This window comes from Denticeps clupeoides, chromosome 4, assembly GCF_900700375.1.
Source record: "Denticeps clupeoides chromosome 4, fDenClu1.1, whole genome shotgun sequence".
NCBI lineage: Eukaryota > Metazoa > Chordata > Actinopteri > Clupeiformes > Denticipitidae > Denticeps > Denticeps clupeoides.
Genome location: NC_041710.1, coordinates 9,079,213 through 9,223,391, shown reverse-complemented (window position 1 = coordinate 9,223,391; position 144,179 = coordinate 9,079,213). Strand labels below are relative to the sequence as shown.

Here is a 144,179-nt window from a genome sequence, read left to right as displayed (position 1 = left end):
TGAACATATACCTAACCCCAGGTTTGGCTCTTCTACTTCTCAAGACGCTACAGAACTCCTCATTAAAAGTGTTACTGTGGGCGATTCGGCCCTGTACTACTGTGCTCTGAGAGCACAGTGTTACAAATTCCTTTAGACCCTGTACAAAAACTCCTCTCAGAACATCAAAATAATTTCCTCATATCAGTCACATATCATTAGAGTTTTAGAGCTGAGTAGAGTAAGTGTGGTTGCACCTGTAACCATAGAAAACATTGATCTTAACAGGATCCTTGTTCTTTTATTCTATACAAATATTAAAAACATGAATTCTTTAAAAAAAATACAATCATTCCAGATATAAATTTAATAAATTCAAACACATTTTTCCTTTGATGACAGGTACATTCTGTTCATCTTCATTTATATTTGAATTCCAACACATTCAGTTTCAAACAGAATCATTGCTGCCTCCCTTCATTATAGTTACAGGCTGCTGTATTAGATTGTTTCCCTTTTTATTTTATTATTGTTTTTTGGTATGTTTCATTATTTGAAAGAAAATCTCTAAAATAACTAAAAAGATTAAAACTGTTAAATCCATTTGCCACTACACAGTGCATCACTTTTTCCACATTTTGTTATGACACAGCGTTATTCCAAAATTCTACACACAACTCCCCATAATTACAATGTCAAAAAAGGCTACTAAAAAGAGAGAAATCACATGTACATAAGTATTGGTCATTGGGACATTCAAAGCAGCATAATTGTTTCTGTTTTCAGAATATTTTTCAGATTTGTGCCCCGATACAATCCTGTCTACAGGCACCTTTTATGGCTGCTCACTGCTCACTAAGTGTGATGGAGTAAATGCAGAGGACACATTTCGTTGTGTGCTTGCTGTGTATGACAAACACTTCCCTTTCACTTAACCCTAACCTTTTCTTGTGTTTGGCTACTTGTGACTAGTGAATTGTGTTGTTTAAGTTTATTCTGTGACAGCCCCTTCATTCTATTGGCTCTGACAACTCAAATGAGCTGACAGTCTTGCAAACTGGCCAATAAGAATTGCAAGTAATTTAAAGAGTGAACAGAGAGTTGACTGCTGAAGAATGCACATGAGAAAAATTGAACACAGCAGAGGGCGCTCTTTCTATTGACTCATATTGCATTGTTTAAGATGATGATCTTTATTAGTCCCACAAGTGGTAATAGGCGAGTATGTTATAAAAATTCACTGTACAAATAAGCAAATAAATAGTACTAGAATAGCGAAATATAAAATATATATTTGTGAATTTTAAAATAGCCTTGTGAGCCAATCTGCTGCAGTTATTCTGTTATTGGAACTGTAATTATTACAGAGGCATATAGTTAAACTACAATATGATGTAATAATATTAGTTTTACATAAATTATAATATAAAATATTTTATATAATAATTATGTAATTGTATTATATAATGATTATATTATAATCCTCAAAGCAGTTGTAATAGATGGAGTAAATAATGGCATGTAAATTGAAACAAATGGGTTTTATAGTTTGGCTCCAAGTGAATCTCAAATGACACACATTGTGCCAAAATAACCCCAAATGGATTTAGGAGAGTTAACCAAGATTTCTCTACTTTTTTTACTACTAGAACTCCATTTTCTTTTTTTTTTTCAGCAATATTTCTGATGCAGGTTATGGTCAAGAATTTGTACTGGCCATTGTCTCACCAGCCCTCCAAAATCATGTCTCCTCATAAAACCCCATCATCTTGTCCAACCTTTTGACAGGGACCAATTCCCCTCTCTAAAGATCCTTGATCCTCCTTCTATATTATCATCACTAAGAGTAGTACTATAAATATTATAGCAATGCCTAGAGTATATGTCTTGATTGTTAAAATGTGTATGTATAATTCCACAGTAATGTGCATTTTTTCTTTAAAAAGTGATTTAGTTAGTTAGTTCATTGCAGTCACCGTAGTGACACAACTATTCAACACACTCTGTTAGACTCGGTCTTTGAATTTCTTTTCTTTGTTCATTTCATTGACAGAGCATTACTTCATTCTTGGCAAATTACAAGAGCAGTGCTCCTACTGTGTACAAGAGGAGGAGCCTTACTTGTATGGAATCCTGTTATTTAACAGAAACAAGCCAGCCATGAAGGTTCTCTGCTCTCTTCTGTACTTGGCACATCTAATTTGTGAGTAAATGTAATAAAATAAATATTTTATTGGTTATTTACAATAATTACCAAACCTCAATCAATATAATTGACAACTATGTAACAACATAACAATTATAAAGTTTGTATTTGCACTGTATATTGGCAATTATAAACTGAAGTAAAATTATTGGAAATATTGCATTTTTCAGGTTGTAGTTTTGGGCTGACAGCTCTGAAAACTGAAGAGATTGTCTGGGAGGGAGGAGCTGTTACTCTTTTCTGTAAATATGACGACAGCTCTGCAAATAATTTGCAGTGGTATCGGCAGTATCCTGGATCTAAACCTGAATTTTTAATTTTGACTTTTCCATCATCAACGAGACCCATTACTTCGGACCCCCCTCATCCCCACATTACGGCTAAAACTAACAAAACTCATGCGGAAATGGAGCTCCGGTCTGCGGCAGTATCAGACTCTGCTATGTACTACTGTGCTCTGACGCCCACAGTGGCAGGAAATCCGGAAATATTGTACAAAAACCTGAGTGAAAAAGAGCTTCCTGGCCAAAAACAAGTTTTGTTTATGCAAAAAGATATTCACACAAGTCTGCTGCATTTGCAGGAATAAGGCTGAAGGCCAAGGCCCTACAGTACCGTTTCATGGAACAGTGGGTCAGTGTAGGCATGAAGGAAGGACACAAATGCACGACTTGACAAGACGGGTGATTTACTCATAACAGAGACATGTGGTAAAGTGGAGTAACCTAGTGGGTAACATACTCACCTATTACCAAATGTAAACGTGAAACAGGAAAACGCATTCAAAACACATTCACATACCCGACAAAGACTAAACACAAGAGGGCAGTATATATACACTCACAACAACTGGTGCAAACAGTCAGGTTCATCAGGGGCAAACTTGAGGCCTCCAAAGAACCGTGACAGGACTCCCCCCTCCATGGCACGTCTCCTGAGGCGGCCAAACTCACCCCTGGGGAAGTCAAAGTCCTCCAGTTTAGTCCTCCACCTTGTCTTGGTGGTCACTGGAAGCACCTGTACTGTGCAACGGGTGTCTTCAACCCCACATAAAAAATACCTTGGCTACTTGGGTTGGCAGTTATGTGAGGAGCCTGTGGAAACAGTTACTCAGCATGATGGGAAAATCAGCCATTGCTGACACACATTCAATCTTCATTATTTTGTAAAATGGTCAATAATTTACAGAAAAAAAAATGTTAATTCCATCCATTTCTCTGTAATTTACACTGATATTCACAGAATTGTGAAATAATATTTTTTTCTTGAATTGGACAGTGTTGGGAAGACCACAGTAGTGAAAGGCCTTCAAGGAGGTGCAACTACTCTACTCATGCCAAACTATATCTATATGATGAGATTCCATAGAAACGGGATAAAAGACGAATAACTGAACAAGGTCAGGATATGTGGACAGTAACGTCTTCAGATGGCTGAGTGATGCCACAGTGGTTCTACTCCAGCGCAGAATGCAGGAGAGACTGTTCCATATTCTGGTGTGTACTGATGGTCTAAGTGAAATCCGCAAAATCACTCACTGGTTCTATTGGTGGCCGTTCGTTCTGTCACAAGCGAGGAGGGAGGAACCAAATGCGAGTGAAATCAATATCAAAGTCAACTTTTTTGTCAACTCACCATATACAAGTACACAGAGAGATGAGAATGCGAAGCAAAACTCTCTTTTTTTCCGGGAGTGTGAAGAGTCCATGTGAATTGTCTTTCACAGTGCTGCAGGATCAAGTGTTAAGTGTTATAAGTGTTGCAGCTGTAGAGGATGCTCTCAAGGGTAGAATGTGTAGAATGTGGAGAGGATGGGTGGGGGGAGACTCAACCGTTTCAGCCTCTGCAGGAAACGCAGTCTCTGTTGAGCTTTCATGGTCATTAAGGTGGTGTTGTGCATCCCCCACCCCCACCCCCAACACACACACACAGAAACATAACACATATTAAGAATTATGTATTTACATATTAATATATTTTATTGTAAAATCATTTGTTTGAGCCATGATTGACTTTAAGCAGACAAACATACACAGGGCTTTGACCTTTTCTTGTCCATCTTCCATTGGTGTTCATTTTTGCACTCTATTATTAACACCCATCCTCCAATCTGAGGATCACCCTAATGTAAATTAATAGTTTAATTTTGCACGACCCAGAAAAAGTTTATTGTGATATGTCACAATAAACTTTTTCTGGGTCGTGCAAAATTGCAGAAAAATTGATTGACAATATTATGAATGTAATGTGCTTTATTTGGAAGCACACCACGTCCCTCTCCTTTCGATAGGTGTGAGACTTTAGCCCAGCAGCAGCAGTAAGCAGGCACATCAAAGACCTCACTTTCACTTCCCCCATGTATGGGTGTATCGTGTTGTATTTTGTGAGCTGGTAATTAGATGCCAGCCAGTCAGAGAATCTCCTGCCTCTCCCATGAAGCAGCAGCCGAACCTTGCAAAATGAGTGCGCCCTTACTAACCACAAACGGGAAATTAAAAAACAATCGGTGCCCATGCAATCATGATGTCAGGGCAACATTGGCGCATGCAAAAAAATAAAAAATAAAATTGCAGATGCCTGTGATGCTACCCTGGGCAACCGCCCATGTTGCCACTAGTTGTGCACTCCAAGGAACTTGGTCCTTTTTACAATCTCTACCGCTGAACCAATTATATATTTTTATCAACATTCTGTCAGGATGCGGTCCGAAATGGGGTTACCGAAATGGAGTTTAATTGTTGTCCTGTGTAATGTTCCCTAATCGTTTTCGCCTGTGTTAATTGTATAAAGCTGCCCTTTTTCGTTTCTGTCCACAGTCAGGTCTTTGACGTTATGTTCCGTGTTCACCAGTGTCTACATCTCGGATGTCTCCCCGTCTTGTGATTCACCATTAAACCCCTGTTCCGTGATGTCAGGTGAAGCGTCCTTCATTCCTCGTCACTCTTCGTCCTCCTCTCCGTTCACCCGCCGCGTCATGCCCGCATGGACGTGACAGAAAGACCTGACCCACATTTGGACGCCACCTGACGCAGCCTGGCCTTCCATGGCTTCATGTTCAGCAGGGTCCCGACCCCTGCCTCTCAGTCCCGTGTCTGGCGGCGTTGAAGGTGTGGAGCGGCCATTCAGCGGGGCGAGCCGGAGACTGACAGGGAGAGGTGCCGGTACCACACTGGCCCGAAGCCGTCTGCGCTGGAGAACCGCCGCTCGCCCATCGTTAATACTGGACCATTCATTCATTCAATCAGTCATTTATCATTCCTCCCTGTTCATCATCTTTTCTCTCCTCGAATCGATTCCGTTTGATTCCTCCTGTCCACTCGGACCATTTAAGACTGTGTTTTAGACTTTCCTCCCTCCTTCATGGACTGCTTCTTCTGGCCCGCCAGGTGTCGTGCCATAGGAGGGGGGATTCTGTCAGGATCCGGTCCGAAATGGGGTTACCGAAATGGAGTTTAATTGTTGTCCTGTGTAATGTTCCCTAATAGTTTTCACCGGTGTTTAATTGTATAAAGCTGCCCTGTTCGTTTCTGTTCGCTGTCAGGTCTTTAACGTTATGTTCCGTGTTCACCAGTGTCTACGTCTCGGATGTCTCCCCTGTCTTGTGATTCACAATTAAACCCCGGTTTCGTGATGTCAGGTGAAAGCGTCCTTCATTCTTTGTTCCTCGTCACTCCTCGTCCTGCTCCCCGATCACCCGCCGCGTCATGCCCGCATGGACGTCACACATTCAGAGTCCCTTCATCCTTGTTTATCAGTCCCAGCATAGTCGTATCATCTGCAAATTTGATGATGTAGTTGGTGGTGTGTCTGGCTGTGTAGTAGTCTGATGATGGAGGAGGCGTTGCCACCCGTTCAAACTCCCTGGGACCTGTCTTTCTGGAAGTCCAGGACCAAATTGCAGAGAGTGATGTTCAGACCAAGCTCACTCAGTTTCACAACCAGCTTTTGCGGGATGATTATGTTGAAGGCAGAGTTTAAGTTTACGAATAACATCCTGACATATGAGTCTTTCTTGTCAAGACATGTCAAGGAGATCTAGAGGGCAGAGGGTATGGCGACAGTATGTTGGGCCAGGACAGTATGTTGGGCCAGTATGCAAATTGAAGTAAATCCAAGGAGGTGGATAGGTTTTCCTTAATGTGCGGCATGATTAACCTTTCAAAGCCCTTTATGATGAGTAGTGTGAGTACATATCACAGCTGCCTGAACCCATTGACCTGGAAGTCATCCACCCAAAGGTCAACCACCAGTCAGACAAAAATTTCCAAAGATTGCAAACTCATCATCTATATTTATCATGTTGCTATAAGCCTTACCTTGATCTGATGTCTTCCTTGCCGACCGTTTGACCCTGACCTTGATTCCTGGATAATCCTCACTTGATCCTGTTTGAACCTGGAGTGTTTGACTACTCTTCAGCTTCTTGCCCCCCACGCCTGTGGTTCCCAGTAGAACTATCTTCTCCACCCTACCTCCTGCTATGGAAAATACGTCCGGATGATGCACCACTTTTGGGCACTCCGGCTCTTGCTGACTGTCCACGACCGCTCACCTCCCGCATTCCAAGCGTCTATGCTCCTCCAGTCCCATGACTCACGGACTCACACCTGGCTCCCACCCACAAATGCACCCCAGGTTCTGCTGTACAACAGGTTAGTACAGTACCTGACAAAAGATTTGTCGCTTATATATTTTGTAGAAACACCTGCTATTAACCTGACTTTTAATTAATCAATTGGTGTTAGTAATAGCTCATATGACTTCCATGATCTTGAAGGACTGCATCCATGTGGTTTGGCAAGGATTCATGCAATTTATTGATGAAGTCATCAGGAATAGCAAAGAAAGCAGTCTGCCTCCCTTTGGTTTCATCTTCCATGCTTCCTCTCTCATCCTACCCCACATATGCTCAATGATTTTCATGTCTGGTGACTGAGCTGGCCAATCCTGGAGCATCTTGATCTTCTTCGCCTTGAAGAACTTTGATGTGTAGATGGAAGTATGTGATGGAACACCATCCTGCTGCAGAATTTGGCCTCTTTTATCGTTGGGAATATAAAAGGTAGCAACGATATCCTTGTATTTCAGACTATTGAGGTTGCCTTCCACCCTGCAGATCTCTCGCACACCACCATACTGCATGTAACACCAGACCATAATTTTTCCACCACCAAACTTCACTGTATTCTGGGTGAATCTCAGATCTATGTGGGCTCCTGAAATATTTGCGCAACTGTGGTGTAATTCAACAGAAGATTCATCTGAAAAATTCACTTTTCCAGCGTCCATCTTTTTAGCAGGCTGTGGGCCTTGGCAAATGCCACACGTTTTTTCAATTGTCTTTTGTTTAGTTCTGGCTTCTGGGCACTGATTCGACCATGGAGGATATTTCGAGACAGAATCCGACAAACTGTTCTGGTTGACACAGGGACTTCCGGTGACCAGGTCTTGTGAAGCTCTGCTGCAGTGGAAAATGGGCTGGACTTGGATTTTCGAGCCACAAATGGTCCTCTTGAGCAGTTGTCTTGCGGGGTCTGCCTGACCTGGGCTGGTCAAAAACGTCTCCAGTCTTTTTTATCCTCTGTACTTGATGCTGAGACACATTGAATGTGTCTGCCACATCAGCAGTGGACCTGGTCTTCAGCCTCTTGATAATCAACACTTTCTGTCTGATAATCAACACTGTCAGGGTGAATCTTAGGCATGTTTAGAGGTCTAGTTGCAGTTGATGTGAATGTCTAGTGTACTGGGGTTCTTTTTATACACACCTGAGACCTAATTGATCCATTTTTAGTGACAGGTGAAACTCATATGACAACACTTATGCAGAAATGGACTCAATGGGCTTTACCAATTGAATAATAGAATACTTTTATGACAGTTTTGTTTTGCACTGAAACATTATTACAAAAGCTGTTGGGAATAAAATGAGCCATTTCTTGTAAAAAAAAAAAAAAAAGCTTGATTAGAAGTATATTTCAGTGGCACTTAAGGTCAATTTGTACACAAGCGACAAGACTTTTGTCAGGGACTGTAGTCATTGTGGCACGTCACTGCAGGCATCTTCAGCATTGGTATGATGTGCCGGGACCAGTGATGGATCGGAGACATCTTGAAGATGTCTGTCAAGACATATAACGAACTGTTTTTTTATACACTAGGGATGAGCAGGGATGTGCAGAGCTGACAGGCAGAACATCAGCACAAGATCAGTGAACAATTTTAGTAATTTAACAGCACAGTCACTCAATAAAATCTAAGTCCACATTTCACACTAACCAATGAATAAGCTATTTTTAAATCTGCCTACCCTACCCATTTCAGACCAGTCATCTTGTTTTTACAATCCCCAGCTCCTTCCTTTCAACTTCAACAGGAGACAAATCGGAACCCTTATCATGGGAAACACAGTACATTATTCTGTGATCTGTCACAAGATGGCAATATTGCAGAGTTTTGACATGGTGAGAGCCCCTCCCAGAACCTCCAAGGGTGAAAGTGAACCCTCCAAGGGTGGAAGTATGGGGAGTGATATAGTCCCTTCAACTCCTCAAACATGAAACATTGGCTGAGACTTATATTTGTACTTTCAAGTTTTTGGGGTATGTAACTTAAAAATTCAAATAATACATAATCATATTTTGTTACATGTAGTTATATGTTTTGAATTTGTTTTCAGAATCCAGGTCAAAGGACACTGTTGAGCAGCAAGGTGGTTTTCTTACTTTCTCTGAAGGAGAATCTGCTACTTTGGACTGCACATTCAGTACCAATTTGCCGATGCCATATCTCTACTGGTACCAACAAAACAGCAGTGGACTTCCTACATATATTCTACAAAGGTTTTCTAATTCAGGATCGAATGGTGAAAATTTCAAAAAGAGATTTAATGCCAGTCTCAGCTCAAAAGCAGTTCCTCTGACAATCCAGAACCTGCAGGAGTCTGACTCTGCTGTGTACTACTGCGCTTTGCAGCCCACAGTGACAGATGCACTTTTAACCCCTCTACAAAAACCAATCTCAAAACCTGTCTCAAGCATCACAAATGAGCAACAAATTAGAAATTGTGTTGTTCCACGGCACATCCTCATGCTGCACAGTTAGAGATCACAGTTGCAGATGAAAAAACAGGTAGTGCTTCAAATGTATGGGTTGGGTCTTTCTGTCTCATGAAAACAGATAGCAATTAATTGTAAGCAATATTAAGAAATGAATACTAGTAATATTCTTTGTATGTAAAAAATATTATTGTACAAACGCATAATGCATGAATTTGGCAAATGGATGTATTATTACTATGAACATTGTTTGACTTACTTATTACAGCTGTTTGGCTGATGAAACTGAGACAGTAAAGTACAAAGTCATGAAGAAAATTATGTGACTGACTTTTGATTTGAAACCAGCAACACAAACATTGAGCTTTACTGGTACTGGAAGTTAAAGGTTTTGTTAAAAGCAGCTCCATAATGGAGCAACAGTGACACCACAAATGCTTGGTTTAATAACACATTCACACACTCTACATTGAGGAATAAAGACTCAATTACTGCTCTCTATGACTGTGCTCTGTGAACCTACCCAGTTTCCTTAATGCTGAATAAATACCTATAGTATATGCTTCTGCATCACATATTTCCTGCCAACATTTCCCATCGTCCGCTGTACAGAGGTGTGTGTTGTCTCACTTGCAATTTAGTGTTGAATTCAATTAGCATAGTTAGATATTCCAACCCATACTTAATTTTGCAAATGAAATGTGCAGGACATGTAAGGCGTTTTATTTGCAGGATACATCGTACTCAAACTGTGTGGTTATTTATCCCAATAAATATTCCATCTATGAATTTACAGAAATGAACAGTCACAGTAACAGTCAATCAAATGCAAGTGCAATAAAGGGTACAACATCACAAGTGCAAGGGACAGACTCTTTATTTATAACAGAAACTAAATAAGCAATGTGGCCCAAAGATTTATCAAAGCTACATCATTTTAAAAAGCCACAAATAGTAGTATATAGACAAGCACACCAGAATGATGGAAACAGAGACTGGTGCAGCAAAATAGGGTTTAACAAGAATCACGGGACAGGGCGCATGGTGCCAGGACTTTCACACAGCAGGCCCTGGAGTCAGACTTAATTTGGTTCAGAATAGGATCAGTATAGGATTTCATAGCAGCAATATAAAGCAGCAATAATGTAACGTGCTGTTGTTCATGTACTGGTATTTACTAGCATTCGTTTTCATCATAACTTTTTCATTGTGAATCAGGGGGAGGTGCTACATTTAGTGTCAGTGGCAAAAACAACTGTCAGCATAAAACAGAGGAAGTTTGGATGATTTAGATGATTCAAGCAACAATGGTGGTCTATTGCATCATTTTATTCTCAGTGCTCACAGGTAAATGTATTTCTTGTTTGTTCTTTATTATTAACATAAAGATTCTTTATGTTCTACAGTTTTTAAATGTGTTTTATTTTATTTCTATACTTTATTTAATACAGTTTTTGGTTAATTTTACATTATTTTTTCCAGATTACAGCAGTGGAGACACTATAAAACCTGTCAGAACCGATGTGAACACTGAGGAAGGATCTACTGTAACCCTGAATTGTACTTACTCTTCTGCACTTACTCTCTACTGGTATCGTCAGTATCCAAGATCAACTCCACAGTATCTGGTCCAAGCCCTCCACAGCACTGGGAAATCCAAAACGTCAGATCTAGATTACCGAATGACAATTAGAGTAAATAAAGAGAAAAACGAAGTGTACCTGGATATAACGCCTGCTGCAGTTTCAGACTCTGCTCTGTACTACTGTGCCATGGAGCCCACAGCAACAGGAAACCCAGAGACAACGTACAAAAACCTGCACTGCAAAACACAGCAGGCTAGATATATACAGTATATATTTATATATGGCATCTTGTACCAAGGGTGGAAATGACCAACAATCTCCAATCTGCACAATGATTAACGAAAACACCTCCTGGTTATATTTCTGGCTTGGCTTTGTATTTGCAGATTTTGCAGAAGTTTTAAAACTGTCAAAACCATACGGGCATGACATGGCAGGTGAATGGAGAGGAGGACTGAGAGGTGACGAGGAAGGAAGGATGCAATGACATCACAAAACAGGGGTTTAATGGGTGAAGCACAAGACCGGGGAGACATCCGAGACACGGGTGAACATGGAACATAACTTTAAAGACCTGACAGCGAACAGAAACGAACAGGGCAGCTTTATACATTTTACACAGGTGAAAACGATTAGGGAACATTACACAGGACAACAGTGAACCGGAGTAACCCCTTTTCGAACCGGATCATGACAACAACCCTGTGTTGGGGGCGGCTAGGAGAAGGTGATGTTCTGGTCTTTACCGGGTCAGGAATGCCAAAAGGCAGCTAAAACAGACTATAATATTCTGTTAATAACATACAAAGCTAAACATGGATTAGTCCCTGACACAGATTACTGCCCTACACGGGAGTTACACACTGTGAATGAACAAATTTGCAGCAGATGGACACAAGAGAGTGTGTTAGGAGGGGTGGTAATGGGTAACATACTTGCCTATGAACCAGAAGATCAGAAAGTCACAGGTCCAAACCTCATCTACTACCATTGTGTCCCTGAGTAAGACATTTAACCCTGATAGTCTCCAGAGGGACTGTGTCACGTTCCTAAGTCTAGGGGTTTCAGAAACGCAACAAGGGTGTGGAGAGGAGGAAGTCCACTGTTACACACTCACCAGCAAACAAAGCGTACAAACAGTGCTTTTATTCACAGTGAGCTAACAGGTACAATAAACAACAAACTCAGGACAGCTAATAAACATCAAAACAGCCTAAAGGAAGGGATGGGATAACAGCAGGGATCTCAAAACGCACACAAGTTAACAAAAAGGGCACATAACAGGCTAACAGCTAACAGGCTAACAACAAAGGGATCTATCACACAAAGCAACAAGACACACAAATGAGATCCCCAACGGAGCTCCATGCAGATCTCCGTGGACCCTGGGGACCTCCCGAAAGCATAAGTGCCTAGCAGACCCTGGGGACCTCCCGAACACCATCTGAAGTCTCTTTATATAGGTGGTGGTGACCAATGGCAGATGGTAGGTGGAGCTAGAAGGCTTCAACTCCTCCCACACAGTCAACCTAAAAGAGACAGGATGCAAAAACACAGCCAGACACACAGAACACGAGGGAGCGTACATCCAGGGATGTAACAGACTGTCCCTGTAACTACTCATTGTAAATCACTCTGAATAATGCTGTAAATGTTGACATGAATATTAATATCTCCTAGTGTTATAGTATTAGCAAAAAATGTACAAACAGTTGAAAGGTTGTACATTTCAGAATGGCCGGCGAGGAATGAGGACGGAGAGGAAGCAATGGACGCGCTGCAACGCAGCGAGGAGTAAGCTCGGGGTTCTTTGGGAAGGACCGGGGCAGAGGAGAACCAGAAGACGGCGGGTTTCAGGATGGTCCGGGGGCGTGGACTGGACTGGAGTAGGTCTTGGGCCAGGCAAGTTCAAGGTAACCGATGGGCCAGGCAAGTTCAAGGTCAGGGGCAGGCAGAGGTCGTAGCCAGGAAGTTCCGGTCGGGGTTCTTTCGTGGTTTCCAGGGGATCAGGCAATTCTCGTAGTCGTGGGCAGGCGAAGGTCGTATTTCATGAATCACAATTATCTTGGGCGTGGGTGAGAGAGTTAGCGTCTCTGGCGAGTAAACTCATACAAGGAGCGTGTCTCCTTGGGGTTACCTCACTTTTATACTTATCACCGCCCGCTTCCATTTCCTCTTCCGGGTCGTTGTCTCCCAGGCTGGTGAGGCGCCCTTTTTAAAGGGCCTTTGTGTTTTGCAGAGCCTATAAAAACATTGGTGAATATAACTTTCCAAATATCAATTAAACAAATGCATCTGTGCATTGTGTTTGTTTTCCTGTAGCATGAAAGCGGTGAGGAATGATGAGCAGCAGCAGGGACTTCCTGTCTGAATTCTTCAGCTCTTATTTAACTGAAGGTCATTTCTAAACCACACACAGAGCATCACCTCAGAGGAGCACTTGTGCATGCCCTGACATGCTACTAATATTCCACATGGAGAAAATCTTACTTCTGTACATAGTTGTGATACAAGGTGAACCACTTAAATTATAAAATATATTTGTCTTTAATCTTTTAACATCTTTAATTCTTTTTATCCTTTAATACATACCTTTTTTTACACAGATGCACTGGCTGATAAAGTCATTCCTGATGGAGATCAGTACAACTACGAAGAAGGACAGTCCATCAGACTGAGCTGCAAATATGAAACCAACAGTCAAAATGTTTTACTTTACTGGTACAGACAGTATGGATATCAGGAACCTCAGTTTTTACTGTACAAAGGTGGGAGATCGTTGAGTTATGAACATATACCTAACCCCAGGTTTGGCTCTTCTACATCTCAAGACGCTACAGAACTCCTCATTAAAAGTGTAACTGTGGCCGATTCGGCCCTGTACTACTGTGCTCTGAGAGCACAGTGTTACAAATTCCTTTAGACCCTGTACAAAAACTCCTCTCAGAACATCAAAATAATTTCCTCATATCAGTCACATATTATTAGAGTTTTAGAGCTGAGTAGAGTAAGTGTGGTTGCACCTGTAACCATAGAAAACATTGATCTTAACAGGATCCTTGTTCTTTTATGCTATGAAAATATTAAAACCATCATTCCACATATACATTTAATAAATTCAAACATATTTTTCCATTGATGACAGGTAAATTCTGTTCTCAGCTTTATCTTTGAATTCCAAAACATTGCATTATCAAACAGAATCATTGCTGCCTCCCTTCATTATAATTATAGGCTGCTGTATTAGATTGTTTCCCTTTTTTTATGATTGGTTTTTGGTATGTTTCATTATTTGAAAGAAAATCTCTGGAACTAAAAGATTCAAACTGTTAAATCCATTTGCCACTACACAGTGCATCACTTTTTCCACATTTTGTTATGGCACAGCCTTATTCCAAAATTCTACACACAACTCCCCATAATGACAATGTCAAAAAAGGCTACTTGTGGTCTTGGCAAATTTATTAAAATAAAAAAAGATAAATCACATGTACATCAGTATTGGTCATTGGGACATTCAAAGCAGCATAATTGTTTCTGTTTTCAGAATTTATTTTTAGATTTCTGCCCTGATACAATCCTGTCTTCAGACAATTCGTCCCCAGGCACCTTTCATGGCTGCTCACTGCTCACTAAGGGTGATGGAGTAAATGCAGAGGACACATTTCGTTGTGTGCTTGCTGTGTATCACAATCACCTCACTTTCACTTTTCATTTAGGATTCACTTAACCCTAACATTTTCTTGTGTTTGGGTACTTGTGACTAGTGAATTGTGTTGTTTAAGTTTATTCTGTGACAGCCCCTTCATTCTATTGGCTCTGACAACTCAAATGAGCTGACAGTCTTGCAAACTGGCCAATAAGAATTGCAAGTTATTTAAAGAGTGAACAGAGAGTTGACTGCTGAAGAATGCACATGAGAAAAAGAGAACACAGCAGAGGGCGCTCTTTCTATTGACTCATATTTCATTGTTTAAGGTGATGAGCCTTTATTAGTCCCATGAGTATGTTATAAAAAATCACAAATAAGCAAATAAATAGTCCTAGAATAGCTAAATAAAACAGTGAATGTGAGTTGTAAAAATAAAAATATGTCAGTATATATATAAAATATATATTTGTGAGTTTTAAAATAGCCTTGAAAGGAAATCCTTTGCAGTTATTCTCTGTTATTGGAACTGTAACTATTACAAAGGCATATAGTTTAACTACAATATGATGTAATATTAGTTTTACATAAATTATTATATAAAATATTTAATATAATAATTATGTAATTGTATTATATAAGGATTATATTTAAATCCTCAAAGCTGTTGTAATAGATGGAGTAAATAATGGCATTTAAATTGAAACAAATGGGTTTTATAGTTTGGCTCCAAGTGAATCTCAAATGACACACATTGTGCCAAAACAACCCCAAATGGATTTAGGAGAGTTAACCAAGATTTCTCTACTTTTTTTTACTAGTAGAACTCCATTTTCTTTTTTTTCAGCAATATTTCTGATACAGGTTATGGTCAAGAATTTGTACTGGCCACTGTCTCACCAGCCCTCCAAAATCATGTCTCCTCATAAAACCCCATCATCTTGTCCAACCTTTTGACAGGGACCAATTCCCCTGTCTACAGACCCTTGATCCTCCTTCTATATTATCATCACTAAGAGTAGTACTATAAATATTACAGCAATGCCTAGAGTAAATGTCTTGATAGTTAAAATGCACAATTCATTTATGTATGATTCCTCCTTGAGCACATGTACACAGCCCACAGTAATGTGCATTTTTCTTTAAAAAGTGATTTAGTTAGTTAGTTCCTGAGCCGTTTGACTGCTCTTCAGCCTCTGGCCCCCCACCCTGTGCTTCCCAGTAGAACTATCTTTTCCACCGCACCTCCTGCTGTGGAGAATACGTCCGGATGATGCACCACTTTTGGGCACTCCCGCTCTTGCTGACTGTCCACGACCGCTCACTTCTTGCATTCAAAGCGTCTATGCTCCTCCAGTCCCACGACTCACGGACTCACACCTGGCTCACACCCACAAATGTGCTGTCGTGGACAAAAAAAACTGTCAGCATAAAACAGAGGAAGTTTGGATGATTTAGATGATTCAAGCAAAAATGGTGGTCTATTGCATCATTTTGTTCTCTGTGCTCTCAGGTAAATGTATTTAGGATGGTTTTTCTTGTTTGTTCTTTATTATTAACATAAAGATTCTTTATGTTCTACAGTTTTTAAATGTGTTTTATTTTATATCTGTACTTTATTTAATACTGTTTTTGGTTAATTTTATATTATTTTTTCCAGATTACAGCAGTGGAAGCACTATAAAACCTGTCAGAACCGATGTGAACACTGATGAAGGATCTACTGTAACCCTGAATTGTACTTACTCTTCTGCATTTACTCTCTACTGGTATCCAAGATCAACTCCACAGTATCTGGTCCAAGCCCTCCACAGCACTGGGAAATCCAAAACGTCAGATCTAGATTCCCGACTGACAATTAGAGTAAATAAAGAGAAAAACGAAGTGTACCTGGATATAACGCCTGCTGCAGTTTCAGACTCTGCTCTGTATTACTGCGCCATGCAGCCCACAGCAACAGGAAACACAGGGACAATGTACAAAAACCTGCACAGCAAAACACAGCAGGCTAGATATATACAGTATATATATGGCATCTTTATATGGCATCTTGTACAAAGGGTACAAATGACCAACAATCTCCAATCTGCAAAATTTTGGCTTGGCTTTGTAATTGTGGAGTTTGCATAAGTTTTACATCCCTGTGTTGGGGGTGGTTAATATGGGTGTGTGCTGTATGTCTGTCACTGCAGTATTCAGATTGCTGTATTGGTGTATTTCTAAAATGTCTGTACATAGTTGTGATACAAGGTGAACCACTTAAATTATAAAATATATTTGTCTTTAATCTCTTAACATCTTTAATTGATTTTATCCTTTACTCCATACCTTTTTTTACACAGATGCACTGACTAATAAAGTCATTCCTGATGGGAATCAGTACAACTATGAAGAAGGACTGTCCATCAGACTGAGCTGCAAATATGAAACCATTTACATTTACATTTACAGCATTTATAAGACGCCCTTATCCAGAGCGACTTACAATCAGTAGTTACAGGAACAGTCTCCCTGGAGCAATTTAGGGTTAAGTGTCTTGCTCAGGGACACAATGGTAGTAAGTGGGATTCGAACCCGGGTCTTCTGGTTCATAGGCGAGTGTGTTACCCACTAGGCTACTACCACCCACCAACTGAAACCAACTGTCAACTTGTTTTACTTTAATGGTACAGACAGTATGGATATCAGGCATCTCAGTTTTTACTGTATAAAGGTGGGAGATATAATACCTTGGTATAATGATCACACGCGCTCGCTCAGAAATTAGATGGTGTTGAAGTAAATTGAACGTATTCCGAATAGCATGGAAGGAGACCCTCTTTAACTATAGGAAGGCTCTTAGCACGGCTCGATCGATGTATCTCTCCTCGTTAATAGACAAGAACAAAAATAATCCCAGATTCCTGTTTAACACTATAGCCAAACTAACCAGGAATAAGACAGAAACAGATACTACCACTTAATATCATCATAGTAGCAATGATTGTATGAATTTCTTTAATACTAAAATTGTTATGAATAGAGATAATATTAAAAGCATAACAAACAGCTCCAAACAGCATTGATATTACTATGGAAAATAATCTTGAAATAACTGACCACCGATTAGAACGCTTCAACCCTCTTAAAGAGTATGAATGAATTAAACTCTCGTCATCAAATCAATGTATTTGTGCATTGGATTCGCTTCGTACAAGTTTCCTTAAACAAGTAGCACCTGATATTATAAATCCTTTCATTAAAATTATTAACTCATCACTTAGCACCGGCCATGTACCAAGTCTTTACACCCCTAATTAAAAAGCCTGATATTGATTGCAGTCAGCTTTCGAATTATGGGCTGATATCCAACGTTCCGTTTATATAAGAAATTTTAGAAAAAGTCGTAGCCCAGTCGCTGAGTGCATACCTAAACATCAACAACGGTCATAAAGTATATCAATCGGGATTTAGACATCATCATAGCACTGAAACAGCGCTGGTTAAAGTAGTTAATGACCTGCTCATCTCACTGCTTCAACTCTTGCTGTTGAATTAATGCATTAATAGTATCCTTATAAATGTGATGGAAAATAGAGAATATCAAGCTGTTTAAGAAGATGTCTTAATGTCACCTCTGACCCACCAGGTGGTGCCACATCCTTGTTTCTCTTTCAGCTAATTCAGACTCCACGTGTGTCCAATTACACTGCCAACATAAGCACGCTTTATTTCTAGTCTCGCTTGTTTGTATTTTCCATGTTTTGAACTAAGAGAAGCCAAACAATTTAAATTAATTAAAACACATAGAGTGAAACAAGAAATGTAATCATTTAGACTATTCATGTGCAAAGTGTATATGGTCCACCTCTTGCCACCCCCAGTGTAGCACCAATCAGGTAATCAACCACAGTGTGCTAGCCAGCCTGGGTCGAGCAATACTCCAACAAATTCCAATGTCGCAACTGTCAACTTCAGATTTCTTAATATCCTATCAGGAAAGTGGACATTGGGCACGCTTGCGGGAATTGTAGTTTAGCGTGTAGCTTAGCAACGCCGAGCATGAAGCCATACAAAGTGGGTAGTGGGAAGAAGAGAAGCAGCACCACCATGAGTGTACTGGTAGATGATGGAAGCAGGCAGTATGCTGGTGTGGGTCAACAGGAGCGGATGCGGTGTCAGAGGCTGGGATGGTTGGCAACATCAGGGTCAGAACGTGAATCAGGAGGGCAATCAGGAGAGACTAGTTGGGGGCAAGATCGGTTTGAGGCAAAAGGCAATCAGAAACAAGGCTTACTGCAAGCTCAGTCTGGTTAGACTGTGGAAGATGAATTGTTGCCTTAGTTCCAGAGCACTCTGGAGCAGGTTATCTTCATGGATATGTCTATATTTTATATTACCCTCTATGTGACCTAGCTTGTACAGGAAAAAAAATCACCACAGCATGATGCTGCCAGCACCATGCTTCACAGTAGGAATAGTGTTAGCCAGGTGACGAGCAGTGCCTGTTCTCACCCTGATTCTAGACTGCCATGTGCATTTTAGTGGGGAGTGGCTTCTATCTGGCCACTCAACTATAGACCACTTTGTTTTCTATGGCCTTCAATGCTGTCAAAGCTACTTTGAGATTTGATATAGATAAGTGTATGCCATTCCAAATCATGTTGAATCAGCTGAATTTACCACAGATTTAGAATCAAGTTTCATCTCAAGGATGAACAGTGAAAATTGTATTCAACTGAGATCAGTTTTGAGTGTAAAGGCTGTAAAAATCTTTATTTATTTTAAACATAAGGATATGTCTAAATACGTTCTCACTTCGGCATTATGGGCCATTTTGTGTATAATAGTTTGTAAGAAATCAGCACAACTAGCTACCTTAGAATAGGTAATAACATAATACATTGTCAAACATTAGCAGGTATCAGACACCCTTATCCAGCAGTTTAGTGACTTACAATCCCCAGAGCAACTTAGGGTTATGTGCCTTGCTCAGGGACACAATGGTAGAAAGTGGGGTTTGAACCTGGGTCTTCTGGTCCATAGGCAAGTGTGTTACACACTAGGCTACTACCACCCCTGATATATATTGTGAAAAAAGTGAAGTGGTGTGAAAAGTTTCTGATGGTACTGCATTTTCTCCACACTGAATCTAGTCCAGAGGAGATTATCAATAAATGTAGCAGCTTCTATAAGTGGGCAATAGGAAATAGTGATGGGAAGGTCGACTCTTTTCAGAGAAGAGCCGGCTGTTTTGGCTCCCAGGTGGCTCTTAATTTATTATCATCTGCAGCCTAATACATTAGCCTTTCTTGATAAATATGAATGCTTGAATGCATCTTTGACACATCTGACTAGAACATTCAACAATCTTAAAGCTGAAACTTTAGAAATGTGGGAGGGGCTTTTTCTGCATTCCCTGTCTAGAATACACAAGAAGCTCTCTGTTTGTCCTATACACATCAGTGTCACCATGGTGTCTCTTTGTTCTGTTTTGTGCTTGTCACTAATTGGTGAGTGTAAAATTTTCATTTATTTTTTATGTAAATGAATCATTGAGTAACACTCAATCACAAAAAAATGTCAATTGACACACATGTGACCATGCTGATTTATTGGCAGGTTTAAGTTATGAGCAGAAAATAACACTGAAGACTCAAGAACATATTTCTGAAGGACAAAATGTTCATCTTTCCTGTGAATATGATGGATTGGCTGACACCTTACAGTGGTATCGCCAGTACCCCAGATCCAGACCAGAATTCTTACTTTTAGTCATTGAAGTGAGCAACACTGTCCGAAATGCTACACTTCCTGTTCCTCGTCTCACTGCTGAACTGAATAGAACAAAGAAACGTGTGGATCTGAAGATCTCCTCCGCTGAAGTAACAGATTCTGCTCTCTACTACTGCGCCCTGGAGCCCACAGTGACAGGAAGACTGAAGAAACCTTCACAGGAACCCAAAATGAGGGTCATGTGGCATTTTAGCAAATACGCATAGGAACATTTTAAATAACAAGCTGTGTTAACCCAGACAAGAACTTTCAGTCTGCTTACAGTTAAAGTGCAAAATAAAAAAGCACACTTTAAGTAAGTAAAATAAAAAAATAAGTAGAGGGATTGTTTTGTTATTCATTTTAATAAAAGGGATTCAAAAATGCCATGTCCATAGTTGTGCGTAAACACCTTTTCTTCAAAAACATAATATATAAAATCTGGATATTTGATATTTTCTCAGCTCTTTATAGTTATATTGTATCCAAATATAACGTGTATTAATAAAATATGATGATGTATTATGCTCATTTGTGTTTACAAGCAAAACTGTTTTTCCATCTGCTTAACGCCTTCAAGAGCCCATCCTCAGACAGGCCCATAGTCAGGGCAGATATACACTGGGCAGGGACAATGCAGATATACACTGGTAAATAATATCTAATATCTAATATCTAATCTAATTGTGATGATAGCGCCTGGCCAGCAAATGTCAGGTTTTAACTGCTCAGCTATAATTCACTGCATCTGTGTGAGAGATCAAATCATCTTTAAAATCTTGCTTTTAAAGTACAGTTTTGATTATATGTATGCAAACAGGGACAAATGACATTTTGATAATAATCTGCCTGTATTGTGACAGTAGTGTTGGTTTAAACATGTGTTTGACTTTTGTTTCTCCAGTGTTACCATCTTATTCACGGATTTACAATGACTGATTTCATTCGTTTTAAACAAGGCCATGTGTTTCAATGCAGAGTCAGCTAAATGTCACATACTCTTTAAAAAGTCCATCATGTCAGTCATTTATCTGTTACTATTTGTAATTATATTTTTACACTCTTCACTAGAAAATATAGATACAGCAATATCTCGCAATATTTTACGTAGTGATATTGTATCAAAGCATCAATACAGGGACATCAAATATCATACAAAAATAATGTGCTGGGTCAGTCCTCTACAAGCACCACACCAGTACAATACAACTGACTAAGCACTTAAATATCTTCTTTTCAATCTTATGCATTTTATCTTAACATTTTTGGTGTCCACTAGTTCAGTGTGTTTAATTGCAAAGACAACACAGTTAAAATTCAGTTCTGAACTATGTTGATTTGGCTGAATTATTAATGTAATAGGATCCCCCAGATCGTACACAGCATATTGTAAATTATATCTATTTTTACATTCTCATTGAACTGTAGAATATTACAATATGTAGGGTATCACAATATATTGATACATATTGTATCTTGCTACATATTGTATCGTGAGATCCTTGCCAATACACACCCCTATTCTTCACCAATTCCAAAATACCATGTTCTACAACATAAAGGAGGAACTCTTGTTGTGTTTTATTAAAGACAAGTCTTCCACTGTTGATAATTCAGCATGAAGGATTTCTTTTATGAACAAGGCATTGTGTCGACATAAATCAGAATCCTGGAAACATAAATTAGAGTCATGCCGGTTTGATATGGCGAGGAAGAAGATCTGGAACAATGGCTGGACATGGTGAGGAAGAAGGATGAAAAGAAAATCTACTACATTCTGGATTTTAACAGGTTGTATGTTTGAACTGATCTGAAGGCTAAAGAGCATGTCTGAGAAAAAGGAACTTTGTTCTGTAAATGATTACTGCCGTGGTGCAGTCAGTACCCTGGATTGGAATCTGAATTTTTAATTTAAACCATCCTAAGAACATCATTAATTCTGGTTGCCCCATAATTAGGTTTGTTCCATAATAAATGTAACGTGAAGAAATGCAGATCTCCTCTGCTGCATTATAAGTGGGATAGCAACATCTTTTTCATCCTTAATAAGACAGCAAATTTTGTACTTTTGAGGCAACTCAAAAAAAAATGAAGTGTCATTGCACTTCATGTATACTGTGTTTTCTTGCTTACAATCATCTTTTTTTCCTAAATAAGGACTCATTACATTTACTTTTAAAGCATTTGGCAGACTCCCTTATCCAGAGCGACTTACAACGTGCTTTCATGTTACCATTGATGAAGTGATCAATTCTGGCTCACTAGGACCCCCAACCATGAATACCATCTTTTTATTCACTATGTTGTAGTTTCTATACATAAGTGCTTGAAGGCCTTGAGCTGCTGTTTGAAAGTGCTCAGTGACTGTACACTGACCTCAAGGGGAAGTTAATTCCACCACCATCATGATTGTATGTTGTATGTATTGCTCTCTAATCTATATTGTATTGTTGCTAGGGTGGTAGTAGCCTAGTGGGTAACACACTCGCCTGTGAACCAGAAGACCCAGGTTCAAATCCCACTAACTACCATTGTGTCCCTGAGCAAGACACTTAACCCTGAGTGTCTCCAGGGGGGGACTGTCCCTGTAACTACTGATTGTAAGTCGCTCTGGTAAATGCTGTAAATGTAAATGTAAATGCTTAAGAGACACCAACAGTCAGAATATATATTGAGCAATAAAATTGAATCGTTTGAAAAAAAATTAAAATCTATTTTGTTTATGTTAATTGCATTGCAAATCCTGCGGTGGGCTGCAACCACAGGGCACACACACTATTCAAGAACTCACACATCCACATCTATAGCTGGTTCAGTTCAACCCACAGTGCCACCAAATGGAAACGGTTCAGGATGTTATAAATTTGTGTGTTTATAAAGAGCAGGAAATAAAACTGCCTTTTACAAATCGTAGTTTACTAAATGTAAAAATAGGTAACACTGTATTTACTGGATCTGGACCATGAGGCCTCGAGGGGTGGTGTGGACATGTTGTGTTGGGAGACGACCAGCAGGTGTCGGGCTTTACCTGCTGAGTGCTGCAGCACGTATATTGGTGAAAAATTTGATCAGCTACAATAGGAAACCTACAATGCTTCTTGTGAGGGTCTGAAAAATTCGTGAAACAAAGATGTCTCAGATGTTTCAGGAGCTACATACATGTACATCATGACAGTGATCTGCTGTATTTGTATATTTTTACAGTTTGTAGGTATGTATTAATATTGTGTGTTGTATTTTGAATTCCATGGGTTTGAGACTAAAAATTAACTTGATTTTTTCAGCTTGGACTACTGAGGAGAGCATTATGCCAGTTTCTTCTAAAGAAGTCTTTAAGGACGGAGACCCTGTCACCATGTCCTGTACATATGAAGGATCTATTACCACTGATTCCTTACTGTGGTATCGACAGTACCCCAGATCAAAGCCTGAATTCCTGTACCTTCGTAATGAAGCTGATTTTAAGCAAGAAGCTAGTCCCCCAGTCCCCGGGCTGTCGGTTCACCTCAGTGAAGAGAAGAACCGTGTGTTTCTGAACATCTCCTCTGCTGCATTATCAGACTCCGCTCTGTACTTCTGCGCTCTGCAGCCCACAGTGACACGAATCTCACATGCAGCAAACAAAAAACACATGTAAAGCAATATTAACTCTTTATCAGGGCAATAATATTATTCTCAAAATTTTACATAATCTATTAGATCCTATTAGGCAGTGTCCTTGATTTGGATTAGGTATTAAATTAAATTATTGTTAATTTCATCTTTTTGCCACATTGCCCAACGTCTAATCATTAGAATTCTCAGACAGCTTGGTGAGTTTTATTTCAAGCTTATTATGGACTGACCGGAAAAAAAAAAGAAATCTTCAAACTTCAGTCATGTATGGAGTAAAGATGTAACCTGAAAGTGATGTTGTTTGTGCCCATTTGTCCTTTTGCTTGTTTAAGTTATGACATTTTTATACACTGTATATTTACACATTTCTTTGATAATACGATAATAATTTTACACTGTGTCAGCATATTCATGCACGTTATCTGCATGATAACTGATAACTGCCCAGGTCAGTAGAACAATGGTCAATTTTCAAATATAAAACCAATTATCTTGATCTATTTATTCATTTAGTTAAAAATGACTGAATGGGATCTTCAGCTCCAGTGATTCTTTGTACATTGCAGAGCCTCGTCCATCTCATGTGTGCCCAGGCCAGACCTTCCATTCAGAAACCTGAATGGAACAACATGTCTTGAGGAGAAAAAGTGTTTATTCTTGTTCTCGGGTCAAAATTAACTACATTCTTGTGGGAATAGATCTTACTTGCTCCTCTACATCTGTCAACATCATCTGATTGTCATCAGCTCTATAAGCCTAAAAAAAATAAATAAATACAATTATAAATGTAATCAGTTCAAGAAAAGCAAGGGAATGCCCATTATGCATTTTTATATTCAAATGTTTTTAAATCTTTATCTGATCTAATAATCATAAGATCATAAAAAGATCAGTTTGCAGAGTGACTCACAATCAGTAGTGACAGGACAGATGTCACTACACAATACAAATATCTGTAAATTGTGCTACATTTGTATAGCTTCTTTCTTACTTTATCTGCACGAATAAGGTTTGTTCTTCTCCATCTCTACCTGCATTCCAAATATTATAGCGGTGTATGGATTAGGTGCTTAAATAGCCCTGTATTTTTTGTGAGACATGTATGCCACCCAAAAATGATTGCAGATCCATCCTGGCCACCCCAATGGAAATGCCACTGAGCTAGAGGAGGAGTCATAGTGTTAGGCATCTGAGGTTTACCTATGCAGCTTCACAAGTCTCAAACCATGATGTCTCTCTATTCTTTTTTCATTTTTACAGCACTGATTGGTGAGTGACAGAAAATGAAATTTTATTATAGGCTTATTGTTATTTTTATAACTTACTCATTGTTTGTGTGTTTTAAACTCATATCTGTTCCATATCGATACATCGAGACAGATTAAAATAACCCCAAATACTTTCATTCATTTTACCAGGTCGCAGTTTTGAGCAGAAAATATCATCATTGTCGTCGGAAGAACATGTCTTGGAGGGAACAAACGCTTCACTTTCCTGTGAATATGATGGCACTGTATCCACTTTACAGTGGTATCGCCAGTATCCAGGATCCAAACCAGAATACCTCCTTTTAATACTGACTTCAGGTCATGTGCAACATTCTGCTCCTGCACACATAAACGCTACTGTGAATACGCGAGATAAGCAAGTGTCTCTGCACATCTCCTCTGCTGCAGTATCAGACTCTGCTCTGTACTACTGCGCCCTGCAGCCCACGGTGACAGAAACCCACAGACACGCTGTACAAAATCCTGCACACAAGCAGCAGATGTTTCATTTTAACTCATACGCATATATATATATGATATTTTTAGTCAATACGAATATGAAACACGCATTCTACAGTTTTGGTTCCCTGCCCTGGATATGGGTAGTGAGTGCGATTATGTTAATTGTGTTTGAATCTGTTGAATCTGTGTTTACTGAATTAGGCAAAATTATTGCTCGTTGATATAAACTGGTCAGAGTTTGCAGATCCTCTAGGTTCTTTTAAATTGTGAGATAGTGTCACATTAGCGAGCTGACTGGGGAAGGAAGTGCAGAAATGGGACATACTGGATAAAGGGATTTTTTAATAAACACAAACAAGGAAAACCGGCATGAAGACCAAAACCAAGGAAACAAACAAAGTGATCCACAAGCATGTGGCGATTGCAGGGAACTGAAAACAAATGTATAGTAAGTAACAGTGTCCACCAGAATGTCGCAGCTGTCCGTATGGGAGTCCCAAACCATTAAGCCCTAATGCATGGGGGTCATGGGGCTGCACTAGTGTACATTTTTGGAGAACATTTAAGCAGGATTCCTTTACTAGTACTACAAGTAAGGTCAAACAATGCTTAACTAGTTAACATTTTGGGATTCACTAGTATTACTAGAAGTATTTTGGATTTGTAATTTACTTGTAGTACTAGTGGACTAAAAGTGGCAATAACAATTAAAAAAAAACAATAAGTGACCTAGTAAGACTTTTGCCGGCACTAGTTCAGTCAAAATGATTATTAGTGCTTCAAAATGCCAACAAGCTCGGAATTTTGCACTACATCACGCCCTAGTACTTGCACACACTTTACTACCTTGCTACTTTTTTACCTTACTCCCTAGTACTAGTACAGCATGCACTTAACTACCTTATTACTTTACTACTTCACTCCTTAGTACTTGTTCGCACTTTACTACCTTATTATTTTACTACCTCACTCCCTTTTTTTTATCAGTGGCTATTTTACTGATATTTATTAATTTGCCTATAAAGCATTAAAGGATGAAGGCTTATGGTTAAAATTAAACACAGCACTGAACCTTTTTACATTATTTGTTGGAAATTGAATTTTTATAGATTTTAGAGACCTGATTGAACAATCTTTTTGTGCCTCATCTCTGGCAACCCATGTAGTGTATATTTACCATTCAAACCCATACAAATGACAGGCAACATTAATGTCTTTGACTGTCTTGATATAATTGGCAAGTGAAAAGTCAGGGCTGTCTACCTTGCCTTCAACAGATACCACATTGACCTTTGCTTCTTTTTTTTCTCAAATGTGGGAGGGTCTTACTCTGAATCACCAGTGAACCACTCCGGATCAGTCCTATTCTTTACACAGCCTCACCATGGTATGGTTCTGCTCAATTTTATTCTTTGTGCTTCTAGGTGAGTGTAAGATTTTAAGTATTTTTCACAGTCTGTGCAATTTTCACTAAATTATACACTTGTTACATGTCAAGAATTATCAAATATCAATACAATAGATTTTTATTATTTGACACTGTTAATTAATTTGATTTTTTTCAATTGGACCAGGCCACAGTCACACTCAGACAGTAACACAACTGAAGACTGAAGAACGTGTCTTTGAAGGACAAAATGTCGATCTTTCCTGTGAATATGATGGCTTTGTTAACAACATACAGTGGTATCGGCAGTACCCCAGATCCCGACCAGAGTATTTACTTTTGGTCCTTGAAGTGACCGGAAATGTGATGAATGCTACTACTCCTTTCCCTCGTTTAACTGCTGAACTGAACAAAGCAAAGAAACATGTGGATCTGAAGATCTCCTCTGCTGAAGTATCAGACTCTGCTGTGTACTACTGTGCCCTGGAGCCCACAGTGACAGGAAAACTGAAGACACCAAACAAAAACCTGTGCAAAAGGTGAACTGGAGCACAGGATTCTGCCAGCAGGAGGCAGTATTGTTTCGTTCACATTAAATTAAATGAAAGTCGCTGAAATCTTTGTCCAATTAAGTATATCAGCCATGAGCATTGGAAATAAAAAATCAGTTTTAGTGCAGGTTCATCACAGATACTGTTTACATGCATTCTTCATTATGAACCTTAATGTGTCTTCTGCATTTTATAAATTCTAGCTCCTGTTAATCTGATTTGATTATATGATTATATGATTATATGGCCAATTTACAGACATACAGATAAAATACTACACATATTTGTAATAAATAAACCTCAAATAAAAAAAATCTGTCTCAGACTCATTATTGACATTTTGTTTACAAAGAGTTGGTAAAATAAATGTTCTGTTAAAAATGTTAGGGCCGTACTTTTAAAATTGATAATTTAAAAAATCTGACTTTTAAGTAAATTTGAAGAGAAATACTTTACTTATCCACCAGTGCTAAGGTGAACATGGAGGTGCACAAACATTACCATTATTTAAAAACTAGTTAAAATCTATTATTTTTTCGATTCATATTTTCTGAACAGAGAAATGTATTATTCAATGTAAACTAATGAGCAAAACCCAGAGATCTCAGAAACAAAGTTTTAGTGATCCCAAATTATTGGGGCATTAAAATATGTACAGTTAGCCAGTAGCAGTTCACAAATAGCATGTGTCTCACAGATACTCAACCAAGACTCAGTAACACAGAGATAGTCCAGGTCATTAGAATTGAAAAAGTCCTTCAGGATGAAAGTTTTGTTTGTTATCTTGCATTCACCAGGGAGATGGAGCTGAAGCTGGAGCAGGGGAAGGCCATTGCAGATTAAGAACTATGTCTGTGGGGAAGATTGCTGGACCTGTAGGTGATGATCACAGATAGTCGAATAAGGTTTGTCCTGGGGGGAGCTGATGAGGATTGGGGGAAAGGGTCTGAGGGCCACTGATGGTCAGAGATTTCCTTCACCTGTGTCATGCCCCGGTTGCTGGAAGTGGCTGCAGGTAGTTAGGCAGGAGATGAATTTAAAACAGTATAAAATAAATTATTTGTTAATACTTGTGCATTAAGTCTAGTAGGGTGAACAACATATGTACAATAGATTCTGACAATTCCAGAAGAGGTTCAAATTTACATTCTGACAATACAATCTGCATCAATAACACATTTCATCATAGACTGTGCATATCACTGTGTATAATGCAAATTTTGCATACAGAACATTCGTAAAAAATGTCTGATGGCAATGTCACATATGCTTGGTCTTTGTGTCTTCTGTACCTGCAAATCTGCCATGCAAATCTGCACTTAAACCACTCCACTTAAACAAACTCAATCGCACAAAAACTCATGGGATCATGTAAAAAAGACAGTGTGGGGTGAGAGAACAGAGCATAGAAAAACTCTTTCTTCCTCCACACAAAAGCACTGTATTCAACCACTCCAACTTGATGTTACCTGGCAGAAAGAGGCATGGCACAATAGAGGTTAAAAATGAACAGTTTCTAATTTATTAACACCGGTAAATAATTATTGTAGTTACATATGAATATTGAATGTAAAAAGGTGCCAAGGTTACAGAGAAAAAAAAATGAGAAGAAAGAGAAAAGGAGGGAAAGAGCCATGGGAAGAAATAAGATGATAGAGCAGACTCAAAACCAGAAGATCCGGTTTCGATGGAAAGACAGCTGGGAAAAGACAAGAAAAAAAAACCCTTCCCCACATGTGAGCAGACCTTTATACCCCTGGCCTACAGGAAGTTGTCACAGACCAATCAGAACCTGTTGTTTCTGATATCACGGCCCCGGTGCCTCCCATCTGGGGAAGACAAAGAGAGTGGGCGGTCCTGACGGCCGACACCTCACACGTTTGGTTTGGCTCGGGGGCCTCCCATCTGCGTAAGACAAAGAGGGTAGGCGGTCCCGACGGCCAACACCTCACACGCTGCCGTCTCACAAAAGGCATGCACAACAATTGGCACAGGAATGTCATATTTTTTCTTGTAGACGGCCACTATGCAAAACAAAGGCATGGTCCTGCGATGCCCAATCTTACAGATGACTGCTTGATCCCCTGGGGCACTCAAGTATTCGAGGTTCATGGATCACAATTGGGTCATGGTTGTGTATCTGGTTGTTAGTCCTTCCTGGTCAGTCGGGAATTCAAATGTAGCCGATAGTGGTGGTTCGGTGTCCTTTACGATCTTCAGGCGTCTGAGATCACCCTTGCAGGGAAACCTGCCTTCTTGACATAGATCAAACACAGCAGCATACATAGAATATTCAACTTGATCAAAGGCTTTTCACACTTGGTTGGGTTCATTGTTTGGAGACTGATGAAGTTAAAAGGTTGTAGTTTTGTTTACAGATTGTACATGTAGAAAAACAGTATTCATTGTACATTAAAACCAAACCAGAAAAACAAATGACAACAATGATCAGATATTGTAATGCAAAAAACATGTAAATGTAGTGGGGGGCTTAAAATGATATCAGGGAATTCATAACTCTGCGAATTTGCATCAACTGACCGAGCCCAATCAACAACAGTGGCCGGAAAAATAAATACAAATAAAAAGTCCCGCTTGTTACTATGTGAATGGAGAATTACACCTTTATTAGGGAATTCATAACTCTGCGAATTTGCATCGACTGACCAAGCCCAATCAACAACAGTGGCCGGGAAAAATAAATACAAATAAAAAAATCCCGCTTGTTGCCATGTGATTAGAGAATTACACCTTTTTCACTAAAAGTTATTATTTGAGATTATGGCATTGTTGAGGTGTTCAGAGAGAAAAACAATTTCACATAAATATAAATTCTGATCCTAAACATGTTGATCATACTGAACATTAATTTAAACTGTAAACTATGAATTTTAACAGTGCAATTTCCAATCCCTGATCAGTTATTATCAAATTGTTCACCGTGGGACATGGTTTATGATGTTCAATGTAATACCGGTAATCTAAAATGGTCACAAATCCTGGTTATTACTGGTTACAGTTTGGTTTGTGAGTTCATCTATTGTGCCAGCCATATCTGCATGCCACATTTTAAGTGATACAGCAATGTTGTCTATGTTCATTTTATACCTTGTCGGAGTGGATCTGGATTTAGAAATGCCTCGGTTTCTACGGTCCCGGGCTTTTTAGGATATGTAGATCCTTTTTATTTAAATTAAAACACAGAGATTCTATTCCTCCCTATGCAGTAAAATTCAGATAAAAAGACTTACGGTCACATATCCACATCCGAGCAAAGGTATCACGTCGGGATCACCATTTGTAAAAAAGACCGTGTGGGGTGAGAGAACAGAGCGTAGAAAAACTCTTTCTCCCTCCACTCAAAAGCACTGTATTCAACCACTCCAATTTGATGTTACCTGGAAGAAAGAGGCATGGCACATTAGAGGTTAAAAATGAACAGTTTCTAATTTATTAACACCGGTAAATAATTATTGTAGTTACATGTGAATATTGAATGTAAAAAGGTACCAAGGTTACAGAAAAAATTAAAATGAGCAGAAAGAGTAAAGGGGGAGAGAGAGAGAGGGAAAGAGGCAGAGCCATGGGAAGAAATAAGATGATAGAGCAGACTCAAAACCAGAAGATCCGGTTTCGATGGAAAGACAGCTGGGAATGTCACATTTTTTCTTGTAGACGGCCACTATGCAAAACAAAGGCATGGTTCTGCGACGGCCGCTATTGTAAACAAAAGCATGGTCCTGCGATGCCCAATCTTACAATCACGTACGATCACAACTGAAGCACTGCATTATTGGATCTATAGTTTGTGTGTTATCACCATTTCATTTCACTGGACCACAATAATAGACCTATTTTAAATGTAATTGTATGCTGGTTGCGAGTTTGACACCTGAGATGACTGTGCATTAACAGGCCAAATATGTGAAAGTGAAGTGATTGTCACATGTGATACACAGCAGCACAGCACACGGTGCACACAGTGAAATTTGTCCTCTGCATTTAACCCATCACCCTGTGTGGGGACGGTGCTTTGATCAGTGGCACCTTGGCAGATCGGGACTCGAACCGGCAACCTTCTGATTCCTTAACCGCTAGGCCACCACTGCCCCTAAAATATGTCTGCATAGCCCAAATAAAAACAGAGATACTTATCTTTGAACTAACTTAGCATTAAAATGAAGGTTCGTTTTCAATCAATCCACTCAGTACGACCCAAAAGAAAACAAAGTAACGCATAAAGAAGGACATAAAGCAAGAAATATGCAGCCTATGAAAATTGTGTGTTTATGTTGTGGGGGTGAAAGGGACACCAAAGCTGCTTCAATTTGCCACTTGCGAAGCAGGACCTTGTAATATGGGCTCTTCACAACCAATGAAATTGAACTGTCAGGACACAATCAGTAACGCAGAGGGACAGAGTACACCAGTCCAGCACAGATCGCATTTGATACTAGCTGTTGAGGCATTATTTGCATCCGGGTGCAAATTGGTCAGCAACAAGCTCTTTCTAACAGAATGGCCAGGAGACCTTTTCTCTTGCTTTGTAAGAGCACACTTAACGACTGCACAAGACTGCTCAAGACAAATGCTCATCCTACTGTGCTCCAGTTCACACTGATTAGATAGGGGCTCAAGCCAATAATGGTTGTAACTGTCAAACATGGGTAGTTTTATACTAGCTTGAGATTGTGCAAGATATTTCACATTCACAAATTCCACCATCTTGCCAGGTTAGAAACCATGGAGAGGAGCCTAGAATTGTCACAGGAAGGTTCACTGATATCCATCCCTACAGCTGCTATTCTAATTCGGAATTTCCATGACTACATAAAAGGAATAAAAAGTATTTGCTGTACCACACCTGCACAGGAATTGTCACGCCGGAGTCTTGTTTAGGAAGAATGACGGATGGCAAGGTGTCAGGGGGAAAATAGTTTATTCACGAGAAAACTAAAAAAAAGACGTCAGGGAAAAAAGCTCAAAAGTCCAATAAACAAAACCACCAGGCCTTGCGCTGAACCGAGGGAAGGGGCGGAGTCCCACTGGTCCTTCCTCACGAGCACTCCTGCATAAACGGCCTGGCAGGATCGTGAGACTCCGCAGAGGTCTGGGGCGTTGCACAAACACACACGCTTTACAGACACAAAGGGGATCCGACTCCGGTAGTCGCGTTGGAGAATCGCTCTGTAGACTCTGGATCATGCCGGTCTTTTATAATGAGGCGGATTAGACTAAACCAGCCACACCTGACGCTCGTTAGCCCGTGAGGATCACTAGCCGCGCCGAAGGGAACGTGTTGAGGAACCCACGACCCAGGACTGTGATATGAGACACGCCCGGTGCACATAAGGTAATTGGGATTTAGCAGGGCACCCGCGGCTACACGACATGACACACAGACATGGACACACAGTCTAATACTCTGGGGAGGGTGAGCGTGTTGGGGGGCGGAGCCGGAATGTAGCTGTAGTGTGGATCTGATAGTGGAATTACCCCCCCCCCCCCCATTCTGACACACAATATTTACCACTTGTTTTTTATTAATAACATTTATTTAAACAGTAGATATACAGGTTGTAGGTGATAAAAATGATAACATGTACAAACTTTGTGTTTAGTACGTAATCTGTGCAGTGACAAAGATCCATTCTAAACTTTTTCACTTTGCTTTTGTTGCTGGTCATACCGTCTACCAGGCCTTACTCACTTTGACTGGAGGATGCAGTCTTCTTTTTGAAGACCTGTGGTTTCACTGCAACCACGATGGCTCAGATTTTGAATGTGCCGGTGCGTACAGTAAGATGACGTCTGACGTATGCAGGGTGCAGGGTGAAAGTTAATGTGAAGCACACGGTGACACAACAAAATGCTTTTAATTATAATTAATTACAATTATAATAATTATATCACCCTTGGTGAGCAGTGGACAGCCATGAAAAGTGCCTTCCAATTAAGTATAAATAAGTATAATTAAGGGGGCTTTTTTGCAAAAGCGATCTTTTTTAAGAAAAATTGATTTGTAATGCAATCTGGTTACCATACCATGACGCTCATTAAATATATAAATCTGTATAAATTTCTTCATTACCGGACACACTGGACCCACTACAGTTTGCTTACCATCCCAACCGATCCACAGATGATGCCATCTCACATCTCCTCCACACAGCACACACCCACCTGGACACTCGGAAGGGAAGTTATGTTAAAATGCTTCTCATTGACTAGGGTTCAGCATTTAACACAATAATCCCTTCCACACTCACCACCAAGCTGGAGCACCTGGGACTCAGCTCATCTCTCTGTCAGTGGATCTCCAACTTCCTAACTGGGAGACCACAGGCAGTAAGGATGGGTGGACATGTCTCAGCCTCCATCACTGGAGCCCCCCAGGGCTGTGTTTTGAGCCCCCTGCTGTACTCCCTGTACACATACAACTGTACAGCCACTACTAACTCCACTACCATCATCAAGCTTGCTGATAACACCGTCGTGGTGGGCCTGATCTCTGACAATGATGAGACGGCCTACCTGGAGGAGGTTGGAAATCTGGTGAACTGGTGCCAGAGGAACAATCTCCACCTGAATGTCAGCAAGACAAAGGAGGTAATAATGGACTTCAGTACCAAGCAGGAGAGGACCTACCAGACCCTTGTAATCAACAGGAGTCCAGTGGAGAGAGTGGACAAGTTCCGTTACCTCAGTGTCTACATCACGCAGGACCTGTCATGGTCCTGTCACATCAAAACCTTGGTGAAAAAGGGCTGGCAGCGTCTCTACCACCTCAGACGCCTGAGAGACTTCAGACTGCCCTCCAATGTGCTCAGGAACTTCTACTCCTGCACCATAGAGAGCATCCTGATGGGAAACATCTCAACCTGGTTCGGGAACAGCACCATGAAGGACAGGCGAGCACTACAGAGGGTGGTTCGATCAGCCGAACGAATCATCCGTACCAAGCTCCCTGACCTTCAATCTATCTACAGCAAACGGTGCTGGACCAGGGCCAAGAAGATAGTGAAGGACCTCACCCACCCCAACAATGGACTCTTCTCTCTGCTGCGATCAGGGAAGCACTTTCGCTCCCTGAAGTCCAACACAGAGAGAATGAGGAGGAGCTTCTTCCCGCAGGAGCTTCTTAAATCACTCTGGACTCTTTGAACAAAATCACTTTGCACAAAATCTTTGCACTTTGCGAGTTCATTGTATACTCGCAACATTTGTAATTACTGTGGTCTGTAGCAGTCCCAAAAAGCATTTCACTGCATATCATACCGTGTATGACTATGTATGTGACAAATAAAAATTGAATTTGAATTTGATTAGAAACACTAAAGATGTTTCTTGCAATGGATTCTTCAAAATGGCCTACATCTTAGTCTCCGACTAAGAGTAGACAGAGTAGATGTGTTCAAAAGTTTGACTGGTAGCGTATTGATCTTATTTGGTCATAAACTGCAGCGTTTATGACTGTAAGTGAGATCTACTCTGGTGTTACTAGACATAAATTTGTTGTTTCTTCTTTAAAACATATAATTATTAATCGACTTACATGTAGTTTCCATAGCACCATCTTTTGTGCATTTTGTTTGGTGAATATTGTAATGACCTTTTCATTACAAGGGTATGGCAATAGATGGCAGTAATGACCTTGTCATGACCAAGGAAGTGCCTTCATGCGTTTTTTTATTCTCATTGCCCCTTCTGCCTTGTTTTGAAACTGCAGATGAAAATCCAAAGATGCGGCACAGGCAGATGGATAACAATGGATAACAGTTTTACCAAAGTAATAGTCTGTTTGGAATAAACTTGTTCCATTCCTGCATTTGATAAAAACTTTTCCATTAATACATGAAATAAACATTAAAAATATGACCATGTAAATATGAAAATGAAAAATCTTATTAGCTTTCTAATGTCAAAGGTTAAAAAATCTATTAAATGGAATGGGTACCGGTTAGTCGGCACAGAGGTCTGCCCTTGTGACAGAGCATCTAAAGGGGAGGAGCTAATGACTCAGTAGGTTTGAAATTTGAACTTCCACAGAATTTTGTACACTTCAGAAATATGAAGCTGAAGCTCATTTTTGTTTGTTACATGCTTCTGGGTAAGCGATTACTCATCAAAAATTAAGATCTGTTCAGAGATATCTCAGGTCACTTATCATCTAAAAGAATGCATTGTTCACACAGGTGAGAGTTTTGGAAATGAGATTTTACCACTTAAAACCGTAGAGCATGTCCCTGAAGGAACAGAGGTTACCCTCTCCTGCAACTACACTGGAGGAGCTGGAAGCGAGTTGTACTGGTATCGACAATTTCCCGGATCGGCACCTGAATTTGCATTCTACATTCTGGAATCAGGCATGAACAGGGGCGCAGAACCCCCTATTCCTCGGCTAACTGCTCACATCCAGAAAAACCTCAAACGTGTGGATCTGAAGATCTCCACTGCTACAGTCTCAGACTCTGCTGTGTACTACTGCGCTCTGAGGCCCACAGTGGAAGGAAAACCTTCAAAGTGGTACAAAAAAGGAAGGAAGCCTTCAAGCGTTGAGTTCCAGTTTGCATACTCAAATGTTGTGTTATTTTAATCTAATTAATCTTGTGATATACACTTTGTGTATACGCATATTTTATTATTTGTATTTTATGTGTAAGTGTATTGTTTTTTTTTTTTTTTTTTTTTTTTACATTTTCCACTCTTATTTGGACTTATTTTCCTTATTTTGAATTTAAAAAAGAAGCACAGAAAAGCTAAAGAATCATATAATGAAGGATATGTCACGAGAACAGGTTATGTAGCAGTATTTCTGTCATGATCCGGTCCGAGAAGGGGTTACGGTTTCACTGTTGTCCTGTGAAATGTTCCCTAATCGTTTTCACCCGTGTAAAGTGTATAAAGCTGCCCTGTTCATTTCTGTTCGCCGTCAGGTCTTTGAAGTTATGTTCCATGTTCACCAGTGTCTCGGATGTCTCCCCTGTCTTGTGCTTCACCCATTAAACCTCGGTTTTGTGATGTCAGCGATTGGGTCCTTCCTTCCTCGTCTTCTCGTCACCTCTTCATCCTCTTCTCCGTTCACCTGCCTCGTCATGCCCGCATGGTTGAGACAATTTCACTAGAAAATCTCAAAGAATGTTGGAGGAATAAACCCCACAAGACCTCTTAATATCTTGTATTGTACAGCAGCATGTTGTGACGTTACTCCTGTAAGTGGTGAGGTGATGCCTCCATAGATTCAGCAGGACATCCTGTACATCCCACAGATCTTGGATCACTACGTTTCTTTGCATAAATTTCTGAAATGTAAATGTCACATGTGTTTGATTAATGAGAAAATGAATGAACATGATTTAATAATATACTCATGCATTCTCCATCCATCACTGCTGAATAACCGGGACAGGGGATGACATCCAGCAGGGTCGGGACTCTCCCATTGTGGGGTGCAAGCACACCACAGGGTGTAGACACCAATGGCGAGTTTAGTGCCATAAAATTAGTGTGCATGCCTTTGGTCAGAGGGAGGAAACCGGAAAAATCCAAGAGAAAAATAAGAAGAGGGTCAAAAGAAGAGCTGAGAAGGTGATTAGCTGCCCACTCCCCGCCCTGGACCCCATCGCCAGCTCTAGGTGTCTCTCCATAGCCAGAGCGATAATAACCTTTTCAAATTACTGCCCTCCGGAAAAAGGTTCAGATCTATTAGGTGTAAAACCAACCGATTGAAGAACAGCTTCTACCCGTGGGCAGTCAGAACTCTTAAATGCACCAGATCATTGAAATTCTCCCATATGAACAGACATCCCACTGCTGCTACTGTCTAAGAGCATGTGCAATATCTTGCTAAAATGTGCAACAGTTACAGTTATTCTTGGTAATTCTGCCCCGCCTATATGCCATATGCAATATTTTTAATGCATTTACATTTACAGCATTTATCAAACGTCCTTATCCAGAGCGACTTACAATCAGTATTTACAGGGACAGTCTCCCAGGAGCAACTTAAGGTTAAGTGTCTTGCTCAGGGACACAATGGTAGTAAGTGGGATTTGAACCTGGGTCTTCTGGTTCATAGGCGAGTGTGTTACCCACTAGGCTACCACCACCCCATATAATGCCCTTGTATACAGTACCACCACCCCTCCCTGAGCGTGTCTAGTGTTTTATACTGTCTGTACTTGTACCCTTGTATTATGTTTTTATATCTTGCACTGCCACTTTTCTTGAACCTTTGTGGACCTTTTCTTGAATCTTGGTGGGCTAACAAATCTTGTTGTCCAGGCAACTGTACAATGACAGGACATAAAAGGTCTTGAGGAACCCTGTGCAACTGGGGGAGGGAACAGTAGCTCTGCACAGACATAGACAAATATGGAATTCTCTGCAACCCTGTTTGGTTCCATTACATAATATCCTACAATACGATTAAATTTATGCTGGATTTTTTTTTTTTGCTGGGTGCTGCAAAGTATTGCACTCATCTCCAAACCCAAACACATACACACAGAGACAAGATTCGTTTCAAAACACAAGTCCAGGTAGAGGTCACACTTGAATGTTCGCACAGGTGCTCTGATGTAAACGTCATGTTCTGAAAGGAAAGGGAACTAAGGTGGGTTCAAAGTGTAATGAAAATGGGACGCCTTGGTTTACTCAGAGGAGGAGCCTAACACCAGTTCACTCGAACCACCCGCAGAGCTTGTCACCTTCTCATCTTCTTCTGCAAAACGATGCAGCCTCTTGTGTTTTGGTGCGCACTGTTAGGTAAGAGGCGGCCACATCTTCAAGAATGATGGCAAATGTTTTTCACAAATGAATTCAGAATACAGCAAAATGCAACACTATAATAAGAGGAGTAAAATGGTTGTACTTTGCAGGTGTGAGTTTAGGAAATGTCATCACACCGTTTAAAGCGAGGGAGCATGTTACAGAAGGAACTGACGTTACGCTCTACTGTAACTACAGCGGAGGAACAGAGTTGTACTGGTATCGACAGTTTCTCGGATCGGCACCTGAATTCGCACTCTATATTCTGGAATCAGGCATGAACAGGAGCGCAGATCCCCCTATTCCTCGGCTAACTGCTCACATCCAGAAAAGCCTGAAACGTGTGGCTCTGAAGATCTCCACCGCTGCAGTCTCAGACTCTGCTGTGTACTACTGCGCTCTGAGGCCCACAGTGGAAGGAAATCCTGCAAAAGCAGTACAAAAACATGTGTGAGCAACACTCTCTCTGAAGGATGCGTGTTGGTGTGAGGTATTGGAGTGTCAAGAGCGTGTCGCAGGGAGAAAGGAAAGGTACATATGTTCGGTTTTACTGAACAAATAAGGCACGCCACCCATATATAAACATGTAAAATGTTCTCACACAAAAAGCTCTGGACTGCAAGACAAAGGGGCAGAGTGCTGGCAAATGTCCCGGAACTTGCCAAAATTTCACATTTTAAAGATAATATAACATATGATAATCCTTTATCAGTCAAGGAAGTGGGAAATTTGCATTATCACGGCAGAATGTGGGCAGTACAAGATTAGAGCTGCAAAAATAAATTGAATAAAAAGCTATAGCAATAGTACAGTATCAAAAGTACACTATGCAAACTATCAGAAAAAAATAAATGTATGTGAATATGTAAACTTAAATCAATAAAAATCTTTATGTATGTAAAAGGAATGTGTATGTAAATAGAATACATATATATATTCTATTTACATTATATGTATATATGAAATGACATAAAAATTTGACGCTTGTTTCTTTGTCTATGTATCTGTTCTTAACACGTTGTGGAGGCAGGAGCCTACCATTGAAGGAGCTGTTCAGTGCCGTCAGTCTCCTGCATGGTGTAGGACATGTTATCCAACATCTGCCTCCACTGGGTTCAGAGGGCCAGCTCTCTGGATCAGCCTGATCCGTCTCTTTTTGTCCCCAGCAGACCACACTGTTAAAGTTGGTGGCGACCCCATCAGTCAGGAGGACGACTAGTGCAGAGTCATCAGAGACCTTTTGCGAGTAGCAGTTGGTGGATTTGTATGAGAAGTCTGCAGTAGAGATGGTGAAGGAGAACGGCACCAGGACCATTCCTGGGAGCCTTGTACTGCAGACGACACCTTTGGTTCCACTTTCTTCATTGTTTTAATTATGTAAACACTGAAGTAAAATGTAACATCACAGCAAGAATGAAGATTACATGAGAAAAATAAATCTCTAGAGGTCCATTGAATTTAGTTATTCAGTGTCCATGCCTTTACTCAATGTAGTTACAACCTCCTGCATCCATGGGAGAAGGTAAGAAGAAGCAGTGTGTTCCTGAATAAAGCATGCTGATGTCAATTAGACATGTGGCAAATATACACTACCATTCAAATATTTAAGATCATTTATACATTTATTTTTTTTTCCATGAAAAAACATCTAATATCTTAGAGTAGAAAATAATGAAATAATGATGTAGTCAATCCCACAATTTCTGATGCACGGGATATGCAAGGCAAGTAGTATTACTTCTATAATCACTTTAGATGTTTTAAGCTTTTTAAAAATAATAACTTGCATTAAAAACTTGCATTAGTGAACATTGTAACCGTCCTCACACACTGCTCCCCGGGCGCCTGTCATGGCTTCCCACTGCTCAATAAGTGTGATGATTAAAAGCAGAGGACATATTTCATTGTGTGCACCGTGTGCTGTGTTTCACAATGACAATCACTTCACATTCATATCCAATTACTACATTAACAATGTTATTCTGTTTTTAAAAAGCACTTCTCTAAATTACCCCAATAATTTGAATGATAGTGTTTACCTTGTGCTAACATATTTTAAGCTTTAATAAATGCCTGTCCTGTGTATCCTGACTAATTTCACTGCCAGAACATGTGTACTGCTGCATTGGCAGTTTTAGTATTTTAACCTCAGCACGATGGTGTGAACTTTCAGGGGCGGAGCTCTTTGCTCCACTTATAGAAGCAACTCTGCTTCCATCAGTCTCATTTTAGTTCAAACTAAATAGCAAACATGTTACTTTATCTGATCTTTTTTGTTTTTATTGGTATGTTTATTACTACTGCTATGACTTCTATTATTATAAATATTATTCTTATAAAAGGTGAAATTGTTAATTGATTCATTTTATTTGGCAGCTCATTCAATGGGAAATACAATAGAGCCATTAGAGACTTTCAAGCAAATCACTGAGGGTGGTGAGGTCAAACTGACCTGCAACTACAGCGGCCTTGTAAACAACCTGCAGTGGTACAGACAGCATGGCAGCTCTGAACCCGAGTTCATCATTTACATTTACGAAAGTGGAGGCACATCGAAAGACATTCCCCGTTTCAAGCCTGAAATTAACAAGGACAACAAGCAAGTGTCTCTGCGAATCTCTTCTGCCGTGTCGTCTGACTCTGATCTGTACTACTGCGCTCTGAGGCCCACAGTGGCAGGAAATGCATATATGCTGTACAAAAACTGTACATCTCAGCTGAAGCTTTTAAGGATTTGAAGATCAGCACTGATGTAAATGTTCTCCTTCTTTGCTGATGTAAAAACATCATCTTTTACAATCCAGTTTAATGTTGAAATAAAATTTCAAATACATTATGATACATGATTTTACAAACCGGAATAATATCTTCTGGATAAAACTGAATGTGTCTCAATTTTGTGTTGCTTTAGCTACTTATTTTCTTAGCACATCTTCCCGTGTGCAATCATGTATATATACATCATATTTACATAAGCAAAGAAGAAGATATATATATATGTATGTGTGTGTGTGTGTGTGTGTGTATATATTGTTATTCATGTTTTTAAATTAAAGTGAAGTGATTGTCACATGTGATACACAGCAGCACAGCACACAGTGCACACAGTGAAATTTGTCCTCTGCATTTAACCCATCACCCTTAGTGAACAGTGGGCAGCCCTGTCAGGCGCCCGGGGAGCAGTGTGTGGGGACGGTGCTTTGCTCAGTGACACCTCAGTGGCACCTTGGCAGATCGGGATTCGAACTGGCAACCTTCTGATTATGAGGCCGCTTCCTTAACCGCTAGACCACCACTGCCCCATGTGACCTGTCAGGTCAAATATGTCAGACAATATATGACAAATATGTCAGACAATCTATTTAAGGCAAACTGTGAAATATGGTATGAGATGTTGATCCTGTCTTACCTTGTCACATATATAATATTATGGAGCTTTTCCACTCTTGAGAGCCACTCTTATCCAGTTATCCATGACACCTCTTAACTCTACCCATTCTACCATCACACAGAAGCTCCTCCCCCATTCCTTGTCTGCATGAAGAATGCAGCTCATCAGTGGCAGGGCCGGGTGATACGCAATACTCTCCAGACTACTGGTTACTGTGACAATCTCTGCTGTGCAAGTTATGTTTCAAAGTGTAATTTATGTACTCGATGAAGCTTATGCTAAGAAACGGGGTGAGAAATTTAAGAATACAAATAATTCATGCTTTTGTGTACTGCATGTTATAATAAAAACATGATAATATAAACACATAGTATGTGTATGTTCCAGTGGTATGTGTAAATATATTTCTCTGTGATATGACTGATCTGCCCTTTTAAAAGGGGTGGGTACTGTGTGAGGGGGGGTAGTGTGAAGAGGTACTATGTTCCAATAGAATGCTGTGTTTGTTAATCCAAGTTTGTCACTTCACTGAACAATAGAAATCAGTTGCACTGATTAAAGAAGCAATAATGCTGGTCAAATTCACACTAGTACAGTATCTAGTCCATCATTTACATGTATGTTATTTATCAGATGCCCTTATCCAGAGCAAATTAGAATCAGTAGTTACAGGGACTGTCCCCCTGGGGACACTCAGGGTTAAGTGTCTTGATCAGGGACACAATGGTAGTAAGTTTGAACCTATGACTTTGTGAACATCATGTCACAGTCTTGCTGGGTTACTAATTAGTTAAAATATAATGGTACCTCACTCCCTAATTTCTGGGGCATAAACATCAACATAATTCATTTCTGGAAGCTAGATAAGATTAAATACGTTTAAGAATTTACTGTTGTTTCAGTCATTTAAAACAATTTTTAAATTGATGTGAAAAAAAAACTTACTTACAATGTGGTCTTGTTGACATGGCATGTTCTGACTGCTGTCCATCAACCATCTGTGCAGCTGTCTCAGCCTGGCAGGCTGCTGTCTGCATATAACAAGGTGGGGGGAGGAGCTTCAAACTATATCTACATTTCCTCATTTTTGGCATTTTTATAAAACTTTCTTCCTGAAACTGTATTTTCTGACTTTGAATGTTTTATTTTCATGAGTTAAAAGTATTTATTTTTTTAAAGTTCAGAAATAATGCATTTCTAGATAATCTGCTGAGCGGTCAGTAATTTTAAAACTAAAAAATTACTTTTTACCCATGTCTTAAGTTGGTGAGGAGGAATGTATGCATGTTTGGTATGTTCAGATTGTTCTGTACATTCAAAAATGAGAAGAGTTGGTTTAAAAATAACATGGGGGTATCAGAGAGAGTGAGAGAGATGTAAAACAATGGATAAACAATTTCTTGTCATGCACTGACATCTAGTGTTGCTTTTATATTGCTTCTACATGTTGAAACTGTAAAACTGATCCTGTAAAGCTCCACTAGATGGCAGTATAGACCCATCTTTCATATGCTTTGTCATTGTATTTAGTCAGTATGTGGACCTCTGCATGGGCTCATTTATTGGAAACTAATTTATTGTTTTACCTATTTCTACCTGTGGGTGTTTTGTTGATAAAGAAAACACTTAATATTAACACTTCGTAGCAGAAATTTCCCTGACTTTCAAATCCATAAAGGCTGTACATGCATGTATATATATGCATATGAAGACCATGCGTAAGTTCCTTTAAAGTGCCAATAGATAGCAGCACATACCCACTTATGTTCTATCATCCTCATAATAGAACTCTGAATTACAGTAGGTCTGCTGCCATTTACTTCAGCTGTTTTAATTCGAACTGTCTTGGAATTGCATCAGTTATGCATCTTTTTAAGATATGCTCTGAGAATGCAGAAAGTATCATAGTTATGGAAATGTATTTATATTGTGGAGAGAAGAAGAAAAAATCACTTACTACTGCCACTTGCTGGAAGTTCTAGTCATTTCAGCATTCTCAGAAAAGCCAAAGGGATTTTTTGAACAATCATTTCAGTGACAATCATTTAAGCCTACACGCATGCTGTTATATCCTATAACTGAATTAAAATATTTCACGTTTCACAATGATGACTGTATGGCTCTAAGCCATGCATTTTCTGATTATTATGCTGATTTACATGATTTGATGTGCAGTTATCAATTTACTGTAATGTGGATTTCTATAGGTCTCAAAATTGTTCTAAATAAGTGGATGTTGATTTAAAAAGAGTTGAGTTGAGTTCAGTTAAGAACAGAACTACAATATAATAGCATTAGACAGACTACAAGACTATTGTACTTTAAACTTATATTGTATTATAAACTTGTAAGACTAGGTTATAATTCACAATTCTGCACAATCATATTGTTTAATCTAATCGTAAAATGTTCATTGCAAATTTTGAAATGTAAATATTTTATTTATGCTTGTCATATCTGTTTTAATACAACTATACAGTTTATTATGAATGTAATAAAGTCACATGTGTAACCAACAAATTAAGACTGTCCTTATAAAAATGCAGATCAAGCTCACTTTTTAATGATTTTATAAATTTTTAGGTTATTTGTTGCAAAAGCAAATGAAGTGTGCTCACTTGTGGTGAGATTGCTTATTATTTAAATGAAGTCATGCACATGAGCATGCATTCTGTGCAAGGTGCAGTGCAAGGAGCTCTCGCTGTCTGCCCTCATTCTCATTCTGTCTGCACCTCCCTCACGCCCGCATCCTGTCACAGGAAGTCCTCTGGCAGAAAAACAGCCGCACCGGCCTGTGACGCAGGCAGGAAGTCAAGCACCTTTTCTTATTTTTGTACTTAACCTATTTCGAGTGGAAAATAATACCCACTTTCTGCTGCAGGTTTCACTGCACAATCAGGTCAAAGTCTTTATTACATGTACAGGAACATTGTACTGTGGGCTGCCACTTTGCAACTGATGAGCGTCATTGCGCGTATGCTAAATTAGTGCAGGGTTGTTAGAGGCCAACAGGGTAATGGTACCACACCTCCTGAAACTCAGGCTCTAAAAGCCTACACAGTCATGTGATGCAGCCAGTGCAAACTGTTTGACATAAATAGTGTCAAATATGCAACATGGATAATCTGCAGTAGATAAATATGTGCATGTACATGTCTTTATTATGAGATGTATATGCAGCTGAAGCAATGCATTTGACCACATACACCACAAGTACACAACTATCTTTATTTTATAAAGATATATTTCAGACAATTGATGAACATCTTGTAGCACAACTGATGTCAAGATTATTGTAAAGCAATGTCCTAGCATGACCTTGGGGTGGGGTAGGACCTGACTGGCATTATCCATTTCTAATACACATTATAAGGTACTCATATTTTAATAACAAAATACTAATAAGAATGTTGGATAAATCAGAACACAACAAGAATCTAAGATTGTTCACTGGTGTTTGCCCTGTTTGTGTGTATAGCTGTTTATGAAAATGTTCTGATCTGTGGTTGGTTTTATGCTGTTTAATTAAAGTAAAAAATTATACATGCATAAAGCTTTGAATATGCTCACTGGTTTATAGAAGTGTGCATGTTCATAATGTGCATTAATCTTTGCATGCACATTTAATAACTGCCTTATTCTAATGGAGCACATAGTTATTGTAGACTGTGTGTGAATAAATTTTTTAATTAACTGGCTAATTTTGACAGATAAAAAGGGAACGAAGTATATAACCGTTAACAAAGTTTGGTCTCATTTTGGTCAATTTGTCTGATTTTATCTGTCAGTGAGGTCATGGCACAGAAAAAAAAAATTGACCACAACCAACGGCGGAAATGTGTGGGATTTTATTTCAGTGGAAAACAGGTGGCGTGGATGTGGGCTGTAAATTGTATTCATCATGTTAGCAGGTTTCACAGGCACAGCTGGCTCCACATGTGCAGAGGGTTGGCTGCTTCGCATGACTTTGATGTTTAAAACATGGAAAACGTGACACATTTCCCGGAAGAAAAGGAGTGGTTTAGCCTAATTTGGAGCAAATGCACTACATACTATGCATTCAACTTTATTGACACAAATGTTAACAAATTATATAAAATGATATACATGTATAGGGGTCTTAGCTGGTCCAGACACCCATTTCATGTGATTTTCCCACATAGTAAGTTCAGCCCAGCCACAGGGGATGAACATGGAATCGCTATAGTTTTAACCCTTGATTACTTAATATGTTTATTAAATTAAAATCCCACGCTGTGTAAAAGAGGTGTGGTAGTAACCTAGAGGGTAACCAACTCGCCTATGAACCAGAAGACCCAGGTTCAAATCCCACTTACTACCACTTAACCCTAAATTGCTCCAGGGGGGGACTGTCCCCTGTAACTACTGATTGTAAGTCTCTCTGGATAAGGGCGTCTGATAAATGCTGTAAATGTAATGAAAATGTAAACTTTAAACAGACATATATTTTAAGATATGTGTATCAAAGTCAAGACTGCATTTGTTTCACTGCCCTTGTCCTTCAAAACTGCCGAAAGCTCTTATTTGGCATTTTATTATAACATTTTACATAGTTAGTTCCTACAAATTCATTGCATTGCACAACTATTGCATTTATCTGCTCATACCTCTGAACTATATCTGAGGTACTTTGTGGCAGTCAGGTCCAGATTTGAAAGACATTTCTGAGTAGCTTTCTCCAGCTTAATGTTGAAGTTGATCTTTATATATATACGTGTTAGATAGTATATAGTGAAATGAAATAATGTTTCTTCAGAACCTGGTGCTACATGTAACATTAACCATTAATGTTTCTATTGTAACAAGTGTTATATGTGAGCTGCTCCAAAATGTGCCTTCTAAATTGCCCCTCGGGGACAAATAAAGTTCTTCGAAATTGAAAAAAAAAAGAAAAAAAAAAAAAAAAAAAAGTGATAATAATATAATAAATAAATAAATGTGCGAAATAAAATAGTGCAAATATTGCTGTGCAAAATGGAACAGTGCATTAGTAGATGACATTGCAGGTAGATAATCAAAGTGGAACGATGCATGAATAGATGATATTACAGATAGATAATCATACAGTAACAAAGGTAGTGTGTGTGTGTGTGTGTGTGTGTGTGTGTGTGTGTGTGAGGGTGTCAGTCCAGGGGTGAGTCCCTGAGTGTTCAGGTGTCTGATGGCTTGTGGGATGAAGCTATTGCAGAGCTAGGGGTGGTAGTAGCCTAGTGGGTAACACACTCGCCTATGAACCAGAAGACCCAGGTTCAAAAAAACCCACTTACTACCATTGTAAGCAAGACACTTAACCCTAAGCTGCTCCAGGGGGGGGGACTGTCCCTGTAACTACTGATTGTAAGTTGCTCTGGATAAGGGCGTCTGGTAAATGCTGTAAATTTAAATGTAGGTGTCTGCCAGTGAGGACCAGAATGCTTTGGTACCTTTTTCTGGATGGTAGGAGGGTGAAGAGTGCATGTGAGGGTCTTGCGATCCGAAATGGTGCAGTTCCCAAACCAGACAGGCAGGGAGGTGTTCAGGCCCAGCAGGATCAGCTTCTCGACCAGGTGCTGAGGAATGGTGGAGCTGAAAGCTGAACTGAAGTCTATGAACAACATTCATGCGTATATGTCCTTATTGTCCAGGTGGGTGAGGGTCAGATGCAGGGTGGTGCCGATGGCATCATGCGTGGAGCGGTTCGGACGACAGGCGAACTGCAGTGGGTCCAGGGTGGAGGGCAGCAAGGTCTTCATATGTTTCATGACCAGCCTCTCAAAGCACCTCATCATGATGGGTGTAAGTGCGACACTGAAGACTTCTTCAGCACGGGCATGATGGTGGAAGCCTCGAGACACATAGGAACAACGCCTGTGTTCTCTCTTGCATTACATGCCCTCTGGTTCCTCTGAAATTAAAATATCATTTTCATTTTAGCATAAGTTGTTTTATAGCATTTATCTATTAGCAACCTATTAAAAACTATGTCAAACATCTCACCTCTTCAGATCAGAAGCCCTTAATGCAACTCGGGGCCTAAAAATCTCCTTGAAGGACTGAGCTGGGCATTTTCAAACATCCTTCCCATCTTTTTCCAAGAAGGATAAATGTGTTCTGCAATGCCTCAACTAGGAGGTCACAGGCTGTTCAGGATTCAAAGCCTTTTACTTCTTACTAGTTACATATGCTTTATGGTTACAATTACATGCCAGGCCTCATTGCTGGAAACCAGACTTCGAAAGGAGGTTTGACATTTTGATCAAAGAGCATTACATTCCATTACATCTTATGTGTTAAAACTCGTGTGATATCTGCACAAGGCAGATCCATGGTCATCAACCTGTCAATTAATGCAAATCATGGTGCATCATCTTTCCTGGTTTCTAGAAATTTTTTGTTCCACATGATTCCACAAGCCATAACATTTACAAAGTATTAAACCAATTTAGACAGAATTCCTGAATTTCAGAGCCTCGTTTAATGCATGGCCATTAGGATTAATTTGACTTCTCATTTATTTGTCATGTGAAAGACTTTTCACTTCCCAAAATTATCCAAAAAAGACAGAACATTAAGAACCTGAGGCATTCACTAATTCAGGACACACTGGGGATATTTTTGTATTGGTCCTTCTCTGATACTTTAGAACACAGTAAAAAATTAACGATCTGTAAAGTTTTAGTGATTTTGAACTTCTCATGTGAACACAATCTTTGTGCTGGTTAATCCTCTTTGTAAGTACTTTAAACATTATTCTTCAGTGGAAAAGAAACGTCTTTGCAGACGTTTAGCTGCACACTTTTAAAGTTTCTAGCCACTGAAAACATAAAGTACATTAGTGGATTTTATATTTTTGTGTGTTTACACTCTGACGGTTGATGCAATGGCAGAATGTTGATTGAACATGATGAAAAATAATAATGCGCTACACATGAAATAAAAATCATTGTTAAACCTTTTCATCTCGATTGTGGTGGTAGTAGCCTAGAGGGTAACACACTCGCCTATGAACCAGAAGACCCAGGTTCAAATCCCACTTACTACCATTGTGTCCCTGAGCAAGTTGCTCCGGGGGGGGGAATGTCCCTATAACTACTGATTGTAAGTCACTCTGGATAAGGGCATCTGGTAAATGCTGTAAATGTTTTCATTTGAACTGTTTTCCCAGAAATGATCAACTCAGTGTACACAATGTACTATGAGTAAAATCTGCACTTCCGCTCATGAAAGATACTTTCACTTTTTACTTGAGCCAGTAAGAGATAGTCCTGTATTAAAAACCTGTAACCTACATAATTTATAATGATTGCATAGAGCTGTGTTTGTCAACTGGGATCTTATCTATCGGTGTGGTCACGACACAGAAAAGCAGCTTCAGCCAGCAGGATGTGTGAGAGATTTTGGTGGAAAACAGGTGGCATGGATGTGGGCTGAGCATTTCATTCATGACGTTGGCAGACTTCACAAGTGCAGCTGGATTCGCATGTGCAGGCGGTTTTCCGCTTTAGATGACTTTGATGTATAAAACATGGAAAAGATGACGTGCATAAATTTCAAAATATGCATACCAACTATAACCAATGCCCATAACTACAGTCTATTAACACCAAGTTAAACAACAGGTAAAATCAATGTTGCATTCTTTTACCCTTTAATGCTATGCCTATCGTATTTGAGACATGCATTTCTGAGACATGTTGCATTAAAATGAGATATAAACTTTGCATAAAACTCTTTTGTACTGTCTGATGATTGTCTTGTCCCCTAGGATACCTTTCGCTCTACATAAATTCTAATATACATATACAATTGGATATTTAGTGGTAAAAAAAAAATGTAAATATGGCTAAAAGGAAATTTACTACTGAAGATGTAGTGAGCTTGTTTGGTGGCAATTTGAGTGACAGAGTGAAGTGAAAGTGATTGTCATTTGTGAAACACGGCAGCACAGCACACAGTGACACAACTAAATGTGTCCTCTGCTTTTAACCACCCTTGGTGAGCAGTGGGCAGCCATGACAGGTGCCTGGAGAGCAGAGTGTGGGGACTACATCATAACCCTGGATAGCCTTTCTATTTCACCAAGTATTGAAGTAAAGGATCTAGGTGTCATTATTGATGCAGGTCTCTCATTCAATTCGCACGTAGATAATGTAACTAGGACAGCATTCTTTCACCTTAGAAATATTGCGAAAATAAGAAATACAATTTCAATGCATGATGCAGAAAAGTTAGTCCATGCATTTATTACATCAAGGTTAGATTACTGCAATGCATAACTGTCTGGATGCTCTAGTAGGTGCATGAGTAAACTCCAGCTAGTACAGAATGCAGCAGCCAGAGTTCTAACAAGAACTAGGAAATTTGACCACATAACCCCAGTCATAGAATCACTGCACTGGTTACCCATCAAATTTAGGATTGACTACAAAATCCTACTTTTGACCTATAAAGCTCTAAATGGTCTCGCCCCGCAATACCTGAGTGAACTTTTAGTTCTTTACGACCCACCACCCCCCCTTCGATCAATGGGTGCGGGGTCACTACTGGTACCAAAAGTACAGAAGGTCACAGCTGGGAGCCGATCCTTCTCCTATAGAGCTAGTTAGGGTACCGGGCCACTGTAGCACCATTTCAGCATTGTCGTACGGTGCAACCGTCTGCCGCTGCTTCTGTTTGTTTTCTCCGAGACACGGAATCATGCCCCCAGACAACTGGCAGACCCCAGTGATCAGACCAGCAAATAAATCCTGGTTCCTGATACCTGCTAAATGATGACATAGCACGAAACGAACCAGATGGTCCGGACTACATTCTGGACTTCTCCAACCCTACAACTGTAGGACTAATTATTATATTGTACAAATCATCCCCAAACCTGCACTGACACCATTTGCAGGCTCACTCTACCCTGGAAGGGGGTCCCTCTCTGTATCACTTTTTTTCTCTCCTAGAGTTTTTTTTGTATGGAGTTTTTCCTTGTGTGCAGAAGGGTCAAGTGTGGGGGGTGTCAACTGTAGGGCTTGTCAAAGCCCATTGAAACATACTGTATGTGATTTTGGGCTTTATAAGAAATAAATGTTGTTGTTGTTGTTGACTGTTCTTTGCTCATTGGCACCTCAGTGGCACCTTGCCACCTTTCAGGGATTCAATAATAAGAGGGCCTTGTTATTGCTCAAAGTATTAAATATGGCGAAAATATGGCAAAAAAAAGCCATACTTGTAATGTGTAATGCCTAAAGTATCAAATACAATACAAATAAAAAACATACTTACAATTTCTTTTGTAAAAGGGCATAATAAAGTTTTACAAACACAATAAGATTATATAAAATCTCTTTGTTTTACAAAACTCTGGAAACATTTGCTATTTCTCTGACATGAGAATGTTCCCTTTCAAAGCCTCAGAAAGGCAAATTTTGCAAAAAGATGGCAGACTGTCTTAAAACAAATCAATACCAGATTTAACCACATTTTAGGTGAGACCACCTCGGCGCTTCAAACCAGGAAAGAATTTAGGAAATAGTTGAATAGCTACTTTTGCGGTATTGTTGTGATTAAAAATACATTGCTTGGGGACCTGTGAATGAATACATGAGCATTTTCCAGCCGTCCCTTGGTGTCCATGTTTGAACCTCAAACCAGCAACACGTCTGCTGGACACAGCAACACTGTACTACAACTAAGAATAACAGACATGACGTGTGAATTTGTTGAGTTCATTGATTTAAAATTTCACAAGCAACTTTGATCAACATTGAATCAGCAGTGTTATAAATAAGAAAGCTGGTGATTATGCTGCTCAGAAAGATTTTTAAGGTGAAGATATTCTAATTCCAAAATGTGGCACGGAATTAAACAACCAGATCATTAAACAAAAAAAACAGCAATGCCCATGAGGAATATTCAGATGCTGGATTCAACCAGGCCATACTGCAGTCAGTGCAGATGAGGTGATGCCATCTGACCATAGCAAAAGGCTAAAGCAGGAACTAAGAGATGGGACAGGGAATCAACATAACCAAATGTGGACACTTAATGATAGCTTAATGACAAAAATCAAACACAAAAATGAGGACCATGATGGCCACTAACAAATGGGAGACAGCAGAGCAAACGCTTGACCTCTAGTGCTACCCTGGCATTAGTATTGTTTTATAATAACATGTTCAGAGAAAGTGAGAATACAAAAATAGCTTGTGAATGTGAAACACAGCACACGATGACACAAGGAAATGCCATCATCCTCGGCGAGCAGTGGGCAGCCATGAAAGGCTCCCGGGGAGCAGTGTGTGGGGACAGTGCTCATTGGCACCTCAGTGGCAGCTTGGCGATTCGAGATTCAAACTTTCAGTCCTGTCACTTGTGAGGTGGTGTCGTGCTTGTGGATCAGCACATCCCACAGATCACTACCGGATTGAGATTTGAAAAATAAAGAGGCCAAGTCAACACCTTGAACTTATCCTGCTGAAAGAGGGCACTGACATTAGGGAATTCTTGATTATATGAAGGAGTGTACTTGTCCAGCAAAACTTGTTTTTTTTTTTTCAGCAATTTGAGCAGCAGATCATATTCTGTTGTAACAGACCATCTGGTCCGGCCTGCACTTTCCACATGCATTGATAAGCCCACGACCCTGGCATTGGTTTACCAGTTTTACTTCCTTTTAGCAGGTCCTGAAAACTGAGAGCAGGTTCTAAACACTGCAGCCCACTTTACATTAACGACAATTAGCAGACCGACTTAAAATCAGTATATACAGGAACTGTGAATCTTTTATTTTGTTCTGGGTCATAGGTGACTGTGTTACTCACTAGGCTCCTACAAATAGGTGGTAGTAGCCTAGTGGGTAAGACACTCGCCTGTGAACCAGAAGACCCGGGTTCAAATCCCACTTACTACCATTGTGTCCCTGAGCAAGACACTTAACCCTAAGTTGCTCCAGGGAGACTGTCCCTGTAACTACTGATTGTAATACTGATACTGATTGTAAGTCGCTCTGGATAAGGGCTTCTGATAAATACTGTAAATGTAAATGTAAATGAATAGGAGCAACCCAAGAGCTGCCATTTAGCCATCACAGTTTGTCCATTGTCAAAGTTACTCAAATCATTGCTCTTGTTTTTCCATTTTTTCTTCTCCCAGTTCTAGTCCAAATGAAATTTCCCAGATGAATCTAATTACCTCCTATATATAAACTCCCAAGATTATTTGTCCTTTGTTGCATGTGCTATTATGTTTTGATCCCATTCAATTCAGACTTTCAAGTTGTGTTTTGGCTTTCGTACCCATAGCCTGTTTATCATTGTGTTTATGTTGTACAATTGTGCCTTGTGCCTTAGATCAATTTAACATCTCAAAAGTAGCTGAGACTGTTTCACAAATTAGTTGAACTACAAGCACAGATTACAACATCTAAATATCTTCAGGCTGCACTATGCTTCTTCCTACTATATTGACTATCAGTATTTCTTTTTGAAGAAAAACTGATGAAAAAATATAAACCAGAAAAGAAAAAAATTAAATGAAACCCTAATTAACAACCCCTCCAGGAATCAGTATGATGAACAATTCTCTGATAACATGTCAGTGACTACATGGAAGTAATAAATCTACAAAAATTTGATGAGAATGATTTGAAGGAATGTACCCTGGAGAGAAAATGCGTACAATTCCATGTTTATTGTAAAAGTGGATGTTTCAGAAAAAGATTACATATACAAAATTGTGCATTTTACAATCTTCTTGCAAACACATAATGTCAAACATTCATTTTATGTGTCTTAAAGATGTATCTACGAAACAAAGTCTAAAAGTACATCCTCTTCAGTTAAAACAGTGATGTTCATTCCTGCTTCCAGTCAATATTTTTTAATTCTACCCTATTCTGCTTTTATAAATTCCTCAATAATTATTAGCATATTAATGATTTTGGAGCTGAATTAAGTTAGGTTTGGATGCTTCAGGATCAGGACTGAGAACAATAATTAAATTGTATGAATGCATTTTTTTTGCAATACAAAAAAACTTGAACTATTTACAGATGTATAGAAGTGACAAGAATATACAAAAATTTATTGAGAGCTTTCGATAGAACTAACCAAACATTTTCTTGTTTTTATGACATGTTGCGATAAGATTATAAAAATTATGTCTTAGCAAATGATCAATTGCAGGACACCGGCAACAGTTGGCCTGTGCAGTATTCAAAAGCCAGGCAGAAAATGTGACGTTTCTCTCCTCAGAGGACTGTTTATTGTCTGCGGAAAGAAAAAAAAAAGCACATGACTTAACTTATTGGACAATTTAGCTTTAATGTTTGATGTCTTGGTGTATAGGCTAGAATTAAGCTTGTGAAGTTTGTAAAGGTTTTTAGTTCTGCCTTCACTCACAAGTACGTGTCACATGCAATCGATAGTGTCCAGTGCTTTGGGTTATTGCAGGAATAGACACAGTTCCAACTCAAAGCTAGCACATATTTGTATTGTTGGAATCTCGCATTTAGGCAAATTTGAACTTTACCTAATACAAATCCGGATGGTCATGTGATGGCAATATGATGGCAGCACAATTCATGTAAAGTGAAAGTGAAGCACATGGTGCACACAACAAAATGTGTCCTCTGCTTTAAACCATCACCCTCCGGGGAACAGTGTGTGGGGATGGTGCTTTGCTCAGTGGCAACTTCGGGATTTGGGATCGGGATTTGAACTGGCAACCTTCTGACTACGGGACCGCTTCCTTAAGCGCTAGGCTGCCACTGCCCCACTAGGATAATAACCATTGATGCACATGATGAACATGTGTATGTGAGTGCAGGTTACTATAGTAACCTATAGTGTAAATAGTATTAATTTCAAGTACTGCATTACTTCCATGTGGTCAATGACTAGTTAGTGAGTAGCTATCTATGGTGCTGTCCCTAAAGGATCAGGATCAATCTGTTAGTTAGGAGATCTTTACCTAATACAAATTCGGATGGTCATGAGAACGTTGAATATGATGGTTTTAAGAAACAGGATTCTTAGGCCCAGAATGGTCAATGACAAGAAGTTGAACTTCTCATCTAAAAAAAGAAGAAGAAAGGAACGTTATGCTGGTGCATCTCATCTTGATACATCTGATTGAATAAAAAAGAAAAAACACAAAATACAATAAGACCAAATGTTGATAATTCATAAGGATGATGCATTTTATAAAATGAGGTGCAATACGATTTGTATTCAGTGGTGGACAAAGTACTCATTACTAAAGTGAAAGTACAGATACCACTGGTGAAAAAAATTGTTTCGAACCGATACTGAAATACAGACCCTAAAAAACTGTACTTAAGTACAGTACTCAAGTAAATCTAGTTAGTTAATGTCCACCGCTGAATATAAAACACTGAATTATGCCAATATGAATAGCGTGAGACAGTTGTGAGATATATCGTGTCTCTATTCTGTTCTGAATGAAGAGCTTGAAATTGATTATCCATGTGAGGAAACGTACCTGTCTCAAAGGCTTCTGTGGATTCACATTTCCCAATATGCTCTACAGGGTTCAAAAAGAAATACAGTAAATTTCCCTGTTTCTACAGAAGATTTAAGACTAAACTGGCCAAAATGACTGTGGTGAACAATGACAATGGTGAATCTTACCAGGTTCACAAACATCTTCGGATTCTACGATGGCAACTGCACTGAAAAGTTTTTCTCCATTTAACCGTGTACTTTCCAGTCCCTCGAAAGGTTCTGTTGAATTAACGGCATCATGTTTGCTGAAGTCAGTGGCCAGACACGCGGTTGTCCCGTTTTTTTTGAGTGTGTAGAAGGTTGGTTCTCTTTCTTCCTCTAAAAGAAAAAAGCAAAAATCCAAAAGTATTGTTAAAACTCAAAGCTCATATAAATCAAGGAAATTCTGTGAAATGAACAAGTAATGTAAGAACTGTTCATATTTTTTTAAATAATTTACATTTCATACATAAAATTGGAAATCAGCGACATTAATAAACAATTCTTCTTTTCAGACCCGCAAGACTGGAGAATAAAATAAACCTATAATACTGCAGAACCTCTTTACAGACATAAATGTTTTATTTGGAGCATCATGATGGTGACTGCTGAGTGAAATTAATCTGAATCTTAACGATACTGTATTCCAGAATTGCTTTGTCATATTTTGAAACATTGTGAAGCATTTTAATTCAACATTTTATGTATAAAATGAATTATGCCTTGTGATTGTTGTTTTGTTCATGTGTGTGTTTTAAATTAAATTTTGTATTGCTGATGAAAATACTAAAACACCATGTTACATCTGTTGAAGATAAAATGAGATATTACTGTACTAAACACGATTAGGGTTTCAATCACATTTAATAATAATCACACAATTAAGGGGGCATTGAAATTTGTTTTGTTTTGTTAATTAATTTATGCAGTTACAAGTAAGATTTAGGTTTGTTCGCACAGTGACACACAACTTTTCCTCATGAGAACTAGAAACATTTATACTGATTTATTTATTATATGTTAGTGTACAGTCCTGTAAACTTTATATGAAAGTACATCGAAATATCATTTTGGAGCATCAGCTTGTTTTTTTGTTTAGTTTTTGTTTCAATCACAAATGTATACGATTCTATTTATTCATTTGAACTCTTCATTTACTTGTATTTGCTGTTAGTCAAGTGCCATGTCCAAAAAGAATTCTGATGTAATCATTCACACAGGATGAGCTCTTGTGTCAAAAACCTCATCATCGTGTTAGTCCTACAGTCAATGATTCACTGCTGTGCGTGTTCAGGGACATATTTGGAAGCATTTGGAATCGATGTATTGTAATAAATACTATCTACTGCACATAACTACTGTACACTTTAAAATATTTGCTTTATTGAAATATTTGGATAGCAGCATTTTAGTGTCTAATCAGACTACATGTGAGTTTTTATTTTAGATATTGTAGTTCTTACTTGACTGGGTCCCACTTCCAAGTATTTGAAACCAGTAGCCAAACAGGCCTTGTGGTTATTACTATGAAATAACTATGAAATCAGGTTGTTATATGTGTGTGTTTGCAATAACTCAAGCAAGCAGCAGATAATCCTTACAAGACATTGTACATTCTATTACTTCAAATTTCTAAATCAAATGTGAATGTACTGTATATGTATACAATTGTATAATGTATAAAATTGTTTCTCCAAAAGATAATGAATCATATTTTAAAGCCGCTTACTTGAATCAACAGAGAGTTTGGTTCCCTTCCCAAAAAAAATTTTTCGGGTTCCATCATTCACACAGTACTAAGAAGCTGAGCAAATACTTTAGTCACAGATCTATTGAAAAGATATTTCTGATTATGCATTATGAGCATAAAATTAAGTACAATTTAGTTTCATCTGTATTTTCTGACAATTAGATTTTTAGTATTCTTATGATGATTATTGAAGCTTAATGTGAATAATATAATTATTTCTGACTTCACCAAACATTTAACATGTTCTAAATTCATGGGTTTAAAGATTGTTCATTTTTTTGTGTTATGATACACTTACTAGCTTTAACTGTTAATCGGATTCCCCGTCCAAATATAATCCTGTTATAATTCACACAGGATACAGTTTCATGACAAATACCAGGCGACATAATAGTGACTGGCCATTGTTTAATGCAAATGAATTATTTTCTATTTATTGCATTAAATGCATCATTATGAATTGAGAGTACAGTTATTATCCTTGCGCAACTTTCACTAATATTGTTTTAATTTGTAAATATGAATAGCTCTACATTATTGTACAGTAGAATTAATTTAAGTGATTAACAAGTTAGGGTTCCATTAGGGTTTGTAATGGAACATTTAATTTTCGCAGTTTTTATCTTACTGGTAATATTTCCTATTCTTATAACTTTCTGTGTATAAGGTTTGAGTTGTTGTTGTTATCATATTATCACATGCACATCATCATTAATTTTGCATCTGTTAAATTATGTAAGAACGCTTACTTGATAGTACAAGAAGTTGGGTTCCCTTTCCAAATAAAATGCGATAATCAACTGACCCACAACCACACTTCTCATAACAAATACATTCTACAAAAGAGTCGCTGTCAGAAATTGCTGGTTGCGCTCTAGTATACTAATACTAAACTAAATACTAAATTTAGTTTAAAAATATCAATTTTAATGTAAGAATTAAGGAATAACTGAGCAATTAACAATGTGTTATAGATGGCATAATCTGCAGCCTTTTTTTCTTGAGAAAAAATACTCATGCACACAAGTTGCTGATGAATATACTAATGTAATGTTGATAAAAATCTTACTTGATTGAACAGTTAATAGTATCCCCTTTCCAAAGATGACTTTTACACCAGTAGTCACACAGACTTTGGCTTCATCACATTAACTAGAGTGGTGAACCAACAGACTGAGCCAATTGTTTCACAATTATGGTAATAATGAAAGTATTTGATTATTTTCATATTAGTTTTGATAGTTTTTCCTTCTTAGTCGGGTTCCTTTTCCTAATAAAAAGTGCTGTGGTTATAAATCATACAGTTTGTTAACATGCAGCTCAAAGGTACTCACTGTTAATTAATTCACCTTGTTAATTAACAGTAAACTCAAATTTTAGTTGTTGTTCAGAAACATGATATTGATGAAATCTTACTTGACTGAACAATTAATTGGGTCCCTCTTCCGAAGACGAGTCTAGTGCCACTAGTCACACATGGCCTAGCTTCATTACAATAACTGAGGCTGTACATTCAGTATAGTTAAATATGGATTTTTTGGTGTGTGTCAAGGGTGTAGCAGGCAGCTGTGGAGTTCACATGATCTTCATTTTTAACTCAGTTAAAAAAATTTTGTTATTCTTCGCAAAAAAGGAACATATCATCTTTTTAATACATGGTAACAGCGTAAAAATGGATGACAGCATGACTTACTTGACAGGACAACAAGCTGTGTTCCTGTTCCGAACACAATTCGATATCCATCAGACACACATCTACACACCTCATGACAAATACATAAGGAACCATTCATATTGTGAGTTTCATTGTGTCATCACTTAAGGCACCATGATTAAACATGGACCAATGTGTTGGATTGATATGTCAAACTTGTTTAAAGTACTCTGTCTAGGGATTATGAATGTTGAATGCAGTTTTTTCATTTGTGATGTGAATATGAAATATTTCCGGTGTCTTTTTGGAGAGAGAAATACACTGAAACCTCCTCTGATTTAGCAAAATTGAACTGAAGGCGCCGCTAAACTGATCAATCAAAATGTATTACAATGGCGGCTTTAAAATCTGAATAAATAAATAATAATTGTAGGTAAATTGCTTAAGACATTTCAAAATAAATGGCAGCACTTACGAGATTGAACAGTGACACGTGTGCCACTTCCAAACACTATCCTGATGTTATTCACACAGCTGTTGCTCTCCTGACAATAATATTGAATGCAACCATTCAATTGTATGTTCTTCTTTACAAGCATTGTAGCCACAGGATTCCATACATTGTTCTTTAGTCTCAGGGGTTACATGTTAAAGCTTAATTTCCATTGAATAAATGCTTGGAGTTCATTTTTATCCCATGCAAAATAAGGGTTATTAAATAAATATGATAATGATTCCTGGAGTGTTTAGTGCTAACCTAATTTCACAAAAATACATTTTTAAAACTTGATCTATATGGAATTTGACAATTAGAATATCATAACTCATATAATGATATTCCTGAAATCTGGAGTCATGATGAATACATTTTGATGGTAAAATGTTGTGGTAGATCCTTCCTTCCGGTATTTATTATATTAGAATTATATTATTTTTATATTAGAAAACTTCATCCAGTATCCACCATTACAATTAATTACAATAGAATGGGCATTTACAGAGAAAAATTTTAAATCAAAAAACTAAACAGGATTTTATGAAGTTTAAAATGAGCTATTCTACTGCATGTAGAAATTGCTAACACTTATGGAAAATTGAAAATTCTGTCATACTTACTGGCCAAAACAGTTAATTTAGTTCCCATTCCAAATATCATTCTCCAGTTGTTTGTCACACAATGAAAAGATCCTCAACAGGAACTGTCTCAATGTGAACTGCATGAGATGTTTTTGAATGTGTGTTTTTATAGTTCAAGTTATAGCTCGTTATATTTCGCAATATTCTAGTTATTGCGAGTTATTTACTACTGGTGTCCTTTAAACTGGTATTACTATTTTGAAACATAAGACTACAACTATGAATATTGTACTATAGAGTATAAATAAAAATGTAGCAAATTGATGAATAAAGCTTCTTACTTGAAACTAGATAGAGTTTAGTTCCACTGCCAAAGATGATTTTTTGTCTTGCATCATTCACACAGTAGTAAGTCTCCCAGCAGATACTCCGAGGACAAATCTGCTCTGTGCTCAACTAACTTTTGATTTTGTTATCTAGAATTCATACTGAAATCAAAATTACAATTAGAATGGCATCAAATGTTATGGGTGACTCTTATTTTGCTTAAAATATGCTGGTATATTTTGTAGATCTCATTAGTCATGCACTATCTACAACAAATTTAATAGTTCATGCAAATAGAATTATGTTTAACCAAAAATTTAATATATTTTATATGTGTTACTCAATGGTCAACAGGTTCCCTTTCCAAATAAAAGTGATTCCACTTGTTGTCCTATTACATAATTTTCTTTGTTCCAGTTGTTAAAGCAGTTATAGAATGCACTGCACAGAACTTATGTTGAACTTGCTAAAAGTTGCACAGAACTTTAGAAAAGTTTTTAAGGAGAAGGTCTACTGGCTGGGTTCTACATGCAATAAAACTGAAAACTGAACTGAACCTCAAAAAAAAAAACTGGTAACTGATCACAAATTTTTAGAATCAAATGACTCACTTGTCTCAATTGTTAACCTTGTTCCCCTTCCAAATATAAGCTTTTGAAATCCACTTGCGGTTACACTGTGCTAAGGTCCTTTCAGATAACCTTGTGTCTGGCAGATGCTAATGCAAGTTTTATTCTATCAAACGGTACAGTTGTAAAATGGACACATACATTTGTAACATTATCCTAATTCATAAGAAAAAGAGAATGTTTGGTTGTTAAATATTTTAATTACTGAGAATTTAGATTTTGCACTTTTTCAAGGTCAGATTTATTATTTTAACCCTTTGTTGTTTAACCCATGTTGCTACATAAATCTACATAAAGCATGTATCACCACAAGCAAAGTCTGAATCAGCAATAGAATAAGACTCCAGGAAAGTCCAGGAAAAGAAAAGATATGAATATTAAGAGGCTTACTTTTCTGCACTATTAATTGTGTGCCATGTCATTTACACATTGGAAAGATCCCTAAGAAGAACTTCCTTTAGAACTTGATTATATGTTGAAAGCTTTCTGTATTGAGGTTTTATTAATTTTATACAAAGAAAACCTGCCAACATATTGCTGATTTGTATGACCAAATGGTTGTGCTGGTAGTTATGGATCATGTGACTTATATAATGATAAAATATAGTAAGACTAATTGATGTAAGAATAAATGTGCAAAATTAATATAAATGTTTTGGACCTTGTACTGTCACCCACCCCTAACTACTTTGACGGTATGCCTACATTTCTAGTTAAAATCATACACTGAAAATGACTGTACATTTAAGCCGACAATATGACACTCGTAATAAAGTAAAAAGTAGTAAATGTACTTACTGTTTTGAACAGTTAGTTTAATTCCTGAACCAAACATCATTTTCAAGTTGTTTGTCACACATTGACCCAGCACTCTACAATAACCTTCTATTGAGTTGAGCTGAAACATTTTCTGTGATTGAGAAGGTACAACTGCACCAGTAATCATTTAAATTTATTTACATATCTGTTTAGATGAACAATGTACCTAAGTTATAAAATAGATACTTACTTTTACGTACATCACAATGCCCCCCATTTTACTGTTTGTCTATCAAAACAAGAAACAAGGTAGGCTCCTTACTTGAATAAACAACGAGTTTTGTTCCACTTCCAAAGATGATTTTTTGACCCACTGCATTCACACAGCAATAAGTGGCTCAGCAAATATTCAACACGCACAGAGGAACTGGTGAGTTGAGAAAATACTGTACACTGTTGATCAATCATTAATAAATAACTGTCTGCATTCCAACATTAAGAGACCAACTACTCTACTAAATAAAAAATGTTTTATTACGTTTTCACCAGCTGATGAAAGCATCAATTTGTTTGTTTTAATGTGCTTGTTTACGTGTTGAAATAGAAATCTGAACATAAAGGTACAACATTCAACAGTACGGTAAACTAATGTCTGTAGGCAATTAGAGCCTCACAACGGAACCTAAATGTATTTGCTGATTTGGGTTTAATATTAAGAGACTTACTTGTTTGCACTAATAAGTTTATGCCACTTCCAAAGATGATTTTTCTTCCTCCACCATCCACACAGTAGAAATCTTCCTAACAAGAACAAAGTCCTGTTCCTGCTTTACCCATCAAATTCTTTAAAGGAATTTCATTCACATTAAAATCTATACTCCTTTATAAATGAAAATACAGATATCATAATTAATTCATTCCAAAGTAAAGAGAGCTATTTTGTATTCTCAAAAATGGAAGTAGTACATATTTTTATATGTGCTACTATATATTCTGCTACCATGGATTTACAACTGTGTTTTTTGAATGAAGATTGTGCTTCACTTAGCTTCCTATGGATCAATGCAAATATGTATCAATAAAAGTGCGGGTTCTTACTAGAATTTATAATGAGTTTTGTTCCTCTTCCAAAGATGATTTTTTGAGTCCCGACAATCACACAGTCATAAGAAGCTCAGCAAAAACAACAATAGACTAAAGCGAAGGTCATATAATCTTAAATTTGAGTTTGGAAAGAAAACATTGAAATATTCTTTTGCAATAATAATTTTGTGTCACTTCCAACGACAGTATTTCATTTTTGAGGATTTATGGATTAAGGATTTAGATTTAAGCATGTTTAAAGGTTGTTTGGATTTTATGGTTGAGCTTTTCATTAAAATTTTTCATTGTATGTGAACTTTTTAAAAATCGGCTTAACACAGACTTATAATTTTTAAGTGGAATACTCACAAGTCTCAGTTATTACTTTAAATAGTTTAGAGTGTCCATATTAACATATAAAATTAAATAAGATGCATGTAGATTTTATACTGAAAACACAAAACTGAAATATTAAGATTCTTACTTGTCTGCACTAATAATGTTGTGCCGCTTCCAAAGATGAGTTTCTGTCCCCCAACATTCACACAGTGTTAATATCCCTGACAAGAACTACATCCCTGTCATCATTCCTGTCACTTTGCTACATTATTATAAATTTTTATCATAGCTTCAGACAATTTCTTTGAAGTGAGGCTGAAATTACAGGTAAGGCATATGTGAATGTTTCGTGTTAACAACGCATTAAATGATATTTAAAGACTTTTATGTTCAAAGTGTGGAGTTCATTACTTACTTGTCCTGACAATAACTGTGGTTCCTTTTCCAAACAAAAGCTTCTGAACTCCAACTGAAGTCACACTACGCTACAAGCTGCGACATCAACATCATCCGATAATATGACTATTTTCTGCCTGTTATCACTAAACAGATAATGAATAATGTGCCAAATTATTTGCCTTCCCCTGACATTTTCGTGCTATTTAATCTGAAACCTAAAACCAGCTTTTAATCACAAGATTTAACAGGTTTAGGTAAGATATAAACAACTACAACAGCTATTTCTATTCAAATTCCATGAGATATAATTACAAAAAAATGGAGCGAATATCAGAAATATGAATAAATAATAATTTTTTATGTCAAACAGTTTACAAAAGTTTTTATCAATTTCTGTAAACTAAGACTGTTGGCATCCACTTACTTGTTAAAATTATTAATCTTGTGCCTCCTCCAAACAAAATTTTGTTCACTCCGTAAGTCACACAGTACTTCCTACTTGCACAAAAATACTCTAAAGTACACTGATTCTGACAATTATTTGTTGTTATTCAGAAAAGAATTAGAATTAAAGCCATTATTAATTAATATCATGAAAGCTCTGACAACAATAGATTTATATCTTAAGGTTTGGGTTATGTACGAAGAGAGCAAAATGTGTACAGTTTGATAATTATACTAAATTTATTTGTTTTTATATAATGTAAATAGGCTCATGCCAGTTCTACAAAATAATGGGCTTCACTCCAAAAACCAAGAGGCATTGATCATGTCATGTATTAATGTTAGAATGTTAAGTAAATATTTACTAAACAAAAACATGTAATCAACCTGTGGCAGCAAATATTATAATAATAAGCTTCTTACTTGATTCAACAGATAACTTAGTGCCAACTCCAAAGATGATCTTCTGAGCGTTAAGAGACACACAGTAGTGTCTTTGGTAACAAATACAGACCTTGTTGTTCTCAGGAGGTCAGTTGAAGACGCACCCATAAATGACACTATTCTTAATTGAAAAAATATATATATTTCTTAAGTGGTGATTTATTATTACTACTAGCCTGAAAGTGTTACAATAATACAATCATCTCTAGAAATATTTTCTGATTGTTAAACTCAACTTTATCGTCCCAGTTGAAAAATGGAGACAATTTTTGAAAATTATGTAGAGATGACAATGATTGATAATGAGATCAATGGCCTCTTGTTGAACAGACTAATACTTGCATTTTGAGCAATTTGAGGCAAAATTCAAGCAGAAAGTGCACTTACTGGAGTAAACAGTGAGTCTCGTGCCCTGACTAAACATCAGCTTGTTCCCATACATCACACCATGGAAATAGCAGCACAAATAACCATACATCATCACTGGCTCTGTTACAAATGAGTGTAAATTTAGATTGATTCATCCTACTGGTAGCATGTTGTTGATGGAGATTACTGCAAAATATTAAAGATATTTTACTCACGGTTTTCAATTGTTAATTTGGTCCCTTTGCCAAAAACAAGCTTCTGAAAGCCAGTGTCAGTCACACTGTGTGAAAGTACAGCTACCTTATACTAAATGCTTTTATTCAAGCATTATTATTTCTAACAATTTGTTAGAAATTGCTTGATTGTTCAGTTGACTGCAAAATCATAATTTGATTCCATGTTTGCTGTCCCCCATTCATTGTTGTTTCAGCAACCTCATTATTTGGGTAAACAAATGTTTTTAATTATATTATATTATCGTTACTCTTTCCAAAATCAATCTTAGTTTGATAATCTTAGTTTTGTTTTTTATGACAGAAAATTATTTAAACAATTTGTTCAACACTTACTCTCAACAATCACTTTAGTTCCTGAGCCAAAGAAGAGTTTCCAGCCTGATCCAGTCACACTGTGAAGTTTCCTCTAACAAGTACTAGTGTAATTATATCTAACAACAACTTAAATAAGAAGTAAATTAATAGGACCCGTCTTGCATATTGTTTATAATTTATTAAATAAAACTGAATATGAATTCAGCACAATTTTTAAATATGTGCAGTTCAGTACAATTTTAGATAGCATGACATCAAATTCATAGAAATTATTTCATGATTACTACTTTAGTTTGATTCCAGAACCAAAGAGTATTATTATCAAGAGAAAATTATCAAGAGCATGTGATCATGTTATGCAGCAGCAGTTTATATTTGATGATGTGCAATAATGCATATCATTATCTTTAATCTAATCACTAATTTAGTGATGGATATTGATGCAACTATTCATAAAAAGTGATTACTTACTGTTCTCAACCAAAAGGTTGGTGCCTGAGCCAAAAAGTAGTTTAAAATTGTTGGATTGTGTCACACACTGCAACACACCTGAACAAAATCTCTACATTCTGCTGATCTGGTTGATGTAATAACTCATCATGATTAAATGCACTTCATGTGCATGCAGGGGTATATTAAAACTTGTGTCTGTATGCAAATGTGTATAATTGACACGTTTAGACATAACAGCCATTTAGATTTGCAATTTTAAAATGTTTAACATTTTTAATTCTGTATTCTGTTTAATTCTATGTTAGCCTCTGAGTAGATTGTGATTATATGATGACATTATACATGTCAACATTCACATTAGTTCCTGAATATAGACTCCTTATCCAGACTCATGCTGATATTTTTTAATCCCACATGCATGTAAATGGGATGTAATATTGATGCTAAGGATTATTAGATTTGTTGAAAGGTTTGTAACAATAAATGATTATTTGTTACTATGACATAAGGGCTTTAATGACGATTATTTGATTGTGGTAATTAAAAGAACAGTGTTATTCTGGCTTACCTTGCTCCACTAAAAGTTGAGTTCCCCTTCCAAAAGTAATTTTGTTGGCAACATTCACACAGTATTTTCCTCAAGTCTGAAAACCTTCTTATGTACGCCCAGCCCTGCCACCCGGCCAGTTTAATCTAATTCAACTTTTTGTTTTGCTTTTGAATACACTGAAAAAGAAAACACTGGCTCAACTGTTAAAAAATTACCTAATCTTTCTCACATATTATTTCAGCATTCTCATAATATGAATAAACCAAACAAACCTGCTGTCAGTAGCATTGTAGTAAAGAAAAATCAGTTTACTCATAAACTGAAATTAGACGTCTTAGTTTAAAAAAATAATATTTTTTTAACTACTGTAATGAGATTTTACTAAACTGTTAACGATCTCCTCATAGCATTTGGTTCCATGGAAATGCAAATCAAATATCTAAATGAATCCAATCATATTTTGACACCACTATTGATTATTCATTCAATTTCATACAAAACTTACTGTTTTCAACAACCAGCTTGGTTCCTGAGCCAAAAATGATTTTCCAACCTCCTCCTGATGTAGTCACACACTACAGTTTCCTTAAGCAAAAAGCTATTTTTTTGCTATCAGCAGTTATACAGAATTTCAGCATTATAGATAATTTACAATGTGAAAAATGTAATCAAACAATAAAAAATGGATGTTCTTTCAACTTACGTGTTTGGACCAGAAGTTTGGTACCAAGGCCAAAGATTATTTTGTCATAATCATTCACACAGTATTACACCTCACTGTAAAAACTACTCAATGTTGCTATCAGTCCTGCTTCAACAATAAAATGGCACTTTATTGTGCCATTATAAACATTGTTAATTACTTTATTTGATCAATTTTGACTATTATATACCCTTAATGTCTGTACTAATAAGGATATTCAAACAGCTGTGGCCATTTTGAAAAAAAAATATTTTTGTGAACCCACATTAACAGAAATTTGTATTTTTAATATATTGAAAAATTGGGCACTTACTTTTTTCAACTATCACTTTGGATCCTGAACCAAAAAGAAGTTTTCTGTTTCCAGATTGAGTCACACAGAGTAATTCCCTGCGCAAGAAACTAATCTCACATGGAAAGAAAGTTAAATCTGTGTAGCTTCACATGCAACTGTCATTATCCTGATACACAAAATATTTATTCCATGTAGTTAATACATTAATAACATTTCTTTAAAATGTTAAATATTATGAACTATGAATTAAGTTATTTGTTTGTTTGCCACCATGAAATATATTATAACATATTTTTATATTTATTTTTATTCAATTTTATTTATTTTTAAAATCATTTGAATGTGACATTCTTTCTTACTCGTTTTAACGAACAGCTTGCTTCCACCACCAAAGATGATCATATTCACATCGTAATCCACACAGTACAGAAGGACCTCAAGAATAATATTACACGCTGTGCTAGGGTTTCAATTAAAAAAGGGTTTCAGTAATAAAATACATAAATCGCTGACGTTTTTTAAAACTTACGTTTTGTGATTATGAGTTTGGTGCCATTTCCAAAGATGAGCTTACCAAAAGCCCCTCCAGCAGTCACACAACTGGACACATCACAACAAAATCCTCACAACGGAAGCAATAACTCCTGTTTGGCTGATGTATGTATTTTTTTGTCTGACTGTAATCAGCTGTTCAATTAGGTGGAACCAATTTACTGTAACACTAGAAATATTTGGTTCAGCACTTACTTCTCTCAACAATCAACTTGGTTCCTGAACCAAAGGTAAAAAAAAAGTCTGATGCTGTCACACAGTGAATTTTCCTCCCACCAGAACTACTCAGCATCAGCACCAGCAGCTCAATCATCAGGAATTCGGATGGAGATATTTAAAGTTTAAAGTGAAGTGATTGTCACTTGCAGCACAGCACACAGTGCACACAGTGAAATTTGTCCTCTGCATTTAACCCATCACCCTGAGTGAGCAGTGGGTAGCCATGACTGCTAGGTGACCACTGCCATTGTTGCCATTCTATGTTTTGTTCTAGTCTTGTTGTAGAGTCTTGTTAGAGGTTTATCCAAATGAAATTATTGCAACTGGGTGACAATTACACATTATATGTCTCACTTACTGCTTTTTTCTCTTGTCCTGATAGCTATACTGTACTGTCTCCCTAAAAAAGAAACTGCTGTCCTATCATGAGTTCAGAATAATGATCAATTCATAACTCAGCTAATTACTGACAACGTTCCATGGGGATGACATCTCTGCAGCATCATAACATCAAACCATCCAACAATCTGATATTAAGAAAAGGAGGTAGTGGTATTATACAGTAACAGTCCTGGAAAGATATCTGGTTTAAATTGTTTTCATAGTAGATCATATAATCAATAATATTTCATTTTATAAATGTATGTACTTACTACTTTCAACCATAAGTTTGGTTCCTGAGCCAAAAATGATTTTCAGGCCGCCTGTTTGTGTCACACACTCTAAAACACCTGAACAAAATCTGCTTGTAGTTGTTGCTGCAATTTTGTGTGTCTGGTTTGTGTGTCTGTGCATGTTATTCATGAGAAACAACGACCTTTCAAATTACATTTTTTTTCATGTTTAATTCTATATTTAGTCTGTAAATATCTTGATGACAGTGTATTACATTCTGACCAAGACAGAGTTATCCTCCATTCTAATTTGAATTTGCTTTTTTTATTGTACACATGCATATAAATAGGATTTAAGACTTATGAAAAATATTGATTCTAAAATGGATAAAAGTAATTTTTTTTCAAATTGTATTAAGAAGAAGCAATTATACTTTTTGGAAAGTTTGATAGGTTTATCTTGCAAGAATATTTATGATTAATGGTTAATAAATGTGTAATGCATTTTCTGTCGTAGTGCATGAAATAAATTAATGTAAATTTGCATACCACTGCTGAATAACATTGAAATTCCGCACTTACTGGTTTCAACTACCAGCTTGGTTCCTGAGGCAAAAGATATTTTCCAACCTCCTCCTGATATAGTCACACACTACTTTTTCCCTAAACAAAAAGCTTGCTTCCATTGGTGTCAAGAGGAGACACTGGTGATAATTTTTTAATTATAGGGTATACAATTACATAAAGTTATCTGTTTTTGCATGAAAGAATGAAATAAAAATGTTACGATAACTCACAAAATGAAATTAAAAAGATTTGTTAAGGATTTTCTTGCAACTTACGTGTGCGGACTAGGAGTTTAGTTCCATGACCAAAGCTGAGCTTTCCATAGTTATTCACACAGTATTACACCTCAGTATTGAAACTGGGCAAGGCTGCAGTCAGCCCTCTACTTAATGGTGTAATTAAATTATTTCATTCCAATTGTTATAATGTAAACAAAATCATTTAGCCAACCTTATAACCTTAATTATTATTTTTATTAGTCTTAATACCCTATGAACAAAATCAGGTGACCATTAAAAATTGCTGTGTATTCTGTGCTGTTATTCTGAGAAGCAGATTTTCATTTCTCCACATGAGCATGTCTGCTATCCCATTTCATTTCAACAAATTAACATATTAGCTCTATATGAAAAAAGCTGGCCACTTACTGTTTTCAACAATCAATTTGGTTCCTGAACCAAAGATGAGTTTCCAACTCCCAGACTGAGACACACTGTGTATTTTCCCAGTACAACAAAGTGATTTTACTCTACTCTGAGGACAATCACATCACACATCAATTCATGTATTAATAAAGCTTCATTAACATATAATGCTATGTAACTATCTATAGTGCTGATTGTTGAATTTCAGACTTGAACAATCTCGTAATTTTTTATGAAATGTTAATTTTTTTGCAACAGTTTGCGAACATGATTAATTATATTCATTTGTTTAGATTAATCTATGTGATTTACTCAACAACTCATATTTTATTAATTTCTGTTTCCCTACATTACGTTATATTATGATATGTTCATGTATTGGATAAGTACTTACTCTTTTCAATTACCAGTTTCGTTCCTAAACCAAAATAAATCTTCCAGTTCCCCGTCCCAGTCACACAGTATATTTCTATACAACAAGAAGCTAGTCTCTCAATGCAGTATTATTTTGTAGAATTCAATATACCAAATAACACAAACTTATGCTCATAAATGTAGTTCTGGCGTTTTTGTTTTTTATAAATGGTATTATGAATGTTTTATAAATGTTATTATTTGACTGAAGACTTACACTGATAAATATATTCTAAATCTTATCTGTATTATCATAATCATACTTGTTACATGTATTAAAACATTTTTTGAAATAATAAAAAAACTCAGTTACAGTACACAATAACAGAAAAAGTGGATTCTTACTGGTTTCCACAGACAGCATAGTCCCGCTGCCAAAATACAGCTTTCTGTCTGCGGTATTCACACACTGTTAAAGTGTGTAACAAAAATGATATAAAATATAGAAACCAAGATAATAATAATTTCATGCTGACTCATCATTTTTTAAGCGCTAGTTTTATATGGCAGCATCATATGACTCTTACTGTTTTGTTTACTGTTAAGAATTAGTTAACAACCTGTTTATTTTTAGATTCATCCAGTCTCAAATAAATCAAAAATGGTCTACTCACTGGTCTCAATTAGTAGTTTCATGCCAGACCCAAAGATAATTTTGCCATATCCAGCACCGGTATTCACACAGTATGCGGTCAAATGACAAAAACAGTCTTCATATGAAGCAACTCTTAACACAACACTACATTGGGCCAACTATTAATTGGTATGGTATTGAGGTTTTTATTATTAATGATTTCTAAAATACGTACTTATCTGGACATTGAGCCACATGCCTCACAATTTTTTTCATTTCAGGGAGAGTAATCAACACATTAAATTCAAAATCCATTATTGTAAACAGACCTACCTTGTCTCACTATGAGCCTTGTACCTTTTCCAAAAATAATTCTGTAGCCACCATCATTCACACAGTCATGCTGTATTGTCTCTAAACCCTGGACTAGTACAGGCAGGTTAATTGTGGTTCGCTCACTAGATATAAGGTTATTGCTACTATTTGTTAAAGAAAAGTATTAATATATAATAGTACTATTTGTAGGACTACTTACTTTTATGAACTATTAACTTTGTTCCTTGGCCAAAGATAAGTTTTCCCTGAAAGCCAGCAGTCACACTGTATAACACCCCAGTGCGTTAATGGGGCTACATATTTAAATTCTTTATACTAATTTGAAAGCAGCTCTAGTTTTTGTGTGAACCTTTGAGGGTTAAAAAAGTCACAAAAATATACAAATATTAGTCATATCATGGTTTTATATGATAACCTATTCTATTATAGGTTATACACATGTTATACATAACCTAATTTCAACATAATTTCAAGTAAGAATATTTAGATATTTATTAGAATAGATGAATTGTATATTTTAAACACATTCATTATATAGAGGATTTTAGAAAGAAGTTGAGAGAAGTAAGTGCTGAACTAATTATTTCGAATGTTACATAGAGGATTTTAGAGAGACTGTTAGAATATTAGAATATTTAATAAGGTGGCTTAATTGTAAGATAAAAAAGTCCTACTTGCCTGGCTCAACTGTTAGTTTGGTCCCTTGACCAAAAAAGATTTTATATCCTTGATTAGTCACACTGAGCCAAACCCCATGACAAATACCAAGCAAACTGCACTAGAGTCTGGTATGATTATGAATAAATAAACTAAAAAATTCTGACACATAATACAAGAGTAGCTTTTGCTGTTCTGTGCAACATTTCTTTTAACAAGTACTAAAACATGTCCTCCCAGTTACTAATAATAAAATAGTTTTGGATCCAAGCTCAGCTCCTCAGTTAACCGTTTAATTTGCATAGATACTTCTTCTCAGGCTGCATGATCTACATGATGCCAGATTCTTATTTCTGCTGATCTATTTGATTGCTAAAAGTTATTAATCACTCGCTGCAGAAAAATCAGGACCAACATGTAGTTGCCCATATTTAGTGTTGCCAATTTTTTAAAGTTTCATTCACTTCATATATAAATGCCATAAGTTTACTTACTTTGCTGGATAATAACCTTTGTCCCTTTAGCAAAAATTAGCTTTCCCCCATACCCAGTCACAATATAAGATAGATCAATGTGGATTTAAAATGTCGATTTAAAAAACAAACTTGCCTGGTTGCACTGTTACTTTGGTCCCTTGACCAAAAATTATTTTGAATCCTCCCTGATTAGTCACACTGCCCAACATGCAGTGTCAAAAACAACAGGCATTGCACACAGAAAGTATTTCATTGCATACACAAGTATTTCTTTGCAAATGCATGATTATTGTTATTGGGTTTTTGATATCTGTATTAATAAAAGAAGTAGTAGTATGAAGTAATATTGTAAATTTCACATTTTGCTAACATAAATTGCACACAACATAACCTGTTAAAATTCATTAAGAGTAACTTTCTTCTAAAAGCATAACAAAAAAATTCAGACATACCATTTTGTACAATAAGCTTAGTGCCCTTCCCAAAAATGATCCTTCTATTGTCATTCACACAGTGTGATAAGCAGGTCTCTAAAGCTCTCCACTGTGCTCATTACTACCAGTAACATTTAAACACAGACAATAATTAAGTCTTAATAATACGATTTGAGGACTTACTTGCGTGAATGATTAGTTTTGTTCCATGGGCAAAGATAAGTTTGTTCCCCACATTCACACAGCACAAGATGTCACTACATTAACTCTACAACCATAATGAATGCTTTGAAGGGCCCAAACCCTTTTTATTTATCCGATATATTGTCAGTTATCATTATGATATCTAACAAAAATCATTTTTGTTCAATTTAATGGGTACATTCAATGAAATTTATGTCATGATAACTAAAATAATGTTTTTCCACAGATAAATCTTTTTTGTTTAGGTGAGAAGTGTAATTTTTAATAGAAATCAAAAATACATACAGGGTAAATTCTGCAAATTGTATTCACCAATTGGACTCTATTACAGGCTTGTCTTTAAAGCTCACTGCCAGCCAGCAATGAATGATATTTAGCAATAGCAATAGCTTGAAAGTAAATGTTAATTTTGAAAAATATTAATTAGACTTACCAGTTTGTACTATGAGCTGAGTGCCTTTCCCAAAAACAATTTTAGTGCCAACATTATTCACACAGTGCCACACACTGGTGCCGAAACCACAGCACTGCTAACATGTCACCTTAAAGGATTATATTTCTAATTACTACCAATCGATTGATTGATTAAATTCTGACTTACGTGTCTGCACAATTAGTTTTGTTCCACTGCCAAACAGCAGTTTCCTAACACCACTAGCATCCACACACTAACACGCCTCACTACATAAACAGCGCAGCTTCTCATGCGTTTAGAATTTCCAAAGTAAAGCTCTTTTTGATTAATACAACTTTTCATTAAAATTTTTCTGTGACAAGCATCTTATCTCACCAGCTGATGCATTAAATATTGTTGAACTTTTATAACATGATTAAATTCAGGATTATGTGTTTATTGATTTTTTACTTACTTGCATGGATGGTAAGTTTGGTTCCATGACCAAAAATAATTTTCCCCACCCCACCAGTATTCACACAGTTCTACACTTGACTACAGAAACACCAGTGGTTGTCCTGCTTGTCAGCCACCAGTTTACATTTTAACAAATTAGAGAGTTTTTAAACCAATTTCTGCAGAATCCCTGTGTAACTGTGATCTGATATCCATTACAGAATACTATCACCTATGGGAATAGAAACATATTGTACACAGAAGATGCTATAACCCTTGAAAGAAATTCTGTCTAAGTGATAAAAGCAATGAAATGTTAAAAATAAAAACCTTGATTTAATTGCAAAGGAGTTAAAAATTTAAATCATAGATTGTCTACTTACTAGGTTGAATTAAAAGTTTGTTTCCGTGGCCAAAGATTAATTTGCCAGCAGCAAAAACACTGCATAGGATCTTAACTGAGTTTAATTAGATAATTACGTTATCTATTACCTATAGCTCTTACACAGGTTTTGGTGTTCAATAATAATTGTGTAAAAAACTTACGTGACTCTACAATCAGTCGGGTTCCCCTTCCAAATATAATCTTCTGGTAGCCTCCCTGAGTCACACTGAGCTACAGGCCACGGCAAATACATCAAGTATATGCCATTCTCACCATGCTGCAAACTTTATTCAGTGTGACTTATTAAGGTCTTATGACACTAATCTGATATTACTACTAAAGTTGAACAGATTTTCCAGATTCCACTATTTTTTAATTGGGTAAAAAGGGATTTTAATTCCATTTAAACATAGCTGTATACAAGTAGCTTAGTATATAACATGTATTTTGTAAAGATCAGTGCCAGCAAGCAATCAATTTTTTTTCAGATACTCATTAATTCCTCTAAGTACATTTTGAGAAAGTATCACACCTACCAGTTTGTACTACCAGCCAAGTGCCTTTCCCAAAAATGATTTTAGTGCCAGCATTATTCACACAGTGTGACACACTGGGGTCTAAACCTCAACAATGGGGAAAACTGCTAACTGCTCTTAACTTAAAAGCTTAACTCCAAAAGCTCTCAGTTATTGTTGTAATTGTTTACATTGAATTGCTGCGATTTCACTTACGTGTTTGAACTGTAAGTTTGGTTCCCCTGGCAACCAGCAGTTTCCCAGCAGTCCCAGGATTCACACCGAACTAAACTTCACTACAGAAACTCCAGCACATGTCATTTTTATTATGTCATGTGTTTTCACCACAGATTATATTATCAGTCACATTGTGTGAAATGTTGCACTTTGCATTGATGACTTTGTGCCATAGTGATGTAACTGTGTAAACTGCTGAGAATGAAGTATTCATTAAGCAGTTAACATGCATTAGTGGCTCCAGACACACCATGTATATACCGCATTTCTAACATGTAATTACTGAATAACATGTAATTACTACTGATCTCAGAGCCACTGTATGCCCCTTGTTAAAACTTCAAATCACCAGTGGTGTACCTTTCTAAAATACTAATACATTGTTAAAAATCGCGGGCATTTATGTATTCATTAAATTTTGGGGGTAAATAATTAGATGTAAAATTCACACTTACTCATTTGAATGGTGAGTTTGGTGCCATGACCAAAGATCAGTTTTCCAAAACCACTAGTCTCCACACAATACAATACATCACTACATAAACACTGCCGCTTTTCCTGTGTTTGCAGTACACTTGATCTTTTATATATACACATATATATTACATAAAAAATATGTAAATATATTGCATTCTAATTTCTTCTATATTCATCACAAGCATCTTGTCTGACCAGCTACTTTATTAAATGTTTTATAACTTTATGAAATATAATATAAACTCATTAGTATGTTTCATGTTTTTCTCACTTACTTGAAAGAATAGTAAGTTTGGTTCCATGACCAAAAGTCAGTTTCCCCAGTCCACCAGTATTCACACAGTTCCACACCTCGCAACATAAACACCAGTGATTGGCCCTCAGTCACAATTTTACTTTTTAAACAAGAAATTCAAAATTAGTATGACTGATCTGAAATCCATTACAGAATAGTAATAATCATATGGCTCGCTTAATTCCAGGATCCACAGCATTCATAGTATTCCTAAGCCCATCTACGCCGTTCTACCATCAGGAATAGTATATAGCATTTATACATGCAAATATAAACCACAAGCCGTAAATTGTCAACTTACTGGGTTGAATGAGAAGTTTGGTTCCGTTACCAAAGATCAGTTTGTAACCAGTATACACACTGTATGAAACCTCAGTGCCTGAACTTGAGTTAAAGCTTTGCAACTTTTTTAATGAAAAACATTAGCATATAGAAAATCTGGGTTGAAAATGTTTTTAAGATAAAGAAGCCAATTGTTGTGCTAGTAATTTTTTGTTTGCTTAACACCATTTATACAGCGTATGTTAGTTTTGTATAATATTCTTGCTTTTTATTGAAAGATTTTATGTCAAAAGTCATTAAACTTAAACTTAATCAGTCTGGTTCCCTTTCCAAATATAATCTTCTCATAGCCTCCAGTATTCACACTGAGCTACACACCACGGCAAATACTGAATTATTTCTGATTAAGTTCCAGATATTGCATCATTAGCAGACATTTCCAGCAACCAGTCATTTGCAGCATCAGCAAAATGACCCAAAACTGAACAGTAGTTTTAAATATTTTACTTACTTGCATGGACTAAGAGTTTTGTTCCATGACCAAAAACTAACTTTCCAATGCTGTCAGCCTTCACACAATGTTGCACCATATTGCACAAACTTACATATGTACTCAATTAGATTAATTACAGTGCAAACTAAATGTAGATATCATGAGCAGTTGAGAATACCAGGAAAAATGTGTCCTTGCATTACACATTGTTTAATGACTTTTTCATAAATGCTAATATTAGAGGTTAGATAACAATTGCTTTGATAATTATTTGTTTTTATATCTTCTTTCTTTTGATAGCTAATAATAATTTACACGTACCTGCTTCTACATGGAGTTGTGTTCCACTTCCAAAAATGATTTTGTCTGCACTTGTTCTCACACAGTGACTTCAGCCACACATTGAACTCAGTCACATAGATGAATGCATGAACTAAAGTTAAAATATTTTAAATATTAACTGAAATATGAATGAATGTATCACATATTTCTAGATTTTTTTATGAATGTATGAATTTAGAAATTATGTCTCAGTATAATATAAGAGATATAGAAGTTAACAAGATTGTAAAGGTAATATACATTTTAATATACATGCATGAGTAGTGATTATGGAGTGTGTCAACTGTAATTTAAACTGATATATTCTAAAAATATATTATGAATTCCTGCCTATATCTTAAAAGAGTTGTCACAGGTAAGTTACAGTTAAAAAGAAGTGCAAAATCCCTTATCAAGTTTTTTTTATCAATTCAATTTAATTCAAACTTACTTGATTCCACAATGACCTTGGTGCCTTTTCCAAATGTGAGTTTGTAGTTTCCAGTATTCACACTGAGATTCTTACCATATCAAATACTGTTCTACCCAAGGAATGGCCATGTTATTATTCTACATCATATATTCATCTACATTTTTTTTACTATCCTGCTCCACTTTTTTGATCTATTCATTACATTTGAGCATATTGAGATATTGTTTTTTTTGTATTTCAATTACCCAAAAGTATCCCTATTTCTAAATCCCATTTAACAATAAACTTACTTGATTCAATAATCACTTCAATTCCTCTTCCAAATATGAATTTATAGTTTCCAGCTGTAGTCACACTGCTCTATGCACCTTGCCAAATACTACATTTAGAAAGTTGCTTCTAACATAAACGTAGAGCTCAACAAATAGGTAGTTTATATAAATGTACTTGGTTTTATATAGTGAGAAGATAAACTAGTGTGAGACAATACTCTTGACTAAAATCAATCATTGCTAAATAAAACAGGTTTATGATGCTTATTTGAAACTTTTTAGAAGACAAGAATAAGTTAAAATAAATGTAATACTTACGGCCATTTACAATCAACTTTGTACCACTAGCAAAAATGATTTTGTTGGCACCAGCATACATCACACTATGCTGAACACCACACCAAATACACTCAAATTAATTCACTCTCATTCAAATCTGATTGTTACTAAGTACTTTTCATATTCTGTTCAGAACTGTCTCTGAAGCTATCAAGCAGAATTCAATAAAGAATGTGAGATTTTGAATCTTTGTAATTACATTTTTAAAACATCAAACTTACTTGATATAACAATTAGCTTGGAGCCACTTCCAAATATGATCTTGAGGCTCCCTGTACCAGTAGTCACACTACGATGAACACCAGCTCAAATACTACCATTTTAAATTCAAATAATTAGTTTAAGATTATTTGCCATGAACTAATAATGGTTCATTGAACCATGAACCATGAACTTATCATGAATCTTTGTGGTCTAATTTTTCAACTTTAGACATTTCAATATATGATTCAGCATTTAGTCACTTGTCCTGATTAACAATTTCAGCTAATACCGAATTGGTGTAGTAATGTTTATCCTAATAACATTATTGAATTCTGTAGCTGTTTTCACAATTAATATATGCTAATATTCAGGGAAATATAACTTACTTACTTGCTTCAACAATCAGCTTAGAGCCACTTCCAAACATGAGCTTATAGTTCCCTGCACCAGTAGTCACACAACTGTACGCACTACATCAAATACTACAAACCTTTACAACTGTGTGTCATTTTTATGTCATCAAGAGTATGAAATAAGCATGTGTTAATAATTTTTTGAAAATATTAATTCATGAATTCAGGAATTTTATCTAATAATTGTGAGCTACTGTTTTCATTCATTTTTTTTATTTAGAAAAAAATATATTATTGTTGTTGTTCATTCCTGCACTTTTTCTATAAAGTAAACTATTAATTAATAGAACTTACTTGACTCCACAATCATTTTAGTGCCTTTTCCAAATGTGATCTTGTCAACTCCACCTCTAGTCACACTAAGGGATAACCCTTTTACATCCCCCTTTTATCTGCCTTGTGTTCTGATAGTAACATGAAAAGGGATTTCCAAATGTCAAATAAATAAAAACTTACTTGACTTAACAATCAGCTTCAAGCCATGTCCAAATATGATTCTGTAGCTTCCTGAACCTGCAGTCACACTGCTGTATATACCCTGTCAAATATTCGTCTTAGAACTACACCATTGTGGACTTCTGGATCATAGGAATAGAAAATAATGGAATATAGAAATATCATACATTCAAAATATTGTTTACATATTTCTAAAGATTTTTTACATTTTATTTAAGGCCAGGATTCTTTTTATATTCCAGTATAACAGTCCATTATATAATTATGATTTTGCATGTTGTTTATTTGCTTGGGTACTTAAAATTAAAATATTAAAATACACATTTTTGACCATGTGTTTTTATCTGAACACTTACTTGAGTTCACAATCACCGTGGTGCCGCTCCCAAACAGGAGTTTGCTGTTGCCACCGAAATTCACACTGAGCTACAGACCATATCAAATACTCTTCTATCAGATCAGCAGTCTGGATAAACCAGAAACTCGACCGCACTGTACCTACACCGCATCCACCCAATTACAAAATAAAAATAAAAAAAATCACAGAGATCAACTCACCTGCCTCTACATACAGATGAGTACCATGGCCAAAGATTATTTTGTCCCTTGCGTTATTCACACTGTGTTTTCCTACATTCATAAAACTGAAATGCATTACACATGGAACTACTCATCCTACCAGAAGGATAAAAATGTGAAGCAGTGAGACCCAGAGTGACGTCCACAAAATGCACTGATCAGTAAAATATGATCTTTTCAGTTCCAACTCTAGTCACCCTGAATAATACACAGTATCACACAATACTGCTCATTCAAATAATACTGCATATAACTGTTCATTAGTTTGTGTCATAAACATTAGTATTTAACCCTATTCACTGGGGTTTTCACACCATTTCAAATTATTTCACTCCACAGTTCCTTTGTCTGCACCAAATGTATTCACACTGCAATTCTATGCAACAATGGAGAAGTTCCACAATTCTACTGCATTTACTTAACTATAATGAGAAAATATATTTAAGAATAACTTAATTTTTTGGGTTTTTAAGAGTCACTTCAAAACTTACGTGGCTGAACAATCAACTTGGTTCCAGTCCCAAATATAATCTTGTCAAGCCCTGTAGTCACACTGAGCTACAGTCAATATCAAATACTATTTCCAGAGAGGAGTTAATGGGAACTTGTTCTCTCTTCAAGAATACATTTACTGACTGATATCATCATGTTTGATTGTTAAATGTTAATTATATTGACTTAACACAGACTTACTTGATCCCACAGTCAATCTTGTGCCAGTCCCAAATATGACCTTAAAATTCCCTCCAGTCCCAGTCACACTGAACTACATGCCTCAACAAAAACTGCTCAATGCACTACTGGCCATCATCATGTGGTTTTTAGTTTAATAAATATTGCTGGTCTTTACATGATCAGTTCTTGCTACTGAACACATATGTGATGATTTATCTTAAATATACTAGTTCTTTAACAATAGCAAGTCACAGTCTTATTATAGCCGAAAGCATACATGTCACATTTCACACTGATGTATAACCTCTAATGCGCAATACTCTAGAAATTATTGTAGAGTTGATAGTACTTACGTGGTTCAACAATAAGAGTCGTGCCTCTGGCAAAAATGATATTGTTAGTGCCAGTTCTAGTCACACCAACACAAAACCCATAACAAATACCCCCTCTCTAAATGAGTTTCGTATACAATATTTTATGTGTTTGCCATACATTGTAAAATTAGTGGACAGAGGCACTTTTGTCAGAGAAAGTATCGCTGCAACAGATGTTGATTTTGTCTTGTTGTATAAATGGTAACATAATAAAATTGTGAACTTACTTGATTCCACTGTAAGTTCCGTGCCTGCCCCAAATAGGATCTTGTAACCTCCTGAACTATCAGACACACCTTGACAAATACCATGTCAAATATTGTGCCGTGATAGCATCACTATTTCTCATTTGTCATCCCACCTATAATAAACTGATTTCAGATTTACCTGCTAAGGTTACAAAATACTAAATATTTAAACTTACTTGAGGTTACAATCAACATAGCGCCACCTCCAAATATGATTTTGTTGTTCACAGCAAGATCCACACTTAGATACAAGCTGTGCAAAATACTTCACCAACAGAAGTTCACAGTCAGTGTAGATCAAATGATTAATTCCCACCTCTATCACATCGATAAATGTAAAAAATCTGCATGGGAAAATATTTACACAATGATAGTTTTTCATTTAAGGGTGAAACTTACGTGAATTTACAATCAGCTTAGTGCCAACGCCGAATACTATCTTATTGCCTGCTCCAGCATTCACACTGAACTACAAGCCACATCAAATACTGCTGTACCATCACACTATTAAAGGCAGCTCTTATCTAACCATAATGCATTATTACACATTATACTTCATCATTTTTTACATGTAAGACAGTTTTAATGACTGAATATTTTACATACAGCTCAGGCACACTTGTATCCACACTTGAGTTTTCATTTTACAACACAACACAAAAATGTCAGACTTACTTGGTTCCACAGTCAGTTTAGTGGCACTTCCAAATATAAGCCTATATGCAGCTCCACTCAGAGACACACTGAACACCATACCATGCAAAATTCTGCTCCTCCGAACTTTACTGGCAAACTCATATTACAGTTCCAATCTTCAGTCAATCAAAACTATGCAAAGACCTCCTTCCTCAACAATGATGAGACGTACAAGAATGTATTGGTTTGATTATTTTTCTATTCCTCTTTTTATTTTGAAGTATGTTTATAAGTTCACTAGTTTCAACATTTTATTTATACAAATTTAATGAAAGAAAGAAAGTCACAAGACATAGCACTTACTGGACTGTATGAATACTTTAGTGCCACTTCCAAATATCATCTTGTAACCTCCTCCACTTGAAGTCACACTGTACTGCATGGCATGTCAAGAACAGCTAGTCACGCAAGTTGCCAAAATCCTTATTGAAACTCACTAATTAGATTGTGTTGAAGTAGGAACATTTCTGCAGTGTCTCTGAGCAAACAAATAAATGAATAAATCATCGAGAATCCTTACTTGAATGTTAGTCTATAACTGCATACATACGAACATGTAAAAACATCGAGTGCAATGGACTGAAGAAATAACTGACTGAAATCAAGTAATCAAGAAATCAAGTGAAATCAACACATTGAAATACCTACAAACATATAAACATCTTTCTGGAGAACGTTGGCGGGCAGTCAGTGATTTTTTTACTTATATCTGTTTATGCAGATGAAAGCCCGTTTGTAAATTATAGTTTTCAAAACTTTAAATCAACACTTACTGGAATGGATCTGGAGTTTGGTTCCTTGGCCAAAAATTATTTTATTCCCATAGCCTGTATTCACACAGCATCTAAATGCATTACAAAAACCCTCTCTGCATCCTAAACCTACTCAACCCAATATTAAAAGATTTGACACAATGTATAATGATGGACATTTAAACCAGTCGGGATCACCATCCCAAATATTTACAACTAGCACAAGAGTAAACCCAAAAATGAGCTGAAGTTATATTCAAATACCTCCTCCGAACACAGCTCTGTAGGTGCCATCAACAATCACTCTGAGTAACTCGCCATATTAAATATTGTGCTGACTGCTGTTCCAGTTGAAATAATTATTCATCTGAATCAGACCATGCACAGCAACCCAAAATCCAATCATTCATATTTTTGTTTCTTCATGCTTTTCATAAAACAAAAGAGTCAACATTTAACATTACTTCTGGATGTGAACGTTTCCATAAAAGAGAAAAGATACTCCATCTTGACTTACGTGAATAAACAAGAAAATTGGTTCCCTGGCTGAGGAGGATTTTACCAGCAACACCAACATTCACACAACATGACGCTTCACCACGATAACAGCGGGACGCTCTTTCCATGTTAACAACACAATGAAACTTCCAAAAACACTGATGCACATCAATATTTAACATTTTAAACATGTTCACATATTTTTCAAAAGAAACTTACTTGAATGGACGGTCAGTAAAGTACCACTTCCAAACACAATCTTGTATCCTGAACTAGCAGTCGCACTGAGAGGAACACCATGCCAAGATCTGCACTACACAACATCACTGTATAGCACTGTAAGGAGTGATCAGTTAAAATCATTTTAATGTAAACGACCTTACCGCATCGTACTTATAGTGCCTGAACTGATGAGTGTCAAACTTAAGCAGGTTAGTGCCACTTCAACACACGATCTTGTAACCTGTGAACCCCATATTACATATTGCTCTATACAATCTGCTTCATCCCACAGGAAAACCACAACACTGAATAATGCAGACAGAAAGTAAAAATTCCATATTAGCCAAAAACCTCACTGTAATCCTAGCCTCTCATGCACATTCCCTTTCAATGTTCTCATAATGGAATATGTACATTTTGTTATGAGAAATAATTATTCCAAATTGTACACACGTATGTTATGTTGTGAAACGGGTAATCTATGTCTTAACATCATAAAAGTGATATTGTCCTATATAATTTGCCCAAATATTGAAAACCTGCGGAACTTACGGGACTCCACGGTCAGTTTTGTGCTGCTTCCGAATATGAGTTTATCGCCACTGCTGCCCCATGTCACACTGAGTTGTACACCACAGCAAAAATTTCTCTGCCAAACACTTCTGCCATACAGCAGTGCAGGGCAAACTTCAATCTTAAATAATTAATTTTACCACGAAAGAGTGGAGAATTTCATCAACAGATCATTCACTGAATTTTAGCTCTTAATAAAGAGAAAATCAAAATGTAAAAATCAAAAAGAAAAAAAAAAATCTTACTTGAGTCTACAGTCACCCTAGTGCAACTCCCAAACATAATCTTGTTATAAGTTGCACCTCCAGTCACACTAAGACAAACACTGCATCAAAACGTTCACGCCATGCTGGATACATGACATAAATATCCCATATCATTGATATGAGGCTTTATACATTTTGGTCGGACTAATTTTTTTTTACTTACGTGATTCCACATCTAGTTTATTTCCACTCCCAAATATGATCTGATTCCCACTGCCTCTCAGTCACACTGAGCCACACGTCATGTCAAAAATGTCTCTTGTCAGTGCTTTCCAGGTTAGCGTTTTTTCCAAACAATCTCTATCAATGTTCCTTTGGAGTACACTTAATATTATATACTGAAAACACAAAAATAAGGATTTTTTGCCATAATGTAGTTACACATTGCCACTTGCAATGTCCAATATGATTTTCTATTCACAAAAACGTAAATATGAAAAATAGAAAGGCAGTGTGACTTTTGTTGGTACCAAACTATAAAAAGCCTCAATAGATTTGTTTTACTTCTTGGTTGTTTGTAGTCACTTCTTTAGAAAATTGAAAGCAATATTTATTCATAGCAAAATGGCTGTTTCAAAAGACTATTTATAAACCTGTTAATCATTAATAAATGATTCTTAAACAAGACAATCATAGTTGTTTACATAGCTACATCAATTGAATATATCTAGTAAACTACGATGTTAGTCTAGTGGTTTAAGGGATTACTAATAATGAATGAAATCAATAAATATACAACTTACTGGGTCCTACAATCACTTTTGTGCCGCTGCCAAATACGATCTTGTCAGCTGCACCAGTAATCACACAGCAATAACCAGCACATCAAATACTGCATGTCGTCAAGCAACGCCCTCTTCTTAGACAAACTCTAATATAACTGTGTTGTCTGTGCTTTATATTTAGCAGTCAAATACATAACTATGGCAATAAAACTATACGATTACCTCACTGCAATAGGCTCTTCATGCAGCAATAAATACTATCTCATTTTCAGTCTTTTAGGTCTGATCTGATCACATAAATCTAATAAATCTAATCTGATTACATAAATTGAAAATGCACAGTTAAAATTCAAATCATCAGATAAAACTGAATTTGGAGCAAACAGTGCATTGAATGAAATGTTAAGAATAATTGGAGTTTTTAAATAATACAAATATTTTTGAAGAATGAAGATTTGAATAAGTTTAAGATTAAAGCATTAAAGGGAAGAGGTGAATGATATAACTTACTTGATTTTACAGTAAGTTTAGTGCCACTTCCAAATAGGATCTTATTGGAAGCAACCGCATTCACACTACAGTAGACCGAGTGTCAAAAAGCACCCACAATAATCTGAAGTACACAACACAACACAAATGCATAACAACAGTCTTACCAGAGAGAATTTTGAGTTAAAGACTTGACCAGTCCATACGTTCACGTTGCTCTCAGACACAAATTCCCATAAAGTACATTTCCGTAAAATTCACGACAGTCTGATTGCAGGAAATTTTTATGTACAACCATGAAAAACATGGTGTTCATGTATCATAAAACATGGCTAATATAAGACTTGACTTTGGCAGAAAGGCTTCTTTTAGATGAATTATTAGTCCTCATGTAGAACAGTGCAGTGTGAGTAAGAGAGCTTTATGCTCTCTCTCGTGACCTACTACCCTACATCAACTCAACTGAAGAAATGTCTCACTCTGAGACAGTCACCTGTGTCCTAATTAATACTACTTAATGTATTTTTTCATGTGTATTTTCATTTCCTGGTTTTTCCTGATTATGCATGTATTAGGGTGTATTAGGCCAGGTTCTTTCAGCATTTTTACATTTAGTGACAGGATCAGTTCGCATTTCCATTTTTTACCAGCAGGGGTCACCCATCCTGAATTGTGAACCAGGCAGTCGGATGAACTTCTGCAGGTCAGCACCACAGACAGCTCCTCTTCATCATTTACATTTACATTTACAGCATTTATCAGACGCCCTTATCCAGAGCGACTTACAATCAGTATTACAGGGACAGTCTCCCTGGAGCAATTTAAGTGTCTTGCTCAGGGACACAATGGTAGAAAGTGGGATTCGAACCCGGGTCTTCTGGTTCATAGGCGAGTGTGTTACCCACTAGGCTACTACCATCATCATTCGCTCATCACTGTGTGTCCTACAGAAATAGGTGTTTCTGTGTTTTCCACAGACAGCTGAATTGACATATCATGACAATAATCTTTTTTTTCTGCTCATGTTAGGGGTCACCACTGGGGATCAAATGTCTTTTGGTTGTCCGCATAACTGACATGCAAAAAGTTTTGCGCCGGATGACGCGAACATAACCACCTAGCTTTCCGTAATGAGGACACCCGGGGATCTTTACTTTACTACCTTACTACATTACTACTCTACTCCCTCTGGGGTTTTCAGTCGGGACCATCTCCGGCCTGACAAACAAAAAAAACAACACAAAACAGACACAAAACAGAGTCGTTCATCCCCAGAATAAAACTTTTTTGCACTTACAATCATAATTACTTCACAGAAAGCCATGGTGTTAACTATAAATAACTTGCGCTTTAAGTACATTAAAGTATACTATTAGTAAAGTGGTGGCGTGGTGGGTTGAGGGTTCAAATCCTGTACTACCAAGGCCACTGAGGTGCCCGATGTCTTCCCATTGCTCCCTCAGGGGACGGGTTTAAAGCAGAGGACACATTTCACTGAGTGCATTGGGTGCCGTGTTGTGACCACTAACCAATTAACCACTTTCACCTACGTTGCAAAGTTTTAATGTAATACGAATATTAATAAATATCTAAGACTATTGCAGCAGATTTGATCCCCCTAGTGTTGACTCCACTTTCCATCCAGGTATTTAATAAAACACTCGATGGTTCTGAACCCAGTTTTAGTGATTTCAGTGATGTCTTTAGTTGTGCCCCTGCGGTGACATTTTTTTATGACCATGGGATGTGGTTTCTGAGAACATGTGGTGATTTATATCTTTCACTAGAGAGCAGTAGAGAGCAGAAGATGAGAAGTAAAGACAATCCAGGAAATAGCACAGTCTGTGCTGTAGAACATTAACTCACCTTTCTATATAATATTATTTTACATTTAAATTCCTTAATTTAATAAGATGTTTAGAAATACTCTTGAAACGACTGCAATAGTTTTATGCTCCAGAAGTGTTCCAAAATAGAGAATACATCCAGAATTTTACATTTACAGCATTTATTAGATGCCCTTATCCAGAGCGACTTACAATCAGAAGTAACAGGGACAGTCCCCATGGGGACAGTCAGGGTTACGTGTCTTGCTCAAGAATACATGGGTTTTTGAACCTGGGTTTGAACCTGTGAATTTGAACCTGTGAACTGGGTTTGAACCTGTGAATTTGTGGTCTTCTGGTGAGGCAAGTGTGTTACTGACTAGGCTACAACCTTCCTACTCATCCAATGTCCTGTAGTTTTATAACAATAATGTTGAATCATTGTAAAACATCTCAAGGAGTCAAACAAATATTTATTTTCTGTCCATTTCATAGGAATTTGTAATTAATTTTCTTCCTAGTGAAATAGACTGATTGCTTTGTTTCAAAAAGAGAATAGTCAGTCCTTTTCAAGACTGTGGGTAAATCTGGGATGAACTTTGCTCCTCATATGGGTTCAGGGGTGCATGTTCATAAGGGCTTGTTGACCTAAATAAAACCAAAAGTGGTTCTCTTCTGATTATGACTGGTACTATTTAACTATTTTAAAGAGTGGTCGTAGTGTAGTGGGTAACACAGTCGGCTATGAACAAAAGGACCATAAACTCACAGGTTCAAACCCCACTTACTACCGTTGTGTCCCTGAGCAAGTGTCTCCAGGGGGACTGTCCCTGTACCTACTGATTGTAAGTCACTCTGGATAAGGGCGTCTGTTAAATGAGGTGAATGTAATTGTAAAAGTTAACACTTTAGTCAAAGCAAAATAGTGCAACTTGTTATAAAAAATATGTTGTATAGTACCTTGGGAGTGGTGTATTTAGAATTGAAAGTGGTTACACCATCATTACAAAAAGTCCTTTTGGTGTGACTTAGCCCATCTTTGTGTGTATGTACATTCTGTATACATTCACTTCACGGTTAATTATCAGTGGGCCAGTTGAATGAATTCTGAGAGTTCATTGTTCATTTTTCTCTTAATTCTTTCATAAATTCCAGAGACTGAGCATTAAAACAGAAAGAAGACAGAAAAGTTCATCTGAGCCCTGAGCCCCATTTGGTGGCACATTTGATTTAATGTAAAGTAATTTGTTCAGAATACACAGTGGAGATGTACATCAGCTTGTTATAAAAGAGCGAGACGCTGCTCGTGTGAAACTGCAAGCTTCCTGAAACCGTGGAGCTTCTCGAGATTCATGTCAGGCCATGTGGTTAGATGCTTCTCAGGATGTTCGTGTGGTTTAAACTGTTTCTCGCCTCTGTGGACTTTTCTTCTCTTTAAAACATATACAGATTAATCTCCACATAAAAAATAATAAATGTGAATAAATGCAAATAATAAAAGTTAATAAATGCAAAGTTGAAAAAAGAAATCTATGCATAGAAATTGACAACGTCATGACATTTCTTAATCCTACATTCTTTAACTTTCAGATTAGAAAAGCAAAATGGATCATCTTTATACTGAGATATCACAAAAGGCCATACAAAACATTTCTAGAATAAAGCATGAAGGTCCACTTTACAGACCTACAGGCTAGGAATAAAAAATAAGTATAAAGAGACTCTCCCGTTCCTCTGAACACATGTCCTGCTTCAAGACTTCAGAAGTTCTTCAGGAGTTACAGCCATCTGCCAAAGGACCATCACAAAGGATCATTATTTTTTTACATTAATTCCATCCTTAAATTATTAATTCACAGATATTCTGTTAGAAAGAAACATTTTGTTTCATTCAGCCACTTTAGTTGCTTTAATAAATAAGTGTCTATATTTTTCAGTAGCACAAGGGCATTCACAGCAAAATATCGCTTATTTTCGAATGCACCTCATTTTACTATTAAATATAAAGACTGTACATGAGATCACGGCGCTGATTCTGATTCTAGAAACCCGTCAGGGTAAATAACCTGGTTCTGCCACGTTTAGCGTGACATCGTTCAAATCGATCCACTGTCTCAATATTTAGATTGTGCTTAATACACTAGTCAATCTATTCAGTTTTTATTGGTAACCATCTGTGTCTTATTACTTCACAACAATTTTATTTTTTTTTAAGGCAGCCTGTATCTACCATGCATCTATTGCGTCTACACTGCCAGGCATTTTTTTCGGACCGTTTCGACATTATTGAAGAACATTGATTTCAGGTTACATATATGGCATTTTTCAGACACCCTTATCCAGAGCGACTCCCCCTGGATACACTCAGGGTTAAGTGTCTAGCTCAGGGACACAATGGTTATTTAGTAATGTACTCAAAGCAAAATACATATTGCATTTTTAAGGCTCTTCAAAGAAGCAAATTTTAGCTGCAATGACAGCATATGTTTTCACTGTTAATAATCTTTTTTCACAAAGCTGTTTACGATGATAACAGAGCAGCACTCAAGGTAAAGAGAGGTGACATAGAAGATGTACTTCTGTACATATGTATTAGATTCATGTATTAGATGCCTGACACAGCACAAAACCTGACTGGCTCTATATCTGTTTCACCATGTACACCAAGTACAGTACATATAAAAACATGAATGTTGCATCATTTGTTGCAACTCATGAAAAATAAGACATCAGATCTCGGTACTGCAAATGATGAAAAGGAAAGGAAGAAATAATGTAGATTATATCCATTTTCAAAAGTTCAACCAGACTGGTGATGAATGAAGTGACCCCAAACATTTACCAAAGATCAGAGCAATCTGTCCACCACTGACTCGCAAAATATTATTAATAATTTTAGGTCGAATATACTCTACCTGAAATCAATGTAATTCACTCATTAAATGCATGTAAAAGCCTGAAAATAGATTAAAATATGCTAGTGACTGCTGCCCTTACCCAGGATAGTGTCTAACAATTTATAAACAGATGTGAAACTAAGCCTTTACACATGTGTAAATTGCATTTTATAATGCTAAGTATGGATTTATAGCAGCTCCGCTGTGAACTTTGATTTTTTCTTTTAGAAAATGTAGAGCACTTACCCTCAGTAAACTAAAACCTTGACTGTCATCATTGTGTTAAATGCCACCGCTTTAGCGAACAGAATTCTCAGCCCGGTCACCAGTACCGACATGAAATTTGTCTTTGGATTTGCATGACCTGAATTAAGACAGACGATTTTCAGTACATGGATGTAAATAAACAAATTAAAGATCATGGACTTCTCAAACAAAGTAGCAGAACCTAAAACTGTTTTGTGTCAATATGCTTCTGACATGATTACAGAATATATTAATTTCCTGAGATGATTGTTGACACTCCATGTACAAATCAGCTCAGCATGCCATTTATGAAGGTCATAAAACCTTAGAGCAATTGATGCTGACACATGATGGAACACTGTTAAATGTGAGTTGATCGAATGTCCACTTTTAACATGTTTCGCTAATGCGAAACACGACTAAATACATAACTGACCAGTGGTGTTGGAACTCCTTTCTACCGGGCTGCTGCTACAATTCAAACTGGGGGCTTTAGGTGCTGTGGGGGAAAAAATTCAGACAGTGAATTTTTTTGTTAATAATCCGCAATCAATATCTATGTTATATTTGTCAGGTTAGAGAGACACATATAAATAACATTGTCTGATCATCATTTTGTTCACCAATCTTACATTGGTTCACTAATGCAATAAGAAAATCTTTGGATGCTTACATTGGGTTACTGGGTCTTCTTTCTTCTGTTTTTTTTTGCCCTTTCCTCCGGCAAGTTCACATTCATCCATGTTGTTTTCAAAGGCAGCAAAGTAATAAGATTTGCTTGCAGTGGACAGCACTGCCTGTGAAACATCCCGATTACTTTTACTGCCATCTTCTAAAGTCAGGGACATAGACAAAGTCGTGTCCCCGAATCCTGCTGCCAGGCATACATCAGGTATTGTGGGGTTCTCTGGGGCCACAGGGGCCATTACAGAGACCACAGGGACTAAAGTTTTGGACAGGTCTTCTGTCGGAAAAAAAAAGAAGTAAAGCATGAGTTGAATATAATCAATTTGAACATTTTTTATTGGTTGGTAGATATATTTAAAGACCATGACACAAAAGTAAGTGGACAATTGATGACTAAATTGTTAGAGATTCCAACACAAAGAAATCAATGAAAACCCAACATTACCAACATTCATGTCCATCATGACCAGATTTTCATCGCTACAACTGTACACATTAACTGTACATAGTGATTAAACTGTTATTATACTAATTCAATTTACATATATACCAAAACATGATCTACGCTGCTCCTAACACGGCGCTAATAAATAAATAATAATTAAAGGAATATTTTATCCATATTTTTTCTTGTACTTTCTCCACCCTGGGACAAACTGACTGCTCAATCCTACCAATCCAGCCGTAATTCATCTTCTACAAGTTTGGACTTTATTAATTCATCGTCACAGCACAGCTCCCTGCAGGTTTAATGACTCCCGTTCATGGTTTTCAGAGTCTTATTCAAATCACAAAAAAACAAATCCTAGCCCATAACCATAATTGTCAGCATTTCTTTACACAATATACTTACTTGGTTTAACATGAAGTCTGATCGGTTTTCCAAAAGTTAAAGGATCAGCGGTAGACACTGACAGAGTGAACCTTACAAAAACCCTCACTCTTCTCAACTGAACCAGCTAGTCAATCTTGTCACTGTTGCAGTAAATTTAAGGGAAACTAACTAAATGCTATTTCAGCCCGATGAGGGTATCTAACCCCAAGGATTTTTGCAGGGTTTTAGTTTTCAGTACAGAATTACAGATGGGCAAGCTCCTTGGTCTAACAAGGAGAAATCCAGACAAAAAGAAGTTGAATGCATGTTGAAGGTCATACTTACTTGGCAGGACGGTAAGTTTGATGGGTTTTCCGAAGGTAAGCCCACTGAGCTACAGGCTCAAATAAAAACCCAGCGGTGGCAATCACTGTTAAAATTGCAATCAATTGATCATATAAAGCATTACAACCTGATATAAACCATATCTGAAAAGACAGAACCCATCAAAAGTTCCCATCCATAATTTCAGTCATATTTACAATGTGTAAGCACTAACCTCCACCATGAGGGATTCAGCAAAAAAAATTACTTTTACAAACATTTACACTCCACACAACTCACTCAACCACTCTCGATTACTTAAAAAAGAGAAAATATCCAAAAATTCCCTAATGTGGGAACATTTCTGTTGCAAAACCTTGAAAAGTTCCATTTTGAGTTTTTGTACAGCATGCAGCGTATAATGAGTCACTGTGGTAGTCCAACCACACAGTGAGACAACCCAGCACAAAAAGCACCGCTGGGGAAACTTCAGCTCCTCCCTAAAAACGTTGCCAGGACTGTCAAAAAAGGTCAAATTTACAGAATGATGTTTATTGTACACTTTACCTGCAACCACAAAAAAATGTGTATTTAAATTTGGAAACAAATGTATGTAGATCTTATTTTAAAAAATAGGAACTTGCTTTAGTTTATTCTGTGTCTTATTCCTCAGTAATATTTCAAGTTGCTTCTCAGCCCTGTGCACATCATGTGCTACAGATTAACAAAAATACTGTGGAGTTTTCTTATTATGAAATCTTCCAAATGAAATCCTCATCCAACTCTATATCCTAAGATAAGACTTCATTGGACCAGACAAATGGCTTTTCCCGTGTCTGAGTGTCTGTAGTGTGAAACAGTGCAACAGTGTATACATACAGCATTTATACACAGTTCAGCGTGTCTATGTGGTTTAGCCACAATTCATGAGAACATAAATATCTGTCAAGTGAAACAGAGTGTAAAATTGGATTCATTGTAAGGACATGACCGCCTTCCCTTTTCCAACATTAAATGAACAACATTTTCCTTTTAATCGAAAGCTGACAGCATAATAAAACTCTTGGGGAAATTATAGTTGTAAAATCTGGATTCTTAGATGGAGTTGCTGCAGTAAGAAGGAGAATGAATGAGCAGGAGGTTTTTGTACGGCTCTGAATGAGATCTGTAACACTGTGGTAGCTCCCCAAGACACAGTGACACGGAGACGAGCAAAAACCCACAGTCTGATGTGTGGGAGGGAAGAGTAAGTGAACAAAACATCGATAGAATGCAAGAACGTGCATACATTAAGTTTTAACCACAGTTATCTTGTAGAGGACACTCTCATGTTCTAAATAAGGCTTTTCACATAAAACCTCTAATAATAACTGGGGCATTTGGATTTTTAAAAGATTGCACTCAACACTTTTTGGGGAACAACATTTGTTTTACATTAAGCCTTATTCGAATATGTATTTGTGGAGCAGGAGTAGGAAATTCAGTGGTCAGTGTTGGTGTTTCGAAGTCACCGGTCAGTAATCCAGCTGAGAGATGACCAGAGAATGTACAGCATATTTAAAGAATGATGTGTATGAACTAAAATGGATTATTCTCCTGCAAATCCACATGGGGCTAATCTTGAATCTCTGAAAGTGCCGGTTTGTACATAAAACCTGCTGTAGAGAAAAAAGTGAGTCCCAACAGATGCTTATGGTTGTCTTTGCTTTTGTTTTAATCCATTTTGTCTCTGTACCTAATAGCACCATGAAAACTGTTTCAAACATGCAAACGATAGACATTCACATACAACCATGCCTTTTATACATAAATACATGAATCAAGAAAATTAAACAAAAAAATTGACAAAATGATCACAGTCACATTGGTGCCATAGAGATCCAGTGAAGCTGCGCTTCGGGGAGTTTTAATGCACTGTGAGAAGAAACGAGCTTGCCATGAAGTTCAACGCATCTTAGCAGACTTTACTAAAACAAATCTAAGTAGTACAGTGTACATGTGAGCATTTATTGTCTGATATATTAGAGGAAGCAGAGTTTCCCTTGTAGACTTGTAGTAAGAAACGGTCAGATTTTTCTGACAGTGTTACCGGGTCATGTAGATACTTCCTTTCAACATCAATGGAAGAGGAGCAGGATAGGCCTTCATCTATTATAATGGCAAGTTTTCCAGCTTTTTTGAAGGAACATTAACAGAATTTACTGGGGTTCAGCTTGAAGTGTTGGGAAGTCATCCAGGAGGAAACATCAGCCAGGCAGTTTGAGATGTGGGTAGGGACTTGTTGGTCATCAAGTAGAATTGATTAGTTTTGGATGAGTATTATCTGCATCATTAGAGCATTTGTTCATGAGGCTCAAAACATGTCGAACCACTTTCCAAAGAACAGTCAGGCCTCAACACTCTTCACCCTTAGTAAAGTAGAATATATAGTGCCACCAAAAATAGGTTGCTTTCTCCAGATGTGTTGTCTTTCCTGCAACCTCTAATACTTTGAACTATTCCCTAGTACTATTATGCACACATGGCACAAAACGGTATTTCACTAATATCACTGTACATGTAAAAAGCGGTTTACATATCAAGCCATAATTTTGTGCTGTGCAGGGATGTAAGAACCTTCCAACTGAAGAAATGTCTCACTCAACAGAAACCTGTGGTGCTGGAATACCTAGTACAGTATGATACATGGGGGTACAGAAGGAGTCAATTTCTGTTTCCCAGTGTACAGTCAACAATATAGCACTCCCTAAGGCTAGTTGTTTGACCTTGAGGTACTTATCTGTAAACCTTTACATATACCATAAAATGTACAGTACAGGACAAAAGTTTGGACACACCTTCTCATGCAATGTGTTTTCTTTATTTTCATGACCATTTACATTGGTAGATTCTCACTGAAGGCATCAAAACTATGAATGAACACATGTGGAGTTATGTACTTAACAAAAAGTGGAGACCTGACCTCCACAGTCACCGGATCTTTTTTTTTTGCTTTTTTTTTTTTATGGCTCTTTTTCTCCTTTCTTTAAACATTGTTAAAAAAAAAACTGTAACTCATTTGCACACCTTCACCCTACCAGTTACACATATTTTATGTTATTGGTTCATTGTTTACTTGCAACATTTGCAATACTGTGGTCTGTAGCAGTTGCAAAAAGCATTTCACTGCACATCATACCATGTATGACTGTGTATGTGACAAATAAAATTTGAATTTGAATTTGGATCTGAACCCAATCGAGATGGTTTGGGGTGAGCTGGATCGCAGAGTGAAAAGCAAAAGGGCCAACAAGTGCTAAACACCTCTGGGAACTCCTGCAAGATGGTTGAAAAACCATTTCAGGTGACAAACTCTTGAAGCTCATGGAGAGAATGCCAAGAGTGTGCAAAGCAGTAATCAGAGCAAAGGGTGGCTATTTTGAAGAAACTAGAATATAAAACATGTTTTCAGTTATTTTTTCTTAAGTACATAACTCCACATGTGTTCATTCATAGTTTTGATGCCTTCAGTGAGAATCTATCAATGTAAATGGTCATGAAAATACAGAAAACACATTGCATGAGAAGGTGTGTCCAAACTTTTGGCCTGTACTGTACCTCTTTCTAGCATATACTGTATCTAGCTTTTCATCAGGATGCAAAAATGAATCATCAGCATCCCATCAGTGTTTTTCCGAGTATTTTCTGAGTATATTCTGAGTATATTTCAATGTCTAGCCAAGAACATGAATAAAATATTGTGACACTGGCCATTTTTGTACAGTGTGGTGCGATGAGTGAATCACTGTGCGATTCCAGTCGACACACTAAGAAAGAGTTAAACAAAAACCCACAGGCCAATTGTGCAGGTGTGTGTGTGGGAGTGTTGTGGGCAATCAAGTATTAGATGTTTTTCATTCATTTATGAAGCAATTCATTTTCATTTTCTGTAAATTTCCTGTTCTATACAACAATCTTATGAACAAGTATTTCTGCCTTTGCCAGCTACTAGTAGTTTTATTTCATCAATCCCTGAGTGAGGTGATTATTAATCAGTATTAGGCATTACAAGATGAGTGCAAGCATATTTTTCAAAAGGAGAGAGTATATGTGTCATATGTTGCACAGATGTAAATTAGTGATAAAATTGTGTCAATATAAGTAAAACCATGCACACCAAGGCCACTCTTTTCATTTAAAATGTAATTAAAGAGTGTGTTCTGGGTGAAAGAAATAACACTTGCGTTTAGCACCAGTTTAAAAGTAGTGTCCCAAATGTGATTTACTGATGAAGCATGCATTTTGCTGATTGCTACATATTTCAGAGACAGTGCATGAAAATATTATGAGACATAATATACATTTTTTATTTGGATCTAACTGATAACACTTGCACTTAGTAGTCTTCCTGTGTACAGTAGCCCAGTATGGGCCAAAACCATCCCAACCTCTAACTGCATGCATTTTACTTTATACAGTGAAGCTTGAACACAGCACCGGCAGGAAATAGTAAGTGCCATCTGATGGCCTATGTAGAGGTGGCGTTGGAATGGGCTCCATATGCAACAGCTACAGGTTACACTCTGCACCTTTAACCTTCAAAGTTGCAAAGGCATGTGGCTTTATAACTTGAGGTATTCAGTGTCATATTTGGAAGCCTTGCAACATGGACCACGCCTGAATGTTAGCGTTTGAATGAATTACCTAAACCTGTAGATTTAGCTGAATATAAGAGCACATATAAGAAGTCTGAAGTGGGCCGGCACGCTGCCTTGTGCCCAGTGTCCCAAACTGGTGACCGATCAGGATTACATGGTTACAGACAGTTAGTGAATATGACAGTGATTGAAGTAACAGATATACAGTAGAGTACAGTATGAGAATCTGTAATCGATAACGCTTGACTGAAAATCATTATGTTTAACAAATAGATAACATACATTAATCCTGAGTACCATGGTGTTCTGTTGAGGGTTGTGTTTTTGCTGTACCAGTGTCTAGTTTGCATTGTTGTGGTAGCCCACATCGTGAAACAGTTTGACAAAAACTTTTCAATGGCAAAACGCATGGTAGGTAAACAACCTGCATGCAGTAAGGCAACCTGAAACCACACCGGTTTCCTGTCAGGAAGTGGGGGTGAAAGTGGTAACGCTACAGACAGAAAACAGCAACCTGCTGCCTCAAATTCACCTTCTAGGAATCGGCTCAGTTATTACGTAGGCGTGTAAACTTTCTTCACGGACAGCGTGCTGCCAAACAAAGAAATATTGCCACCAGGATTTAAATGGCCCAGTAGAGCATTTCGCTGGTTAACTGATGCAGTGAAGGGCAACGCAGTGGCACAGCAGGTAGCATCGTTACTGGATCTGGCATGTGCTCCCTGTATTGCCGCAGCTATTGGGCACAGAATCTGGCACGTGCATTAGGTGGCATGAGTAACATTACATCAACAGACTGCATCAAGCAGGTAAAACAACCATGGAGACGCCTGAAATTAGTAAAAATTAACGTAATAAGCATTTGACACATTGTTAAAATCTGGAGTGGTTATTAAACTATTCCGGGAAATGAAATGTTGTGACGTTGCATAAGTTGTAGGCAGACTGTAATGGCAACAAGCAAATCGGTTCGGCTGCTGGACAGTCACAAAACGTCTTTGAAGAAGACACTTTGGATTTTTTTTCAATTCAGCATAGTAGCACTTCAAGAAAAAATATATTCTTAAAGGTGGCACATAAAGGTGGCACATAAAAGCAGTGACTCTGTAGAAAAGTTAGTTAAATAAGCATTATCTAATATTCAAAAGAACGCTGCTGTCTTAGGTTTGTCAGTTACGTTATGCATGTTATGGTATGCTTTAATAAGGCTAGATGATACAAAGAACCGGAAATCAGCCTCTCAGGGGGTTTCTGTAGTAGGGAGGGAGAATGTCTGGAGAAAGGGTAGCTGTGGGATACTAGTGTCCTTTTTGATCGTGACGCTTGTGCTTTTAGAAGATATCTTCAATGCATGTCATGCGGAGAGAGGACAAACATAAATAAATCAGTCCCTTTCCTTTGAGATGATGCCATTTTTCATAAAAAAAAAAAAAACATTTAATTAGGATGGTACCCTTATATAAAACTTTCTGCATGTATTGCGAAAGAAGAAATTAGAGCTATCTGGAGGACAAGGCTAAAAATTTCAAATTGATAAAAGGAAAGCACTAATTTACATAGCATTTGGGATAAAAAATGCTTTCAACGGTCCATTGATTCATTAGGATCAAATAAGTCAATTTTGTGTAACTTAAAAACAGCCTAAAGATACAGCTAAGAACAATAATGATTTTTAAATGAATATCCTCTGGCCAATTAGCACATTCCTTTCAAGAAAAAAAAACTGAATGGCAGAAAATGTCTTACGGTTAAACCTATTTGCACCCATACAACATCAATCATATGTCCAGTCTACAGCTTGGTCTGATGTACCACTGCAGAATTAATCAATATGTTAGCTGACATACAGAACATAGAGTAAAGTTTCATCACATTTCAAATTCAAAATCCCAAATTCAAATTTTATTTGTCACGTACACAAGTCATACACAGTATGATATGTAGTGAAATGCTTGGGTGACTGCTATTGACATCTATATTGTAAATATACAAGTGAAATACAACAATTTAAAAAAATGTATGTTTTTAAACATAAAATATGTGTAACAAGTAGGGTGAAGGTGTGCAAATGTGTAAAGTGAAGTGCTAATGTCTGGGGGGGATAGAGTGATTGAAAGTGCTTGAGTGTATTAGTGTTCTGTCCTACGTGGTGGTGTTGTGGTTGAGGGGGGAAATAAGTCTATTTAAAGAAAGACAACTGTAGACAGGATGAGGACATGGTTTACTTTTATTAAAGGCATAACCAATTCCAACATTCCCCAACATCTTTCAAAAGACAAAAACAAAAAAAAAAAAGAAAAACCACCACAAATCCAACAAATTGAGGGTGCATTCCCAACACACTGTCTGAACCTTAGGGGGGGGGTGGGGGGTGGACACAGAATTTCTTCTAACGGAACTCAGGATAGATTTTTAACCCCCTCTGCCAAGAACAGAACGCATTCCGAAGGCCATATTCCCATGCAGAGATTTGGAGCTCACAGTCTTAATATACGAGGCTGGGGCTTGTGTCCTACACAGCCATAAACTTTACAATGTTGCAGAAGCTGGCAGCTTCATTAGCGAAGTCATACTTTTTTGAACTATGGAATGTTAGATCTATCCACACACAATGGGTTAAACTTGATTGAGTTTGTAGGGTTAGGACGGAGGGAAAGAAGTACTGGCGCGGGATGTATAGCAGAAAGAGAAAAGGTCATTTACTGCTGTCATAGTGCTATCGTCACATGTCCAACTCCCAGTATCTGGCCTCTACATTGTTAATTTCTTTGTCAAACAGCAAAAGTACAGACATTCATTTCAGTGGTAGAAAAATAAAGAAAAATACAACAAACCAAAAATTTACCTTTACCTTCATGTGCTCAAGACCAGTTTCTTACCCAATTTGTCCCCAGAAGTTTAGTACTTCTTTTTCATTTTAAATACAATTTTTAAATGCAACAAGAGAAGCACAATCACACGGTAAATAGACACGTCATAAAGTTGTCTTTAATAAAATGTTCTCTACATGAAAATAAAAACACACCTTTTTTTCCTCCCCTCATTCAGTCTTCCTTAGAACCCCTTTCTGTACAGAAATGCCTTAGCTGTCCGAATCATAAAGAACCACTTTGTGTGTGTGTGTGTGTGTGTGTGTGTGTGTGTGTGTGTGTGTGTGTATATATATATATTTAATATCCTTGCATCTTTTAAGCCGATGCAAGAGTGCCCTCTAGCGTTCACCTGCCGCAAAGCCCTAATCCAAAAAATTCTGGCCTAGAGAAAGCTTGTTTCAGTGCTACCAGTACACAAACACAGGTCAAGGAGCCAAAATTCCAGCCTTTTTCCCCCCTCCATCAGCTGCATTACTTCTGAGCTCCAGACCACTGAGGAGTTCCGCCATGACTGCAAAGCCACTACCTCTACAGGACTGAAGCTCTACACCAGCCTAATCATGAGGAGGGGGGAACATTAATTATGTCACTACTGATGCTTGTGCTGTACAGGGTTGCAGTAAATCCGTTTCCAGCCGTTGATCCCAGCCCCACTCCATCAGTGCTGCCAACAGCTACTCCGCTTTGTCTTTACCTGACTGATTAAAGCTAGTTGCTTTGACTGCAATTTGCTAATTCTACCGCAAGTCGCTCTTTTTCCTCTCTTTTTTTGTTTTTTTTGTTCCTTCTCCAGGGACAGTCCAAATGGCTACAAAAGACAAATCAGGTCAAGTCACTCTTGTGTCTGAATGGAGAACAGTTAGTGGCTATGAAGTGCTCAGGCCTGTGGCTTGTGCCCCATATTGCTGAACCAGCAGCGATGATTGCTGGACCCGTTTGCTAGTTTGAACTCAACAGCAGTGCCAACCATGATGGCATTAACAATTTAAAATAAAAAAAAAGAAAAAAAAAAGGAACAGGAAAGAAAAAAAAAAAATCAGAAAGAAAGACACATCAGGCACAGAGAGAGCCAACAAAGCTGCTTAAAACTATTAAAAGGCAGAAGAGCGTGAACGAAAGGACATGTGAAGCAGGTAAGTTACAGTAAAGAGATGCTTAAAGAAACAAGGGAGGAAATACGAACAGGGAGGGTCACATATAAAGACCTCGTCCCCATCGCTGAAGAAAACTACTTAAGGTATTGTACGCAATCATTTTTTTAGTCTCAGAAAGCTAAAACTGCTACAGAACAAGTCACAAAATACAGTATTGTTAATAATTTCTATTGCAGATAATAATTCTACACCCTAGATATATCAGCTAAACCCTACCTCTGCTTGATTCAGTTCCTTACATTTTTTTTTTTCCTTTACTTTGAGTAATAATGTCACAAACTCCTGTTCACATCACAGCAGACATCAATCCACGTCCATCCGTTTTTCCATCCCGTGTTTAACGCGCCATCAGTAAGGAGAGCCGCAGCTACTTCGTTCGTTCCTTCACTAATGCTTAATTCTCCGAGTCCAGACTTTACATTTAAAAGTCCTTTCTTTTCCACCCTGCCAAAAAGACCCCCCCCCCCCCCCCCCCCCCCAAAAAAAAAAAAAAAAGATTTCCTTAAAACACCTCTCTCACACCCCTTCTTTTCCGGTGTGCCAGTCTCACACACACACACACACACACACACATCACAGACACGTGCGCGCGCAGAGTGAGTCGTGCAGACAGAGTCGGGCGCAGATAAAAGACGATGACAGAGTTTCCAGTCGAAGGTCCTGAGTCCCGGAGCAGCCCGGGTGAGATAAGAGAAGAGCCGCTGACCTCCCGGGAAGCAGAGGGACGGGGTTACAGCTAAATCTCACGCGTCTCCCCTCGGGGTCAGAGTTCAGCCGCGTCTACGTGCTGAGCGGCGGTGTTGCGTCGGGTGCCCGTTCGCCCTCGCAGCCTCCAGGGGCGCGAGGATAAGAGAGACAGAGACAGAGTGAGGAGAGAGAGGAGAGGAGAGAGGACTGCGCCTCCCTCCGTCGTCGGGCGAGCGGTTGGATGTTTGAGCCGGCCGCTTCGTTTGGCTCGTTTTTCGCCGTCTCCAGCCTCCACATGCCGGTAATTTCCGAATGGAGCTTGTGGTTTTTAATCTCTTCTTCTTGAGTTGAGTGGTGAGTCGCAGGCGTGCGCTCCTGCTCGCTCAGTGAGGCGGGTTCATGGAGCTGTGGCCCCGCTGCTGCTTCTGCTTCTGCTGGAGTAGCAGCTGCTCCAGAGCAGAAGGGCCTGGCTGCACCGCGGAGCTCGACCAGATTGACTGTGGAGAGACCAAACAAGTGGCAGATGAAGGTGGGAGAAAGACAAGAAAGCTCTCAAACTAAGAACATAATCCCCCCCCTCATTCAGTTCCACTCCGCACCTTCAGGCTGTCCAGCAGGTTAGGAGAGTCCTCCATGGGCGAGTCCTGGGCCACCCAGCTGCTGGCGGGGCCGCCCTGGTGCCAGCTGTTTTCTGGAGCCGCGGAGGACGAGGGCGCAGCCAGGTAGTTCAAACCAAAGCTGCTCATTCCTGCTGAGGTTAGACTGGGATCAGTTCTGCTCCGGCTAATTTTATATGTCAACTTTATCATATTTGAACACAATAAAATCAAAAGACCAAAGCTGTATACCCGTCTTATCAGCTTTCCAGCGGTCTACTGCCCGGCGGTCTCGGCTGTCAGGGGTGCCGATGGGGCCAAAGCCAGAGAACGGAGGAGGAGGGTGGCTGTGGGTGGGTGGGGATGAAGGCAAACTGCTGGGGTTCGAGGAGTGAGGTGACTGGCTGGCTGGTGTTGAGTGGTCTGTTATACAAAATAAAACATGAAACACAAAATGACTGTTGGGTTCAAAACGGAAAAGCAACACCGTCATTGGCAGGGTGAGGGATGTGGACAGAAAAGCCTACCTGAGCTGGCAGGTAAGGATGGAGACCATGGAGTTCCCTCAAACAGCGAGTAGAGTGAATGCTCCTGGTGCATCATGGGGAGATCAGATTTGGCTGTAGGGGCCATATTTTTTCCATAAGCCTCACTAAAAATGCTGTTCTGATATGGGCTCTCCTTGGGGGGAGGGGGAGAAGAAGAAAAAAAAAAGCTTAAAAACACATCACAGCCTAATTCTGTCATCAAAACAGAGCAGAGCTTGACATTTTAATAAGCTATAATATAATAATTGTATTTTTTTGTAGACCCCTGTAGAGGACTGGACCTGAATAGTCTTGTTCAGGAGGTCACCACTATCAGTTCACATATAACGACGCGGTGATGCGCAGTGTTGGCCAGACTCACCTGCATGGGGAAACCGGAGCGAGGGAGCAAGGAGGAAGGCTGCCCCATCACCTCTGCACTGCTCTCCAACCGGGACTGATTTGGCAGCTGCAAGGAAACAAAGGAGCTTGAACTGGATTTAAAAAATGCTTTCAATGAAGTACTTGTTTTCATTAAAGCTGATCATTACTAAGAGGAAAATTGTGTTTGTTTACTGTTTAAATACTGAAATAACACATCTACCACTAAGTAACATATCCAGAATTCATCTTCATTTGTTTGTTCAATCACCATGAAGCTGCTTATATGGATAAGAATTCCCTGATCTGAGGGTTAATTCCTACAGCAGCTCACTTGAGAGGTGACAAACAGAAAACTACATACAAATATGTTTCTCCCCGGAGCGGAGCTAAGAGGGCCGGCCAAGGCCTGGTAGAAATCATGAGGCTTAGCAAACACCAGCTCCTCCTCCTCCTCAAAGTCCGCTAGAGATTTTAGCAGGTCGGGAGGAAGAAGAGGAGAGCTCTTGTTGTCCTAGTGAAAAACGAAGCACAGAGGGGAGGAAAAAAGGAGAGAAGAAAAAGCTCATAAGAAAAAAGGAGAGGGAGACTGAGGGAAACGTGTATGATGGATGGAGAGGAGAAAAGGAAAAAAATAAAATAAAATAATAGTCCCTGACTATGAAACTGCATTTACTACAAGTTGTGACTGTTCTACATTTTAAGTCCTGTTGTCGAAATCTCCCATTAAAGAGAAAACATAAAAACAATTACACCAGTAAACCTCAGGAGGATTTGACTAGGACATCCAGGCCAGTACAGAACGTTTTTGTTGCATAAGCATCCACAGCCAATAACCTTCATTTAACAGAAATGCATGCAGGGTAGGAGAGTAATGGAGAAGACAACACAGAGGAAAGCAAAAAGCATGTCTCCAATCTAATCCTCTAATATTTTATGCCGTGACCAGGATGAAATACAGACTACTTCCTTTCCAAAAATGAAATGGTCATATAATAAACAGCTACAAAAGACAGAGGTCCGTGCAGGTTACCTGGCTCCTAACTCACCTCAAACTTTTTCCCTAGGAGGGCATTCTCCTGCTCGGGACAGAAGACGCCCGGCTGGCGTTTATTCATGCAGTCTCCTATCGCACTTCTCCCATCGACCCCATGGTACAGGCTCTCCCAGTAGAAATCCGGCTGCACCTTGACCTCGGGGAACTTCGGCTTCTTGTCCAGGCTGGCGTTGGGCGGTTGTGGGGGCTGCAGGGGCATGGAGCCAGGCATGGTCCGTTCAAAGAGCTTGTGAGGGTCCTGGGCTGGCATGTAGTAAGGCTGTTTGACAGGCATCTGAATGGGCATCTTCTGCATGGATGGTTGGGGCTGGTGCTGGCTCCACATCTGACCAGTCTGATCAGCCATCTGCATGTAAGACTGCAAAACAGGGGATTTGTGGGCAATTTTTTTCCAACAAACCTCCACAATACACTGTATTTTGGAAATTTATGTTCAGGTTGAATGTATGGCCAATATATGTTTAAAACAATAAATACACAATGAGACAGAGCATGGAACTGACTAAATTCTGTTGTACAGACAATTGATCATTTCTCTTTTCTTATTGCAAAGTGGAGCCAGGCCAGGTTGGGCTGATGGCCTTACTTCGTACTTTTTCTTTCGGTTTTCTTTCTTTTCTTTTACTGTTTGTCATTGCAGTTTTTTTTTTTTGTTTTTTTTTGGTTTTTAGCCGTTTCCTCACCTGTTGCATTCCCGGATGGTGTGGTGGGCTCTTGCCAAGTTGAGAGGCTGGTTTTGTTGGTGACTGTTGCTGCTGTACCTGTAGTTGCACTGACTGCTGCAAAGCCTGCTGGGTAGGTGGCTGGGATGGAGCCTGGGTCTGGGGGCAACCAGGGCCAGAGGGCCGCTGCTGGCTGTAGGGAATGTGTGAGGGTTTCCCAGACTGCACCTGACTTGTAGACTGGGCATGAGAAGCAGGTTGCAGGAAGGGGGCAGGGACGGACACGCCCGGGGGGAAGGTGAAGCCAGGGTTCATGGAGAACGCCACAGGTGGTGGGATAACATAAGGAGGAGGAGGGAAGCCTGTGACAGAACCAGGACACACATGTCAGTGTTTAACACTTGTTATACCAGTGCTTCTCAATTACTAGAGAAGTAATTACAATTACTACTCAATTCCCCCTTGGAAGAAGCTATTTGAGAAGCACTGGGTTACACTGATGATAAACTCATACACTCGCAGTCACAGTGTAAGCGTACCTGGTCGACTGGGCAGTGGAGGAAAGGCTCCAGGATGATGGATTGGGATAAACTGAGACGAGCATGTGGTCTGAGTCTGTGTGACTGGAGTCTTCCTTGCTTCAGACACTGGAGTCTTCCTCATCTCAGTCTGAGTCTTAACCTACACATGCACAGAGAGCAAACACACATAAATCAGGGACAAAAATCTTATTGGTACAAATAAAATAAATAAATAAATAAATAAATACACGATAGTTTGGAATTAAGATGTTTCACCTGTTTCCCTACATCCATTGCTTTGTCATGGCTGTTCTTCTTTACCTCACTCTTCCTCTTCCCCTCCTTCTTCTGCTCATTTTTGCCAGCAACTCCATTGCCCTTGCTGAACCCAGCCTTCTCCTTGGGCCCGTCTCTCTGATGGTTGCGACTCGGATCCCGGCCCTGCTCTCGAGGTTTGATGTTCTCTTTGAAGGTGACCACTGGCTTCTCTATGCCATCCAGCCCACTGTTTTGAGTCTTTCCGGCCGAGAGGACTGACTTGAGGGCCAGTGAGCCTTCCCCAGGGTTCTGCTCTCCATTGGACGACTCCTGTAGAACTGGAGTGTCCTTGTCTTGTGTCTCCTCGATGACCATCTCTGGGATGTCAGTGATAAAGAGCAGCAGCCCATCACTGAGCTTGTACTGAATAAGGCTGAAATTAGAAATAAAACACTAAAATTATACATAATCACAGCAGTACATAATTACACTAAATCATGAGATTTCACAATTTCAAATTATTTTAATTGAGATTGATTTACTACAACAATTTTCCAAAATGTATAAGGTAATAAAATATTAGAGCAATTCACATTTATGTTCTTCTGGTTCATAGACTAGTGTCTTAACCACTAGACTACAACCACCTTTTTTGTGTGTGTGTGTAGCATCTAGTGGTTGCAAGATGAAATTAAGTATTTAGAATATAAAATGCATATTCTTGTTGGATCGACCCAACGCATAAAATTCAAATGAACTCTAAATTAAAAGAATGAGTACAATAAGGTTAACTGTGACTCACCCAGGCTGGTTGTCCGCAACCCATTTGCCAAGGTTTATGAGCCTCTGATGGCGAGCATGAACCGGCAAACCATCTTTACTGATAGCAATACCCTGGTGTCCTTTGGAGAAGTCCAGACTCCTAAGACAAAGACAAATTATTTCAAAATTTGGAAACACTGCTCATCCTTTGTGTGCTGGGGAAAAAAAAAAAACAAAAAAAAAAAAAAAAACACATGATTCACCTATATTTATGCATCTAATGCATCTATGCGCTGTAATATCATGAATATGTCCTGACCCAGGATCAGTTTAGATTGACAATGTAAGAATTGTGACTAGAGAACATCACTAAACTGTTTAAAAAGATTTCTTACCGTAAAGCAGGCCGGAGGGCCAAAAAACCTTGGAGCTCAAATTCCTCTGGGAGTGGGGTGACTGAAGAAACAAAAAAAAAATTTTTTTAATACAATCAACACAACATCATGAGTTCTGCACTCCACATTGAAAGAATGAATTAATTCATTAAAGAAATCAGGTCCCAAAGATCATAGATTTAAAATAAATAAATAAATACATACATACATACAATTTCTGAAAGAATGAAAGCCTTAAGATTTTATAGAACAACTTTTCTATCTATCAAAAGGCACGTGATTACCTGATGGACATGAAATATCATCTTCTTTGGGTTGGAAACTGTTGAGAATGCACACCAGCCATGGCCAAATACTACAACAGAAGATGACAGTAAAATCCAGGCATGAGGCTGCAGATTTCAGGCAAAAACTCTATGTAAAATATATAATGAAAGAGCAGAAAAAAAGATCATACTACTGTCGCTTGTCCACAACGCTCTCCGTGAACACATTGGGTCGGAGTCTAATCCAGTCCAGGGACACTTTGATGGCAGGAAGGGGACACTCGCCCATGATTTCTTCCCGATTCCGGTTGAGTATTGCCCGCCCGCACATCACTCCGAGGAATGACACTATGGAAAGCACAAGTTATGTTAGACATCTGAACACTGGGACCGAGGAAAAATAGCCACTGTTTAACAAATGTAGTGAAAAACTAACCAGTTAACCACAAACTGATTTGCATATGATAAATATCGGCACAGATCTCTGAAGCTGTTGAGACATTCTCACTAAAGTTAAATTATAGCCCTCTTAAAAAGAAAAAAATACAAATATAGCAGCAGCACTGCTGGACGTACTGAAAAGGGCCAACAGCTGGATCCAGCTTATCTGCTCCTCGTTGCTGAAACTCTGCTTGTCTGACTCAAAGCTGAAGTCTCTCAGGTGGTGAAGCTCAAAAAGGTTGATCACTGTGATGTGGACGAGCTGTTGTGAACTGAAAGATTTCTGAAGAACAAGCCTCTGTGAGAGAGGGGGGAAAAATGGATTTCAAGTTTTGTCATAGCATTTTTTTGAATGGAACTATATTTCAATTGGATTAAAATAGACAATTACATGGATAATTTAGAAAAACACATTTACTTATTTCAGTTTCAATACAACAAAATGTCTCCTCTGCTTTTAACCAATCACCCTTGGTGAGCAGTCGACAGCATTTGTGATGTCTGTCACCAAGTTTAAATGAGAGAACAAAAATGGACAAGGAAGGAGGTTGAATCTTGCCATCAGAGTTGGGCCGTTTTGCATTTGGTATTTTGGGATCCACTACTTTGTTAGCGTATGTATTGAGGAACAGCAGTTAAAATACAGATAATATTGGCCATTTTGTTGAGTGTTTTAGCTCATTTCTGGACAATTTTCTGTTGTATTAAAAGGTTTGTGTGGTGTGCTAGAGATATTGCAGCTGCTTGTAAATTAGTTTTATTAAATGTTATTTTTTAATAAAATGTTGATTTGCAATTCTCAGCCACCATCTTCAGGTGGTGGTGAAACTGAGGAAAGCATCTGGTAATTATATTTTAAACCTCCATTTAGTCTAGCGCTTGTGGCCGGGTGTTTAAAAGCTTTAAAAGGGTCCTGGCTTGTCTTGGACATAGGCAGGGTGAGCTTCAGGTTATTAATTAATTAATTGATTGATTAATTTAATGAATGAATGAATGAATGAATGAATGAATGAATGAATGAATGAATGAATGAATGAATGAATAAATAAATAAATAAATAAATAAATAAATAAAACTTGGAACAACTGCTGTAGATTATACTCTATATAGCCTACAATGTAAAGCAAGGAGAATAAGACAAAAAAAAATTACTGCTGCTTGTTTTTTGCAAATAAAAGTTTGTAATTAATTAATAGTTTTAGTGCATGTATGAAGGAAGGAATTGGGGTTGGTGGTCCTGGCTTGTCTTGGACACAGGCAGTGGGGGCTTCAGGGAAAAAAAGGTTGGGAACCCCTGTATTATAGCACAGGGATTTATGGCAAAACAAAAAAAATGACAATGTTCTTTGTGGACAGAAATTGGCTTCACCATCTACCTGAAACTGCTCCTCCAGCTTTTCCCTCAGGGTGTTCAGCTTCTCCACGCTCTTGCTGAGGTAAACGTGGCCGTGGAACTTTATGAAGGCCTTGATGAAATCAGAGACGCTCCACTTTGTTTTGACCTCATCACGGCTGTGTACAAAAAAAAATTATCTTATTATTATTAAAACAATAACATTAAACATCTCTGGAAATGAAAAGTGCAAATGTCAGCATAGCACTACCTCTCTAGAGCTTTAGACAGAGCTTTCTGTAGGTTGGTAGATGCAGCTGGAAAAGGGAATTTGACAGCAATGCTCCTGCAGTAATAGAAGATGGTGGTGAGGTGGTCTCCTTTAGATGAAGCCAGGATTGCCAGCTGATTGTAGGGTTGGCCTGCAAACAGTGAGGAACAGTCAAGAGGGGCAGCCAACCAACCCTGGACCAAACAAATGCAGATGAACTGTTCAAGTGTAGAAGGAGTAACAATATCAGATGCTGATTTGACAAGCTATTTTCTAATATTACAAAGAGTCAACTCCATAACTTCTAATAGTATATGTAGAGCTTACTTCAGTTTTCAACTTGAAAAACAGTATGTTGGATGCAATTTGTATCACTCAGGTAATTCAGTTTTAGCAATGAGGTACAGAAATAACAGGATTAAACTGGACTGGATCAAGTTGTATAATTGTATTAAAAAGAATAGACAGGCAAAGAGGCAGAATGGAAAGCCCCACAGACCATTTGAAGGAACAAGCTGAGCTGCGTGTCTGTAATAGGACTCGGCCTGGCTGGTTTGATTGCGGTAGCGTGCTGGAAAAGAGAACAAAAAGGGAAAGCGATATTTAAATTTTTTTTTTTTTAGATAACAAGCCCTGCAAACCTTGTTTTAAACTGCACAGTTGCTGTTCTGGTAGTAGCAGCTATGTACTATGCTCCATTAACCATTTTAACCTAAATGTGTCAAGGCTACGGCTTGTTCATGTCTAAATAAAAGTATCTGGGTCACATAAATGTTACGTTTTAGACAACATAAAAAAAAACTGAAGAGTATTTTCCAGGCATCCACAATAACCCTGAATCTCAGGCAGTGACTCCTCACCGATGTCCCCCAGGTGGACAAGGCAGTGCTGGCAGATGTAAGAACAGGAGCTGGGCTGGGGCTTCACAATGGGGCTGGTGCTGCTCTGCTTATTGCTGATGATTCCCAACTGAGAGGACTTCACTCGACAGGGCAGGTCCACGTTGAACACCGTGCACAGCTCCTGCAACAGCTGGAAGAGAGGGACACACTCTCACGTCTCTACTTTCAGGTCCTATAATCAATCGTTTCAACTAAATATTGTTACGTTGTTGAAAGAATTCCTAATATAGTGAATATAAACATGAAAAATAATGACATGTGTTTAATCACTTTTCCCGAATCCCAGTATCCCTAAAACTGGCCTGATGTAACTGGCAGGGACTAACTTGTGTGTAGAATCCACTAGCTGCCTCCAGGAAGAGGGAGAGATTGGCTTGCACTTCACTGCGGTTAGGGTTGGCTCTGTTCTTAGCTTGACACTGTAGTGTTGTTATCTGGTTTTTAAAAGCATGGTTCCAGCTGAAGAAAAAAGAGAAAGACAGGGGGCTTTTATGCCAACATTTCAAAACCAGGCTGGAACATGAAGTCTGAAACATGAAGAGCTCATACAGGTCTTGTTCCACTTTTTTGTCCAGAGCGTACTCCAGGTCAGTAACCAGCATCTTCTGGTAAAGGTCCTGAAGAGCCTGCCTCGATGTCCACACCTCCGCTGCGCCAAGCTTTGAATCTGACAGAAGTGAAATTGCAGATTGCGTCAGAGCACATCTGTGAGATATCACGCTCAAAAACGACACTATGGCACAGTGGCGATGAATTAAAAAGAAACACGGGTACTCTGGCACAAAATGCTCGTCTGTGTAAGAATTCCATGGAAACGGTCTGTTTCACCATAGTAACTACATGCTGATGCTGATACTGATCATAGCTCAAGATAAACATCAGATTTAAAAAACCAGAACATACCTGTCATATCAGCCTTCAGGGCCTCTGCCTGCCTGCTCAAAGCAATAAAAAGGGATGTAAAAAGATAAAGATTGATAAGTAATGATGCACTGAAGTTCATGAAACACAAATAACAGGTACTTTCCACAATCATCTATTCACAAGTTTCCCTTCTGATGTAATTTAATGCTAACTTGGACTATTTTTTCAGACCAGACCTATTTTTTGACTCCATGTATAGAAAAAGAATGTAAAGAAAATTCTATATAACACGTCCTGGCACAGCAGGAATTGCTTCCGGAATGACAGTGTACACACAATCACATTTAATCTTTAAAAACACCCCTGTTGTCTGACAACGGGACAGATCTTTTTGTTTCAAAGAAGAAGACAAGGAATTCTTCATTTGAAGAATGCTACATCATTCTACAACTTATGCGACATTATGCTATACATTCTGAAAATTCCTGTTCTGATGTCTATGATCCTTCTCTTGAGTTCTTCGCTCTGAGAACTTAAAGATGTACATGCATGAACCAAAGGCATTCTTCAACAGCACTCACAATCCTATGAAAGTGAAGTGATTGCCATTGTGAAACGCTGCATCACAGCACTGGGTGACAACAAAATGAGTCCTCTGCTTTTAACCATCACCCTTGGTGAGCAGTGAGCAGGCATGACAGGCGCCTGGGGAGCAGCGTGTGGGGACGGTGCTTTACTCAGTGGCACCTTGGCAGTTCAGGACTCGAACCGGCAACCTTCCGATTATGGGGCCACTTCCTCAACCACTATGTGCACATGCACCTGCAGGACCTTTTTAGTTACCTGCTCCTTTACTCACTCTAGACTGCAAAGGCCCTGAGCTAGGAAAAAAACATTTTGTTCTTTATGTTCTACTTTGCATGTGCTACAAATCCTTCCTCATTGCAGTGCCTCCTGAATTGACTAGTAGCACACTTTCCAGAACCATATTTGGACATTGCAGTGCAGCAGCATGTAGGCAAGTCATTTTTACCTTATTTCTGATGGAGACCTGCCCAATGGTTGACCAATACAAATATGTCAAATTATTAGAATCAATGTAAATGAAAGGACGGGGCTTCGCCTCATTGACCAGCAGGTATTTGAGGGACCGATCCTTTTCCGAGCAGTTCTGAAAGTCTCACAAACGAAAATGGGGGAAAAAATAAATAAATTTAAAAAATAAATAAATAAAGAGCGAAATGCAAGCAAAAATGTATGTAGTCAAAATTCCAGCCTTCATTTGAACTGCGTATTTTTGTGTAATCTTAGGAAAGTTTTGTTTAAATTTTTTGGCACAAATCTGATTCCATAGACACATACTAAAGACTGGACGTTTGTGTTTGCAGACCAATCCTTTACTGCGTGAGCTCGACCGACCTGAACCAAGCCCAACTAAAATGCTAAAAAATTGAGTCGTAACCTGACCCAAAATACTTCATCAGTGCTCTTGCTTTTTACATTTCCTAGCAAGCTTGGTGGTGCAAAATTAGAATTAGATAACATTAGATGCCCACTGCCCAATGATGAAAATTGTTATAGTTTGCCACTGATTTCCATGAAACGGGAGCAGATTCAAAATTATTATTTAAGTATCAATACCAGTGTTAATTGTTATAGAATCGATACAGAATTTGAGTATTATAAATAAATAAATAAAAATAAGACACTTAAATTGTTAAAAAAAAAATTCCAAAGACACAAGGGAGCCACAGCGTAAGGATAAAAGCGCCACAGTTGCCGACCTCTGGTTTTGGCTATCCAGGCTGTCCTGACGTTTGGCCCAAATCACTCTGGAACAGGCCCCAGGCAGCAACTTAAACGCCCCATCAGTATAATAAAATCAACAGTCTCAATAATTAGGGGCAAGTTGATGATGGTGAAGTAAAAGCCTAAACACAAGCCTGATCAACGGAATATGTTGAGAATTCTGTGGCTTCTAATGAGCTTTAAAAAAATTGCAATAGATTCTGCCTAAAAAAAAAAATGCAATACAGATACGGGTAATGTGAGGAACTGAGACAAGCCTTAACTAATGTCTCTGAAAGAAGCAGAGCACATTTAGGCCATGGGGGAGGACCACACTACCTGGTAATTAAATCAGGGGATGGAAAGGCACAATCCATTTTTATTTATCTCTATACCTGTCAATTTACTCAGGCAGAAGCAGGAATTTTAAATTGAAAGACTGTGTGCTCAAATTTCCCAATCGGTGGTCGTTTTCCCATGATGAAGGGCATTGCTTTTCCCACCAATAATATTAAAAAACAGTCCCATATACTGCTCCCCAGACGCCTTTCATGGCTGTCCAATGCTCCCTCAGGGTATGGGTAAAATGCATAGACCACATTTTCACGTGTGGCAACTAATCACTTTCACAATAATACATGAAAACTGGCTGAATGTACACATATTCATGGTCTAATGTATGTCTGGCATGATGTGAGGACAAAGAAAGCAGGTGTATAGTATACAGGACACTGGCCAAGGCAGGATTGTGCTGATCAAGGTTCAAATGGCCTGAAAAAAGAAAAATGAAAAGGTCCGCTAGAGACCAATATAGAAAGAAGGCAGCCTTCTTCAAACAAACCAAATATTCTACTGCTGTGGTGCAACATCAGAGACAACACCGCTGATTACTCACCAAATTCACACTACAGATGGGCATATGAAATAATCAAAATTTCAGTGTCAACACCCAAACCTGTAGAATTTACAATATTTGTGCACAAAATAAGTACTTAATCAAGTATCATATGTACACTTGTAGTGTCTCAATTGAAATATGCTCAAAACCTTGACATTAACCTTGGTCAAACTGGATTCAAAAAATACTCTCTCTCCCAATTAAAATTGTACAATCACAAAGCTAACTAATGACAACTTCATGTTCGTGTCGTTGTAATTATTCATTTGAATATGAGTAATGCAATAAACCATTATTAGAACCACCTGATTTATGGTTCATTATGAATCCTATGAGTGGCAAGCAAACTGACCCTACATGTCTGTAAGCACCATTCCACCTCACTACTATGTTCAGAAGGCTTAAGCAGGAGGTACTTGTACTGTTGTACAGGGTTACTGTTGATGAAAATTAAACAAATCCATAATGAATTCTGCAGTTCGCTGATACACAAGCCTATGGTGAGAGAGGCATATTCTCAAAGAGTGATATTTAATCAAGATATTTTATAATAATCAATACTGAAAATGCAATATCATCCCAATACTGTCACAGAGTAACATGCAGCATCTGCCACCAAGGAGATGATTAAATGTGAAAGTGAAGTGATTGTCATTGTGAAACACTGCAGCACAGCACACGGTGACACAACAAAATGTGTCCACTGCAGTTAACCATCAGCCTTGGTGAGCAGAGGGCAGTCATGATATACGCCAGGGGAGCACCTTCTGATTAGGGGTCACTAGGCCACCACTGACCCTAAATGGAGTCAATTGACAAAAATAACATTTGACAATTAATAACTATGGATAAAAAAAAAAAATGTGATTACATATGTAATCAGATTTGTGCCAAAATTCAAAACAAAATATCGAACAAAAATACGACATTGAAATGTAAAAAAATTGGGAGATTGGAATTTTGACAAAATATGTTTTTGCTTTGATTTTTTTAATTTTTGCTTGTGAGACTTTCAGGTTACGCTGCCCGTTTTTAACAGTTTCACTGCTGCCCCGTTTTACGTTTATGCCTGAGGATTCGGTTGGACTTCTGGCACAGCAGGTATTTGAGTGACAGCTCTGTTCCCCAGAACTCTATCACTGCGAGAAACGTGGGCTTCAAGAACACACAGAGCACAATCAGCTATTAGCCATCACATACGGCTCACATCATAATCAGTGCATTTAATATACACAGTTGATTGTGTGCACAAATTTCATTCCCTTTATGATTGCTGAAGTGGCTGCTGTGCTTGCGCATCTCAGTGATAGGGAAGTTTGGCTCTTTTCAGAGTGCCTCATATTTTAACCTTACTTGGCTTACTCCGCAGCGTAACCTGAAAGGGGCAGTGGTGGCCTAGCGGTTAAGGAAGCGGTCCCGTAATCAGAAGGTTGCCGGTTCGAATCCCGATCTGCCAAGGTGCCACTGAGGTGCCACTGAGCAAAGCACCGTCCCCACACACTGCTCCCCGGGCGCCTGTCATGGCTGCCCACTGCTCACTCAGGGTGATGGGTTAAATGCAGAGGACAAATTTCACTGTGTGCACTGTGTGCTGTGCTGCCGTGTATCACATGTGACAAATCACTTCACTTTACAAATATGATTTATGAACACGCAAAGCATTCATATTTAACAAGTAAGGCTAAAACATGAGGCTACGGATGCCACAAGAGCCAGAAAAGAGCTCTGAAATTTGCCGAAATCACTAGTTCTGGGGAACAGAGCGGTCACTCAAATACCTCCTGGCCAATGACGTGAAGCCCCGCCCACACTGATTAAAAAGCAAGCAGTGAAACTAAAGCCGAGCAGCGTAACTAAAAGTCTTAAAAGCGAAAATGAAATAGAGCGAGATGTAAGCAAAAACGCGTGTTGTCAAAATTTAAACCTCTTATTTTACATTTCAACGTTCTGCCACAAATCTGATTCCATACAAACATATATACCTGCAATTTTTTTTGTTGAGGGAATCTGCGGAAGAAGTTAAATAAGATTTTTAAGAATAGTAATAAGAATACTTCAAGGAATTAGGAAGCGGAATCATAACCAATACTATGTACTATGTGTACTATGCTTGCGGTGTATCTCAATGACAAAAATACTACCTTTGTCAAGAGACAAGGAGAATAAAACACATGGACAGTCCGACATCAATTTTTTTTTTCACATGACATCACCAAGTCTAATAATTTTACAGATTTATACATATGAATTTCTGCATTATCTGAATAAGTTATCAAAATAAAAGAACTTAAGATTGGTCATCCATTTCATGTGTGTTCATCTGGGGAATTAAACCCTAATATGCTCCAGGGAAGCTGTATGTAGATGCAAGTGGTTTCAAGCAAATGAAAAACTGGAAAGGCATCTGCATTCATGATGGAGAGCTCAGACTATTGTTTTTAAAAAAGGGTAAAAACTTACAGAATAAGTTCTTATTTAAGGTGAACTTTAGAATTGTGCAATTAAAGTGGTGGCCTAGCAGTTAAGTAAGCGGCCCTGTAATCAGAAGGTTGCCGGTTCGAATCCAAGGTGCCACTGAGCAAATAACCGTGCCCACACACTGCTCCCTGGGCACCTGTCATAGCTGCCCACTGCTCACCAAGGGTGATGGTTAAAAGCAGAGGTCACATTTCGTTGTGTCATCGTGTGCTGTGCTTCTGTGTTTCACAATGACAGTCAGTTCCCTTTCACTTATCAAGATGAAACTGCTTCAATTAATTAACTGTACCAATTAATGGCACGTTAAAAAAACTAGTGTAACTGTTAATAACAAAGCAGCATGTGCCAGTATAGCTCCGTGCCCGCTTCACGGGTGGCAGTAGCCTAGTGGGTAACACACTCGCCTATAAACCAGAAGACCCAGGTTCAAACCCCACTTACTACCATTGTGTCCCTGAGCAAGATGCTTAACCCTAAGTTGCTCCAAGGGGGGGACTGTCCCTGTAACTACTGATTGTAAGTCGCTCTGGATAAAGGCGTCTGATAAATGCTGTAAATGTTTTATGCATGATTAGGTCAATTGGACTAGAAAGTGAAAAGAAACCATTTAGACCCTCCACAAAGTGTCGAGATTCTGACAGGCGGCATCACAATTAAGTCACGCCGTCGCGAAATCACTGAATACTCATTATGGGACAGTGGTGGCCTAGCGATTAAGGAAGCGGCCCTGTAATCAGAACGTTGCCGGTTCGAATCCCAATCCGCCACGGTGCCACTGAGCAAAGCACCGTCCCCACACACTGCTCCCCGGGTGCCTGTCATGGCTGCCCACTGCTCACCAAGGGAGATGGGTAAAATGCAGAGGACAAATTTCACTGTGTGCACCGTGTGCTGTGTATCACAATGACAATCACTTCACTTTAAAGATTCGACTAGTTTGGGTATGAAGCTAAGACACGAGGCAGGTTAGTGCGGCCAACCTACTATCGCTCTTTTTTAATATTTATACCGCATGCGGGCTCGCAAAAGATGAAGCGTCGCAGCCGACAAGACACCGCGTAACCGAAATCGGCGAGGGTTGGGTCCGTGGAGAACCGTGTAAATACTGCTCGGCTCCGCGATCCGCGACACGGACGCCCGCTGCGCTTCGCGACAGGCCACCGGCTCGGGGAGTGTCACCCACCCCCTCCACATTCGGCGACACCGCGCTCGGGCTACCGAACCCGCGGGAATCCACTAGCGACGTCCCACAGACCTGGCCAGCATGTCACCCCCACTTTTTGCCTGGGGTTAGCTTCAGCGCTACCTACCGCTAGTCGTTTCCGATAAGCCCGTCTCGTCCCCGGCACCTCGGCCAGAGGAACCCGGTACCGTTTTCTACCGCACCGGATCTTTGCGATGAAGCCAAATAAGCGAACGTCTGGGTCACGAAGTCTGACAGACGCGGTCTTTCGCTGACGGCTAATAGCACAGCCTGGCTCTGCTTCTCCACCTGCCACGAAACGAAACTCTTCTCCGGAAACCGCATTAAACGCACATTAAAACGAAAATACCTTTTCCGAGTAAAAACTGTCCACTCGGCGGCCCATTCGGAAGCAAAAGACGCCAACACGTCGGTGGCCGCGAGTAGAAAAACATTAGCGCGGTCCAGCTAGCACACTAGCGGGTTTGTAGCTAAAGCTAAGAGAACCCGTTCGGCCAGAGAGCAGGCGGGCCGGGAACACTGGCCGCCACCTCGGGTCTGTTAGTTAGCGCGTCGGCGTACAAAATTACAGCCCCGTTCGGTGTGTAGGTCTGCCCGTCTCGCCGCGCTGCCCGCGGGCTGTGCGGTCGGCGCGGCCGGCCGCCTGTCGGGCTCCACTGGCTGTAAACACAGCGAGCTAGCTAGCTACCTTCCACGGAGCCCTCTCGCCAACGCGCCACGGGGAGCGGAGCGAAGGTATCGCCACGGAGGCAAAGGCAACGCGCTCCCGTCCGCATTTACCGTAAATACTGGGCGCAGACGTTCATCCTGCCCGATCGCCGGCCTTTTAGACAACGACCAGTCCAAAAGCTACATCCACCCCCGGCGCCATATTGTTTCTCACCGGCCTGAGTGTCCACGTTTAACCAGCAGGAGCCAGAAGGGGGCGCTGCAGAGGAGGCCGACCTCTTCCCACCCACTCACCCTCCGGAACCACAGCGCGCCTGTTCCCTCATACACTAATGTGAAATATTTTTTTTTTGTTAAAGACTTTTACCGGGCAGTTTAGTAAGGTTAATAATGTGAATCTCACGGGGTCATGGTAAAAGACCTCTTATTGTCTGGACAACGAAATTTGTCAGCAAGTCCACGAAGGTGCAACAAAGTAACGAGATATAACAACACAATACAAGAGTAAGCGATGGCTGTTGCATAGTGAAATGTGAAACACAGCACACACAACGAAATGTGTCCTTTCATCCCATCATCCTTAGTGAGCAGTGGACACAGGCTGACCACAGACCAGGGCAGCAGTGCGTGGGGACGGTACGTTGCTCAGTGGCACCTTCGTTTCCTTACCCTCTAGGCCACCACTGCACGCATGTTCTCACGTGTTCTGTTATTCCAAATGGTTGCTAGGGTATTTTCAGGCAGTCGCTAGTCGCTAGTGACTGCCAGGCCGTTGCTGGGAAGTCGCAATGGAAAGTGAATGCATATCACTAGTGCGTGCGCAGCCGCACAACAACACAAAATGGCCTCCCTATCTCACCCATCCATCTGGGAATAATGGGCTGGTGAAAAAGTGAAGTGATTGTCCTTGTGATGCACTGCAGCACTGCACACGGTGACACAGCGAAATGTGTCCTCTGCTTTTAACCAACACCCTTGGTGAGCAGTGGGCAGCCATGACAGGCGCCCGCGGAGCAGCACAGTGGCAGCTCAAGATTCGATGACAGTAGTTTGGTTGGTCGTATAAAGCTCACTATCAATTAAATATAGTCAAGCAGCATTGTTTGAGGGCTGTATGTATGACTACTGTAAGGGAAACAAACCCGTTGCCCCAGGTTGTGCTTTTTTTGCCAGCATTCCCAGAATTCCCTTTTTCGCTTTTGTGTCTGTTATAAACATGTACACGGTTTATTGTGGTGGTTGTCCATTGCACTGTGGTAAATATTTGTATACGTCCAAGTTCAGTGTATTGTACACTGCTGATGGTACGGCTGTCATTGTTTGGGCACAATATCCTGTCATGTTTGCACTATGTATATGCGCTGTGTAATCTGAGCCTCACAATTTAATCTCTGGTTACTGTATATAGATGAGACGACAAAGTTTACTGTCACCTTGACTTGGTTGTATAATCTTCATTGCGCAATGCATTTCCTGGGCCATTTTTCTAGACCTAGCATTTTAGAAAATGATATGAATGAAATAAATCTTTGTCTGAGACACAGTTTACATCTGTAACTCGTCCACAACTGGTTATTACCATCATCACCCAAAGGGGCCTTATTCGGTTGCCAAAATGGCAAAAGTGAGTAACACACATGTCTATGAACCAAAAGACCACAAAGTCACTTTGTCTACAGGGGGACTGTCCCCGTAACTACTGAATAAATGGCGAACATGTAAATGTAAATAAACTCCATCTTGTTCGGCACACCAGTGACTTTTTAACAGATTATAAGGTTCTTACTTTAACACTTGACAGACTTCGAACCCAGCCACTCAGGGTGCAGGGGACAGTGCATTTCTGGGATCCCGGCACCACGCCCAGTTAAACGGGGAGGGTTGGGTTAGGAAGAGGGCATGTGGCGTAAGTCTTTTCCCAGGTCAGGTGTACGGACAACCAGACCAGATCCACTGTGCTGAAGAACGGAGGAGGAGAAGGAACCCCTGACAGAACCCTGCACAAGATGACCGGAGAGGCAACTTTCAGCCGACATTTCTCTTTTCAATTATTTTCCACATTCTTGTGTTACCGTACACTGAAAAAGTGAACACTGGCTAAAAAATACTGTGAGTAGTCTGTCACTCCTAATATTTCAGCATTGATGTAATGTAAATAAACCAGGTAAATATGTCAATGCTAAAATATCAGGCATGATAGATAAAATAGAATATTTTTTCAGTGTATGTGATGTCTCTGTTAGGCTCCGTGCTGCACAGGTTTTATTGTCATTATCATCATCATTTACTTTACTTTATTTTGCAGACGCTTTTATCCAAAGCGACTTACAAGAGGAAGACACCAGCAATTCTCCTTCGATTTCCATAGGTTTTGAGTTTATAAAACTAGTCCTGATAAGGCCTAACTTGTCAGAAAAAGTGCTAGACGAAGATAATTTTTTTGTGCAGTGTGTACGCATGTGCGTGTGTAAGTGTTAGATTTGTCTGAAATACTTTGTGAATAAGTGGGGTTTTCAACTGCTTCTTAATGATGATCATCATCGTTATTAATGACAGTAAGGCTTTTTCTGCCTCGCCTGGTTATTATAGGCCGAGCCGGGCGCGGGGTTCCGGTGGCTGCGCCTTTAAATCCGGGGATCGGGAGCAGTGACGCCCCAGACGCCGAGATCCTGCCGCAGCCCGATGAACCTCGCCTCCCCGCGCCGAGCTCCGAAACAACAAGGCGGATCGGCCGAAGCAGAGAGGAGCCATGACAGAAAGGAGCAAGACGCACGTCATCCTGCTGTCGTGCGGCAGCTTCAACCCCGTCACCAGAGGACACCTTCACATGTTCGGTAAGCCCTTATTCCGCGTTATTACATTTCCCGTGGTGCCGGTGAGCAGGCTGTTGCGTTTTTTTTTTTTGGTTTTTTTTTTTTTGGGGGGGGGGGGGATTTTTTTTGCGATCGCTGTCCAGGGAAGGGGGTGCTGAAACGGGCGATGTCGGAATGAAAGAATGAAGTTCGGGGTGCCAGTGTACTGCCTTCCCCCACTCCTGAAGATCCCACGTCCACGATCCACTTTGTATTCACACCGTGCGGAGGTTTTTTTTTTTTTTTTTTTTCCATTTATTTGCGTCATCAGAACATCATGAACCTCATGAACACCGGAGGAAGGATCAGAGAGGACATGAATATATCTCGAGTTTATGGTTCACGTAACCTTGTTTTAAACATGTCAGTCGTAACATTTACGGGGGGGGGTGAGGCCTGTTGTGCCAGATGAGGCTGAGAGCTTCCTGTTGATGCGTCATGACTCTTCTCGGTATCATCCAAGATTTTAAATCAGGCTAAAAAGGTATCAGTCAAGGCATCAGTGAAAGAGCCGTTTTCACCATAAAATAGAGTATAACTTCTGAAGTTAAACAGGAATGAGGTGTCCAACGTGGTGAAGTCAGAATCAGAAAACTGTATTTATTGTGTAGGAAATTTCACACACGTGCTGATTAGTCGGCTTTACTCGCCTGAAGAGGCATTGTGTATGTATACCGTGATGTGATTCAGTTTTTATCACCAATGGAAGAACAGTTAATGGACCCTGCTTCCTTCTAGCTGGGTATGGTCCTCTGGCTGTGTGGTGTCTGGTAAGACGTGGTGGTTCCACCTTGTATGACACAGAGCAGTGATCATCCCTGAATGAAACCCTGTGGATTTCTATCTCGAGGTCACTGCCTTGCACCTCCATGAGACTAGAATCTAGTCTAGAATCAGTAATCTTCTCATCAGTAATATCTGGCCGGGCCCCTTTCATATCCGCCCACTGCTCACTTGGTGATGGGTTAAATGCAGAGGACGCATTTCTTCGTGTGCACCATCTAAAGTTCTGAGTCTCACAATGACAAAAAACAAACCACTTTGATTTTGCTTAATTCCAATCTCTGATTGTCAAATCGGAGCAGTCCCACCGAACAGTGACATTAAGACAAGTAGCTGAAGAGCTTAACGTTGGTCATGATAAGAAAGGCGTCCAGTCAGGTGTCCAGTCTCCTGCCATTTGCTGCATAAACGACTATTGACTTACTGCAGTGGCCTGTTTGAGTAGAGTGAAACACACTCGAATTGTGTAAAAGGAAACCACCTTGCCAGCTACAGCACTGAACTGAGGTCGCTCAAAAATGTTCTCTAGTTAGCATTAAAACAGAACTCTGCTCTGACCCAGTCTGACCCCCTCATACTCTTATTGTTACCTATTTTTTTAACAGCTCACAACACATCAACTGGAAGACCTGACTCTTCACTAGCTGTCAAATATTTTCACGTCACATGCTAGTCCCCATCCTTCAAAAAAAAACGGATCTAGTGCCATTGATGCTGGGATTTCTGGGCGAATTTGGTTTTAATGTTTCATTTCTGAGTAAGAGAGGGTGACACAGTGAAATGGGTCTGCATTCCACTACATAGACTGGACTGTGGGGGGGGGGTTGAAAGAAGAACACCCGTGATTCTGTGACCTATTTTTCGAGCCTTCATTCTTTCTGCACGTCTTGCATTTCAGAATTGAGCAGATAGACAGCTCAGGACAGATATTCATTTAAACAAAATTTACCAACGTTCATGACCCTGCACAGCCAATCAAAATGCAGTCCTTGGCCCTTACTGGAAATCCACTCAAATGTGATATTTGATCTTAAGAGATATTATTACAGCCCTGGCTTTGTGAGAGTGGGGAAAGTCGGCAGTATGCGAGCCATCTCTTGATGGCAGGGATTAAATATTGTTTCTAAAAAAGAGTGTGAGTATGTTGCTTTTTCCAGCCGTTCCTCATTAGAACAGGTTCTAGAACACTTTACATGTGTCTTGTAAACATGTCCTGTCAACCACTCATGAAAATAATAAAAGATCTAAAATGTATATATTTCTTATATGATAAAGAAATCGCTATGGAAATGCAATGACCCGGAGTTTTCATTTTGCAGAAAAAGCCAGAGAGTATCTTCACAAGACTGGCCGCTTTATTGTGATTGGTGGAATCATTTCCCCCGTGCATGACTCCTACGGCAAAGCGGTGAGAGATGATCAGGCTGCGGCCAGTATTTATTGTCCAGCGTCCTCCGCTACATTTTTTGTATTTTTTATATGCACCCACATTTTCATGAAGCTTAAATTGTACAGTGTAACCGATAGCTCATTAATTTGCTGCATAAAAAAAACATCTCTAATAATATCATCAATGCTCATGGGCCACTACTGGAATTAATGAACAGCCTGTCCCAGTTTCATTCTCTAGGATTTACAAAAAACATGAATAATACATAAAACATGAAAAATATAATAATAAAAAAAATTGAACCATTTGAAAGCACATTTTAAAACACGTTGTTGTGAATGGTAGTTCTACATGCGTGCATCACTCTTTCTTTAAATGGATTTTTTTAAAAACTCATATTCACTACTCACTTCACCACATAGGCCATAGGTTTGTAGAATTTTAAGTCCTTCAAAAATTTAAGGATTTTTTTGTTGAAACATAATGCTAGTGCTTTCCCCCTGTCCTCCCTCCATCTGTGTGTTCTCAGGGTCTTGTCCCCAGCCGACATCGCCTCACCATGTGTCAGCTGGCAGTCCAGTCCTCTGATTGGATCAGGTAATTTACCATCAGTCTCTGTCAGTTTGTAATGTTTTACCAGGCACTACGGCACTAATCCTGTATCTGTATGTGTGTGTTTTCAGGGTTGATCCCTGGGAATGTTATCAGGATACCTGGCAGACAACCTGTAGTGTACTTGAGCATCACCGAGATCTTATGAAGGTGAGAAAAAAAACATTTAAAACCACACAGAATGCATTGACAAATGCAAAATGATGTTGTCCTCCTGAGTCAAGTTCAAGTTTTCAATCCGCTGCTAGGTGCAACACAACCTGACCCTGTAATTTTGCACAGTTGTTGCATGACTTTGCTGCTTGTATATTTGTCATTGGTGCTGCATCTCATGAACACGGAAATGCCAGATGAAGCCTTCTGTCAGCTGCATTTAAATGTCATTGCTGCAAAAGCACTATTACTGAGCCTGCTCGGTGTGGCACCTTGAAAGTTGCAGATTTGCATCTACACTTCCACAGAGCACTGGTTCCTCAGCTCATTTGTCAGTAGTGAAACTGACTCTCATGCTTGCCGCTGCATGTAAATGAATGCTTATTAACAGTCCCCTCATTCAACATCTGTTTCCATAGCAACACCAGTTATGATGTTGCTGCAGCACGAACCCAGATGCACTTGTGCCATTTAAACTGCATAAACTTCACATATGATGATGATGAACTAAGCTTTTTTTTTTTACAGCATGTGCAATTGAATGACATCTTTTCAGAATTCTTGTTTTTTTTACTCTCTACACAGAGAGTGACGGGATGCATTTTGTCCAATGTGAACACACCGTCCACAACTCCTGTGATTGGTCAGCCGCAGAAGGAGACTCCAATGTACCAGAACCACAACCCGGCAAACAAACCAACAGCCAGTGAGTTTTGTGCTGCTTTTTCATTGCTTCAGCTCTGTGCCCTTCCCTGATTTATACTGTTACTCGCGTAGTAACCCCTGTGCTGAATATAGGGCTGAATAATTTTAGGGTAAAGCTATTTTTCATGATTTGACTATTTTAGATATGCCAGGGTTCTGGTTAAGAGAGGGTTTGTTTTGAATTATCCCCTAGAGGGTCTTTTGAGGGGTCTGACCAAAACCATCTGCAACATGACATCAATCAGTTAGACTCTAGTGATTGACTTGAGTGGAATGTGTATTGAGCTTCTGTTGAGAAATTAGATTTTTTATTTGTTGCATGTTCAGGACCCCCCCCCCCCCCCCATGCAACCTTGTCCAAATAAAAATAAAGATGTATGATCAAAGGTGGCAGAATACGAGCAGGGTTATAATAAGATGGTTGGTTTTATGTGCCTACCAGTGGCCCTAATTGAGAACATTTAACATTCAGATATATTTCAGGTTTAAATTACTGCCTGCCGTGCCATCAGTCAGTTTACATCATATGATGACCGTATACTTACACAGTATGAGGTCACTTACTCTCTCTCTCTCTCTCTCTTTTGCCTACCTGTTTTTCCTCCAGTTAAGCTGTGGGGAAAGATGAGTGAAAGCCTTGGGAAAATTTGCTGCGTCCGCCCACACATTGAGCGCTTTACCTTCGTGGGTGAGTACACGTACAGAGTGCACTTACAGCGAATTGAGCTTGAAACACTATGCAGATGTAATTTATATATATTTATATTTTGTTATTCATTTTGTGTAACTATTAGTTAATAGTTTGAGATGACTTGACACACATAAAGATTGAGTAGTTGTCGAATACAGTTTCCAGTTTACCTAATTTGTTGAAATAAATTATTTCTCATGTGTAAATGCCAATCAGTCAATCGAACAATCGCTAAGTTATTAAACTTAGCGCTGGAGTGGAGTGGAGTGGAGTTATTGATTGTTTATCATAAAACATGATTGTTTTTTTGTATGTACAGATGAAAATGCCAACCTTGGGACTGCCATGAGATATGAAGAAATTGGTAAGTAAATTTGTAATATGTAATAATGTGCTTACCACGCAGCCACAATATTTACCCACAACCTGCTGTGTGCACTGCTAATCCTTTCATCATCAGCTTACTTAAAGTAGAGAGAACATGAAAATGAGAAATCTTGTTGCAGTGTTAGTAGACTGAGAATTTTTAAGGGAACCTCCACAGCATCTCAATCAATTTATTTCATTGTGTAAAGAATGTGTGCATCTGAAATAACAGCATAATACTCTTTTTAAAAATGCATTCTCAGTTCTTGGTTAGTGTAGACAAATGGTGACTTTCTGGGACTTCCAATGAACACCAGTGTTGGTTTAATTTGAATAGAAGAGGGGATTTAAATCGCTCTATACTAGACCTCAACACTTCTGGGGCCACAGTCTATGAAGGCTCTCTTATGCTGTGTCCAACCAGGCTGGAATAGACAGACATCTCTCAAACCAGCCCCACATTTACTGAAGGACTTATTCTGCACCAAGTGCCCTCTTAAAATCTGAACCAGTTCAGTGTTGATGGAGCAGGGATAGCATTTGATCTGCCAGTTCAGGAAACCTGATGGATCCCACTGTTAGTTATGTTAAGGGGCTCCTCTGGTTTTGGCCGTGTTCAGTTTGTTGTCCGTGCAGCAGAAAATGAGCCGCTCCACCCTTCTTCTTGGTGTCTGACCCAAGTTATTTCTGGCTGATTGTCTGGGCTGTCTTCACGCTTATTCCCCCCAGAGCTGCGTATCCTGCTCCTGTGTGGAAGTGATCTTTTGGAGTCGTTCTGCATCCCTGGCCTGTGGAAGGAGAGTGATGTAAGTTGTGCTCTCTCGCACAGAAATTCCTTTTTGATTGCTATTTTTGCCAGGGTCATTGAATATGTGACCATATATGTCATTTTGACTGGTATTCCAATTTTTTTTGGAGTTTGTGTTTTGTCAGGCATAAAGTTTACTGTTGCAATGATTTAGGTATCTGAAAATGGTCAGCACAGTGCATACAGTGAAATGGGGTCTCTGCATCTTACCCGTCCCCTGAGGGAGCAGTGAGCAGCCATGACAGGCACCTGGGGAGCAGTGTGTGGGCGGACGGTACCTTGCTCGAGGGGAACTCAGTGTCACCTTGATGGTTTGGGATTTGAACCAGCAAACCTTTGGTTATACATCTGCATCCACCATTTTTACGTTTTAAGCAAGTGCAACTCCTAAACTATATGATCTAGAGCTCATCACAGAGAAGCATAACAGAAAAGAAACTTCACAAACTCTTCAGCAATCTAATAAACCCTTGAACCATCAGCGCTTAAGAAACACTAAACCCCTGTGACTGGAACAGAGGAGCACTTGACTGAAAACCGAGCCTCGTAACATTTCTCCAAATGATCTATTGATGAGAAGATGAGGGAAACAAACACCATCTGCACGCGTCTACAAATAGATCACGTATAGATCAGCTATTTTCATGCAGAAGAGATACTCAAAAGCCAACCCCAATCAACCCGAGAATCAGAGACTGTAGAGGCAGCACCAAGCATTCTGTCAGGAACCCAGCTGAGGAACCTTTAAATACAGCGCACTAATATTTCAGCGTTAATGTGCAGTGCAACACATGATTTCTTTATATTTTTTTACATCTTCAGTTCATCTTGTTTTTGCAGATGGAGGTTATTGTAGGAGACTTTGGAGTTGTGGTCGTTCCTCGGGATGGAACGGACACAGAAAGGATAATAAATCACTCTTCTGTGCTCCGTAAGCACAAGGTAAGATCTATCTAATGGCAAATATTAATGTGCTTCCCATTCTCCGCGGTAAACCACTGCAGTAATAATGTATACAGTAGCGGAGTTGTTAATAATGCCCTCTGCTCTGTCCTTTTTTTTTATGAATTTTCAAATGTTTCTGCTAATTTTTCCATTCTTTACCAATTCTCCAGGACAATATCATTGTGGTAAAGGACGACATCAACCACCCGATGTCTGTCGTCAGCTCAACCAAGAGCAGGTAGGCTTTTCAGGAGGATGCTAAACAATCTCTCTTTTTTTATCTTGTAAGTTTAGTGTTGTGTCATGTCAATTATTTGATGGTGTGATACAAAAGTGGATATAAAAAGTATGCACCCTCATAAAATGCCAATTATTTGATTAAAAAAAATATTTTAAAAAGTGTGCACAGCTTTTAGTTTCATTTAGGTAAACAGGTTCACTACACATTTGGTACAGTAAAATATATGATATATGGTATACATTTTGGATCTTGCCTTGAATGTGCTTTTTAAGCATTCATTAAGATCAATATTGAGTTTTTAAAAATAAACACAAAATCAGATATTGCAAAGCCCAGGCATGTCTTTTTCGTTCACTGTTTATCCCTCATGACCAAGTCTTCCGAAGAACAGACAGTGAGTTGTGCTGCTGGTGAAGAACGAATTCTGAAGTGACGTTCATGAGTGACTGATACCGATAAAGTGTGTTTGGTTTTTGACTTAACCCCTATCCTGCAGACTGGCTCTCCAGCATGGTGATGGGCACGTGGTGGAGTACCTGAACCAGCCGGTCATTGACTACATCCTTCAGAGTCAGCTCTACATCAACGCCTCCGGATAGGAGGGAAGGGAGGCCGCATCCTTCCCAGCTGTAGCTCCCGTCTGTCCGTCTCCGTGTGAATCTTTGCAGTATACTCCTCCAGCACTGTCTGCTTTTCCATATAGAGGAGCGTTTAAATATCCGTGTCCCTTCTTAATGTATCAAAGCGACTCTATCTGGGCCAGTGGGTGAATTGTGATGAGCCTGAAGGATCTGAGTTTTCCGACAGGTGCAAGATGACCTGTTGGGAGGGTGGAGCTTGAGGAGCGATAGGAGATAGCGAGTGAGAAACATTACCCACTGTAATGTTGGCCTGTGCTGTTTAAGTTCCTCTGGCCTAGTCCTCGACTGCATGCATATCGAGATTTTTCTTTTCTATCTTCAGCATGACAGCTTAATTCGCTTGTTGTAGTTTGTAGTCTGTTGTGACATTGTTTACGCGAGAACCATGTGCACAGAAACATTCCACCTCCAAAATGTCATTTTCTATTCATAAGCATATTGTAAATAGGAAACCCTGGATTGCTGTGAGCCCGCAACTCTGTTTTATGCCCCAGTGTTACGTCCTGTGTCTACTCTTATGCCTGCATCACTCCTGCATCCACATGCATAGTACTTTACACAGCCTAGCTTTTTTACATGCCCATTAGTTACAACAGGATCCCCTTGCTTGCCAAACGGTATTAAAAAATCTACTAGTATAATTTTTGCACCATTTATTTTGTGTCCAATGGGATTCTTTGCATAATAGCTCAGAAAAAAAAAAGAGTACAGAAGAAGCATGTAGACTTAACCTGCCTCTCCTAAATGCTGACCTTTGGGCGGACTGAGAATTAATGTCTTTAAAACAGTTATGGGCAAATACACATTTAATCCCTGCTGCTAATGGCGTAGTGCGATTAAGATCCCTGAGGTAAGACTGTAACAGGTGATCAGGCATAAGTAGACAGAAGTGTGTACAGAGACGTCTTTCAATATCCTACAAATGCAGGGGCTGAATCCGTCTAGACGGAATGTACTATGTAGTCTAGATGAGGGGGGATGGCTCTAGAGGGCTTAATAATTTGATGCGAAAACAACAGTAGCAGTTAAAAGTCCCTTTCACTTTATTTAGCAGTTAACATGTTAACTGATGCCACATGTTTGACCTTGACTCCTTCCGCATTTGTAACCTTTAGCAGGCAAATTGTATATGTGCAGGAAGCAGGTGAATATATGGAATTCAGTTATGCATGCTGTCTTTAAGCATCCAAAATCAGGAATTTGAATGAATGTTTGAACCATGAGAGGACATGGCTTATGGATAGGGAATCCACAAGATGGCATATAACGTTTCTCACTCTTATATCCCCATACATCACCCCAAGGATCCAGTTTAATTTACTTGAATGTCAAGGGTTTTGCTAGTTTTGTAATTATATTTGGACAGGCGCAATGATGAACCAGTATTGAGCCAGTTTTATATGGACTGTGACAGTGTGGTTAAGGAATGCTGGTTTTAAGTGTTTGGTGTATGTTATGGCACATGCATTTTTTAAATCAGATCACATAATATGTAACACTTTTATGCTACACAAGCTTCCTACAAATCGGTACATCAAAGCAAAATTTTTTGAAACATTAAAGATGGAATTTGATCGAATTGGAATCTGTCCCCATGTAACGGTTGTCAATTGTCAAAATTACTGACATCTAAGCAAGATAAGAATGTACAAATATGAACAATAAAGATGTGTAGTGATGGCAGCTTGTGAGTGACTTATTCACCATTCACCTTCTGACCAGTTCAGAAATATTTAAAATTTATTTTGAAATATTTTTTAAAAATTTATGCAATTTACGCAGCTGTGTTGTATACTTCATATGTGGAGTCTGACTTAGATGCAAAATTCATCCTAGCCTGACACAAACCCTGAAAAGGGTGCCCTAGTGGGTTAAGAACTGGATACACAGCCAAAGGTTTGCAGGTTCAAATCCCGAACCGTCAATGAGCCACTGAGGTCCCCTTGAGCAAGGCACCGTCCCCACACACTGCTCCCCGGATACCTGTCATGGCTGCCCACGGCTCACCAAGGGTGATGGTTAAACGCAGAGGACACAATTCATTGTGTGCACTGTGTGTTGTGCTGCAGTGTTTCACAATGTCAAAAACACTTTCACTTTTGCTTCAGATTTTTATTACTTTCAAATGTATACACATGGCTGCCGCTCTAACACTGGAGCAACAGGCTTGCGGTGCATCTGTGATGTCCTGGATGGGATTTTTTTATGCAAAACGAAGCATAATCCAAAAACACAATGCAATGCAAGTTATATAAATATTGCCAGTTAGTGGTTCCATTGTTATCCGAATTATTAGTGAAATAATTATTATAGACATTGTGTTATATGGTGAAAGAATGGTGGACAAATGTGACACAGTGCATTTTTATTTCTTGTTATAAGAACTGAGAATCATACAGAAAATAAATTGCTTTGTCCAGAAGTGATCATGCTGTTTAGGTTAATAAAAAACACAGTTAAGTTATATTTTGTTCTGAAGCTCCAGACCTACAGAATAAAACATGGTATTATTTGGCACAGTGATTTTTAAGCCCTGTTCCCCTTCCTGGAGTCTCCCCTAAAATGGAATGTTTTCCTTTCAAACTTCTAAGTCTTCAATCTGCCACATGCCTCATTTGGTTGTTAACAATCACCTAATGAAGGAATCCCAAGGAATTCTGAGGTGCCCAAGGAACATGACTGATTTAAATTAAGAGTATTCTTGTGTATTAGTACAATAAATCACAAATATGCACAGTTAATGTTTTTATAGTAATGGGGGAGCACCAGAAAGGCACAAATATGTAAAAATCATTTTACTGTCTGGAAGATAATAATTAATTCTTTTAGAATAAAGCTTATTGAAAGCTTCTGCAATGTAATTTATGCCCCTCTGGTTTTCAGAGACACACACACACTTCCTTACACACTTAAAAATAATAATAATTAAAAAAAAGGTTTTACAAATACTGAACTTTTAAATAGCATTTCTCACGCCTGCGTGGAGTACATGCAAGCTTCTCATTACTAATGGATCAATTTTAGGGCCTCTCTATGGGGGGTGAGTTGTAGCAACCCCTAGGTATGGTCTTCTGGATCTCCTTGAGGTTGTTAATTTGCTCCATCATATTGTTGATGTCAGCAATCATCCGATTGATGGTGTCTTTCTGAATGGCTTCAGCCTGCTTCAGTTCTATCAGTTTGGGCTGGAGCTCCTGGGTGACACGTTTGCGGGCATTGTCTATGGCACTCTGTAGCTTTGTCACCTGTGTGGGATCAACTGGAGCAGAAGAACCTGGAGGGTGAAGGTGGCAGAGTTCATGTATCATACTGATTAAACATCAAGGGGCAAAAACATGTGTAATCACCTCCTTTACTTCCACAAGCTCCAAAAAGGATCACATGGTTGAATACATTGTATTTGAATATATGGAGGTGGGTTAATTCTCACCAGTTGTTTGTAGGAGGTAATCCACAGCCTTCATGGTCTCATCAACAGAATCTCTGGTCAAATTTGCATTTCGGTATGCAGAGCTTGCATCTGCTGCAACCTGAGAATACAATTCATTACAAATTAATTTGCATTAATTGGCATACAGAAGCTGTTGTTAAACAAGTTAAGGCAACCAACAACATGCACTATGTGTGGTTACATTTACATTATTTTAAGGCTGTCAATCACTTAAAGTGTTTTTAATTAATTAATTGTTGGAAAGAGGCGCAGACAGGGATTAACTGAGATGATCTGGTCTTTTTTTTTTAAATAAAACACTGCAGACTCTGAAAATAAATATGATAATAAAATTTTGTGTAAATTACTCAATTTCTATAATTTAGTGTTGATTTAGATGCCACACCCAATCAGTTGCCATATGGTACTGGTTACACCTGAAAAATGTCCAGATGCTGGTGTATATAAATGTATTGCACACGTGTCATCAGATTCAACACTAAACTCCTTCACTGTCCTTCTCCATCTTTATGTAGGGATTGTCTCCAGTTAGGATGAATTTGGCATCTGTGTCAAGGATATTCTCTGATGCAACTTATGCGTAAACAACTGTGTGCTGCAAGTATATAGTGTGTGATATAATGTGTGCATGTGTGGATAAATGATGTGAGCGTGAATAGTTATAACATGCGGTGAAATTCACCATGAACCGCTCTGTGTATAGTTAAAGATATTAAGTTATAAAATAAAGAAAATAGGATAAAGGGGAAAATCACCTTCTCCACTTCATCTTTCTGAGCTTCTGCTTTGGCTTTCTCAGTCAGAATTCTGGTATTTGTGTTGGCCGCTTGAGACGCCAGGCTTTTCAGGTTGCTGTTGAGCTCACTAGCGTTTTGCACAAGTACAGAGATGGATGGGAGTGAGCTGGAAACAGTCTGTAGAGACACAACAGAGACTTACATAAAAAACTGTGTTCATACTCTCCAGTTTATTTATTCCAAAACTGCATCACTAGGCTGTTAATATTGGCAGAAAGCTATTTAAGGAAGATGGTGGAATAAATTATTCTGTCTTTAAAGCATATGACTGTAATATAAAAGTGTGTATAACGAACAATCTTGGCGCAAGTTGGCAATTTGCATATCAACCACAAACCTCTTTCAAGTTTTTCATACCTCCAGCTGTTTCACAGCATCTTGAAGAGTGCTGACATTGGCCAAAGTTGCACTGTAGGTCTTATTTGCACCCAGCAACAGATTCTGGATCTCAGCATTGGTGCCAGTGGCATTCTGAATGGTGCCATTGATGGTAGGAATCTTGGCAATGGCCTCGACTGCCAGTGTGATGTTAGGGCTGAGCTGGTCACCAGCTCCTACCCAAGCAAATAAAACACTTTTTTGTTCAAATAAGATATTGATAATGCAACAAATGAATGATGCATAATCTCATACTTTACCTTTGAGCTTCTTCAGAACATCTTCCAAACCGCTCATGGTGTTGTTGATGTCTTTTACGGCCTGGTCTGCCAGTGCCGTGGATGCATTAGCTCTTGCTAACAACTGATCTGTGATCTGTGGGATTAATAATCACATCTCTGAATGTTATTAACCCAGATTAACTCAATTGACTGCTTAGTTCCCACTGTTTCATCACACTGTGCTCTTATGATGCTCAGATTAATGCACAACCAGTATATACAGATACGGAACCCCCTGGCGTTAAGTGTCTTTATAGCTTGCCGTGGTTGCCATGGTTTGAAACCTGGTTGTCATGGTTTGGACCTGTAGTTGGCTATTCTAGGCTACTCTGCCCCCACGTTTGTGTGTTTATTTGAGCTCTTGTTGTTTGGTTGATTCATTTTATTAGTTCCCATTCACTTCCAGGGTTAAGATCTATGGTTTGTTCTTCTGTAGTCCTGGCCTGTGACAAATTGGAAAATGTAGTAATGGCTGAATTTACAGCGGTTAGTTGCCTTTTTGTCTTCCAATTACTTACAGTTACAAAGCTACATAAATGTCTCATTTAATGATTACCATTCATTCTTGATTCGAAGTCATTCCAAAACGCATACCTGCTTTGCAGCTTTCCCACTGGCCAGCTGACTCTCCATTGCATCTTTCACATTCTGGGTGGCATTCTGTTGGGCCTGGAGTTCAGGTAGACTGTTTTTCATCCAATCCTTCACATCATTCAGGGTGGCAGTTACTTCAGCAATGTCCGTCTGAAAGTAGAGCATGGTGTGACTTCCTATACAAAAATGCATCTATACACATACAAGTGCACACGTATTTACACAATCACACACACATATTTATTTCATTCACACACATAATGCTCACTAAATCCCATAATCACATTTGCATTTACCCAGTCCACTTTTGTTTTAGCACATACAGTAAACTGTTGCTGCAACATGTTTTTCAGATTATACATTTGGGAACTTTGCCGAAAAGCCCTTCACTAGTTAATACCAGTCACAGTTGAATTAATGGTTCAAGAGTTGGCAGTTCTAGTACCATGAAAGGTGTTGAGATGTTCAGTGAAGCGATCTGGTCCAGAGTGCCAGCTGCTGTCCTGCTCTCCTCCATGGCCACCACTTTCATACCAGCGGCCTGCTCTTCTAAAGCCTTCGCCGTAGAGGCAGCAGTTTCAACCCTGGTGAAAAAAACAGCAGGGTCAACACTTTCAGTCAGCATGCAGGCCGCTTTAATGAGGCAGATCTGTGTCACTTCTTCTAATAAGCTTCCCCAAGGAAGCTTGTCATTGACTATGCTTCTTAAAAGAATCTTCTTAAGTATGAAAAAACACGGATTAACTGTAATTAAATCTGTGCAGACTTAATCTCTCTTACTCTGCCTTCAGATTATTCACCAGCTCCCTGATTGCATTTTCTTCTTTCATGGCAGATTGCATGAGGTTCAGGGCTTTTTGTGCCTCAGCCAGAGCACTGTTGGCTGTATTCTGTATGTTTGCAGCTTTATCCTGGTGCCTGTTCAAAGCACAGATGAACACAGTAATAAAAAAAAAAAACATGCATCCATTCAGTCAATAGCACAGTCTGTTTAACTCATTCAACTCAAGACACTCACTCATCTGCCAGGCTCACAGCTTTTTTCTCGAGATCATAGAATGAACTACTGGCATCTGGTACCTGGTCACTCAAAGGGAGATCCTGAAATTTGACACAATAAAGACAAATTCATGCATTTCTAGATATTTTTGTACAACAGTGTAATGCAGATCTGTGCTGCTGACCAGATCTCTTCTGGCTTTGTCCAGCTTTTGTTGGATATCACTGATGAGCCCCTGGAGGTTGGATATCTGTTTCTGGTACTGCTGTTGCCGTCGTCTGATCTGGTCTACAGTTGCCGAGATGCTCTGCAGGTCCCTATTTTCTCTTAGTTGAGCAGACCAGATGTCAAAAAGTCTCTGTTCAAGGCTCATCTCAGATTCTAAAAAAAAAAATCAAGAAAGATTTGCAGACACATTAAATAAAAAAATAAAAAAACACAATTGAGTGGAAGTGCAAGAGTTAGAGCAACATACAGTTAAGGCCATATAATCAAACATTCACCAGTGCTATTTAGCAGCTTTTTATAAGTAATATAATCTAATATAATATAGAATAATCATTTGTAATATAAAATACATTTTAGGCTTGCTTTATTAAAAAAGGGGTGGTCAAAAATGTTAGCCCCATATGAATGTTTGCTTTCAAAACACACCTACAACAATTAACCAATCAGGTTTGAAACCACATATGTACAGGGCACTTGAACACATTACTCACAATGCCAAAGACAAAGGAAATCAGTCTGGAGCTCAGAAAGAAGATATTACACTCATGCTACACTCCCATCTTCAAGCAATTCATAGTGTCTATAACTGCTGTATGTTGCATAATTGGCAATTACAAGGAGACAAATAAACCTTGCTGTGGCCATAAGCGCAGGATTTCAAGAACTCTAGAGAAGAAAATAGTCAGAGATATCAGCAATGAGCCTCAATCAGATGATTTTCGCTGACCTGGCCTCTTCTGGAGTCAATGTTTAAAGGAACACAGTTGTGAGGGCTTTTCATTGTTGTGGCCTTCAGAGCCATCGTCCCAGAAGAACCACTTTCTGAGAACGTCCCGACTGAGGGTTGCCCGTGAACATTTGAAAGGTAAAGATGAGTTTGGAAGTCTGTGCTTTGGTCTGATGAAACTAAACTGGAGCTCTTTGGGCCCATTAATGTTGCTCATGTTTGGTGAAGAAAGGGAGAGGCCTTCAACCCTAGGAACACAGTTCCCACAGTTAAACATGGTGGTTGGAGCCTCATGTTGTTTTGCAGCCTCAGGAAAGCACAGGAAGCCCTGTTCAGGCGAATGGCATCATGAAAAAAAAAAATTATGTTGACGTTTTGAGGAAGATTATGAAAAAAACCCTAGGCTTAGGTCATTGCTGGGTCTTCCAACAAGACAGTGGTCCAAAGCACACATCAAAATTAGTCCAACAGTTCCTCAAAGATACCAAAACCAAGATCCTGGAGTGCCCAGCACTCCTATTCCTATCTCCTATTGAGAATCTGTGGCAGGTGCTAAAAGTGAACGTCCATCCTTGGAAACCATGCAATCTGGAGCAGCTACAACAATTTGCAATGAAAGAATGGGCCAAAACTCCCCAGGAGACCTGTGTTAACCTAGTAAAGAACTACTATAAGAGATTGGTGTCAGTTGAGGCTCAGAAAGGGTACACGATTGATTCATTTTGAGATTTTGGATATCATTTTTGCCATTTCTTAAACTTAATTCCAAAATAACAAACACTTTTTAATGGTCATTTCTCATGGAGAAATCAAGAGTGTTGTCTAATTTCATAAGAGGGGCTAAAACAGTACAGAGGAAATGATAGACCAAAAGCATCTAGGTAGATGTCAGATTGCAAGTGTGTGAGTGTGTGAGTGTGTTTGTGCGAGAGGACATGTGAAAATGTTGTGCCTAATTATTTGAGTGTGATTCTGTGTGCTACCTGTGAGTTTCACAACTTTGTTCTGCATGTCAGCAACCACATCCTCAGCAGTTCTGACCGCTCTGTCCAGCTGAGCGTTGTTCACAGGCCTGCTGGCCCTGTCCAGTCCACGGAGCAGGTCCTCCATCTCCCGGAGTTTGTAAAAGAAGTTTTGCATCTGCAGATCACAACAACTGACTCTTCATCTGGGATTCAGTCTCAATTCACTTTCATACACACCTGGAACGATTCATATAAACTGTGTGAACGGGGTGTAAGGCCAGTTTTAGACCACAGAAGAAAAGGAGAATCCTTCACCCCTATGAACCCCCATGCTGGGGGAACATAAACAGGTCAGATAAAGCAGGAAAGGCCTGAAAATAATCACAACTGAGCAAACTGGCCTGAAAACAAATGAACTGCTGGCTGCCAACCAAGAAACCTGAAAACATGACAGGCTAATCTTAAAATGCAGCCTCACAACCGGTGTCGCCCCGCACTGCCCCTGCTGCTGTACACTCCACTCATGCATGGACCAAGTGCCGTGCACGGTGCTAGTGTGTGTCTGGCCCCTCGCGTGTGAGTAAGCTAAACTCTGCGCTCTGTGCTGCTAGCACCTTTTACGCGCCTTGTCCCATTTATTGTTTCGGTTTTGGTTTGCATGTGAACAGAGTGACTGTTACTGCCCTTGGGTCCCTTGCCTACGCTCATTTCCCACAGCATCACACAACCCAACCCACACACACAGTGTTTGCTCTGTCAGTACTGCAGCTCTAATATCGATTTGGTTAGGTATGAGTGCATTGTGATATCATCTTCAGTCTCTGAATAAAAGATTTAAAGGAAATAACACTTCCTGGTACATGAAACTGATGACATTTTGGATAATTTTATATTTTTTTATATACCATCTAACTAACATTACAGGTGTCACTATATAAACTTAGTATCCACCTTTTCAGATATCAGCTGAACACACTCTTCCCAAGTCTGTTTTATTTTCCCATAAATGTGTGCCGTTGCTTGCAGGTTGCTTTCCTTTCATTATCCTGTCCATTCTCCTGTCCGTGGCTGTATGTCTCACTCCATACAAGTCACCAATCCACCCAGGGTGCACTAAAACAGCCCCAAGACCATTAAACATGCCTCTGAAATATATTCATAATCTGAGAAATGATGGGAAACGTCCTGAATCCCAAGCCTGGAATAAATCTGTTGTTTGAACCTCATCTGAGGCCATGATAGAGATGGGGTTAGTGGCGTGTCAGGGGACTATTATGAAACAGTCCAGGATTTTGCTGACCTCTTTTGCCTCTGTAGGATTTGCATTTGACAGCTGGAAAAATAGGGCATGTTCTGTCATGGACAGAACTCCAACTCCAGGTACATACAATAAAGGCAAATATCTGGAAATATCTTCTGTTCACAGGGACCATACAACATATTTTTAATGTTTTTTTTCTATCATTATACCTCATCCTTGACTGGATCAAAGCAGGCTGGGCATCCGGACTGTTCACACCGACGTCCTTCAAAGCCTGTCTTGCACTCACACTGTCCCACGTCATTGCAAGCCTCAGACACTGAACCCAGCAAGCTGCAGCCACAAGCTGAGGGAAAGTGAAAGCTCATATTATATTATATCATATCATATCATATCTTTATATATCATATAATATAATATATATCATATCATATATTATATTATATTATATTATATTATGAGCCATACCCCGACATGCTTCCATGGGCTTGCCATGGTAGTACCCAGGGAGACACCGCTCACAGGAGGAGCCAGCTGTATTGTTTAGACACCGCACACACTCTCCTGTTTGACGGTTGCAGCTGCCCTGGACTTTGGGGTTGACATGTCCATTACACCGACAGGGCTGGCATGCCTGCCGAGGACCCCTCTGCCCAAGCGGATCCCCATAGTAACCATCATCACAATGCTCGCAATGCACCCCTGTTTTGGGAATTAAAAAAACATTTATTTCAACAGCTACTATTTTCGTTTTTGGAGGTTTAGAGTATACTTTTAAAAAAAAAGTTTTGCTTTTGATTGCTGGCTACCATTTTAGAATAAAGTTGTTCGGCAGATACCACATCGCTTCACTGTGCAGCTGGTAAGACCTCACCTGTGGTCCCACGTGGGCAACACTTCACTTCCCGAGTCCCAGGCAGAAGAGAACAAGTGTTGCCAAGGGGACATGGGCAAGGCAGACACCTGGCAGGCTGTGCGGGATCGTGATAGGAACCCGAGAGGCAGCGGCCTGAACTGGGGGTCTCGTCAGCTGAGTAGCAATCGCCTATAAATACACAACTACACAATTCACTCACTGAAAACAGTACTGAGAGACATCAGACGGACAAAAATGTATGATAAAAAAAAACAGCGGTATCCAAATACACTCCCGAGAGTGTTATTCAGGTTTGACAGAAAACATCAAATTGAAAGCTTAAAATGTTTGTTAAAGATGGAATATCTGCATACATGTAGAGAGGAATTGTATCAGCTATAATTAGTGTTGACTTCCAGTGTGGTCACTAATGCAGGTCTGTCCATTTAAAAGATCAATTGGTTATTGGAATGACTTCAACAAATTGACTTCTAAAACTCTGCCAAGCTGCATATGCTGCACAATTCTTTAACAACATTATCCTTATTTATTAACTTCTGACTATTTATTAACTATTAACTATTATTAACTCTTATTTTTATTTTCGTTTTGCATTTCTAAATGCTCCTATTTGTCTGAATAGCTGAAGTGATTTTGAGTCTGTAATTTTGAGTCACTGACCCGTCTCAGGATCACAGCTTCCTCCCCTGCATAAGCATGGCTCACAGCGGCTAAACGGGCCATTATGAGGCAACCGCCTCCTGTATCCCGGAGCACAGCTTTCACAGAACTGGCCGACATATCCTGCAGGGCATCTGCACGTCTCCACCCAACCTGCAGGGTCACCAGGGCCGACACGTGCTGAGACCAGGTTAGTGTTGTCCACGTAGCCACGCGCTGAAAGGTGAACGCGGCAGAGAGATGAGTTTGGGGCTATGCCACAACAAATACAACAGCGATGGAGAATAACCAATATATACCCACAGTTTTCACCAAAAGTCCCTCTGATCTTGATGGCGGTCAGGTTGCTTAACAGTGTCTGAAACTGTTGAGATGAGAGCTGCGGCCTCCACTTGCTTCCCGGACGCTCATCCAGCCTACGAAAAGAAAATATTTTATGGCATCTTTTTCTCACAACATTACAAGTTTGACTGTGATTCCACCTCGAATTCCTTTCCTCTGAACATCCGAGCTGCACTACATGGAACTGTTCTAATAGAGGTACGCAATTTCAGGTTCTGCTCTATAGTCAGTTCTAACCTGTCTGACAGTTCTGGCTGGCAGCACGCATTCCTTACATGCAGAGGCAGTTTTGCTGATGTCAGATTGGTGCTGGTCTTTTTAATTTATATGTTTCTGGGGGGGTTTAAATTCAGCAGAAATTCTTAAAGGATGCATAAGCTGCCCCCCAAAAATGCTCTCTCTGTACTTTTTGACACAGGACAGTGAAATGACGACTGATAATTTATAATGCAGAATTTGTTGGGAACCGATCTCTAAACACGTCTGGGTGTCAAATTTAACCTGAAAGTGTAGATGATTCTCTTCCCACAAGGCAAGACCGTCCTCAGGTCACCCAGCGGTGCAGTCACTTTCAGGCCTGCACCCTCCAGCACCACGTCCGAGGGGGAGGGGTAGCGGACCCCTCTGTCCAGGCGGAGGCTGAAGGACAGTGTCTGGCCGTAGCTGAGGACCTGATTTCCCAGATACTTTGCTAGATTGAACAGATTAAGTACCATTTCAGACTGGTAATAAAGATTTTTCTACCACTGAGCCATCGCTTCAAACACATCATCACTTACGAGGTGCAAGCAGGTACACGGGTACAATGTCCCTGGAGACGATTTCAATGTCACCATTAGTCTGGATCCAGCGGAACTGAGCACTGGATGGGGTCACACATTGGGCATCAGAGTCTCGCCAGCCATCAGAGCCTAGAAGGAACGTTGTCCGTGTTCAACTTGCAACAAAACCAGAGTCCTGTTTTCTTTGAAGACTGCTTGACAAGAGTCTGGGGATTCGTACCTGAATCAAACGTCGAGGCGATGTTATAAACTGAATACCCATTGGCTGGGCTGCAGTCACTTGAGTGTCCATAACAGAAGCACGGCAGGCAGTTCCCAAGGTTCCTCGTTTGTGTCGAGCATTTAACACTGAAATAAACATTCACACAAATATTAATATTAGAATAGAATAAATATTATCATATAATATAGAAGCACATTTGAAAATACGTAACACAACTATCTAACTTCAATAATACACATGGAAGAGCAATTTTCTTGCATGTCAAATGCTTTTATTCACTGGTGGCTGGTCAGCTGTCAGCATGCCAGTGTCTATATCTCACTCTACAGCACCACCTAGAGCCTTTAATATTTATCATTTGGAAAAATGTAAATAATATTGTAATGGCTGGGTTCCTTCCAGGCTATCAACCACTGGCACTGGTATAAATGACTTCCTATTGCAACCTGAAATTCATTGGTCCCACCCACTTTTTCTTCTGCACACTTACATGCTGCCGTTGGCAAGTTTTGAATTGCTGTTGGAAGTCTGTGCACATTTGTCACCAGAGAATCCAGCCTTGCAGAGACAGCGGCCTGCACTGTTACAGCCTATGGCCTCTGAACCTACAATCAAAAACACAAGAGTCAATCCATACACGCAAAACGAGATGTTCACCATAACATTGCAGTGATCGCCGGTCCCAACACAACACTATCGCTCACTGTCTATTGCTGGTGAAAACACTCTCTATTATACTCATCACTTTGTTACCTCATGCTGTATTTGGCACTGTACTGTAAGTGATTAATTGTCACATGTCACGCACCACAGCACAGCTCGCATCCCCTCCCCTGAGGTAGCAGCGGGAGACCATGAAAGCAGTGTGTGGGGACGGTACTTTGCTCAGTGGCACCTCTATGGCACCTTGGCAGATCAGGATTTGAACCGGCAACCTTCCGATTACGGGTCTGTTTCCTTGTATTCAATGTCTATATCTAATATTTAGTAGACTGCTAATATACTGCTTTAATGCGTCTGTAACTAAGAAGGAATGCCAGTAAGAAGGTCAGAACGATACACAGTGAATTGGCTAAAAAACGATATAAATGGAAAAAATTGGTCGCCATACATTTCTTTAAAGTAAAGTCAAAGTGCGATAAAAGCAGGCGCAATGTACTATATGCCAAACGTGGACGTAGCGGTGAGGGAAGCCAGACTGCTCCCCCACATCTAAACTTAAGACACAGTTTCCTCACGTCAAACCCGTGCTGGGACGCATCAGGCAAGTTGTCTCCTTCTTTCACCAAACCCCACATCCATCCATAATACATGCAGCACAGAGGAGGGTGGCCATTTTTTTTTTTATCTTTAAAGTTTTTTAAGGGTTTAAGGGTTTTTTTTGCGTTGACATTTTGAGGTTTATAAATAAAATGTTACCTATAATATCATGATATAAAATGATATTTTGAGGTTTATAAATAAAATGAAATTTATAATATCATTATATAAAATTATATTTTGAGGTTTAAACACTTTCAGAATTTGTCTGTAGCTCATTGTACCATGAACAAAAAAAATGTGACTCATATCAAGCTGTGGGCATGATTGCATGATTGATCCTTATCTCCAAATCTGTCTTTGTCATGATGTGTTCATCTGAATATCTGAAGCCGGGTCCCCGGCGCCTTACCTGACGGGCTGCAGTTGCAGGCCATGCAGCCCTGTCCCGCCCAGGGCTGGTAGAAGCCAGGTTTGCAGCGCTCGCAGTGTCTGCCCTCGGTGTTGGCCTGGCAGTTGACACACCGGAGTCCTTGGTGGTCCAGCACACAGAACGCCGCTTTGCCATTGCACTGACAACTTGCTGAGGCTGGTGATGTACAGGTGAGGACATTGTTATCAACATGGTTGAATGCAAAGTAATAATTAAACAGGAGGACATGATGCTATTATCAGTAATTTAGATATAATATATACGCGATATTGTGTGGTTTGGGGTTGGGAAAAAAGCATAGTGAAGCATAATCTTGAAAGCCACAAAAAGCAAGGAAGGGACACAGAAAAATAGCACACCTAACAAAATTCCCACCAAATTATTCTTAAAATGTACTGCTGAGCACCGCAAGTCTCATTAAAGCACGTCCCTTGGGGCGTGAGTGGCAAGATTCATGTCTGTGATGAACAGAGTCATACAAATAGCATCCATCTGGGAGGAGTAGAATGCAAATTCATCAAAGCCACAAAGCGCGTCTCTGAGCCACAGCCACCGGGGTTGCTGGATAAATGGCCGAATTCACAGGCATCCCTGACCTTTGCAGAGTCCACGACCTTTGTAAAGCCCACTGGGCACAAAATCGGGATTTTTCACACTGAGCATCAAATCCCAAACCTGTTGGCAAATCTAATCCTGGACAAATCCAAATTTATTCATAGAGCACAATTACAAGTCAACACGGTGTCATTAAACAGGGCAATTATGATACATTAAAATGTAATTAAAATAGACAAACAACAGACAAGCAATAGGAAAAAAATCATTTTAAGTTTAGTCTGTGTAAGTACGATCCTCCAATTTTTCCAAAGAAAAACAAATCAACTAAACCATCAACCAATTAAATATTTTTTAACAAAAACGCATGTTTCCAGATTAAATTTGACAAGGATTGTATATTTTAATAATTTCTAAGACACAGAACCAAATTCACTTAGCCAACCATCACCGTGACAAAGGCAGAAATATATGTAGGAATTTGATTATGTAGAAGGTGTGAGGGAAGAAAAAGGGATTTTTCGTCAGTTCTGACAAAAGCGACCAATGTTAGATGAAACCCGAAATATAACTTTGGTCCAAAAAATAATCAAGTGGTGCAGCTTCTGTGATAAACCAGAATCTGTCCGCCTCCACCAGGAAAGTAAATCTGGGTAAATGATGTGAAATACAACCCTGCAGCGGCCAACTGGCCGCCACGGTCCCTGGAGTCAGGTGAAGAGGAGAGTAGGAGAGGGCCGGGGACCCCGGATGATCCGGACAGGTTCTGTGGAGAAGCACTCCGAACGTACAAACCTGCAGTGTCTACGCATCGCCCCGTCGAAAAATAAAATACCTGCAGACTCAAACATTTTCCCACAATGCCCTGTGGTAACAGCAGGTCCCTGCTTGCATGCGCTGTGTTGCTAATGGTGATGTGGCCTGATGATCAGATGAAGCGCCACCCATGCGTCCTCGGCACCCCGGGGCCACTACTCCGCCCGGGTAACACCCGAGTTACCCTGCTCACGTCCACACACACACACCCACACACACCTGTGTATACACTGTGCCACACTCACAATAGTGGCATGAAACAGCCTAATTAATATGCTGTAAGGGTGTGTCTCCTTCCAAGCATCTCACTGTTAACAAAATTGCCATATACTACCTGAGAGTAGTTATGAGTCTTTAAAAATCTTCGTTTAGGACCCAGACGCAACTATAACACAAACCACGACCCAGATCCAATATACCGGAACATATTATATCTGCATTAATATAAGTAGCTTCCGACGTTCATACCCGGGTCGTTACCATCCGAGGGTAGAAACGAGTACTCACGCCGGTAGGTCGCGCGGACGGACGAGCCCACGAGGAGCGCGAGGACGAGCAGGCACGCGCGCCGCATTGTCGGGGAGTCTGAGCGCGCGTCCGGCGGCGCGCGCGACCTTATATCGCCGCCCTCGCGACAGGCGCGGGCACGCCGCGAGTCAGTCACCGGAAATAGCATCGCAACCATCGGGATGGAATGAGAAATGAGGACACGAGTGTTAATTAACAATACTACTTTGATTGTTGCTGTACAGTACAGGACAAAAGTTTGGACACACCTTCTCGTTCAATGTGTTTTCTTTATTTTCATGACCATTCACATTGGTAGATTCTCACTGAAGGCATCAAAACTATGAATGAACACATGTGGAGTTATGTACTTAACAAAAAGTGGAGATCTGGCCTCCACAGTCACCGGACCTGAACCCAATCCAGATGGTTTGGGGTGAGCTGGACCGCAGAGTGAAGGCAAAGGGGCCAACAAGTGCTAAACACCTCTGGGAACTCCTTCAAGACTGTTGGAAAAGCTTTTCAGGTGACGACCTCTTGAAGCTCATCGAGAGAATGCCAAGAGTGTGCAAAGCAGTAATCAGAGCAAAGAAACTAGAATATAAAACATGTTTTCAGTAATTTCACCTTTTTTTGTTAAGTACATAACTCCACATGTGTTCATTCATAGTTTTGATGCCTT

General features: G+C 39.0%; 3 protein-coding genes, 1 long non-coding RNA gene and 4 gene segments (V, D, J or C); 4 read left to right on the top strand and 4 right to left on the bottom strand.

Moving 5' to 3' along the window:
- Positions 1-3,135, top strand: part of LOC114789311 (T-cell receptor alpha chain V region CTL-F3-like) — a 3,143-nt gene extending 8 nt beyond the window's left edge. Inside the window, 3 exon segments of the V gene segment in view lie at positions 1-21; positions 2,033-2,182; positions 2,356-3,135. The exon segment at positions 1-21 is cut by the window's left edge and continues 8 nt beyond it. Coding sequence covers positions 1-21; positions 2,033-2,182; positions 2,356-2,774 — 590 coding nt within the window.
- A 23,807-nt stretch (positions 3,136-26,942) lies between these two features.
- LOC114789312 (T cell receptor alpha variable 16-like) lies at positions 26,943-27,601 on the top strand. The segment is given in 2 exon segments: positions 26,943-27,001; positions 27,152-27,601. Coding segments are annotated over 2 exon segments (396 nt in total).
- Positions 27,602-34,130: 6,529 nt separating this feature from the next.
- LOC114787772 (T cell receptor alpha variable 9-2-like) lies at positions 34,131-36,111 on the top strand. The segment is given in 3 exon segments: positions 34,131-34,271; positions 35,565-35,625; positions 35,711-36,111. Coding segments are annotated over 3 exon segments (603 nt in total).
- A 734-nt stretch (positions 36,112-36,845) lies between these two features.
- Positions 36,846-42,677, bottom strand: LOC114789313 (uncharacterized). Of its 3 annotated transcripts, none has more exons than XR_003749643.1 (4): positions 42,626-42,677; positions 41,695-41,819; positions 39,324-39,828; positions 36,846-38,710 (listed from the first exon to the last, which is right to left on the bottom strand). It is a non-coding gene; the product is annotated as an uncharacterized LOC114789313 (long non-coding RNA). The 3 variants fall into 3 exon arrangements; XR_003749644.1 differs by having other exon boundaries at positions 42,622-42,676; XR_003749642.1 differs by having other exon boundaries at positions 41,695-42,673.
- Positions 42,678-53,336: 10,659 nt separating this feature from the next.
- Positions 53,337-82,508, bottom strand: LOC114789168 (T-cell receptor alpha chain C region-like). The segment is given in 6 exon segments: positions 53,337-53,933; positions 54,637-54,739; positions 55,168-55,209; positions 55,317-55,508; positions 81,534-81,606; positions 82,500-82,508. Coding segments are annotated over 5 exon segments (384 nt in total).
- An 18,202-nt stretch (positions 82,509-100,710) lies between these two features.
- Positions 100,711-117,392, bottom strand: smg7 (SMG7 nonsense mediated mRNA decay factor). 6 transcript variants are annotated; one of them, XM_028977240.1, is made up of 23 exons: positions 117,285-117,392; positions 110,176-110,207; positions 109,822-109,939; positions 109,599-109,731; positions 109,231-109,402; positions 108,870-108,941; positions 108,371-108,521; positions 108,143-108,278; positions 106,902-107,064; positions 106,517-106,673; positions 106,344-106,414; positions 106,060-106,120; positions 105,705-105,824; positions 104,921-105,335; positions 104,663-104,804; positions 104,145-104,485; positions 103,454-103,819; positions 102,769-102,918; positions 102,406-102,492; positions 102,024-102,177; positions 101,749-101,919; positions 101,500-101,651; positions 100,711-101,397 (listed from the first exon to the last, which is right to left on the bottom strand). In XM_028977240.1, exons 1-23 carry the CDS (start codon positions 117,308-117,310, stop codon positions 101,284-101,286), a joined length of 3,504 nt encoding a protein of 1,167 aa, XP_028833073.1. In that variant the 5' UTR covers positions 117,311-117,392; the 3' UTR covers positions 100,711-101,283. The 6 variants fall into 6 exon arrangements, with proteins under 6 accessions (XP_028833073.1, XP_028833074.1, XP_028833075.1 ...); XM_028977241.1 differs by having other exon boundaries at positions 101,500-101,648; XM_028977242.1 differs by having other exon boundaries at positions 102,024-102,174.
- Positions 117,393-119,751: 2,359 nt separating this feature from the next.
- On the top strand, positions 119,752-129,043 carry nmnat2 (nicotinamide nucleotide adenylyltransferase 2). The gene is made up of 11 exons (XM_028975788.1): positions 119,752-120,007; positions 122,128-122,216; positions 122,728-122,795; positions 122,882-122,960; positions 123,549-123,669; positions 124,276-124,356; positions 124,679-124,723; positions 125,455-125,531; positions 126,374-126,475; positions 126,649-126,716; positions 127,216-129,043. The coding sequence occupies exons 1-11, from the start codon at positions 119,923-119,925 to the stop codon at positions 127,316-127,318; spliced, it is 918 nt and encodes a 305-aa protein (XP_028831621.1). The 5' UTR covers positions 119,752-119,922; the 3' UTR covers positions 127,319-129,043.
- A 667-nt stretch (positions 129,044-129,710) lies between these two features.
- On the bottom strand, positions 129,711-143,568 carry lamc2 (laminin, gamma 2). Its single transcript, XM_028975787.1, has 22 exons — positions 143,498-143,568; positions 141,599-141,775; positions 140,417-140,531; positions 139,924-140,051; positions 139,701-139,832; positions 139,423-139,612; positions 138,883-138,995; positions 138,580-138,795; positions 137,917-138,087; positions 137,511-137,744; positions 137,252-137,388; positions 135,800-135,956; positions 134,046-134,242; positions 133,880-133,962; positions 133,642-133,779; positions 133,307-133,445; positions 132,862-133,011; positions 132,247-132,361; positions 131,966-132,162; positions 131,567-131,725; positions 130,791-130,890; positions 129,711-130,634 (listed from the first exon to the last, which is right to left on the bottom strand). The coding sequence occupies exons 1-22, from the start codon at positions 143,562-143,564 to the stop codon at positions 130,381-130,383; spliced, it is 3,369 nt and encodes a 1,122-aa protein (XP_028831620.1). The 5' UTR covers positions 143,565-143,568; the 3' UTR covers positions 129,711-130,380.
- Between the last annotated feature and the right edge of the window lie 611 nt (positions 143,569-144,179).

Excerpts from the sequence above, each read along its gene's own strand:
- smg7 (XM_028977240.1), bottom strand. The coding sequence starts at position 117,310 with ATGAACGTCTGCGCCCAGTATTTACG. Across the intron at positions 105,336-105,704 it reads GTTGCGGACAACCAGCCTGG|CCTTATTCAGTACAAGCTCA; the intron begins GTGAGTCACAGT and ends TTCTAATTTCAG. Across the intron at positions 102,919-103,453 it reads TCCTAGGGAAAAAGTTTGAG|GACAACAAGAGCTCTCCTCT; the intron begins GTGAGTTAGGAG and ends GTTTTTCACTAG.
- nmnat2 (XM_028975788.1), top strand. The coding sequence starts at position 119,923 with ATGACAGAAAGGAGCAAGACGCACGTCATCCTGCTGTCGTGCGGCAGC. Across the intron at positions 124,724-125,454 it reads CATGAGATATGAAGAAATTG|AGCTGCGTATCCTGCTCCTG; the intron begins GTAAGTAAATTT and ends TATTCCCCCCAG. Across the intron at positions 126,717-127,215 it reads GTCAGCTCAACCAAGAGCAG|ACTGGCTCTCCAGCATGGTG; the intron begins GTAGGCTTTTCA and ends CCTATCCTGCAG.
- lamc2 (XM_028975787.1), bottom strand. The coding sequence starts at position 143,564 with ATGCGGCGCGCGTGCCTGCTCGTCCTCGCGCTCCTCGTGGGCTCGTCC. Across the intron at positions 140,532-141,598 it reads CTGCAACTGCAGCCCGTCAG|GTTCAGAGGCCATAGGCTGT; the intron begins GTAAGGCGCCGG and ends TTTTGATTGTAG. Across the intron at positions 131,726-131,965 it reads ATGCTGTGAAACAGCTGGAG|ACTGTTTCCAGCTCACTCCC; the intron begins GTATGAAAAACT and ends GTGTCTCTACAG.